The sequence below is a fragment of the Diabrotica virgifera genome, chromosome 3, assembly GCF_917563875.1.
Source record: "Diabrotica virgifera virgifera chromosome 3, PGI_DIABVI_V3a".
NCBI classification, from domain to species: Eukaryota; Metazoa; Arthropoda; class Insecta; order Coleoptera; family Chrysomelidae; genus Diabrotica; species Diabrotica virgifera.
Window position 1 is genome coordinate 64,960,036 of NC_065445.1, and position 105,868 is coordinate 65,065,903.

Here is a 105,868-nt window from a genome sequence, read left to right on the forward strand (position 1 = left end):
GTAAAAAATTTGCGCCTACACTCTTAATGATGACAATGTCAACTAATGTTTACATCTCCATACCAGTGAGAATTTTACTACACGTAATTTGCGTTCTAAAAAAAGAAAAAGTAGGGATAGCCGTTAAATATTTGCGTCTACGCTCTTAACGGCACCATTTGATCAACATACATAATGCGAGAAGGCGGTTTTCTTCTTAATTGCTTAGTGTTTCTACAGACTAGTAATTTTATTCATGTTTTTAGCTGTATTATATTGAAATACAGTATACGTATACTTATGTGTTGTGTATTTTTATCATGTAAACAACATTTTGGAGATCTTAAATTCATGGTAACTAACAGCTTACAGGTCGAGGTCTTCTGACCAGTATTTTTGAATTAAAATGGTAATATTCGATATTAATAATTCTAAAGTTCCTAATAAAATGCAAACAAATAATTTTGAATACAACTGCATATTTTATTATAAATAAGTTAATTTATTAAAAAAATTAGGTTTAGGTATTTAGTCATCGCAATTCACAAATCTCACTGTAATACATAATATTCCTTATTCTAAGTTTGAACCTTGTGCCCCCCCCCCCCAACACAATTTTCTGGATCCGCCCCTGTCTACAGTTGAACTTTGAAGGACAAAGGAAGTCAATAAAAACAACACCATAAACAATCTCAAAAAACATTTATTTGGTATAACAATTTACTAATAAAGAGTAAAATCGTAAAAAGTTTGAATCACAGTACGTTGGTAAGCAGATACTACGAGGTATTTTTTGTTATACTCCTCAAAATCCATCAAGAATATTCAATTTACCAAGAATTCGGCAAGATGCTAATTCATTTTATTAAATCTTGATCATCCAGAAAGAAAACATCGGTAGAATTCGATGCTATTGATAAAAGTCTTCACAGTCAAAAAGTTTCACTAGGAATGCAAAAAAAAATATTTTGATAACTAATACATTATTTTTTCACTACCACATTACGTGCCATGCTATTAATCTAAAAATTTGTATTAATGGAATGTTTTTGTATATACAGTGGTTTCAAAGTTGATCGAGTTTTTTGGAATTTGGATCAAAATTCTACTACGGTCCTTTTCATGGACATTTTTCAGTGCGACACAAATGATAGAGAAAAAGGTAAGTCCGTGATAATACACATTTATAACATTTACTCTAACATGATATTTTGGTTAAATCTGACAGTTGTCACATTTTATTTGCAATTTGGCATAAAAACAAATCAATTGTGTTTATTGCATTTATAAAATGGTATTTTCTTTGATTTGTAGAGTCGTATAAATTGTACAGATTATATTCGTAGATATATTATATAATTCGTAAATAATTTTTTCCACCTACCTCTACCGAAAGTATACTTTTCCGGACCTGATTGTAGGGAGCAAAGTTGTACTTTTCCCCCCTAGGGAGGAAAAGTAAAAGTGACGTCATGGTATTTCATTCATGAAATATAACTTATTGACGCCCTGTACAATATCTATTTTATATTACGTAAGTATCTATACATTTTAACGTTTATTTATAAAACACCCCGTAGTTTGCAGAATGGTAAAAAAAAGTAAATTGTTATTTTGATTTAACAATGTTTACATTAATAATTTGACTTATATTTGACAGTTGACAGTTATATTGTACCTGCTTGTTAGTTTTAGTTCTAATAGATTTTGTTGGTTATACATTATGGTTTACATAAATAAATTGAGTAAAAATGAAAAAATGACTTGTTATTTGAGGAAAGTGGAAAAACCATATGTATTGTATAGTATCCCTGTAAAGTGCCTTTTCCTCCCTTGAATGATTACTGCCCTCCGCTACGCGTCGGGCAGTAAACTTCATTCTCGGGAGGAAAAGTAGCACTTTCCTCCCTTGTTATACAAATAGCTATTTTTCGATTATAGCACCATCTATCGACAACTAGAATAAATGTTATAAATGTCTGTAATCACGGACGTGCCTTTTTTCTGTCACATACAATTTAATGCGTTAGAAAGAAATCGAAAAACTGTAACGCTCTGAAAGATGCCTATGAGAAAAAGAATACAAGTAAAAAATTATTAGGGCAAAATTTGCGGATAATTTTCATAATTCAGGTATCACGATAAAAGAATCACTTCATATAAATCTATACGTCGTTTTTAAACTAGGAGGAGTAATTCAAATTTACCGCGCAGTAATGCTTGTTAGTGAGTTCAACCGCAAAAAAGTTTAGACCTAAAATATGAAATTTTGACACTATTGACATTTATGAAATTTTTAAACTATCGGCATTTAAAATTTATAGGTTAATTAAGTTCATCAGCGATTTTTTGTGTTTTCTGCGTTATTCCTTTAATTTTTAGATTTTTAGTCTGCACTTATACAGAAAACAGTTGTTTTTAGAACTCTTTAGCGACGTATTAGTATAACATAATGGCCAACATGATCCATAAGGCCAACATGATCAGCCAAAAAAGAAGATGACTCTGGTGATTTTTATAGTGACATTTTTGCGTTTGAATCTGTCTTTTGAGTCTATTCCTCACTCCTCCTAGTTTAAAAACAGGGTATAATAATAAAAAAATTAAACTCGACGATGTAACTGGCTATGGTACTAAGGACATTTAGAATCCGTTCATATGTGCTTGTAAATTTTTAAGCGATGTTCATCTACTTACAAAATTGGATCCTTCCTTTAGATTCGTTATAATTCGTTTAGAAATTTTGTTTCCAACATAAAAATAAAAGATGGTTTTTTAATTAAAAAAAAAACGGTTAAAGGTAGATGCTAAAAGTTAAAACTAAGAATGGTTTGATGGTTTTCATTAATTGATAAAACAGGAAAGAATAAAACAAAGTGGAAAAGACAAAACGAAATAACAACTAGATAAGTAAAACAACTGCTTTGTAGTGATGTTGAAAAAGTATCTATTCGTTACAAAGTACTCGTTACTTACGAATACCGAAAGTAACGATTACTATACAGAGAGGCAAGTCGTTACTTTGATTACTCTGATTACTTCGTATCAATCGTATCAGACCGAGTACCTATTTGAATATTGTATCTACAATCAGTTGATATCGGAGTCGGACCGGTATTCCACGAGTGTTCGGTATCAAGTACAGTTAACTAAAATTTTATCTATGAAGGGCTATGAAGAGTTTTACAGGATTTTTGCAGGGCGCTGAGAAGTAGTTGAAACAGAGAGAGGTATATCATTTAAAAAGCATGAACCCAGAAACAGATGTCTATACGATTTGCCGAGGTATATAATTCACAGGATTTCACAGATGTTCGTTCCTTTGAAAATAAAATGCAACACATTAGATTTTAATAATAAATACACACTATTCTTATCAGGTCTAGAAAAAAAAGTAGATTAGATTGACCGGAAAAAATGTAGAAATGATAATATTTCTAGACTATGATCATCAACTTTAATTTTACATGTAGGTATGGCATTGTTTTTAATAGACCAGGACATTTAACACTAAAAACACAGAAATAAATCTATTTTAAATATTAGGTACATACATGGAGACTTCCAACTTTTTGCATTTTATTTAGGATTAGGATGACGTCTGGAAAAAAGTCTACAATAGGACAATGGGCGGAAATGCATTATTACATGTTAAAGTGTATAAAACGCATCGAAAAATGTATAAACATGTTAAAATCAGTATGGCAGATACATCAGCCAGATTTTCTTATTTCGGGATATTTGACTCTCGAAACTATAGATGACGTACCTTAGCAGTAACCCTGCGCAGCACGTGCTTCGGAGGTTGGTTCTGATTGTGTAGTTATGTTCAATGATTCCAAAAACCCCCGAATAACAAAATCTGACCCTTAATATACTGATTTTGACATGTTTATGTACTTTTTGATGCATTTTATACTGCAATTATGCATTTCCACCCATTTTTCTATGGAAAATTTTTTCCTGTTTCACCATTTACCTAAAAATCATTTATTTTTTCCTAAATGCCTTGGTCTATGTGTATTTTATTGTTATGATCCAAAAATCTAAAATAATATCTGCCCGGGGAAAAAAATTAGAATTTATAAAAAAAATTCATTTTTAATGATCAATTAGATCAATTAGCACCCCTTGTTTTTAATAATTTTTAATATAATAGATTACATATCATTTAATTTCTATCCATTAAATAGATCGGTGAAGGTTGTTGTTATATCGGATCTTATACTTAGATATACGAAATACTGAGAAATGCGATTCTCGATATGATTACCGGTACTCCAATGCAAAAGTAATCAAAGTAACGAAGACTGTAAGTGATTACTTTATACAAAAGTAACGATTTGTAATGGATACTAGAAAGTAACTATAATCAACATCACTATGCTTTGTGGTGATCACACATGACTCCAAACATCGAGACTGGTGTCGATACTGAGAAATTCAAAATATATGATACTCTAAATCAAATGGAAATGAATTCAAAATATATTATACTCTAAATCAAATGGCAATGAGACTAGTGGCGACATTCAGAAATTCATAACATATTTACAATACGCGCACTTTCACGCAGAAGCAATGAAATGCAGCAAACGTCAATTATGGCGAAGCTTCGTCAAGCAGATATTAAAAGGATCCACTTTAGAGATAAGAAAACAGTGGTGAGCGTTAGTCTATCGTCTGAGTAGCATATAACAGATGTATAGTTAAAATTACTTTGTGGTTATTGACTTTAATGGAGGTTGGTTATCATTATAGCTAGCCGTACTTTATTTGCAGCTGCTCCGAAGAGGTCTACTGAGCAGAAATTATACCATTCTCAAAGGTTTCTCAGCAAGAAGCTTTCCTTCGGCAAACGTTTCTTTTACTTTTGATCTTTCCTTGCATGATAAGTCTTGGTATTTCATCTTTCTAGCCTCTAGTAATATGACCCAGGTATTCCGGTTTTCTCAATTTAGTTGTTTTAATGACTTCACACTCCGTTTTTGATAATTTCAGCACTTCGGCATTAGTAACTCGGAATCCACGGTATTTTGAGCATTCATCTACATCACCACATCTCAAACGCTTCTACCTTCTTTATCTGTTCTACCTTTAATGTCCAGCTTTTCATCCCATACAACAAAGTAGATTAAACGTAATATTTTAATGGTCTTACCGGATACAACTTAGGATAAAGACGTAATAATATATATTCTAGTACACTAGAAGAACACAAATTAATTGGACCAAATAAGTAAACTAAAACGATTGCTGAGTGAAGTGAATAACAAATATCACAAAAAGGACATTAAATAATTAAATGTAACAAAGCACAATGTCTTACAGTTTCTGTTGGTCCTATATTATTATATGTATAATACATATTTCAATCATTCCATTAAACTACAGTCGAACCCGCTTATTGGAATAGCCTTCGTGCCCAGCAAAAGTATTCCTATAACCGAGATATTCTAATAACCGATCATTGGTGTCCAGTAAACACGTTCCGGGACCTCAAGTTTCTATTCCTTAAAGCGGGATATTCTTTAAACTTGTATTCTAATAAGCGGGTTCGACTGTATTACATGTTAGAATAAATATGCAAATTTTATTTAAAATGACAACAATAATTATAGAAATTACTAGAATAAAACAATCTACATAAAAACACAAAATGCAAGTTGGTATACAGTTAGATTTATACATCATGCCATTGCGTTGATAAAACAGTTCCTATTAAAAAAATGGATAAACGTAAGATCGAAATATTCTTTTTTTCCTACAAATTCTGCTACAAGTCATTAATACCATAATTATGTCGTCATTAACTAAAGCGTCATAACTTCATTAACTAAACCGAGTAACGATTCAAAAATCTTTTTTTTAATTCCATTTAATTCAGAAAGCAGTAACTTTTATGCGATCCTGTATAAGATTATCATTTGCCTTTAAAACATATCCTAAGAAAACATTTTAGTTCTCTTGGATTAGAATAAACATTCACTTGTTTGTTTACACAAAATAATATCCCTGTTCTTTAACTTTGTCTTAACACGTAGATTGGAATGAGCAAAATAAAATCAGTTGTTTGTATCGGAAATTCTCGCTAAACAAAGTATCTTTGGCAGTAGTGTTATTTGATGATAGTATGCAGTCAATAATGAAATAATATGAGGTAATCAAATATTTGCCTGCAAGTTATTCTTCGTCAGAGATCTACTTGCAGTATGTCGGTAAAAGTGTTTTTGCAATCTATGAAGTTCTTGGTGAAAGCAGGGCAAACTATAAGATATATTATTTTTTTAATTCGTTTTTCTTTTGATGAAACAATGGAAGCTGAAATTTTCTATTGAGGAATTCCCAGTTTTTTATCAATAATAAAAACTTATCAGTGTTTTATGTTAGTTTTGCGAAAAATCCGACAGTCCATCTCGGATATTTTTGATATTTTTGTATGATACTCTCGAAATAAAAAAAAATGTTGCCTTTTTATTGCTCTATTAAATTTGCATGAAGATTGTAAGTAACAAATTGATGATTCAGCTATTAATAAATATAACTAGAATGTAACAATATTGCATTTTTTATTTCTCCGACAATCTTCTTTTCTCTTGGAAAGACAAAGGTAACTGCCAACAGGTTTGCTGAACGAACATAGAGGTAAGTGTTATTGTTTCTTGTTATTTGGCTAGATATGTATTTTGGTTTTAAGAGTTTTCTTTGTCTCTTGAAGATAAAGTGGCGCCCTTTGTGACAAATTGTTTTTAACTTCTTTTCTTTGTTTTATTTATTAAGTATTTCTGGTTTAGCCGTAGTAGCTATGGTCTTATATTTTTTTCTAGTCCTCTAATTTTATTTCTGTTCATGTGCTAATAAGATTATCCAAAGAACTACCCCCATATGTCTTCCGATTCGGAGCAAAGCGGCCTCGTTCATGTAGGGTGCCTCAAACACAGACCATCGTCTTGTGTTCTACAACCGACCATTAGAAATCTAGACGTTTGTGATCTCGGTATGATTATACAGGGTGTCCCGGAAAATAGTGCGTTCCTTAAAGGTGTGGGTAGAATGTACCATTTAAAAGAAAACTTTCTTATACATTTTTTTTCTAAAGTCATCTGTTGCCTCAAAAAAATAAAATAATGTCTTATCAAATTTTACATTTGGCAACCCGGCAGTTTTATTTATTTTGACAGCGAATATGTTTAAAATTGTAAACACAAACAGTCGTAATATCATAATTACCTGTAACCCGAGAATACATCGTATTGTGGTATTGTCATGATTTCGATCGCAAGTATCATGTTAATTACGTAATACATACAGTGTATAATTAGTGCAAGATTTAGGTACACCAAGGCGATTTACCTCGAAGTTTAAGGATTTTTAGATGGTTTCAAAACAAAATGTGTAAAGTGTTGTGTGCAGATAAAACTTGTTTTACGAGAAATGGTGTGTGTGTGTTTTACTTTAATAATGCCAAAAGTATTAATATTAATGTATGGGCTGGTATTATTAGTAATCATCTGATTGAACCACTCGAACTTCCCAGAAGATTGAATGGAGAAATGTAATACTTAAATTTTTTGCAACATGTTATATCGATAGATACTTCTTGAAGACGTAGCTTGATTGAGTTGATTGTAATAAAAATTTTTCATGTAAGTTAAAACACTATACAAACCGTATTTATTAGATATTTAATAAACACAAATATTATGCTGTTTTTCTATCACTGTTATCAGTATTTTATCAATACATAATATTATGCCTAATGTCGATGATTCATGATAGTTGAGTTCCCGTAAAATTATTTTTACACAGAAGAAGGAACGCAGCGTTGCCGGCTGTATTTGCATTTCTGTGGACATTAATCAAATGCATTAAAATTAATAAATTATTTTTTTGAAAACGGTTGACTTTACAAAAACATTTTATCAGACTTTTTTGCTCTAAATGGTGCACTTAGCCCGTACCTTGAAGGAACGCACTATTTTCCGGGACACCCTATATTGTTGCGAAATCTACCATATATTTATCTCATTGCCAGGTTTTTGTTGAAATCGAGATTAGAAATATCTTCTTCCGTTACTGCAAATTCATTACTCAAAATTGGCGACCACCGTATTTCATTGGCAACTGCGTGAAAAAGCTCGGTAGTATTGGTTTGAAATTACCTCAGGATCTTTAGTTAGGATATTCTTCTTCCAGGACTCCCTTTACTTTGAAATTTTTCATTGGAATATTTTAACACTTCATACTTGTTCTCACTTTGTACTACGTAGCCTAGATACTCAAGCTTGCGTTCTTGAACTGCTTCTAAGACTCTCTTATCTTTATTTAGTTTTCTTAATTCTTCTTCTTTTAATATATGATAATTTCAAGGAATCTCGAGTATCATATAAATCCACATTTCAAATGCCTTAATTTTTTGTGGATGCATCTTTTGAGCATGATAGTATAATTCTGGATTATAAAATTATTTTTCAATCATGTTCATGTTGAAGAGTGGAAATAAGTTTAAGTTTTCTCGTTTGAAATTTCCCTGCATTCCCTGCAACTCAGAAAATTTGACGAAGCTGAACAGTCAAAATAAAACCAAACATCTATTCAATGACATGCAACCAAATTCGCAGAAAAAAAACGTATATACTCATTTAATTATTTAAAAATCTAAAAATACTGTTTTAACTGAACTGTTTTTAACACGCTCTTGAACAATTGATTATTCTTTACTGAACAAATACATTCTTTAATATTCGATGTCTTTATCTATAAGTTGCAAGCATGTACCTTTTGCAAAATCGTAACTACCGAAGAAAATACAACCCCCTAAAGTGATCCACGTAACCCTGGGAACAAAGCCGGAAAATAACCTGAAATAAAAAAAAATTCCTATTAAATTGTGATGAGTTACTGTTGTTTAATTGATTTGTCTATGTTCCGTGCGTGTTCGGGAACGATTAACTTAAATTAAAATAAGTGTAAAAACAACTTGTCAATAATATATTTATTTGTGTCGGTAAAATAGCGTGAATATTGCTCGAAAGAGGGTTTGTTATTCTTTGCGAGTGTGTGGTGTGTCCGCGCCGGGTGGTTGCTGTGACTATACTGAAAAAAAAAACACATGTCTGTGGTTTTACGTTGAAGGCTAATTTAGCGACATAAAGAGGCTGGTCCTTTATCTGATGTTTTAAAAGCTGAAAACATTTCTGTCAAGAAGCGTCCGCGAATGCATTCAAAAAGTGATTCATTGACATAAGGTCCGATAAGGTTTACTATTTAATGGGGAATTTTTAAACTGAGACTGAACAGGCCATTACCATCTGGTTTCGTATAGAAAGAATTATGAATTTCAGATGACCCATATTATTTTCGTTTAGAAACGAAAGTTAATATTTAAAATTAGCAATTAAAAAAAATAAATGAAGCATGTCGCTATAGTCTATATACCTATATCTTTTGTGTTTCTGTGACTTAAATATTAGTCCTACGAATTCAAAAATCCGAAATAAATCATTCTTATCCAAAACCTGGAAAACCAATCGTCGGAAAACCACGTCACTTCCGACAAAATTTGAAAGTTTGAAATTCGAATTCAGTGGGTCAAAATACAAAAGAATACGCTCTTAAACGAAGCTCTCTTCGGTTTGAATGTTCTAACACAAAGATGCCTAGACGTTAATCAAGAAGTATATGTATGATTTATCGATTTTGAAAAAGCGTTTGACAGAGTACGGTAACGATAAGACAGAGTACGATAAGCTAAGAGGCAATCTTGAAAGAAAGGACATAGACAATAAAGATGTGCGAATAATTCTCAATCTATATTGGAACCAGAAAGCTAACATCAAAATAGAAATTGAGATATCGCAAGCAATAGAAATACGTAGAGGAGTATGACAGGCATGCATTTTGTCACTACTGCTATTTAATGTATCTGGTGAAAGCATCTTCCAGGAAGCCCTTTAGCAAGCAAACGAAGGAATCATAATCAACGGAGAGGTTGTAAATAATATTCGATACGAGGAGGACACTGTACTAGTAGCAAGAACAGTAGAAGAATTACAACGATTAGTTACAAACACAAATATTGCTTGCAACAATTATGGCATAAACATCAATATCAAAAAACCCAAGTACATGGTCTTCAGTAAAAACATGATACAACCAGCACATATTAGTATAAACGGCATTCAAATTAAAAAAGTATCAAATCACCAAAACAATGAAATAAAAAGATTTATCGAAATTGCCAGGGCCACTTTCATAATGATGAGAAAATTCTTGTAGAGGCCTAGACTCTCAAACAGAACAACATAAAAATATTGAAAGTTTCGAGATTTGGTGCTACCGTCGAATGCTGAAGATAAGTTGGGTTGAAAGAGTCAAAACCTTGAAGTTATGAAATTTTGTGAACGATAAAACGAAGAAAACTCGAATATTTGGGTCACCTGATGAGAGGACATCAATACGCATTATTTCAAAATATAATGCAAGGAAAAATATAAGGAAAACGGAATCCAGATCGTAGAAGAATGTCATGGTTGCGGAATTTGAGAGAGTGGTTTGGCTGCACCACTAATGAACTCTTTATGTCAGCTGTAAACAAGGTCAGGATAGCCTTGATGATTTTCAATCTCCGACAGGAGTGACACAAAAAGAAGAAGACACTCTTATGTGTCAAACTTTGATCGGCCACAAAACAGCCCTGACCCATGGATTATATCGTCTATATTATACGTGTAACGTATTTAAAAAAATAATAAAATTACCCTTTAACGCCTTCGGTGCGATAAATTTGCTTTAGCGTATTTGCAACTGTCATTTCTCCTGCCCTGACCTGCTTTCTATCAGCCAACATAATTCTAGTTTTTGCTACATCTAATGGAGTTGTTACGGCAGCTGAAACACCACCTACAGAAAATTAAAAAAAACTAGATCAATAAGACGTTTTGGAGCTTGAAATAAAAAATTAATCAAATATGAACCGACCTTTCCCCTCCCCGCTTAGCATTAAGTGGCGATATGTCTTAAATTAGGCCCGTGGTGGGAGGTTATAGTCTAATGTGTAATTGCGCGCTACCGCCTGTTCTCTAATGACGTGCAGTCAGTTAGGCCCGGCGCAAATTGAACCTAAGCGAGACACAACCTGCACCGGCTAACTGCGTAGACAGTTCTGCGCATCCTACTATCAATGTATTCGTTCGTAGGTCTCGCTTGGGAACGTTTGTCATCGACGTACAGTTTTCTTGGGCCGTGGGACGCGTGACTCACCGCCAGATGTTTATTTTCACTTGTTTTTGTTTGCGAGATGGACTTATCTGGAATGAATACGGATGGTACTGAAGTACAATTTATGATAAATAAAAATATTAGCATAGTCAACACCCCGAGTGAAAACTGCGTTGTCTTTGTCATTTAATTCTGAAAACTTTTGGTAGACTAAATAAGCAGCGATACGAAATTAATAATCAAAGTTACGTCTTTACAAAAACACATTATTAGAAAAATAAGGTGAAAAATTATTCATGTTACTTAAAACCGTGATCGATAAAAATATCGTATTACCCTCAAATTCAACTTGTCGGTATATTACATTTTTGTTTATTACATCATTTTGGTTTATGCTTAAAAATTAAACCGAAATATGCAGATAGTGTTATTTTTTATGACCGATCAGTAGCGGAGGGATTATGAATTATTATGACCTGCAGTAATTGTAAATGATTGCGATCCTGCAGTAATTGTAAATGATTGTGATCCGAGCAGTAAATTGAGGAATATAAGTTATGACCGAGCAGTAGGGGAGAGATTATTTTAAATATGTAGGTATTATGTGCAGAAATAAAATACTTAGTGTAAGATATCTTTTTATGCACCCGCTTATGATCAAATTCGATGTTATCGAAAGTCATACCGCTACGACTACTAGGGACGTGTACGATATTTCTAAAACGTTATTAGTTACAAGTACGGAAATACCGATTTTACGTTGCCTACTCAATTCAGTACAAGGATCAGATACATTAGTATTTTGTAATTAGTATTTGTACTCAGTACCGCTGAGAACCGGTATCAAAAGTAACCGTTACATGTCCGCACTGATTTTGCCCGTCTCTATTCGCCACGTCGATAGCCAACAGTTGGGTCAGGTTGTGTTCAATATGCGGCACGCTAGAAAAATAAATGCATGGGTCACTCGTCCCGCCGGCGCAGGTTGTGTCTGGCTTAGGTTCAATTTGCGCCGGGCCTTACTGTTGCAATTTTTTTTTGTTTATTAGGCAATCTGTTATAACATATAACAATAGGCACATTTTATCTGAGAAATAATGACATGAAGAGATTGTGACCAGCGCCACACATCTCTATAGAGATAATATTAAATTACTGTATTACATATATTAACTTAGCTACTGTAACAATATTAATGTCTGTGCGGTAAATCTAATGGTGTCTGTCTCTTTAACCGTTTTGTTTCCTGACTGTTGTCTAACAAATTAATTGCAAGCACATTCGCGTGGCTTTCAAGACGTACGATGTATTTTGCACTTAACTCCACTATCACTTCACTGACGGTTTTCGTTTCCAGATCATTGTAAATATCCCTGTTAGTAACAAACCACGGAGCATCGATTATTGAACGTAACACCTTGGACTGGAATATCTTAATTATGGATACATTCGACTTGGATGCTGTTCCCCAGAGCTGCAGACCATATGCCCAGACTGATTTGAATATTGTATTGTAGACTAGCAGTTTATTTCTTGTCGTGAGCTTAGACTTACGCCCTAGAAGCCAATAATGCTTACTAAATTTTATGCCCAGTTGTTTCCGTTTGTTCCATATATGGGTTCTCCAGGTTAATCCCCTGTCCAAGTGCATGCCCAGATATTTTACAGAGGTAACTGAGGGAATTACCTTATTATTTATTGTTACTGTAGGTGATTCACCGTGACATTTTGTAAAAACTATATGGTTTGATTTTTGTTCATTCAATTTAATTCTCCAATTTTGTGCCCATGTACTTATTTGATTTAATACTCTCTGGAGTTTTGCAGCAGCTTCGACGGGATTTTTGTGTACTGCTAGGATTGCAGTATCGTCTGCAAAGGTGGTGGTCGTTGTATCACGATTTGTGGGTAAGTCTGCTGTGTAAATCAGATACAATTTTGGTCCCAGAACGCTTCCTTGCGGTACCCCTGATCTGATGGGATATAGTTTTGTAAAGGCTGACTCAAACTTCACTTGAAAGTATCTTTCTGATAAATACGACTTAAGGAGTGTATATAGTTCCTCTGGTAAGTTCTTTTTCAGTTTATACAACAGTCCTTGATGCCAAACTTTATCAAAAGCCTGGCTAACATCGAGGAATGCTGCTGAACAGTAACTTTTTTCTTCAAATGTTTTATTTATAACGTTGACCACTCTGTGAACTTGTTCGACGGTACCATGCTCTTTCCTAAAGCCAAATTGGTGGTCGGGTATCATATTTCTGTCTGTTAGTATTTGTAGAAGTCTTTTTTCTATTATTTTTTCCATGATCTTAGACATTACTGGCATTAAACTAATTGGTCGATATGAAGTGGGCTCATTTGGAGGTTTTCCTAATTTTTGTATAAGGATAATTTCCGCAATTTTCCATTGGATTGGCAAGTGTTTTAGCCTTAGTACCGCATTACACAATTGAGTTAGCATTTTAATTGCTTTGGTAGGTAGATTTTTAATTACCTAACCTGTGATTAAGTCATAGCCAGGTGCTTTCTTTTTTATTAGATTATTGTTGATTATGTTTTGAACTTCTTTGGGTGAAACGTGTATTGTGTTTTCTCCTGTCGGGGTTTGGTTCTGTAGGAAATTGTAAATTTCTTGATCGTTATTTGTTGCAGCAGCTGGTATAGGTTTGAAAACTTCTTCTAGGTATTCGCCGAAAGTGTCTACCTTTTCATTGTTTGTTCTGGCCCATGTTCCGTTGGATTTTCTAATTGGTGGGATATGACGATGTTGCTGTTTTAATTTTTTTGTAGCCTTCCATAGCGCATAATCACTAGCATCTGACGGCGTTAAATTTTCTAGGTATTCTTGAACGCTGTTATTTTTTAGTTGTTTTAGTAGTTCCTTCAATTGTCGTGCTGCTCTATTGAGCCTTCACTTGTCATCTGGATGTCTAGTTTGCTTCCAAGTTCTACTCAGATACCTTTTTTCAATTATTTTTCTCTGACATTTATTGGACAATTAATTTTTTGTTTTGCTTTTGTTGGTATAGGTGTTGATTTCCATGCAGCTTCCTGAATCGTTGTTGTGTAATTTTGGATTTCTTTTTCTAGTTCTTCTGGTGACTTTAGTGATACGTTTAGTTCAATATTTGCTTCAAGCCTTTCTCTGAAAGCTTGCCAGTTGGTTTTGTAATTGTGCAACTTGGGCAGAGGCTCTTTTTCTTTAATTCCTGAATGTACAGTTGCTACTACAGGAGTATGATCAGACTCTATATCAAGATTTGATTCGATACTTAGATATCCCCTTGAGAACCCTTTTGTAACAAAGAAATCTAAACAGTCGGGAACTTTCTGCGGGTCGGATGGCCAGTATGTGGGCTGATACGTAGACAAATGGTCCAAGTGTTGTTCTGATATGATTTGATGTAGTACCCTGCCTCTTCCAGGAGCGCACAGTCTTGAACCCCAACTAGTATGTTTGGCGTTATAGTCTCCACCTGCCAGGAAACGGTTACCAAGTTGGTTAAAGAGACTACTTAAAGAATTTTTGTTAGCTCTATAATTTGGTGGGCAGTATACAGCAGCTATCGAGATTGGTCCGATCCAATCTTCTATTTCAATGGAGACTGCTTGTAGATCTGGTTGTTCAATATTTTGTAAAATATGGTGTTATATACCCTTTCTAATGATTATAGCTGTTCCAGCACTGGCTCTTCTTGCTCCGTCTGGATGGGCAGCATTGTACGTTAAATAGTTGGATATTCTAAAACTATTTTCTGATGTTAAGTGAGATTCAGATATTAGAATTATATCTAGGTTGTGAAATTTTAAAAATGCCTCAATTTCATTCTTCCGATTTATGACCCCATTGGCGTTCCATAAAGCTATTTTAAATATTTGAGCCATTAATTATTGGATTTAGTGTTTTGCTGTACTAGATCTCTCAAATGTCTTATTTCCTTGGTTAGTTCAAGGATTGCTTGCTGTTGCTTTTCTATTTGTTGTTGAAGTTGAACGTTTTGTTGCAGGAGATAATTATTTTGCTGTTGAAGGAACGCGGTGAATTGATTGTTTGTTGACTGCGGTAATAACTCTACCCTGTTTGTATTTTGAACTTGATTTTGATTTGAAGCTGCTTGTGCATATGTTTTCACCTCTACTGGAGCGTGTGAGCTGCTTATAGTGTTTTGTGATTCTTTTTCTTGTACTTTTGGTCTTGTCACTTGATTTTGTACAGCCACACCATTACTGGAGGGATATCTTCTATTTAAAATTTCAAGGTATACCTGACAACCTTTATAATTTGCAGGATGTGCTCCTCCACATAATGCACATTTTGCTGGATTGCCATCCTCTTTTTTTCTTTTTGCAGGTACGGTAGTCGTGATACTCAGCACATTTCACGCAGCGAAATTGTTGAGTGCATTGGTTTCTTGTATGTCCATAACTTTGGCATCGTTTACATTGCACTATAGTTTGCTTTTTGTGGGGTGTTTCGAATCTAACAACTGCATTTAACAGTTTTGAGATTTTAAAGATATCACCGTTATTTCGATTTCTCTCAATGTCAATAAAGAACAAGTTTTTGGGTGATTTTGTTTGTTTGTCATGGACATTCATTATTTGTTTTACCTTATGACCTTCTTCTGCTAATGCTGCTGTTATGTCTTTTGTGTCTGTGCTGTGGTGTATGTTTCGTAAAACTACTCTGTACGATTTTTCTTCTGGTAGTTTATAGGTATGCCTGACGATTTTATTGTCGTACAGCAGCGTTTTGATTGTTTTGTAATTGTCGATAGTAGTTGTCTGGATTTTTATTTTGTTTTCTGATAACAATTTGTAAGAAAAATCTGACGTAGATGAGCGAATTAATGTTAGAAGACCTGGTAAATTTGAGACTCCATATAGTATAAAAGGAGGAACTTTATCTATTTCCTTTTTGTTATTATTTATTTGCTCTGTATCATCTTCATTTGATAGTGAAGAAAAACGATTTTGTGTGCTAATAGAATTTTCAACTTCACTTACCTTTAAGGATTTCTTTTTCATTTGTGGGCTGTTGCTATTTCTTCTCCGCTTCTTATATTCAATTTTTTGGAACTCATTTGGTTGAAATACTTCATTATCTGAATTTTTTGCTCCATTTTTTCGTTTTCTGACAGTGAGACATTTCTTTTGATTTGGTTTTGATTACTTGTAGTTGGATTTACCGCATCATAATAATAATTTATCTTCTGCTGAACTTTATTTTGGTGGCTTTGATCGGGAATGGCCTGTGTTGACATCGTGAATGGTGTACATTGCATTTGTTGTTGAGTGAGAAACATCCCCTGTGAGTAGTTGTTATGAGGCGCATAATTTTGTGGTACCATTGGGATGGATTGATTTGCATCAAATGCAGTTGGATACTGAACATTTTGCGTGCTGTAAATGTTTGGGATGGGTTGCATTTGTATATATGGTGTAATTTCCCCTATATTCGTAGTCTGATACATTTTTGGTTTAATAATTTATTCAGCTAATTTATTTAAGTTACGCCACTGATTAAAATAGTCATACCGATTATTGTGTTTAACTTTTTCACAGAATTAGGTATTAATTGTTGTTTGTTTTGTTTCTTAATGATGGGTAATTAATAAATAAATAAATACCTTTATACGATCACTGATAACAGCTGTCACAAAGCGATAAGACACCTGCACCGGTTTTCGCCGTCAGATGCAGGCAACTTCTTTTTATGTAGCGTAAGTTGTTGTCAAGTTTTATTTTTAAAACACAGCACAGTTTAAAACAGATTAAAAACAGTTTAAAAACGTTGTTTCGAATATTTGTATTTACATCGATTGGCAATTCGACCTTATCGGTCGACGTCTGAAACGGGACTGTTGCAATGAGAGAGAGAGAGAGAGAGTAGTGCCATGTTCGGTTGCACAACGCATTGTTATCAAAACTCGTTTGTCTGCAGGCAAAATTTTAGCGACAGTGTTTTGGGATTATCGTGGCGTTTTGTTGCTGGATTTTCTTCATGAGGGACGAACCATGAATGCCGCTTATTACTGTAGTCTTTTGGACCGTGTTCGAGCTGCCTATAGGTCCAAAAGACGGGGATGTCCTATACGAGATGTGTTGCTCTTGCATGACAACGCAAAAAAATAGTGGAGTGGAAATGCATTGGACTCTCGTTGAACATTCTGCATACAGTCCTGATCTTTCACCATGTGATTTCCACATGTTCAGTTCATTAAAAGATGCACCAGGCGGAGCGCTTTTTGATGATGATAATCAAGTGGAGCAATTGGCTAGATATCCGCCCTCATTCTTTTTATGAAAATGGAATACAGAAACTTCCTAGCCGCTGGGAAAAATGCATACAGAAGGAAGGAATGTATATAGAAAAATGAAGTATTGTTTAGTTGAAGTATTGTTTAACTATTGGAATTATAATTCAATAAAAAGTTATTAGCAAAGGTGATTCACCTCTCGTGGTAAGAAGCATCTAAACACTAACGAGATCAACATCTCCTAGATTTTGGCAGTCTTGGTCTACATATACTCACGATTTTGTGAATAGAGTAGTCCTGACTGAAAAGATCATTACTATTTGCCTCAGATAGGAAGGCTTAGTGATACTAGAAGAGAATATTCTCGGCAAAATTTTTCTATTTTCAAAAACCGAAACAAAAATAAAAACTAGATACGGGTCAAATTGTTATAATTTAAAAAATATGTAGGTATATTGTTTTTGCCAATCCCATGAACCACTAGCAAGGGTGTTGATAGTGTCAATATTTATTGTTTTGGTGCAATATTAACGTGCAAATACTTAGAATGGTGTTCATTTAAGCAGAGAAGAACAAGTTGAGGAAACTGAGTTTGTCGATAATTTAGCAACTTTAAAATATGGTGATGAGTCGGCTGAAATAATGGCAGATTTGGCACTTTATCGGTCAGGGAGGAATTTTTTTGGAAAACCATACGTTGTAAAATCAATTGAAAAACTAGACTTAATCATATGGTGAAAAGGTACATGTTTCGGAACAAAATTAACTAACATAGTAGTTGATATATTATTAAGCATGCTCTCATCCAGTGCAGTGACTGAAAGAAGTTTCAGTACTTATGGTTTTTTTATCCACTCCTCTAAAAGAAACCGGATCACTGCTGAACGGGCTCGTAAGCCCGGCCGCACATCAAAGAAACATGAAACGTAAATTACGTTTCATGGAAATAAACCACTGCTAAACAAATATATATCCGGCCATTTATGAGACTCTCCGAAAATAAAAATGTGTCATGAGCATGAATCACACTCGTTTCATTAGTAGGCGGACTTTAAGATTTTTTTAGCAGTGTTTTCTTTTCATGAAACATGTTTTTCGTTTCATGTTTTTCGTTTCATGTTTCTTTGGTGTGCGGCTTGGCTAGGGTAACTTTTATTGCTCACAATTTAAAATTGTTAGACGTAGACCAATCCATGACTGAGCTGGCCACTCGTGGAAAACAAAATCCCACAACTCATCAGTACATTGAAATGCAGATTGTAGATGACTAGGATGAGCTAATGATAGAAATAGATTCTGAATCTGAGGTCTCATCTTTTATCATACCACATCGATTATTTGCTGTTTCATTTCTGAGAAGAAAATTTCATTTTTTATCAAAAAAATTTTGTTTTCTGTTGTTTTTGTATTTTTTTATATAAAAGAACACTGTTGTTTCGTCTCATAATTTTGTATATAAGATCATGATTTTTAAAACCCTATTTTTCATCTTCAACAATATTCTTAAGTGCGTCATGGGGTTCATTCTCAGAAAATTCTCCATATCGAGAATTTTCCGATTTTTCATTCTCGAGAATTTTCCAACACTAGGAAGGCTGCAAGGACCCATAATTGGCTCCAAGGTAGTTCCAGAGTATAAGATGGCACGATACAGATGCTAAGATGACCAACAAAGTAAATTTAATCTTGAGTGCCAACAATAATGAACTGGCCAATGTATGTGCGAGACACGGCTCGTCCACTCTGCCTCTGGGGCTCGAGCTCGTTTTAGAGTGGCCTTCAGTACTACTTCGGCGTAATATTAGGGAGGTACTAAAGGGAGGTTCCTGCATTTCGGGCGATAAAGAAGATATGACACAAGCTAGGCTCCACTCAGCAAGGCCGTCCAACAATATCACATTCTCTTACTCTACTTGCTACCTTTTACTGTCTTACTTAAAAAGTAGATGTTCTCTGATGGTCGGTATGCTCATTGGCCTCATTTGACGGCACTTACATCTACTCGGATTAGTGGATAATTCAAAGTAACACCTGTGTGACGAGGAGGGCGAAACGCCCACATAAGTTCTCTGTATCCAGCACTGGCCTACCAGAGGTGGCAAGTCTTTCTTCTTCGACTACCGACTCCATTAATGAAGCTTGTCTATAACCATTGCAAATTCGTCTCTATCTTCTTCTTCTTCTTGCAGTACCGCTTCCAAGACTCACAAAGGGTTGTAGCGCCATTAGAAGAAGGTAATACACATAGTTTCAAAAGTTATACATCACCCCTCGTATTCACGATGTTAACGCTTTTGTAAATCCGTATCTTTATCACATATTTAATGGGCCCTTTTTATAAAAAATACACCATTTTTAGTTTTTATTTTATTTGATTACCCATTTAGTTGACCTGGTTTTGCCGAGGTGTAAACATTTGAAAAATTTATTCTGGTGAAATTTTTGAAAACGTGATTAAAAATGAATCGTACTTTAATTTCTGAGTTGGACCATATAAGAATTATCGATTTAGTTGAAGAAGGCCATTCACAGAGGTTCGTGGAGGAAAGAGTGGGTGTTTCTAAGACAGGCCGCACATCAAAGAAACATGAAACGTAAATTACGTTTTATGGAAATAAAAAACTTCTAAACAAATATACGTCCGGCCATTTATGAAAGTCTCCGAAAATAAAAATGTGTCATGAGCATGAATCACACTCGTTTCATTGGTAGGCGGACTTTGAGATTTGTTTAGCAGTGTTTTATTTTCATGAAACATGTTTTACGTTTCATGTATCATGTTTTTCGTTTCATGTTTCTTTGGTGTGCGGCTTGCGTTAGAGTAATGTCTCACGGATATGAAATAGGTTCCTGGAGACAAACTCTATACGGAATAGAGCTCGGTCTGGTAGACCCCGGGTTACCAATGATCGACAGAATAGATATATCAGAATTTCCATCCTTAGAAATTCTTCGATGTCTGTACCAGCCCTCCAAAGAGAATTCAGGCATGCTACAGGTGTCAGAGTATCGTTGTCTACAATAAGAAGAATTTTAGACTCAGGTTTGAGGAGTCGTCGACCAATAAGAGTTCATCAGCTACAACCTAGACATGTTTTGGACCGCCTCAATGGGCTCAAGAACACATAGAGCTCCCCCAACTGTTTTGGAATTTTGTGCTTTTTTCAGACGAGACCAGAATCTGTTTAAATAGTGATAACCGGCGAATTCGTGTGTGGCTAGTTGTGCAGCTTTTGTTGGCTCTCGCCACTCACAAATTCGCCGGTTATCACTATTTAAACAGATTCTGGTCTCGTCTTAAAAAAGCGCAAAATTCCAAAACTGTTGGGGGAGCTGTATGTGTTCTTGAGCCCACTGGAGGCGGTCCAAAACATGTCTAGGTTGTAGCTGAGGAACTCTTATTGGTCGACGACTCCTCATACCTGAGTCTAAAATTCTTCTTCTTATTGTAGCCAACGATACTCTGACTTCTGTAGCATGCCTGAATTCTCTTTGGAGGGCTGGTACAGACATCGAAGAATGTCTAAGGATGGAAATTCTGGTATATCTATTCTGTCGATCATTGGTGATCCGGGGTCTACCAGACCGAGCTCTATTCCGTATCGAGTTTGTCTCCAGGAACCTATTTCATATCCGTCAGACAGCACTCTTAGAAACACCCACTCTTTCCTCCACGAACCGCTGTGAATGGCCTTCTTCAACTAAATCGATAATTCTTATACGGTCCAACTCAGAAATTAAAGTACGATTCATTTTTAATCACGTTTTCGAAAATTTCACCAGAATAAATTTTTCAAATGTTTACTCCTTGGCAAAACCAGGTCAATTAAATCAGATCAAATAAAATAAAAAACCAAAAATGGTATATTTTTTATAAAAAAGGCACATTAAAGATGTGATAAAATTACGGATTTATAAAAGCGTAAACATCGTGAATACAAAGGGTGATGCATAACTTTTGAAACTATGTGTATAAATAAACCTCAAAAAAGCACTTCTGCATTGCCGCATCGTATTGAACGTGCATCATCTACTGTGGCAGACGAAACACAGACAATGCGATGAAAACCTACGAAAACTATTAGATTTTCAATAATTTATATTTACCTGCTATCGATCCACATACTGCAACTTCCCAAGAGTCGAGATGTATGTTATTTTTAAAATTTTTCCTATAACTTTTCTTCAAATACTCCAGTATTGGAAACTGTATAACTGAGAATGGTATTTCTCTCAATATTGTTGAGCAAAAACCTCTATATAAACCCTAAAATAATAAACAGAAAACACATCAATTATCACCTAAAATTAAACGAATAGTGGTAAAGAAAATATAGTAATGTTAGAAATTAAATATCAAAATAAATTGCGTACCGACATATGAAAAAAGAGGTCACAAATAGCTTCACCAATTTTGGTCATAAAATCTCTCCATGTTGAATTTGACTTTCGTCTTTTTCTTTTGCTTTTCTCGGTCTCCAGATAGTAATAACCTCTATGTATGCACCATCTTCCATACTCTCTTCTTATAAGTGCCATCCTAATCTCCATTGAAAGGTAGTTATTTTCTACTCTATTTTTACATATTGTCTTATTACGAATACAAACATGTGTTTTACTGTCTTAGCGTTATTCCGAATATATACCATTCCTTTTGCCTTTGGGTTACTTTCAAATTTTCTGTTGATTTTTTTAAGAAACCAATTTTTGAAAGAGTTTGTCATAGTGACCCACGATTCGAAATGATCATGCAAATTTTCAAAACAATAGGGAACTTGCATAAAATTTTAAATTCGAAAAAAATGTTATAAATCACAACAGAACATAATTTAAAACATGTATCAAAGATAAAAAAGTTTTGTTTGTTTTTCGATTGGCCCCTAAAGACGATTAAAAATTCAAATTATACCAACCAGCCCAAAACGCGTCGTGACGTCATCGGGCTATATGTTTACATTCTGAACCAACAAAGTAAACAAAATTGTATATAATTTTAAATTAGACATTATAAACGTCAGTAGAAAATGCAGTTATGTGACGGTACAAGTGTTTTTGATCGTTTTAACTATTCATAGAAAATTTGTACTTTTACAAAATGGTTTTATTTTCCATAGTAAACCTTCTTTCCTTTCCTTCAATAACTATATCAAACTCCAATCTCAACAAACTGGTATATATGATTACAATGACATACTATGTAATTAGAATGTAAATATTTTTCCTTTATTCCGCGACGACGAGCTGGCCAAATACCCAAGTAGGTGGAGGCCAATAAACTAAAGAAGAAGCAGAAGAATATACCTAAATATAACCATAAACAGAACCATATAGTTAAACTGAGTGACGTCACGGGCCGTTTGACCTATTTTAAGATACCGAAGACTTTAAATTTGTACTTCTACGTTATTATGAGTTTTAGAAGCGTGAAATTTTGGAAATCCAATTTTTTACAAAACTAAACATTATTATGTAATAAAAAAATGTGCAAGTTCCCTATTGGTACTTACAGTACTTTGTATTTTAGAAATTCCCCAAAAAAAGTATATGAATTTCGTACTTTTACACTAGGATAGCCCCTGAATATGTATTAAAAAGTTTACTTGCCCTCAAACCCTCGTGTTTATATGCTGACAAGGCAATTTTTAAAGAGGATTTATTTCCTGATTGAGTCTGTCTCCTCTGCTTCACGACTTCCATTGGTACTCTCACTAAACATGCTGCCTACAAAGAAAAATACGAATAAATAAATCAACGTTTTTGGATTATAAAAAATAAACTTATTATACCTATTAAAAAAATTGGTTTAAGTTTGTATTTTTTCATATCTATATTTTTACGTTTATAATGTTTTATTTTTCTATTTAACGTACTGAGCGTTCCTTATATCCTGTCTTTCCTATCCTATCGAACGTATTACAAGTCAAAAATGGAGATGGGCGGGACGTTGCAAGAATGAAATACGGACAAAAAAATTGCTTGAGTGGAGACCACGGGCAGACAAGCGAAGCCAAGGAAGACCCCCAACGCGATGGACCAACGACCTCTAAAGAGTTGGATAGCAGAATAGAAGAAGATGGAAATATCTGGAGGAGGCCTATGTTCAACAATGGACAAATCCGGACTGATTAATGATGCCATGCTATGATATGTTAGTAGTTTTTAGGTACAGTCTGTCTAATTTACTTATTGTTGCACGTCATTATCTACGTTAGAGATCTAAGTTGACATTATTGCCCAATTACAAAAAAAATTTGAATTCATTTTAAATCATACATCACACAATTTTTGCGGAAGTGGATTATACAGCAAAACAAATTAATATTCAATGTAAATAAATAAAAACTTTAGAAATAGAAAACAACAATTAAGTTATAATCTTACGTTGAAGTATATAATAAAAACAGTAAATATAATAAAACAAATACTTATAGTAAAGAATATAAACAAATATGAAGTGTCATCACCGCAACTGTCAAATAAATGTTACCAATTTATGCCAAAATATCACCTTCGTTCGATTATAGTTACAGTGTATTCCGAACAAATGTGCTTCATAAAAGCGCTTTATAATCCATTTATACAAATTAAATGAAACATATTGTGTATTTCTTTAAGTTAACATTAATAGAAATCTTTAAATGTTATTTCTACGCGTATATAATAAAATATGTCTAGTGGCTCTAATGCCAGTGTACTCGGCAAAGTGATTCTAAAAAAGAACACACCTACCGCCTAAATATTTCGTGTTGGTATCATGTGACGTCACTGGCTATGACGCGGATGACGTGCAACGGTAAGTAAATTAGATGGAGTATATATAGGTATAATCCAATACCAAAATAGGCAGGAGTAAAAGCGAGTAGGCCATAAGAACATAGGAGAAAGAGGTCGAAAACTGGGACATATTACGATTTTAGTCCAGTCGGGTTAGACGAATAACAGGCCTAACCTTGCATTAGGAGCTGCCCCAAATTTTATTTTTTTTAATCTTTAGGGGGGGTCAATAGTAGTGTAAATTTAAAATCTCGACTGAATTCCGCTATTACGTTAGCCGCCGTCTTGATTTTAATGAGAACCGTTTTTGCTCAATATCTCCGCCATTTTCAAGTCTTCGACAAAAAGTATAACAACCAAAATTGTTGAAAATGTAATTTTATATCATTTCTATTTTTACATTTAATTCGTGCCATCGATATTTTCCGAGTTATAGCGGAAAATAGTGACAGTTATAAATATAAATAGAGCATAATTATTGAATTATCTCGTTTATTGTTAGTTTTACGACAAAAATGTTCCTATACAAAAATAGAGAGAATTGAATTCTACACAATTTTAGTTTGTTTCATTTTTTTGCTAAAGTTAATATTTAAGGTACTAAGTATGCGATAATGGCGCGAGCGTAAGACCTGATTGATTTTGTAGCAATTGTTTTTGTTCAATATCTACGCCATTTTTAACTTAAACTGTTCCAAATATGATTTCCTACAATTTATTTTTAACAATTTGTTTCATGCGGTTGATATTTTCCGAGTTAAGTGGGAAAATAGTAAAAAGTGGTGGGGGGAGCATAATTACTGAATTGAATCTTTTTCCGAGCTGCCCCAAATTTTATAATTCTATCCTTTAGGGGAGATCAATAGTAGTGTAAATTTAAAATCTCCACTGAATTCCGCGGTTGCATTAGCCGCCATATTGATTTTAAAGGAGAACCGTTGTTGCTTAATATCTCCGCCATTTTCTACTTTTCGACAAAAACGATAGGAGCTAAAATTGTTGGAAACGCAATATCCTACAATTTCTTTTCCACAATTTTTTTATGCGATCAATATTCTCCGAGTTAAGGAGGAAAATAGTGGAAGCGGAGGGGAAGCATAATTATTGAATTGTCTCATTTATTATTAACTTTACGACATAATTGTACATAAACAAAAATAAAGAGAATTATATTTTATACAATTTTTGAAACTTCCAATGAAACACCAACCAAACTAAGTACATAAAAGACATAAATAATAACTTATATGCATTAAGTTCACTTAATTTTATTAACTAGCCGGTTTTATTGGTTAAATTTGTCTGTCGATAATTAAGTTTCATGTCAGCTAACATATTTTAATATTTCAACAATTTTCTTTTAATTTTGGACCCCGTTGGGGGGAATCTTCCCATCCCCCCTCTTAGACCCGCCACTGGTTCTCTCGAAAAATTGTAGTAAATCGTTATTGCAACAATTTCAGTCCTTACACTTTTTGTCGAAAAGTTGAAAATGGGGAAGATATTGAACAAAAACAATTGCTTTAAAATCAATCGGGTCTTACGCTCGCGTCTTTACCGCATACGTACTACCTTAAATATTGATTTTATCAAAAAAATGAAAGAGATCAAAATGGTACAAAATTTAATTCTCTTCATTTTTGTATAGGTTAAAATTTGTTGTAAAAGTAATAATAAACAAGATAATTCAATAAATCAATAATTATGCTTTAACTGTCACTGTTTTTCCCCATAACTCGGAAAACAAGGACCGCACGAAAAAATTATAATAAACAAAATTATAGAAAATCGCATTTTCAACAATTTCAGTTTGTATATTTTTTGTCGAAAAGTTGAAAATGGCGGAGATATTGAGCAAAAACGGTTCTCGTTTAAAATCAAGATGGCGGCTAACGCAACGGTCAAATTCAGTCGAGATTTTAAATTTATGCTACTATTGACCCCCCTAAAGATTAGAAAAATAAAATTTGGGGCAGCTCCTAATGCAAGGTCAAATGGTATCCCGACTGGGCTATTTACAAAAACCTAAACAAATGCTTATACGCCAGAAAAGTCTGCTTCCCATCAAATATTCCTTCTAAGACAAGCTTTGGAAAAAACACATGAGTATGGAATTAATACTCACTAATTTGTTTGCGGATTTTAGATGTGCCTATCACAGTGTAGACAGAAACGCACTATACAAATCCATATTAGAATTTAATATCCGAATACACTTAGTGATGTTTACAAAACGGATTATGGCGTAGAATCTATAATTTTGAGCTTTACCGCCTTTATAGTGAACATAGTATTGGTAGATTTATCAAAATAAACAGGCTACAGTAGCTAGGCCACTTAGAGAGAATGAACGACGTGGAACCTTTTAAACACATTTATAATCAAAGACCGGATGGAGTGGAGAGAAGAAGCAGGCCCAGATCACGATTTAAGGACCAGGTGGAAGACGACTTGCGAGTACGGAGAGTACGAAATTGGAAAACCAAGGTGAAGTATAGGAAGTAATGGAAGCTGATTCTGGAACACGCCAAGACCCACCATGGGTTGTAGAGCCAATGATGATGATGAAGTTCCTTTCTGAGCATGAAAAAGTTTAGTAAAAGAAAGAAGTTGATAGTTTACATTAAAACGTAAAACCTTTGTGACAAGATTTAGATGATTATTATTAATTATAGATTATAAATCTGTTAAGCAATAAACCCCACTTATTTGCCAGTTGTATAACTAATATACTGACAAAACCTACCTAAACGATAAGACTCATTTTCGTCAATAATTAATTTTTTAGAATCTATAGGCTTTCTACAAATCTTTTATGTTTATAACATTTTTGTGTTATGATTCCGAACACCGCGTGGAAAAAATGTGTAACATTCTGCTACTTAAAGTTAATTTGACATTAATTTAACTTAAATATTAACATCTCGTTAATTTTTAAGGTTTATTAATGAAAGACAAATAGAAAAATGTTAATCTTAAAATACAAGATAAAATCGTTACGTATTATATTTATAAACAATAAAGTGGCAAGGATAATTACTACAGTAACGTTTTGACATTAAATACAACAATTAGATAATATTATATTTATGCTTCTATAGAATTTATATTTTTTGAGAGCAGAGCGAAACCTTTTTGATATTCTGTCTTACTTCATCGATTCAAAAATGAAAAAAAATTATTCACTAACTCAATATAACTTTTGTACTGGTACAAGGATGATGGTATAGTTGAACCTGCCCAGAATATAAACTTTCAGTATATAAAAAATATGTTATTCCAAATAGCTTTAACTTCTAAAACTATTCCCTTAACAAAAAACATAGCACATGGGTACTCTTCGTCATGCATCTGCCCGCAAAACAATGTTAAAACTTTTGGATATGTTACATAATACTTCTCTAAGAATTATTATACTTGGAGCATACAGAACAACTCCGATAAAATGTATATTCATCTCCACCTTGTATTGCAAAAATTCCAACAGTCAATTGCATCAAATTCCTCTGGGTTCCATCACATGTTGGAATAGCAGGTAATGAAGCAGCAGACAGAAATGGCAAAGAAGCCATAAACGATAACAGTATACCCATGTTACCCCAATCTGTATGTATGGATCTAAGAAGCTACTTCATAAAGCACCTTCCTTCTAAAGTGTACGAGAATTACTCGAGGGTTACCGCTAAGAGTTTACAATGAAATATCATGTACTTTTCCCCACTTTATTTTGTCTCTTGCTAGTATTTTTGCTTCCGTCCACGTTTTTCCTCTCTTCTTAAGTGTGTCTCGAATCACGTCATCCCATGTTCTTCTTGTCCTGCCTCTTCCACGTTTGTGTTGACTTCTTGCTTCCCACACTTGTTTGACTGGTCGGTTGTCATTCATTCTCTAGCTTCAGGAGATAAAAATAAAATTGAACCATGGAACCACCCGCTAACAAAAAGAGAAGTAAATAAATTGCTGATGTGGGAACGTAAAATTCTTCGAATGATATATGGCCTTTGCAGAGACAGCGTGACAAACGAACAGAGGCGCAGATACAATAACGAGTTATAGGGTACAAACATGCCGAAGATACATGGATGAGCGCGGTGTAGGTCGCGATCGCGGTCGAGGTTTACGTCGATGACGGGCATAACATACCGAAGATACCTTCCTTTCAGTGTTCTTTGCGGTTTCCATATAACCATAACTTGTCGCAACCTGATTACAACAAGAAATGAATAAATACACCAGCCGTATCTCCGGGGAATGTCACGTAGTTTAAAAATCACCAATAAACTTTAATTTAATACGCGATCAGCAGCTCGATCGCGATGTAAAACAAACTATTTTGTTTTGGCGTTGACATCGCTGTAAACCGCGATGATAGGTCGAGGGTGAACGGGTGACACATCCTTGGTATGTGCGATCTCACAAGAAAATGAAGGTTTGTTTTGACATCGATGTAGCGACCGCGATGGCGACCTACACCGCGCACATCCATGTATCTTCGGCATGTTCGTACCCTTAGAGTCTCTATTGGGAAAGGAAAATCAGTCAGATATATAAAGGCCAATAGACTCAGACGGGCAGGGCATATGATAAGCAGTAATGACAATCGCCTAAAAAATAATGTGTTCTGGGAAAGGCCAGATGGATGAAGGTCTGTAGGACGGCCTAGAAAAAGGTGGAAAGATGCAGTTAAAGAAGATCTGGAGAAAATGGGAGTGAGATGATAGGAATTAGTGGCACAAAACCGACAAACATGAAATGTAATAGTAAACGCGGCAAAGACTCACGAAGAGTTGTAACGCCATTGATGATGCTGATCATGGCAACCACCCGAGGTATCTAGACGAAAGCAAATAATTATTTTCCGGTTACGACTTGGACATACACAGTTTTCATATGAACATTTGTTTAAAAAAGAAGAACGCCCAATTGGTGATGAGTTCACCCCTTGCAGTAAAACATGTGCTATCGGAACAGTGTGAGAAGATCAATGGTCACAAAATTAACCCCTTAATTTTTTAAAAAGACCGGTCAAAAAAAACATTTTTTAATGTATCGTCTGGTAACGGTAATTCGAAAACGGATCCTAGTGCGCAGATCAACCCAACGAGTACTTACATTTATCAAAGTACTGAAAAGATGGTCACGAAACTGTCACAGGCCGATCAAAAAAATTTTTGGAACAATCGGAAGGAGGATGCGATGAACAGTTATTTTTTTGTTGGAACGTATTTTGTTTACTGCGCAGAAAGTGATCGTTACATGACTGTTTTTCGTTGTGCTGGAACAAACCTATATTATTATAAATTATACTTTAGTAAAATATCTATTGAGAAATAAGTGAATCAGAAAATGAAGATTATTATTGTTCTTTTTTGATTTCTCATTGTTATTTCCAATTTTCGATTGCATTCGAGTGTGAAAAAGTATAGCAACATAAAGTACAAAGCCGCTCGAATTATCTCGAGTGTGCACAGTTTGGCCAGTTTAGAGCGCTCGTATTAACTCGAGCGTACACCTTAAGGGATTAAATACCATTAACCCAAAACTCTTAAAGCCATTCTAAATTCAAATAACACTATCGATAACTTAGTTTTGTTTTTAAAACACTTTAATTTATCAAGCAAAGTGTAAAATAGATGTTATTACAACGCCGCTAATATACTAATTAGGTTAAAGCGGGATTTTGTAAATAAAAAAAGTCGTATGTAAACAGCAAAAAATGTAAATCGTAATTACGAAACCTTGAAAAACTCTGTGGTGCAATTAAAATTAAAGTAATATTTAAACAAAAATTATAAGAGCCCTAAAAATGTGTTTTTTTTTTGTATATTATAGATAATATAGTAAAACATCAAGGTTTTTCAAAGATGTTTCATTCATGGTTCACGAGTTTGAAAAACAAACTGTAGGACTTATTTTTTGAATAACCGTATTTTTAGCATGATTTCTTAATTATGGACCTATTTCTGCCAATTACAATGTGTCTTCTTCTTCTTCTTTTTGTGTAGACATGACTCTATTCTGTTTTTTCAATATGCCTCCAGTAAATTGTCACTCCATCGTTTTCGTGGTCTTCCTACTGATCGTGTTCCTATTGGGCTTTTCATTCACAATCATTTGTTTCGAGCTTCTGTCATATGTCTTATAATCCGTGTATATTTATATTATGACAAATGACAATCGATGAAAAGCCCTATTGGGAAACTGTCTCTCGCCATTCTTACTAGTCTATTTGTTTTCATTCGGTTTAGGTAGTTATTCCAATCTACTGTGCTGTTTCTTACCCAGTTAGTAAGCTTTGTTTTTAAACCAAGAGGAGTAAACTAAAATGACAGATTCACACCCAAGAAAGTGACTAGAAATATCACCAAATACATCTTCTTTTTTGGTCGATAATATCGGCCTTTGTTGATAATCCATAAATATTATATTATACAGGGTGTTTCATTGGGAAACGGAAATACTTTAATTGTGAATAGAGGTCACCGAGGCGGTTCTAGGTATACTACATTTTTTGCCCTACCGACTTTTATAACCGAGTTACAGGGTGTTTTATCTATTTTGTCAATTTCTTTCCTAAGCCATAACTTTAAAACCACTTTGTATATTTTTTTGATATTTGGAACACATGTGTCACATCCAAAACCCAAACGACCGACATACTAATCACAAGAAAAATCCAGGTCCGGATTAACAAAAAATTATAAAGTAATTGTGACCTTAAAATAACACCCTGTATATTGAAATTCTGAAAATCTGTTTGCATATTTGAAAAGAGCACAAAAAACTAAGTCTAATCGTTCGCTTCAATTTTTCGGCCAGACAATTTTATGACTTTAATTTTAAAATTATATTGAATTTTTTAAGAACTCTGACATTAAAAAGAAGGTATTATTAACTTTTAATTATAAATTATTAAAGCTATTGAATAAATACTTATTTTAAAATTAATCAATACTTATTTACCACATTGGAACGACCCAATTATTAATCACAAGAAAAATCCAGGTCCGGATTTACAAAAAAAAATAAAGTAATTGTGATCTTGAAACAACACCCTGTATATTGAAATTTTCAAAATTTGTTTGCACATTTGAAAAGACCACAAAAATCTGAGTTTATCGGTTTGCTTTAATTTTTTGTGAAAGAAATTTAATGACTAATTTTGAAATTAAATATATTGATAATTTTAAGAACACTGAAATTAAAAAGCAGATTTTTAAAGCACATTTAACAATAAATTATTAAAGTTATGAAATAAATACCCATTTTAAAAATAATCAATACTTATTTACGACATTCGAATGATCCACTTACAAATCACAACAAAAATCCAGGTCCGGATTAACAAAATAATATAAAGTAATTTTAACCTTGAAACAACACCCTGTATATTGAACTTTTCAAAATCCGTTTGCACATAGGTATGAAAAGAGCACAAAAACTAAGTTTAATCGTTAGCTTAAATTTTTTGGCCAGACAATTTAATGAATTTAATTTTGAAATTATGTCGAAATTTTTAAGAACTCTGGGAATTCATAATAAAAATTTCGATATAATTTCAAAAGTAATGTCATTAAATTGTCTGCACAAAAAATTAAAGCGGGACATTAAACTTAGTTTTTCGTGCTTTCTTCAGGTGTGCAAACGTATTTTAAAAATTTCAATATACAGGGTGATGATTCCAGGTCACAATTACTTTGTATTTTGTTGTTAATACGGACCTGGATTTTTCTTGTGATTAGTAAGTAAGTCCTTCTAATGATGTAAATAATAACTGATTATTTTTAAAATTAGTATTTATTTATTTAATTTCAAAATTAAAGTTAATAAATTTTTGCACAAAAAATAAAAGTGAATCGATAAACTCGGATTTTTGTGGTCTTTTCAAATGTGCAAACAATTTTTGAAAATGTCAATATACAGGGTGTTATTTCAAGGTCACAATTACTTTATGTTTTTTTGTTAATCCGGACCTGGATTTTTCTTGTGACTAATAATTGGGTCTTTCCAATGTGGTAAATAAATATTGATTCATTTTAAAATGAGTATTTATTCAATACATTTAATAATTTATAGCTTTAATGCTGCTTTTTAATGTGGAGTTCTTAAAAAAATTCACTATAATTTCAAAATTAAAGTCAAAAAATTGTCTGGCCAAAAAATCTAAGCGAACTATTAGACTTAGTTTTTTGTGCTCTTTTCAAGTATGCAAACATATTTTTAAATTTTCAATATACAGGGTGTTGTTTTAAGGTCACAATTATTTTATAATTTTGTGTTAATCCGGACCTTGATTTTTCTTGTGATTAGTATGTCGGTCGTTTGAGTTTTGAATGAGAGATATGTGTACCAAATATTAAACAAATATACAGGGTGGTTCTAAAGTTATGGCTTAGGAAAGAAATAAGCAAAATAGATAAAACACCCTGTAACTCGGATATAAAAGTCGGTAGGGCAAAAAATTTAGTATACCTAGAACCGCCTTGGTGACCTCTATTCACCATTAAAGTATTTCCGTTTCCTAATGAAACACCCTGTATATATAACAGCGCTTATAATAATTATGCAAGGAAGAATCCAAGGAAGAAGAAGCATAGGAAAAAGACTCATCTCCTGGCTGAGGAACCTTAGAGAATGGTTTAACTGTAGTTCATTACAACTATTCAGAGCAGCAGCCAACAAAGTGACCATAACCATTATGATATCCAACCTCCGATAGGAGAGGGAACTTTAAGAAGAAGAATAACAGCGCTACAGGCCTTAGAGGCCCTTGGCTTCGATAGTCTTGACTAAATTCTTCCACTTTTTCCGGTCCTTCACTTGTTCTCTCCAGTCTCTTGTACCCATTTCTTCTGTCAGTCCGGACGGCATCCAACCACTTCCTTCGTGGTCTCCCTCTTCTTTTCTTCCCTTGTTCTCCTGCTAACAACTCTTAGGACGTTTCTTTCTTGTGGCATTCGTGAAACATGTCCCAACCATCTAACTCCTGCGCCCTGATTTTCTGTGTTATTTTGGGTCTCTTATATATTTGCATTAGTTCCTGGTTTGTTTTTCTGCGCCATTCCCCGTTAGCTTCCTTGATACCACCAAAAACTTTTCTCAAGATTTTCCTCTCCCAAATCTCTAGCTTTTTTTCTTGTTTCTGATTCATGGTTTAAGTTTCACATGCATACATCACCGTTGGTCTCACTATTGTCTCGTAAGTTCGAATCTTGGCTGCCCTGGACACGTTTTGGCCCTCAACAGTGCGTTTAATGATCCTACTGCTTTGCTAGCTTTCAATGACCGTTTATCAATTTCTCTCTCTTCGTCTCCTCTATTTGTAACGGTTACTCCAAGGTACTCAAATTCAGTTACCTTCTCAAATTTATACTCTCTGTCATTCGTCGTTAGAGTGATCCATTTATTTTCTTCTGCATTTTCCCCTCTTATTTCCATATACTTGGTTTTTTCTTGGTTTATAGTCAGGCCATATTTTCTAGCTTCTTCTTCAAATTGTTTGAACATTTTTCGAAGTTCTATTCTTGAACGTGTCAGAAACACCAAGTCATCTGCAAAACCTATGCATTGTTGTCTTTTGTTGAGAATCGTACCGCTTGTCTGGATATTGGCTCCTCTAATTATCTTTTCTAGTACTAGGTTGAATAAGTCTGTTGACAGGGGATCTCCTTGCTTTAATCCTCTATTGACATTAAACTGATTTGAAAGACTACCTTCGATCATGACTGTGTTGACTGAAATATTATATTATACTAAGTAATACGTCGCTAAAGAGTTCTAAAAACAACTTTTGTATATAAACGTAGACTAAAAATCTAAAGATTAAAGGAATAACTCAGAAAACACAAAAAATTGCTGATTAACCTATGAAATGCCAATAGTGTCAAAATTTTATAAATGTCATTAGTGTCAAAATTTGATAACAGTGGAACCTCTGGCATGAGGTTGGACCAATTACAAACAAGCTTTACGGTGCGGGAAATTTGAATTACTCCTCTTGGTTTAAAAACAGACTATAATGTTCTCAACCTTGCATATCAGTCGGATGTCTGTACTTCTAGCTCTGTACCATAGTGTCTTGCCATCGGTTTTTCGAAGGGTTTTCATCTCTGCTGTTTCTACCATTCTTTTTGTCCTCTCTGTGTCACGTGCGTCGTGTTTCTGCCGCGTATGTCATTATTGGTCTGATGACTGTTTTGTAAATTTTGCCATTCATTCCTTTTTCGGTATTTTTATTTCTCCATATTGTTTCATTCAGGCAGCCTGCGGCTCTGTTTGCTCTATTCACTTGATCTTTCACTTCTGTTTCGAGCCTTCCGTAGCTAGATAGTGTGATGACAAGGTATTTAAATGCATTTTGTCTTTTTTGCGAAATTAACATGTTACAATTTTCTGGAGGTTATACTAAATTGAATTATAATGTGTTATATCTATTGATTAACATCGTTAATCGACATCCACCTCACCTAACCGCTCTTGTAATATATAAACTTACCAGTAACCTTTGGTCATTGCTTCTGGCTGATCTCGCATGATAATATATTTCTTTAAGACAGTTTTCATTAAGAAGCAAGTCAATTAGAGAAATCTCTTGAGTTCAAAATAGTTTTCTGTAATTTACATTTATACAAATCCGTTTATAATACTTCTTAACAATAACAAAATGCTTTTTCTTTTTGTAGCGAGCGCAGAAAGAGAAGTTCATTGTATTCTATCTTTGGCTCTAGCCGTGTCAAAATCAAATATTTCAAAACAGTTTTTAGCAACTAGGACTGGTATCGAAAATCATCAAAGTGGAAGACACTTTCTAAACTATTACTCCAATAAAAGAAGATGAAGACACATGCGATACCACTTTGTTTTTGAGTTTGTTCGTTGACCTGAGTAAAATCATTAATAGGTAAGTATTATGCCTTGTCTATATTTTTGACATACAGTGCAGTCAATAAGGGTATATGGCTCCGAATTCCGTCTTAATTTTCAACTTACTTGATTTTTTCACAGTAGGCAGATAATAGCTCAAGAAAAAATTTCTACCTTATGCCATAATATGCTTTTATATTGGAGGAAGCTTCCACCCCTTCCCGGGGGTAGATTTTTTGACAAAATAATCACCGGGAGTCATTAGAGGACCTAATTCTAAGCAAAAAATGCTATCATTTTTTTTTGAGAACTCGATACTTTTGGATTGAAAATTTTTATATTTTCATTGAAAAATTACACCTTTTCGGACGGTTTTTTGCGAATAACTTAAAAACTATGCATCCAAGAAAGAGATTCGCATTTTCAAAAATCTTCTAGTTGTAATACACAGCGAAATATGGATGGTGAAGAGACCTTTTTTGTGAATGAATCGGTGCGTTGCAACGTTGAGAACACTTTTTGTTGTGCTTGAAAAGACTTTTAACTTAACATGAGCACTGTTAAATGTCGATTGCATTCAAACTAATCGAGATACAGTGCAAAAAAGGTTGACCATTCATATATTTTAAGAAAAATTTAACAGTATGGTCGAAGCGAAGATCGGTGGGATATGCGCATTTTATCAATGAAATTCGATATTTTTAAGACATTCCAGAAGCTGCTACAGATAAAATGTTTTAACAACCTATTATTCATTCAGAATTAGTCGAAGGATATTAGTACAGTTAAAATAATTAAGACGATAACTGGACGATAATGATTTAATGAGTGAAATTTTAAGTTTTTTTCTACTTTAATGACAAAAAAAACAAGCTCATTAGCAGAACCCAATTAAAAATTGTTTTGCACATCATATTTTGAAACATTATTTGGTTGAAAAATCTCATTTTTGTTGACAAAAAAATGTATTAATTTGTGTGGACTAAATTACAGTTCTGTTTATATTATTAAGTATTAAAAGGGATATGTTACTATCAACATTCACACAGTGTTGCCAAACGGAATTTTGTTATTTTGAGTGAAAATTTTCCCACCAGAGGGTACAATGCCTATGTTTAACCCTGCATCCACCAGAATTTAAATATATCGTTTTCCTTCTACAATACCTTTTATTTTAATGGTATTTCTATGTTCAAAAAGTTGGACTGATTTAAAATGCAAGTTTAAAAAAAGATCAAATTATACAGCGCATTTTTAAATTTTCTTAAAAATCTACCTTTTTCTCCGTCTAACCCGAAAATAAGAGATACGAAAAAAATTATTCAGTACAAAAATGTAGGGTTTTTTGACAAAAATTTTGATTTTTTCATTACTGTATCATAAAAACTGTCAAGAAAACTGATGGCGCGAGTATCACTTTTCTTGCGCCCTTAAACCTTTACCTTTAAAAACTAAAGATTTTGAATTGATCAATGTAGTTTTATAGTCATTTAAATTTACTTTAAAATGTAGTACGATTCATTTATTAAAGCCACAACGAAAAGCACTGCTGTAAAATTGGCATATTAATTCACTATACTCACCACTTCAGCAACACCCCCTCCAAACATGTGTACTGCGGGTGCCGCGTAGCTTGGTACCACCCCTTCTGAATAATGTTTAATAGTTTCATATGTGAGGAAGAAAAGGGCAGCTACAACAAATATTCGAGTAAAAAATAGATTGTGTCATTTTATATACAAGAAGTAGTGATACAGGAAAGTAAAAGAGTTTTTGCAATGTTAAAATATTTTTTATCAAATTTTCACTTGCAACAATGACGATGTGCACCCTTCACTTAGTAACTTAATAGAATAAAAGATGTATTTAGTTACTCTCATTAGGTCCGATGTGATTCTAACCCAACGTATAATATCTGGGCGCACATACACAAATCTTAAAAAAACTCACATAAACGAAACCAGTATTCACTGAATTCCCAACTAGTCAACTGGTTATTTGATCACTTTTTTTAGCCTGTATATGCTTCCCCTTGTCTATATCTATGTCACGCTTTCAGAAAACTGGAGCAACATTGTCTATTAAAGACCACTTAAGCCAAAATTTGAAAAAAGTGACTCAAACTACCGGCAATATAATAAACTCATTGTCGTACTAATATACTCACCGGCACAACTAACCGCCCACCTTCTATTTCTTTCAATTTTCAGAAATTGTCAATCTTGGACCACATTTTATGAAAGATACGGTGAAAACTACCATGGAGGAAAAGAAAACAATAAAATTATTGAAAAAAAAAAGTCGTTTATCAAGGGATGCTTAACAAAAATCCAATGTTTAAAAATCTTCAAAGAAATTTCAATCAAACATAATTTTGAAAATCATAGTCTAATTACATACATACATACATATGTACATAATCGATGATCCTCTTATACCGTAAGGTGTCGAGATGTCTTCTTTACTCGTTATTCTCTGCGAACTTACGTCACTTTTTTCGGTCCCTAGCTAATTCTTTGGCTTCCTGCCACGATTTTCCTCTATTCTGCAATATTTCCATCACACTTGTATTCCACGTTTTCCTTGGTCGGCCTCTCCTGTTTTTCCCTATCGGCCTCGCTTCCCATGTCATTTTAACCTGTCTGCCGTCGTTCATTCTAAATAAGTGCCCAGTCCATTTTAATTTCTTTTCATGACATTTTTCCTTTAATGATTTTACTTTTAATTCTCTTCTAATATCTTCACTACGTCTTTTATCGATTCTCCTAGCTCCCACGACTTTTCTTAAATACCTCATTTCCGCTGCTTGCAATCTCTTTTTTTGTTTGTCGTTCAATATCCAATTCTCTGCTCCATATGTAGTGATAGGTACGTAAATTGTTTTAAATATTATCATTTTGGTTTTCCTAGTTATTTCTTTTTTATTTAAAAAGTTCTTATACAGCGAATGATATGTTCTTGTGGCTGCTTTTATCCTATTTCCAATTTCGTCGTCTTGTGTCCCCTTCTTATTTAAAATTATTCCAAGGTATTTAAATGTATCTACCTGTTCTATTTTTTTGCCTTTGATTTCAATATTTAAGTTTACATCTTTCTTGGATATTGCCATTACTTTTGTTTTTTCCATTTTAATTATTAGATTCATCATCATCATCACTGGCTCGACAGCCCTTTCTGGGTCTTGGCCTGTTCCAGGATTCTTCTCCACTTTGATCTCTTTCGTGCTTTTTTTCTCCAGTTTTTTATTTTTAAAGTTATTTTATCATTTTCTATTAATTTGTTCTAAATATGTCAGCTTCGATCTTCCTCTTGTTCTTTTTCCTACTGGCATCTGTTTGAATATTTTGTTTGGTATTTCGCCTTCTTCCATTCTTCCTACATTAATTATTAGATTGTAATTTTTAATTCTGTCTCCCAGATTCCTATGTTCTCCTCCAGAGCTGTTTCAGTTCTTGCCACAATAACAATATCATCTACAAATACACAGGCTTCGATTTTTATTTGTTGTAGGTTTCTGTATCCTATTCTGTATCCTATATTTTTTTGTTTTTGGTCAGCATTTTTTAATTACTTCGTCTATTACACAGATAAACAGTAGGGGGCTCAATACCCATCCTTGTCTGACTCCGTCGTTATTCGTAAATTTGCTGGAAATAAGATTGCCTGTTCTTACCTGATTTATGGTATTGCAATACAAACTCTAGATTGTGGTTATCAGTTCCATATCCACTTCCTTATTTGTCAAGCTTTGCCATATTCCCTCCCTGCTCACCATGTGAAAAGCTTTTTTCATATCTAGGAATCCCAAATATACCGATTCATCTTTTAGTATGGCTTTTTCGATGATCTGCTGTAGAGTGAAGGTATGGTCCTGGACGCTATGTGCTGGCCTAAACCCACTTTGAATATCTGCTAATCTAGGCTCCTCGACTAAATTCCGGAGCTTCCGTTCTAGGATAATTTCGTAGACTTTTAATGTTGAACAAAGCAACGATATACCTCTGTAATTTCCACATTCTCTCGAATCTCCTTTTTTCTGTATAGGCAATATTATAGCCGTGTTCCAGTCACTCGCATAGGCGTAACCAGGATGATCCTAAGGGGGGGTTACAACTACCTGAAAAGGGGGGTTACAACTACCTGAAAAGGGTTACAACTACTGGAAGGTCTCTGAAGAGTATGGTGTTAAGTGTATAGACCTCAAAGTACATCCCAATGGGGGGGGGGGGGGGGGTTATAACCCCCAAAACCCCCCCTCCCTGGTTACGCCTATGGTCACTCGGTATTTTTTTAGTTTTCCATGTTAGGTTTAACAGTTCATAAAGTTCCTTTTTGCCCAATTCTCCCAGATATTTCAACAACTCGGCATCTAATCCATCTATACCTGCAGCTTTGTCTATTTTTAGTTGGGTTAAGACATCTTCCACTTCATTCATTTGTATTTTATTGTCCCCAATTACATCTTGTTCTTCTGTGGTTGTATTGTTTAACGTTACTCTTTTGCTGTCTGCTGTTGTCTTGTCTTTGCTTAAAAGTTCCATAAAATATTCTTTCCATCTTTCTATAATGTGGTCTTCTTCAGTTATTATATTCCCATTCCGATCTTTAACCTGCTGAAGTTTCATGTGTGGTTCCTTTCTCATATTTTTTATGACTCGGTAAAATAATTTATTATTATGGGTTCTATTTTCTTCCATACTTTTCCCAAAATCTTCCCATGCATTTTGATTTTCTTGTTTAACCATTGTTTTAACTTTGTTTCTTTGGTCTTTATATTTATCGTAGATCAACTGATTTCTGTTTTGTAGATACATTTTTCATAAACGTTTCTTCTCTTTCACTTCTTTTTTAATATCTGCATTCCACCAACTCGTCTGTTTTTTATTGTTGTTTCTTCTTGTAAATCCAGAAACGTTTTCTGCCGTTGTCAGGAGTATTTCTTTAAATTTAGTCCATTTAACTTCCACATTGTTTATATGTTCACTTTTATCAATCTGTTCAAACTCTTTTTCTGTTTCTTTTACATCCTTATTCCTGGTTTCGATATTCCTTAGTTTGTATGTCCCAATTCTTCCGCTAGAGTTTCTTGTAGGTTCCAGAGTCTTATCAACTTCGTTTCTGCTTATTTTAATTTTTCCTTCTAGTAAATAATGGTTTTTGGATCATTCCAAACAGAAAAGGTCTTTAGTGACTTTTCTCTAAAAATGATAGTTTTTGACATATAAGTGATTAAAAACTGAAAAATTGCGAAATCGGCCATTTTTAACCCTCAAAAACTATGTGATAAACTGAAAATTTGAATGTTGCCAAGGTAGGCAGATATTCTTTAAACATCGATTGATGAAATCCCGAAGAGTTTCTTGCAACACAATATTCAAAACTCCTTTGTTTTTTAATTGCTAATCAAGCGTGCACGACACTATTTTCCACCGACATTATGGTGCAAATGAAAGGAATAAATTCGTTATTTCGTAAACTGGTGACTTTAAGGAAAAATCACGAAACAGGTCGATTTTTATTTTTAAGTTATGATATTGTGGCATGTATGGTATACTAGTCATGTCATCCGTCTGGGCGTGATGACGTAATCGATGATTTTTTTAAATGAGAATAGGGGTCGTGTGGTAGCTCATTTGAAAGGTTCTTCAATGATCTATTCAGTGATGTAAACATTTACATAATTATTTATACAGGGTGTCCTTCTATTTCTTTTTTTGTCAAATAATTTAATTTAAAAAAAATTTTTTGGACACCCTGTATAAATAATTATGTAAATGTTTATATTACTGAATAGAGAATTAAAGAGCCTTTCGAATGAGCTAGCACACGACCCCTATTCTCATTTAAAAAAATCATCGATTACGTCATCACGTCCAGATGGATGACGTCACTAGTATACCATATATGCCACAATATCATAACTTAAAAATAAAAATCGACCTGTTTTGTGATTTTTCCTTAAAGTCATCGGTTTACGAAATAACGAATTTATTCCTTTCATTTGCACCATACTGTCGGTGGAAAATAGTGTCGTGTGTGCTTGATTAGCAATTAAAAAACAAAGGAGTTTTGAATATTGTATTGCAAAAAACTCTTCGGGATTTCATCAATCGATGTATAAAGAATATCTACTTACCTTGGCAACAGTCAAATTTTCAGTTTTTCACATAGTTTTTGAGGGTTAAAAATGGCTGATTTCGCAATTTTTCAATTTTTAATCGCTTATATGTCAAAACCTATCATTTTTAGAGAAAAGTCACTAAAGACCTTTTCTGTTTGGAATGATCCAAAAAACCTAAAATTACTTTTTTCCATGCAAAAAAAAAATAATTTTAGGAAAAAAACAAAAAAAAATCTTTAAACAATTTTTGACCACCTTTTGGTCCTGGCAACATGCAAATTTGTTAAAAGAAGTCCTTTTTGAGTAAGATTGTGCAAAAAATCCAAATCAGAATATTTTTCCTAACGGATGCGCAGTGGCTTTCTGGACTATATGTATTTCAGATCCTTGTATAATAGGTCTGGATCCCGCGTATGAAAAAAAAGTTGATTAATAGCAAGCTGAAAATTTGTTAATAGCTTAAGGGTGTCTATTCGAATAAACTTTGATATGTGTGAACACTGGAACAGGGGTAGTTTTAATTGTGGAACAGGTTAAAAATTTGGAACGGTCACAGCACGAAAACGGCACATTTATTTTGTCCGACAGAACAGACTTAAACTCTTCGAACAGAGATTAAACTCTCATGCAAAAATCAGGCTGCTATTTATTACCAAATGGGCGTTTTAATGAGTGGAACATGTAGAATATGTCAAATGACAGGAATTATGACAGGTAATAAATAGCAGTCTGATTTTTTCATGAGAGTTTAATCTCTGTTCGGAGAGTTTAAGTCTGTTCTGTCAGACAAAATAAATGTGCCGTTTTCGTGCTGTGACCGTTCCAAATTTTTAACCTGTTCCACAATTAAAACTACCCCTGTTTCAGTGTTCCCATATATCAAAGTTTATTCGACTAGACACCCTTAAGCTATTAACAAATTTTCAGCTTGCTATTAATCAACTTTTTTTTCATACGCGGGATCCAGACCTATAATATATCATTACAATTTTTTAATTTATTTTTTTGTGATATCAGTTAAAAAAAATAAAAAAAACTATTTGAGTTTATAAAGGTTATAAAAAGATATCAATTTAATCTAAATAAGTACCAAAATGTATATGTAAGCTGGTAAACAAATTTTTTCGTAATAAGGGATGATTATAACGGCCGGTTTCACAATCTGTGGTTAACCCTAGCGGTCAACTAACCTTTACTCACAGTCTAACTGACAGTTGCTGTTTCACAACCACATATTCAATCATGGTTAGTTGACCGTAAGTTTTGTTTTATTTTTCTTATGTTGGTAGGAAATTATGGACAATGATCACCAGAAATAACATTTTTATGGAAGAATTATCAAATCAGCTGATCAGTAAGATGAGTTTCCATTGATTTTTTTTAGGATAAATTCAATAAATTGTTATATTTCTTTATGACTATTAATTTGTTGTATATATTTCTTAAGGATTTTATATTTAGTTGTGGAGTTTATTTTGCAGATTAAGGAAAATAAATGTGTGTATATGTGTGGTTAGGATATTCAGTCAGACAGACTTGTGGTTGATTTGCATAATCATATTTTTGATGTTGATTCTTGCTACCTTGCTTGCTTTAAAAATTCATATATTTTAACATACCTCCTATGGGATTAATAAAATTTGATACATGATGGTTGCATCTTAGATTTTGGACCATAAAAATTACTATGCAAAACTTTTTTGAAGTATCTTTTTTTCGTAAAATTAATATTAAAAATGCTTCCCATACGTGGCCAACTAAAGTACACACACTGTATATTACATGCACATTATACATTTTAAGTTTTGTTTAAGAATAATATTTGTTTTAAGGTCTTTCGCCAATATTGTTAAAATTAAATTATTATAAAAACATGTAGGACTTCTGTATGAGCTTTCGTAACGTTCGGTTGTGTGACAGTTCAGTGTGGAAGTGATAATTCAAAAAAAAACGCAGGCGACAAAAACAAAATAGGAACTACATAATAGAGGTAACTAACAAATTTCCTATCTGTTGAATTCCTAAATTTCCTGTACTTTCTTTGAATAAAATAAATTATACATTATCTAGTTAGGTAAAAAAGAGACAGCTTTGCATTACACGGTTAATTATGGGGGATACTACCGGGGGGGCTAACCCCCCCGGTGATGAGGAGATGTTAGATAATATAGAAAACACTGAAAATAATAGTAGTTTAAAGAATACACCATTACTTGATAGCAATGCTAATTCAATCACTAATAATAACAATGAAATAAAAAAAGGAAAAAAACATTTCTATTATCAGTACACTGATACCGGTCCCTTTGAGGTATTTATGGAGTCAAAAGGCGATAACGTCGGTAATTATAGTTTTTTGAAATTAGCAAAATACATAAATGACAAAAAAATCGAGAATGTACTTAAACTTAGCAAAAAAGGAAAAAACCGAATTAGCGTTGCTTTCAAGAAATGGGAGGATGCTAATAAATTTGTTTTAAATGACGTGGTCAGAAATGATGGATATGAATTGTTTATTCCGGCAAATAACGTAACATGTAGGGGAGTCGTTAATAATGTAGATACTAGTATATCGGATGCAGATCTAATCAAATTTTCGGGATTGGCTTCGGCCAACATTAAAGTACTAGAAATAAGACGATTTAAACGGAAGTCTAAATATGACACGGAGAAATATATTGATACAGAAACGGTCGCATTTACCTTTTCGGGAAAAGTAATCCCGAAGGAAGTGAATATATATGGGATCCCTTTTAGGGTAAAACCATACATGATACCAGTGGTTCAATGTTATCGGTGTTTTCTTTTTGGACACACAAAAAATCTTTGTAGAGGGGGAGAAAAATGCAAAAACTGCGCGGAAAAAATACATGAAGGGGATTGTTCGATGAAATGTTTACATTGTAATAGCAGCTTTCATATAAGTACCTATGAGGAGTGTCCAGAGTATGTGAGACAGCGGAATATTAAGGCTGTCATGTCTCTGGACAATCTTTCATACTACGAGGCATGCGAGAGATTTCCTTATGTTTCTACTAGAAAATCGCAAGAGAATAATATATTCAGAATGAGCCAGGAGGAATTCCCAACATTACATAAAACTCAAATAAATAATTTAGAGACAATTCCCATCAATATGCGATGGATAGAAAATGTAAAGAGTAACCCTGAACACCTGTTTAGTAGAAAAATGGAGAATAACTCAAACAAAAATAAAAGAAAGGCTAATGAAACAAATAAGACATACAATAAAGAAGTACACAATCAATATTTATTATCTCCAAATGGGAGAAGCGAAGAGAGAGCTCGTGCAGTAAACAATGAGACTCCTGGATGTTCCCGTACAGAGCAACTAGAGAGGGACACAGAAAAAACACTGAATGCGATATTAAAAAAACTAGATTGGAAACATAAGGAACATATAATCAATTACTTGAACCAGCTATTTATACATGAAAGCTCATCGAACCAAAAGTTGCTAGATTTAGATGGATATCAAGAATCCACTTATTATCCAATGGAACATAAAAAGTTTAAGCAGTAACTATAACAGTCTGAAATATTTCATAAGCGAACATAGACCCAAATTAATTCTATTAAATGAAACTTGGCTAAAAAATAATCATCACTTCTATCTAAGAGGATATGAAATACATAGGTTGGATCGAGGGGATGGTTATGGTGGCCTAGCTACTGTGGTTCATAATAGTCTGGATCACAAAATAGTATATAGGTATAATAATAATGTTAGTAAAATTCAAATTTTAGCAATAAAAATAATAGATTGGGACATTACAGTTATTAACATTTATATCCATCCTAGGGCAAAAATAAATTTAAATAGTTGGGTTGGACGCATAAATAAAATCAGGGGAAATAAAATTTTAATGGGGGATATGAATGCACATAATGCACTTTGGGGAAGTCAAGTGTCTGTTAATGTTAATGGAAGAATAATTGCTGAATCCTTAGAGGATTTGGATCTAGTTTGCTGCAATGATGGGAGACCCACGCGGATTACCCTACCTGGACAGAATGCCTCAGCGGTAGACCTAACACTAATTTCCTCGGAAATTGCAAATATATGCCAATGGGATGTGTTAGAGGATTCTGGAGGCAGTGATCATTTTCCAACTTCTTGCAAAATCGCAATTGTAAATGAAAATATAGTAACACAAAAAAGTCATAAAAGAAATACAAAGAATGTCAATTGGGAGAATTATGCTTCAAAAATGGAAGACTTGATGAAGAATGGGTGTGAAGACTATAATTCATTTACACAAATTATGGAAATGGTGAGTGATGAGGAAATACCTCTCTTGAAAACAGAAAAATCTATAAGAAAAAAGAAAAGCCCTCCCTGGTGGGATAAGGAATGCTCTAATTTAATAAAAACAAGAAAAGAAAAAATTAAAAAATATAAGGAAGAAGCAAGCAATGAAAATTATATTGAAATCAAAAAAATATTTGCATACAGTAAAAAAATATTTAAAACAAAAAAAAGAAATAGCTTCAAAAGCTTTTGCAATGGATTGACAAGGGACACTCCTCTATCTGAAATATGGCGAACAGTTAAGCTATTCTCCACATATCAAAATGCTGTAATCCCTGCTAAACTTCCCAACAAAAACATAGCTCAGAACATATTAAATAATTTGGCAATTGACATAACAGATCCTGAGTTCATGGTTACCCTAACTAACGAGGATGTGGAGGACATTTCAAGGCAAGAAATAATAAGTGTCATAAATAAAAAGGATAAGGCTACTGGCTTAGATCTTGTAACATATAGCATGATAAACAGACTTCCCCTGGTGGCGCTAGATACATTGTCAAAAATATTTAATCAAATAGTTAAAAGAAACACAGGTTTTCCACAAGAATGGAAAAACACCCTTGTCATTCCCTTTTTAAAACCCAATAGAGACCCTTTATGTGAGGATAATTATAGAAACATAGCTCTAGAGTCATGTGTAGGCAAAATTTTGCAAAATATAATTAAATTAAGAATAGAACAAATAACGGAAAAAAAATCGATACTAAGCCCTAAGCAGTTAGGTTTCAGAAGAAACAAAGGGTGCAACGATAACTTAGCTTTAACAATTAATTATATTAGAACTGGATTTAGTAAAAATTTAAATACAATTGGAATTTTTTTGGATATCAGTAGGGCATATGATACAGTCAATATATATTTGCTATATAAATACTTATTAAAGTATGACATCCCAATAACTTATGCAAACTTGATCTTGCAATTTTTGCTCAACAGAAATATCTACGTTAAAGACAAATCAAATAATATATTAGGCCCAATGCAAGCATCCACTGGATTGCCTCAAGGGTCTCCACTCAGTCCAATATTATTTAATCTCTATACTAGATCCCTACATGATTTAATAAACCATGAGATGGAGTGTTTTCAATATGCAGATGATTTTGTAATTCTGGTGCAAGGATCTGATATATACAAGCTAATTAATTCCTTAAATACCCATATAATAAATTTACAGGAGTGGTTTGAGAAACACAACTTTAAAATTTCAGCACACAAATCAAAAGCAATAATATTTAGAAAAAGAAGTCAGGCTTATAACTTCCCACATTTGATATATCAAAATATGGAAATTCCATGGAAAAATGAAATAAAGTATCTGGGATTTCATTTACAGTGCAATTTGAATATGACAATTCAAATTAACGACATGATAACTAAAGCAAACAAAGGAATAAATGTCATGAGAGCAATTTGTGGTACAAAATGGGGAGCTGACCCGAACATTCTTTTGAGTTTATACAAAGGAATAGTTAGATCTCATTTAGATTACGCAGCCAATCTTTTAAACCCCTGCAGTAAAAGTTTGATGATGAGGTTGGAACAAGTACAGAATGTTGCCTTGAGAATCGTAACGGGTTGTCTACGTTCTACACCCATCTTAATATTGCAAGCAGAATGTTCAGTAACAACGTTACAAGTTAGAAGGGAGATACTAGCACATAAATATATACTCAAACAAATGCCGGAAAAAAACAATATCATAGTAAAGAGTCTAAATAAGCTAAACGAAGCAATAAATGCAAACAATAGATTCTGGAGGAACAAGGTCATACCTGATTACTCACTAGCATATACAAATATACTCAAAAAAACAAAAAACATAATTAGATATAAAATCAATCCTATATATGAGGTAGAAAGAAAAACTCTTCTATACCCCATTACAATTAAAAGTCTAGAATTTGAAAAATATGAAATTGAATCGAACGAAAGGTTCATAGCTAAATATGGTGGAATATATAATAATCATACCCACGTATATACAGATGGATCAATAGACCCACAAACAAATCAATCGGGATTTGGAATTTACATCCCAAGCATCAATTATAAATATTCGTCACGACTCCATAACTACACACAAATCTGCACAACTGAAATAATAGCGGTATACAAAGCCATGTCGGTATGTATTGAAAAGGAAATCATGAAAGCAGTGATCTTTGTAGATTCAAAAAGTGCCTTATCCAAAATATCTAGTCACAAATGGGACCAAATGGATTATGTAACTATAATGACCAAAAAACTACTGGTAGATGCAAATAATATGGGATTTTCAATAGGATTAGAATGGGTACCGGGACATCAGGGGATTAAAGGCAACGAGGTGGCAGATAGCTTGGCCAATATTGGGAGAGAATTAAGAGTACCATATGATGTAAAAAACATCAGCACAGATATCTTTTGTGTTACAAAAAAGAACATCTTGACTCAATTTTACAATAACTGGTATTCCCAAATTAAAGGTAAATATCCGGACTATTATGGACTGCAGGATAGTTTCCCTATAAAACCTTGGTATAACAAATGTGGATATTTGGGTAGGAACAATATTACTAACCTTAATCGTTTACGAAGTGGACATTGCAAAACTCCTTGTTATCTCCACAAAATAGGCAAAACGGAAACACCGATATGCGAATGCGGTACTATGGGAACATTGGTACACATCATCTTTGAGTGCCCCATAAATAAACATAAAGATATGGATTTGTATCTAGAACTAATAAAAGCTGGAACAGACAGTCCAATATCTTTACAGAGCATTTTATATAAACCCTCGAATAAAGTTATTAAGATAATCAATAAATTTATCAAATTTTTTCAAGTAGATCTATAGAATTTTGAAAAAATAATAATAATAACAATAACAATAAATAAATACTTCAGAAAATACAGGGAATCTCCTAAAATGTCAAAAATTATATTTGTATCCTTAAAATCCTTAATCCTAACCGAAGGTAGCCAGCCCTAAACCTATGTGAAAATGTTTGGAAGCTACCCCCAAACGAGAAAAGTCTTAAGTTAACCTTAAATGTTGTAACACTTTTCCCCCTCTAGCTACAGAAAAACAAGAAGAAGGACAAGGACCACATAGGACCAAAAAAAAAAAAATAGATCTGAAGTTGACAGGACACCTGGTTGTGCATTGCCTTGAGCAAGACGCGCATAACCAATAACATGTACTGGGTAAATGATTAAAAAAAAATCGAAACCCAAAAAAAAGGAAGAAGAAGAAGATAAAAACATGTAGCAAGCAAGAGACTATAGTATGTATTAATAATTACCCCACGAAGCAAATCATTTAAAAATCGAACAATTATTGGCCGCTGAAATGCTAAACGCATTTAAGTACATCATATAAATTCATATCTGTAATTAATAATTTACGTGTATACACTCTGTCCTGTCAATAAAACGAAATTAGGTTAGGATAACCTCTGGTTAAGAGCTTAACCATCACTCCAAGCTCTGGTTAAAAATTCTGTCGGTTAACCACAACTTCGCCGTTGACCTGATATTGTGAAACACATATTTCGGGGTAACTTCTGGTTATCTCTTAAACACAAGTTAACTTCGACTTGTGAAACCGGCCGTAAGGGTTACAAATTAGCATTAAGAAAACCAAAGTGATGTCAATCAAAAACCAGTATCTCAACCTTGCACAATAAATGTGCACATTTTAGAACAGGCCAATAAATTTAAATACGGGTGTTGGATCAATAGCAGCCTAAATCCTGATCTTAGAAATAAGATCAGGAATAGAATAGAAATTAGAATAGGCCAGAAAATCTTTCAAAAAAAATCAAAAGACATGTGATTTTCGAATAAAACTCAATAAGTTTTAAAAATGCTACATCTGGTTGACTCATGTCTATACAGTTGAAAGGTGGACACTTAAAACATGAACAGTAAATAAATTGGAGGCCTTTGAAATGTGGATTTACCTAAGAATCCTCAAAATTTCACAGACATTGCATAGCTCAAACGAAGGAATGCTGCATGGAATAGGCAAATAATGAGAACTTTTCCAGTGAAAGTTAGAAAAAAATCACACCTAGGCCACATACTGAGAAATAACAAGTACAGTAAAACCTTGATAGAACGGACCTCAATTTAACAGACTTTGGATATAACGGACAAAAAAATCCGATCAAATGTTTAAAAAATATTGAATGAAAAAAAAATATGAAAAATCGAATTCTGGAAGAAAAATCAGCAAGGACAGGACATAGAATCCATCGCCACTGCTAACACAATGGATTGTATGGATTGACTGATATATTTGTTGGCAAATCTCGTATACTTAGACTTATCAAAGATATTATTATAATGCATCATCTGCCCGTTTCATATTATACCTCTAATAAGGTATATGGTTTGCCACAGATATTTTCAAAAAAGGTTTTTTAGAGGATTTGTACCTTCATCTGCAGTGAGAAAATCTCAAGAGAAGAAACTGGCAATACCGCCAAACTGGAAATGTTGATTGATTCCTGCTCATTCCCCTGAAAATATTCTGTTTAGGAGATGGCAATTTTAATTGTATGTTTGCCAAAAGATACATCTCTTATTCAACTCATGAATCAGTGAATAATTTTTGCAACCAAACGAGTATATTGCAGAAAGTTTTTAGAAAAACATTTTGATTGATTTTGAACCCATTTTTATATAACAGACTTTCGGCTTAACGGACATCGTGTCCCCCCAATTAGTCCGTTACATCGAGGTTTTACTGTACCAATTTATGCTCAACTAATAGTGAAAGGAACAATCTAGGGAAAGACAGGAAGGAAATGACTATCATGGCTAAGAAACATCCGACAGTGAACAGGGCTAAATTTTGAACAGCTAATAAGGATAGCTCAATACTCAAGACAGATAAGAGTTTGCCATTTTAGTAACCAACCTCCATTAAGGGCACTTTAAAGACAAAAAAAAAATAATTAATTGTTTAACTGTACCTACCTTGAGGGGCACTTCCAATAGCTTGTGGTCCAATACCCTTATAAATTCCCTTGAAGCCTCCTGCTTTTGCAAAACCCTGCTGTGCTTGTAATCTTGTTTTTAAAGTATCTAGAGGAAATAACACCATATCCACAAACAACCCTGCCACCCCTCCGCCCTACAAAAGAAAAAAAAAATCAAAATTTGACCTAGACCTTTAGAAGGAGGTCAAATTCATTATTTATGGTCTTAAAAAAAGTAGGTTTTACTTACAACGAAGGAAGCCAGGTAAAGTTTTTTTTCATCTTTGGGTTTCAAATCCATCTTGTTAATACAGTTTTAATTATTTAATAACAAAATTTCATTCTTTAGTAAAACTTGTTTTTAATTTTGGTACATAAACAAGTAATACACGTGAATTATGGAAAAGATAATTCAGAAATTACGTAAATATTTGGGGTGATACAAATACTAAAAGCACACTACTTTGCGCACTTATCTACTACTAACCACGCGCGCTGCATTTTGAAAATAATTAAAAATTTTAAAATTAAAACTATTTCAAAAGTTTGCCTCTAACCAGCTGCTTTTAAAACATGCCGAAAGAATGAAGCAGTGTCGCCAACACTAGAACTAGAACGAACACAAAACGACAAAATACTGTCATTCAGTATTTTTTGTAAAAACAAACGTCGATGAGAGGGCGTGATGAGAGGGGATTTTATAAAAATATAAAAAAATTAATATAAAAGATTATAATTTTAAAATAGATTACGATATGATTTTTTTATATAACACAAATTTCTACAGATGCAGCAATTATTCCGAGGTTTACTACTTTCTACTTTATATAAAAAAGTATTTGCAATGGACAAGAATATAGTTCTTTTTGCTTAATTTTCTGTAGTTTACGCCAGTTTACGGTTACATTATCATGACGTAAAAAAAGAAAACATTAAAATGTGCAGGGACAATTAAAAAACAAGAAATACATAGGTTGAACATTTTTAAAAATAAGAAAAATAGGACAAATAGTAAAGCAACCCCTCTCTAAATTTATTAGACACGAGAAGTAATTTTCAATTTTAGATTGCTCTAAAATTTTAGAATTTTTTTTTAAATGTCAGTGGCATACATTTCAACATCAGTTGTACCAACATAATTTAATCTGTCAGTGTCAAAAATGAGGTAATGTAAAAATTAAGTAAACAAAACTCTTCTCTATTCTAGTCATTCAAAGTTATCAATTATTGAAGATTTTAAAATGGATCAAAGATCGGCAATAGGAAATATATTCAGTGCAATCAGAAGTCTACCTCAGGGTCACGATAAACCAGTAAAACAAGCATTCTACAATGCAATAGCTCTCTTATTACTCTGTGTATGCTGTGCAGCAGGATATGCAGTTTTCGTTATCTTAGAACCCTTCGTAAAGCCCCTAATGTGGGCCGTTCTGGTTGGATCAGCTCTACATCCTATGAAACGTTATCTGCGTTATAAATTTCAAACATGGTTTCAAACCTTAGAAGCTAACAATACTCCAATTGTATTTGGTATCATTCTCCTACCAATAAACATTGTAAATGATATTTCGGAGTTTATCGGAGAGAACATATGGAAACGTCTAAAATTAATTATATTGATAGGAGTGACAATTCCTATTCTTGTTCTTATTTACAATTATACTCCGAGATTAATTGTACGAATACTATGGCAGTTAGTGCTATATACTTTTAGTTCCCTTAATTTTTTTATCGATATATCTTCCTTCTGGTTAGTGAGCTTTGTGCTGATAGGATACATCTCCGTAGTATTTTTGCTGTGGAGACCTGATAACAATAAGAAGTTCCATTATGCTTCCATAGGTATATGGTTGCTGTGTTCAAGCTGTCTAGCCAAACAATTTAGCTACTATCAGTTACCTGTTTTTATTGTAGCTCAGATAATATTTTTTGGAGGTGAGTAAAACTGAAATTATGTGTCATTTATACTTTCTTTACAATGGGTGCGTTTGGACGACCATAGCGGCTGACTGTCAGCAGAAATCGGCTGAGTGGTTGTATCCAGCCGTGATAGGGAAAGCTTAGTAAATCTCTCAGCGGCTGACTTCCAGCGGTGACGTCTGACAGCTACTGCTGGCTCAGCTGTTCAGCCACTGTGGTCGTCCGAACGCACCCAATGTCAGCTGAAATAAATGTCAATAATTTTTGAACAAGGTTAGATATCTAGAATGGTCAAGATCTTATATACAGTCAAAATCGTTTACAACGACGCCAGCTATAACGTACAATTGGATATAACAAACAAAATAGTAGGTCCTGTAAACTGACATATAAAAAGGCATTTATATTGCTTATAACGAACAAATCGGTTAAAGCGAACAAGTCGGTAAGAGTAAACATATTTCTTGGAACACTAGCAGTTAAAATATTGGTTACAGCATACATATCTGTACCTCAGAGAGATACAACATCCATTTTTTTCAATTATGACCTTTTTACACACTGTATAATAAACAATAATTATAACAAATGCATGATTTAAATGGCAATAGATATAATGTTCTAATATAATATTGTTTCCACATCTCAATAAATAGCTGTAGAGCTATTCCAGATCAAATCAACACACTTTGAATTAATTTTTTTCCTGACCTATTTAGAGTTTGTTAAAATTTAGAGTACTCATAGTGGATAATTAGGTGAAGAAAAATACAAAATTTTAAATTTTTATCTCAACCTTTTTCCGAAATATGGTTATGTAAAGTTTTCCAAAAAAATCCAAACACTGTGACCATACTTTATTGGAATGGTTGTAGAAGCTGGCCTAATTGAGCTAGAATGCTGGGAGAGATGTCATTTTGCAGCATTTTTAAAGCTCTTTACAGTGATACATACAGCATGATGTTATGATAAACAAGTTTTTCTCAAACAAAAAAAATATATTGTGATTAAGTGTTTTTCCAAAAAGTACATAATTTAAAATTTTCATAATATTTCTACAAATACATAGTACAGTTGTTTATAACATATAAAAATTTTATCATGGGATGGTGATGGGTTCAACATAAAAAAAATAAATTTCACACATGCAGTGTGGTGCAAATGAAATGAATAAATTCGTAATGTCGCAAGCTGGAGACTTTAACGAAAAATGCCGAAACAAATTAATTTTTATTTTTAAATTGTAATTTTTTGGCATATATATCATACTAGTGACGTCATCCATCTGGGCGTGATGACATAATCGATGATTTTTTTAAACGAGACTAGGTGTCGTGTGCTAGCTCATTTAAAAGGTTATTCAATTCTCTATTCAGTAATATAAACAATAATTTAATTATTTATACAGGGTGGCAAAAAAAGTTTTTTTTAAATTAAATTACCTAATTGACAAAAAAAGAAGAATGTGTGTAATTTATTTAATCTAAAATAGATTTTACTGTTGCCAAAAACAGATAAATTACATACATTCTTCTTTTTGGTCAATTAATTTAATTTAAAAAAACTTTTTTAGCCACCCTGTATAAATAATTATTATTGTTTATATTACTGAACAGATAATTAAATAACCTTTCAAATGAGCTACCACACAACCTATAGTCTCATTTAAAAAAATCATCGATTACATCATCACGTCCAGATGGATGGCGTCACTAGTATGACATATATGCCAAAAAATTACAATTTAAAAATAAAAATCGACCTGTTTCGGGATTTTTCTTTAAATTAGCCAGCTTGCGACATTACGAATTTATTTCTTTCATTTGCACCATACTGTATGTGTGAAATTTATTTTTTTTATGTTGAACCCATCACCATCCCATGATAAAATTTTTATATGTTATTAATAACAGTACTATCTATTTGTAGGAATATTATGAAAATTTTAAATTATGTATTTTTTGGCAAAAAAACTTATCAAAATATATTTTTTTTGTTTGAGAAAAACTTGTTTATCATAACATCATGCTGTATATGTCACTGTAAAGACTTTAAAAATGCTGAAAAATGACACCTCTCTCAGCGTTCTAGCTCAATTAGGGCAGCTTCTACAACCATTCCAATAAAGTGTGGTCGTGGTGTTTTGGATTTTTTTTTGGAAAACTTTATATAACCATATTTCAGAAACGGCTTGAGATAAAAATTTAAAATTTTGTGCTTTTGTTTCCCTCATTAGCCACTATGAGTATTCCAAATTATAACCAAATCTGAAGAGGGGTGGAAAATAGGTGTGTTGAGTTGATATTGAATAACCCTGTAGCAATAACACTTTTTGTTGAAAACAGTTTAAAATTGCTTTCCTGTAAATAAGTTATGAAAATGGGCATTGTATTGTTGTATTTCTCTGAGGTATCGATACTACCACGAAATGAAAAGAAAGGTTTTATTAATTTATGGTTATGATGGTATATCCGGGCAGGGTCCACTTGTAAGTCCTTTAGACACTAGACCTAGGCGGGTCCATTATCACAAGATTTTGTTTACATTATTACACTATTTGGCCTCTTGGGTCAAATTTGCATTATGCTTGGGTAATTTACATTATTTGGTCTTTTTAAAAATAAATAGTGTATGTACATATGTCACATTTTTATAATACAACGATTTTGAGAACCCGTTATATTATGAGTACCTATTGTTTATTGACTACCTGTACTTATTCCAATAGGTACAGTTACGATCACTGAATAGTTTACACCTACTTTTTATATTGTAATACTGTAAAATTGCAGTGTCCTACGGATTTGACAAATGTCAAAGTCAAAAGTTTCAAAAAGTCAGTGCTTGTCAAAACTTTCGCGAGTGTTAAAAAATAAAATAAAAGTATATCAAACTCCTCCAAAATGGTTAGAATACATTTGAATGATGCGCAAAAAACAAGAGCAATTGCGAACCTCGAAGAAGGTTGGTCACTAAGGCAAGTTGCTGCTGATTTGAATGTGAGCCATATGTGCATATGGAAGATCAAACTAAGATGGGATAATTTTCACTCTATAGCACGGTTGGGCGGTTCAAGAGGGCAGAAGATCTCCACAGATCAACAGAATGAGATGTTAGTAGATTATTTGAGAGAATCTCCGTTTGCCACAGCTCAAAAAGCAAGAGAAGAGACAGCGTTTCCAGGCAGTATTTGCACTGCACGTAGAAGAATTAAAGCAAGTGGACTGCTAAATTGTGCAACTGCAAGGAAACCTTTTTTAACTGAGGATCACAAGAGGAGACGAGTTGAATTTTGTAATGAATTTATAAACCGCGATGAGAATTTTTGATCTAGGGTTGCATTTTCCGATGAAAAAGTATTTCAGTCATATAACAACGTTCGGGTAAGAGTTTATAGGCCGAGAAATCGTAGGTATGATGAACAATATACGTATCATTTAAGAAATAGTGGAGAATTCTCGGTCAACATATGGGGATGGATAAGTGCTGAAGGCCCAGGCGTTTGTTATCATGTAGAAGAGAAGTTAACAGGATTACATTACAAACATATTCTTGAGCACACAATGTTGCCATCAGTGATCCAGAGATTCCCCAACAACGACTTCATTTTCCAACATGACAATTGCCCGGTGCATACGAGTAGAATTGTTCGAGAATGGCTAGAAGAAACTGATGTTAATGTTCTTCCGTGGCCTTCCCGTAGTGCAGACTTTAACCCCGTCGAAAATGTGTGGGCAGAGTTAACAAAAAAACTAAATGAAAGAAACCTTAGACCACGGAATAGAATTGAATTATGGGAAGCAATTGAGCAGGCTTGGGAAGAGCTTGTTAACTATAACATGAGGAGATTGGTGCTATCTATAAACAAGACTGTAAAATTGTACTGACAAGAATGGGGCTTCCACCAAGTATTAATTATTTTTTTATTATTTATCATTGTTTATCATTATTTAATATAAAATAGATTTAAAATAAAATGCATATTTTAAAACCATACTTCTTTATTTTCGTTATCAAGACCTTAATCTTTAATCCTTTTTATTCAAAAAACTTCTTTCTGTACTTTCCATTTTGTTAAATTTTGTAAAATATTTAGATTTTTTAATTTTAATCAAACTATTCTAGCTAGGTACACCACTGGCAACGTCACTTTTGACGTAAAAGGTGCGTTTAAACGAGGTAAAAATTTTAAAAAAATCGGCTCCTAGATACGTAAGCCTGTAAACTATTCAATGACCGTAACTGTACATAATATGTATGTATGTACATATTGTCCTTTTCATGATCATTTTTCAGTGCGTAACAAATGATAGGAAAAAGGGTAAGTCCGTGATAATACACATTTATGACATTTATTCTAACATGACATTTTAGTTAAATCTGACAGTTGTCACATTTTATTTTCAATTTGGAATAAAAACCAATCAAATGTGTTTCTTGCATTTATAAAATGGTATTTTCTTTGATTTGTATAGTCTTATAAATTATACAGATTATATTTGTAATATTATTATCTAATTAAAAAAAAATTATTTTTTTATTATGGCGCCATCTATCGACAACTAGAATAACTAGAATAAATGTTATAAAAATGTCACCGACGAAATGTAATCACTGACGTGCCTTTTTTTCTGTCACATACAATTTAATGCGTTAGAAAGAAATCGAAAAACTGTGACGCACTGAAAGATGATCATGAGAAATGCTGTACATATTTAGATTTACATAAATACAATCAACACATAATATGTTAAATGTTGTGTGTAATAGTGTAATGTGACAATGTATTATAAGTATAGATTAAGTTACACATTTTTGCAACATAAACAATGAACTTCCTGTTGCTATCAGTGTAATATCGTTTATAGCATCCTGTTCATTACAACAGAGAGAACCGCTTACAGAGAATACTGGCTACAAAGTACAAAAACCACCAGTCCCCTGAAGTTCGTTATAAACGGTTTTGGCTGTAATTTACCTTTCAGATTCATTACAATTTTCCTATCACAAGCCTCTTTTTGCTCAGTCCTTTCTTTCTCAAGTCCCCTGCCACCTTATAGTCTTACCTAGCACCCATCGTATCATTTTCATTTCAATTACCTTCAACATAGCTCTTACCCCTTTCTTGTATATCTTTCCTTTCAGCCCTTCCTTGATTTTTCAATCACCTAGTACCTGGTCATTTACTTTTTGGTTTACCAACCAACTTGTAACCTGTGGGCAATTTCTCGATCTACCTATCCCATCTTCCGTTATGTAGAAGCCAAGGTATTTAAACTCTCCTATTTGTCCTAATTTTGGCTCTAAACAATTCTAGGTCTCCAACCATTCTCCTCTTTTCTCATATCAATGTCTCTCCCCTTCACATTTGCTCCACATTTCTCTCCCAAATTTTCATTGTGTATGACATTAACTTTATCCCACTATAGTTCTTACAGTTCTGGATGTCCCCTTTATTTTTATGTAATGATATTATCATCACACTCTCTCTCTTCATGCATTGGGCATCCTTTCTTCCTAAATAATCCTACTCATCATTTACCACACAGTATCAACCCCTTCCTCTCCTAGAGCCTTCCAAACCTACACAGGTATTCCATCAGGTCCTACTGCCTTACCAATCTTCATCGTATTTAATGCCTCAACAACCTCATCTCTTGCTAATCCCAGTATTACATTCTCATTTGGGATCCTGCATCCTCTGTCTCTCCTGTCTTTAGCAATGCTGTATAACCTTTTCATCCTCTCAGGTGTTCCCAACTCTTCATATAGATGTGTAGACGATCTTTCCTTAGTAGTAGCTACATCATCCTTTGCTTCCCTCTTCTAAGTGAAGTTGTATATCTCTTTTAGACCTGTCATATCTTTTTCTAGCATTTCTTCTCTCTAAACTTCTGTTGCACTTTATCGTTCCAGTACCAAGTTTCCTTGTCTCTAGGATGTCTTTCCTAGCACTTCCTCTTTCTCTAGTACCACAATTACAACTTTGTTATTGGTTTCCCACCAGTCATTGACCATATCTTTTCTTCAAGCTCTTTCAGCAGTCTACTCTTAACCACTCTTGCCAAATCCTTAGCCTCTAACTTCCACCACTTCACTTGCTGGTCTCCTACTTAGACTACTTGTGGTATCTAGAGATATGATCGTATGTCTGGGTGATGTTCCATTCATTAATTCAAACCAAAGGCGTTAATGCATTAGAAAAGAGGGATATGCATACATTATTTTATAATGAAATGTCTTTCTTACTTGTCAGTAACTAAACTCATTCCAGAATACAACCTTGTTTCTATCTTGTAGTGGCAATCAGATATTAACCCATTAGCGCCCAAGTTTTTTTTAATTGAAAATCTCTACTTTTACTTTTAATTAGATGAAAATGTTAATAATTTAATCCAAAAAAACAAGTTTTTCGGTTTCATGTCTTTTTTTTAAATTATATGGTGTTACCATGCGCTTAAGTAATTTTTAGGAACGTTGAAATCAAAATTTTTAATTTTTTTTTAAATATTTATTTGAGAATATTTTCATCGTCTGGTGTGGTATCCTATAAAACAATTAACACACAAACCAATGTTGCATTTTTGGCACATTGTTCGTCCAGATGTTGTACATCCGTCACCAGCACATCGCCTTCTACTGCTTGGTGTAACGAAATGGTCGAAGCGATCAAAACGAAGATCTGGCAAGTTCTGTCTATGTAGACTAGGTCTTCCTGTATATAAGGGAGGACTTCCATATCTTGCGAGAAGAACTTGGGCCAATTCTCTCCTAAACGATAGCAAGGATATATCTTTTTCATTTTTTTTATATAAATGCCATGAATTATGGACTGCAACATCCAACAACCATGTTACAATTAGCCAGTACTATTTTTACTGCGAATTGCTACTCGGTAGGTTGAAACACCTTGATCCATCAAGTCGGTACCGGTACCTAACATATTTTTATTGTATTCAACAATACAGTGAGGCCGACTTACTTGAATGTGACTTTTTCTTCATGAGAAAATCTTTTTACCGTTCCCAATGCTGAACCACCACAACTCGTAGATGCCATTGTAACAACAAAGTTATCTTTACATCGCACCAGTAACACTATCGCTTCTGCCAACGAAAATCCACGACTGAAAAAAAATAAGATTATGACTCCGTAAGCGCCCACCGCAACCATATGGTAACAGTGTACTTTGACTATTCCTACCAAATTTGCTACATTTAATTGTTGATAAAATACAACAATTTATAATAAGTTGGGGTATAATAAACTTAGTTTTTTTTTAAATATGCAAATATAGTTACTAGATGACTATCAAAAATTGCATACGCAAATCGGACGTCCATCTTTTTCTATAAATTTAAACCACACTGTCATACGATTATCTCTCGACGGTTGAGAAAAGACTAAAATACGAATCCGTTACGTTTTATGCGTGCCTGAAGTATTCCTAGAAACGATAGTTTTCAAAATATGTGGGGGACTAGTTCCATGGGCATACCGCAGAATTTTTAAAAATCATGTGTTTTACGTTACCATATAGTAACGCTGGGCGCTAATGGGTTAATGCATCTCTCAGTTTAGAGTGGACGCCCGGACTTTAAGAAAGAAATAAGGTTTCAACTTAAAGCATTAGGGATGTGGACCTACCGAAGAATATTAAAAATAAGTTGGGTAGACAGAATAACAAATGTTGAGGTCCTCTGAAAGATGAAAAAGGAAAAAGAAATCATGAATACGATTAGATGAGAAAGTTAACAAAATCTCGGCCACGTTATGAGAGGGGATAAATATGTGTTACTACAAACCATAACGCATGGAAAATACAGGGAAAACTAAGTATAATTGCAGTTCTATCGACTTGTTCTGAATGCAATCTCAAAAGTGAAAATAGCTGTGATGATTACCAACGTCCTTAGAGGAGACGGTATCAAGAAGAAGAATAGTGACCTCTAATACTTTGAAATATCCTGTATCCTGTATAATAATATGGTAATGTTACCACAATAATATGAAGTGCTTATATTTTTTATTTACTGTCCATAAACAAGTAGAATAAAACTCAAGGAGACAAACAATATATAAAAAATTAATATAGCAAATCCTAATTATAACCTAAAAACTACATTAAATTTAAAACTATAAGTACCTATTCATATAAGGTATTAACTTGTTAAATTATAGTATTTTATCAAATAAATCGTTTTCTAAAAAAATAATTTTTATTTTATTTGAATAAAAATTATGGGAATGCTAGAATACGAGGCTTGCATTAAAAGTTGTCAATACAAAAATTGAAACTAAAGCCGGACTCAAACGACTCGTGTACTTGGCGAATAATCGTTACTTGCGTTACTTACTATGTCTTTTGGGAGGGTTACTTCTTTGACAATTAATAGTAGTATTAACATTATTATTATTAGTATTTGATAAATAGTACAATAATAGGGATGTTCACAAAAAATTAAAAAGTTATTTCAAACATGTAAAACGATTAAGAAACACCCTAGGAATAATTGTCCAAAATTTCAACAACATTGAAAAAGCCTTTCTATAAAAAATCTTTATTAGAAATCTAGCATTATTTTAAATTTCAAGAACGCTTCTCTATTGGCCTGACGTCACTAGTTGCATACCCCAAGCGCGCGCCATTCTCATAGTGTTACTGTTTGCCTGTTTGACGTTTCAGGTCATTTTATTTTGTTCTTTTCTTGTTTTATCAGGTAGGGGAGTGCAATTAGAACGAGAAGATACAATGTTTCGGAAAAAATCAAACAAGGTTATATTTTTCTAAAACTTTTTTTGTTAGTTTATAAATATGTTAAAGTAAAAAGTTCTACTCACAAATTTCGCCGCTAATTGTTTATTAATTGTTTAAACAATAACAATTGTTTTGTATAAATAATGTTAAGAATATGGGTGAATTCAACATTTTATTTTGATAAAAAATGTTTCTATTTTAGTTTTGATTATGCTGAACCCGAATCTGACATTACAATTTGCAAATTCAAAATGGCGGATTTTTTCCTAAAATTCCTTAAAAAGCAGTTGTAAAATCCGAATTTTTTTTATAAAACGTGTTTGTTTACATATATGTGGATATTTGTGAGAGGATGCTGAACCTGAATCAAATTTTGATAATTTAAATTATAAAATGGCAGATCCAAAATGGCGGATAACTTAAAAAATAGTTGTAAAATCATAATTTCTTTACAAAATGTATTTATTTCTACATATATTTATTTTTGAGAGCTTTGATAAACCTAACTTAAATGTTAACATTATAAACTATAAAATGGCGGATCCAAAATGCGGATTTTCTAAAAAGAACATAAAAAAGAACATTTTTCTAAAACATTTATTGTCTTTATTTTTAACAGGTTGTTGAATCTGAATTAAAGATTAAAAATTAAAATTTCAAAATGGCGGATCCAAAATGGCGGATATTTAAATGAAAAACAAGTAGAATCCAATCAAACAAATATGGAATTTCATTCTTAAAAAAAGATAAACAAATAATTTTCACAATAATATTAAAAATTAAAATGTATTAGAAAGAAAGAACAAATTATTCAAAATCTATCTCTTCAATATTCAAAAAATTGTTGCAATGGGATCATAAATAAAAAGTTATTCTTAGTAAAATGCTCTGCATATTCTAAAACTTTAAATGCAATCATAAAATATCAATTTTTATTAATTTTGTACAAGATATGTCAATAAATAAAAATTTCAGTTAGGAGTAAAATACCTATATTTTTCATAATACTGAAAATTGTTATTATGGAAAGTTAGACAATTTTCGATATTGTGAAATATAAAGGTACTTTACTCTTGAGTGAAATTCATATTTTTTGACATACCTCGTACAAAATTAACAAAATTTGATATTTGATGGTTGCATCTTATGTTATATACGATGCAGAGTATTTTATAAAGAATAACTTTTTTTCGTAAAACTGATATTAAAAAAGTTATCAATAGGTTCCAAGTTACGCAGACATACTGTATAAGAGCTAAAAAAAATTTTTTTTGTTGACCATTTATTATTGTTGAAGCTTACTATTAAATTAATTTTAGGTAAGTTTTACAGAAAAAAGTTTTGATCACTCTGTATATACATTTTTTCAGCTGGTAATTTTCGGTTGTTGTATTACATTTTTGTTATCTTTCTTAGTTTTCTCAAAAAGAAATTGTTTATTTCATTTTTAAACTAAAATAATTCAGTGTTTTTTAAAGATTACATCCTAGGCTTTAAAAAAATATCAAAAAAATTGTATTAGATTTATTCAAACTTGAGTAATACCGTCTTAAAGTGGTGGGAATTCTGTAGAACTACGAAGTTTTCAAAAATTACATTTTTTGAGACAGCGTATTATTTAAATTAAATTTTTGAGATTTTTTTTGAATGAAACATCGTTTAGTAAGATGATTGAGAGGTAAGTTGTGCAAATTTGAGAGCTTTATAAGTAAAATTGTATTAGTTACACATTTTTAAATCATTTTTAAACAAAATTCATGTAAGTCTCATTTTCCGCCCACACCGTACATATGTCCATATATTTTATTTCTTTTTATTACAACCATAAGATAGCTTATTTCATCTTCTTTCATGTCCAATTTGTAAAATTCCTTTTGATCCATTAGTTAAAGAATTACATTAAAAAAACTCAAGCGTGCACTTCTTCCAACGCTAGTTTACAGTGAGCCAATGCGTGTGAGAAGGGCGACTTTAGCGTTATAAATAAAAAAATACAGAAGCTAGAGATTTAATTTTAGAAAAATCTTTATATAAGGTTTTTTTTGTAAAATTTTCTGAATTTTTCAATGGTCAAGTCAGTTTTTTTCTAAAGATTATATTTTCGGAGTTATTTAAAAAAACATCTAACTTCGCTGTTCATTTGTTTAATAAAAAATGAAGCACCCACTTCTCGAGTAGAACTTTTTGATATGTTGTTTATTAAACATTTCTTAATGAAATTACAAAAAGTTTTATCTTGTTTGATTTTTTCCGAAGTGAAAATCTAAATGCACTCCCCTAAGGGTTAAATTGGAGTTTTATAGTGAATTTGTTTAGTTTAAAGTGGATAGACTGTTTGTAAGGACACATTTTGGGTTTTACAAAAATAAACAAATAAAATGGAAGAAGGTTTTCAGAAAGCCGATTCGTATAAACTACCGACTGTAGTGTAGATGTAACAATGGTGTATGATTTATTGGCATCTTGTAAAAAAATAAATCTGCCACAGCTTTACTGAGTGTATATTCCATATAATTTTCCATGTCTTCTTTAAGCTAAAAAAATAAATGCTTAATACTCCACAAAAAAAAATAGAGAAAGTTGTATGCATGCATTGTACGCATGCATATTGTATACATACATTGGCTGGTTATTACTTTACCTTGGTTAGGTGTACTTATTAGAAATATTTTTATTCTTCTTCATGTGCCTTGTCCGTTGTGGACGTTGGCTATCATCATGGCAATTTTAATTTCGTTTGAGGCGTTTCTGAATAACTCGATCGATTTTTGTCCAAATCATTGGCGTAAGTTTTTAAGTCATGAGTGTCTTTTCTTCCGGGTCCGCGTTTGCTCTCTATTTTACCTTGCGTTATCAGTTGGAGTATACGATATTTATCATTCCTCATGATATGACCGAAATATTTAAGATCTCGTTTCTTAATTGTAAAAGAGATTTCTTTTTGTTTTCCCATTCGACACAATACCTGTACGTTGGTGTGGGTCGCCCAGGATATTTTGAGGATACGTGGGTACACCCACATCTCGAATACCTCTAGCTTTTTCATTATTGTTTCCATTATTGTCCAGGCCTCTGCGCCATATAGCAAGACCGGAAATAATAACATTTTAGCAGCCGCATTTTTAGTGGGAGAGATATTATGTCGCAATGGGTGAAAATATTTCTCATGCATGTTGTTAAATGTTGCTATGTCCTTTTCAGCTCTAGATCTTATTTCGGTTGTTTCGTATTTCGAGTTGACAACTGTTCCAAGGTAAAAAATATTTTTGAACTTGGGTATTATACATTTTCATTTCAACCAATCTTTTCACTAAATTATTAATGATTTTAATATAATATAAAGTCATACCTACATCCACATGTAGTTATTTCAAGGTTTACTTTTACTGTATGTATTATTAGAATCCCGTTTGTAGGAATGTCCCAGTTTAAGGAATACAAATTTGAGGTCCCGAAATTTTTTCATTTACTCTTTAAGGGGGTAGGTGCAAAATCTTGATCCAATGTTATTTAAATTCATTAATTTTTTTCGAATCCTGAGAAAACTAATAATAAGTATTTTTGAAAAATGTAAATGCAGAAAGAACAATTACATTATTATCAAGGACCGAAAGTCTCTGGAAAACTTCTATAATGTTTATTTTATTAAGTTAGTTCTTTAAGTTAGTTATTTTAAGTTCTAGCTGAAACAAACCATTTCTTTTTCTGTTTTAAATTGGCTGGAACGGTAATAAAATCTTGTCGGAACTGTTTTTTGATGTATTTACACACCCAGGAACAAAACACCACTTATTTGGCTTTATTTTCAATAATTAAATACGTAAAAAACTGCGCACATTCAAATACACTGAGTAAATAAGTATACAAAACTAGTCGTCGATCAAAGACGTTACGACTGCTGACGTCACAGACCGTAGCCTCGCTGCAGGGTACCGTTTTTCTAGCCTCCAAGAAAATCAACATTATGAACTCATTTATCTTAAAAAATATACATTTTTAAACAGTTTTATGATTGCTACGTTTTTATATACCTTGTAATCTATTGAATTTAACTATATTTAAAAATTAGTGAACATCCCTATTGTACTAGTAACCCACTCACACAGCATTGCCAGTATACGCAAGTGACGATTATTCGCCAAGTACACGAGTCGTTTGAGTCCGGCTTAATAATAAACCGAATAAATTCCCTACTTGAAAAACTTTTTAGTATTAATTCAAAGTGAGTCATAGGTAATTGAATGTATATTTTTTTACAGCGAGTACTCAAATCTTATTATTAATGCTTAAATAACGGGAAAACGATGCTTTTTATAACATATACGTACTAAAGACTTGTCAAAGTACTCAGAAATATCTATCAAATGATCTCCAGAAGAAGTTGATAGCACAAATCAAAATTCATGCTCCATAAATTTTTCAAAATTAGGTATTTATGCTCCAAAAATGTTTCCAAAAAAAATGTTATTGTTTTTTTAGAATAACTAATTTTTATAATATCAGGTTCATCCAAAAACCATTTGAAAGGCAATTTCAAGGACTTTTTTAAAATATAAATGATTAAAGGGTCCCGGTTACATGGTTCTCGCAGTAAAATTTAGGCTTTAAACGTTTCTATCTCGATATACTACAAAAATAATAAAAAAGTAACATCTTTGTTAAAAAAACTAAAATTTGGTTCTGCTAAATTTTTTAAGCTAAAATAAAGAAACAGTTAAGTATGGGGATTACTATAAATTCAAATTTTTAAGGAAAGGCGTATGCTTCATTTTTCACTTGTTCCTAAAACATTCGAAAGGGTTCTCTTATTTTCTCCAGGCTTAATATTGTTGCTATCAACTTCTTCTGGAGCTCATTTGATAGGTTGTATTCTTGAGTACTTTGACAAGTGTTTAGTAGGTACTTAAATTTTTTTTTTTTTTTGGTTTATTGGCTTTGGGAAGAACCCGTTTTGCCACGAAAATTTATAACATTTAAAAGTCTATACATATAACTGAACAAAATTTGGTACAAATACAATTTTTACAAATCTGTACATATAAATACAGTAACTGAATACAATTATTTGGTACAAATACAGTTTTTACAAATCTATACATATATATTTAATACCTAACTGAATACAATTTGGATTGGTTGATACAGACCTAAAAGTTGAGGAAATTATAAGCGTCTCCTCGTACGACCCAAAAAGTTACAAAAAATAGCTCTTACTTCGGGATTATGGATGCACTCCAGCATAATGGAAAGATAATTTTGAGGAAACGGGATTTTTAATTTAGTTAATTCCGCAATAAGGTAAGAGGTGGCATTAGAATTATGACTGCATTGAAAAATCCAGTGATTAAAGTCGTCAAAACTGTCACTGCAGTCACAGAGGGGGGATGTGGCCAATTTCATCTTATAAAGCTTGGAGTTGACTGCTCCGTGTCCAAAGAGGCACCTAATGTATTTGGTGTTAATTTTTCTATTGGGATGGCTTCTTTTAGCAAGCTTTGTAGAAGGAAGTGTTGGAAAAAGCGTGCAGTACTGAAATGCATTGTTAGATCTAATTGTTGTCCATTTGTCTGCCCATTTAGTTCTTAAGTTTTGCTTACATATAGATAATGCGTCTTGTAGCGTTAATTCGGGGGCTTGTTTGCCATCAGTGATAGCTCTTTTTGCCAGTTTGTCAGCTGTTTCGTTTCCCGTTATGGAGGAATGCCCTTTGGCCCATATGAAGAATGTATTTATCTGTTTATAATCTAAGGCTCTTAAGGTTGTCAAAATTTCCACGATTATTGAGTTATTGTATATGGAGGTAACCGGGTACACCAGAGCTGATAAAACAGATTTCGAATCCGATATTATAGCCAAGTTTGACAAGGGTAGCAGTGAATTGTTTGCCCAATCCAAAGCCTTAAATATAGCAAGTGCCTCTGCTGTAAAGATTGTAGAGTTTTTGTTTAGTTTAAACAACAAACTTTCGTTTGTGTTTTCCCTGTACACTGCACATCCTGTTCCAGTAGGGGATTTGGATCCGTCTGTAAAAAATTTATGTACATTACCTAATTTCTCTAATTCTATTTGCATAGATATGTTATTAATTGCTGGGTTATCATTATATTCTGGAAAAATAATATTTGGTTGTGTAAGACATATATCGAATTTAGCCGTGAAGAACGGCAAACCAGAATCATCACGTAGTTCGATGTTTGAGACTGTTGCAAATGCATCAGCTAGAGGGGGACAGTTTCTGTTGTGCCAGTATTTATTAGTGTAGCTATATGCAGTTAAGATGCCTAAATTTTTAATAAGGTCGTTGTGTGTAAATCGTTTTTGTTTAACGACGAATTTTTCAGCTAGTAACTGTCGTCGAAGTTGCATGGGGGGTTCGCCACACTCTGCAAGGAGAGCAGCTGTGGGAGTGGATTTAAATGCACCAAGAACAATGCGTAGAGCCTTGAACTGTACCCTATCTATTTGTGAAAGTCTGGAATTAGTGGCTGATCCATACAAGAAACAACCATAATCTAGGATAGATCGAGTGTACGCTCGGTAGAAAATCAAGTTAATGTTAGGGTCAGCGCCCCAATGATATCTGTTAATTGCTCTTAGGATATTAAGACTTTTTTCACTTTTCTTAATGCATCTTGATATGTGATCGGACCAGGTCAGTTTGCAATCAAATGTGATACCCAAATATGTGTATGTTTTGCAAACAGGTATAGTGTGATTTTGAATTGTAAGGCTATTAAGTTCTGGCAATTGGTGTCTGGTAAAAAATACAATAGCAGATTTATGAGGTGATATTTCAAATCCCTGTTCAGGAAAGTATTTAAAGCAGCAATGTACTATATACTTAAGATTACTAACACATTGAGAGTAGTTTTTATGAGTAGTGTATATAGAAAAATCGTCAGCATATTGTAAAATTCTTGCGTTCATACCAAGGTTGTGAACATCGAGGGTATAGATATTAAATAGAAGCGGGCTCAACACCGACCCCTGTGGCAGACCCGAGTTAACCTCTCTAGGACCTAGAGTATTTGTATTGCATTTTATAAAGATCTGTCGTCTGAGGAACATATTAATAAGAACAAATGCAAATTGTGGTGGTATATGGATGTATGTTAACTTTTATCTATCTATCTATCTATCTATCTATCTATCTATCTATCTATCTATCTATCTATCTATCTATCTATTTCTAATCTGAGTTTGATAATTCTTTCCAAAGTTTTTAATACACAAGACATTAGAGAAATGGGTCGCAGAGCTTTGTTGTCACTGGCCTTAGGAATAGGAATAATTAGACACTGTTTTAGTGAGGGGTAATCCGTATCTCCTGAAAGTATATTGTTATATATTTTGCAAAGAAAGTGTTTCGCCGAGTCAGGGAGCTTTTTAATCATCATATAATTGATGCCATCTAAGCCTGGAGCAGTAAGTTTTGACGATTTGATATTAAGTTCTAACTCTCTTAGTGTAACTGGGGCTAGAAGAGAATGATCATGATTACTGGTGGGTGTGTAGTGAATGTAAGGACTAACAAAACTTGGAGCCAATTTATGAAAAAGTATTTCCGCCTCATTTTCTTCACATGGTTGGATATCATTTTTCTTCTTTTGAAATCTATTAATCCGGCGCCAAATTTCCGAGGGATTTGAATTCCTATTGAGTTGAGTACAATAGTCTGCCCAAGCCTGTTTGGCTTTAAATTTGAAGGTTCTTTTGCAGAGCGCATCTATTTTTTTTACATTGATATAATTTGAAGTTATCATATTGCGCTTGTACGTTTTGTAAGCTTCCTTCCTTTGGGTAACTAACTGTTGACATTCCTCATCCCACCAAGGGGGATGAGGAGCCTTTTTAGGAGAGAAGGGGTAAGTTTTTTTAAGAGCTGAATCCGCCGAGGATGTCATTGAATTGGTGATAAAGTTAATCATTTCGTTAGTATTGTTGAAAAGCGGAATCTCGGAGAAATCTTTATCAATTTTTGTTTGGAACAATGCCCAATCAGCTTCTCGCATAGACCATTTATGAATGGGGGTAATATTAATATTATCAATTCTGAGTTGTTGTAACACAAATGTGATAGCATAATGGTCAGAGCCATACGTATCTGCTTTAACAGACCAAGAGAATTGTGAGCTAAAGTTGGACGAAATGAGGGTAAGATCAACACATGATGGAGGAGAGCCAGGGGCAGATACTCTGGTAGGAGATCCGTCATTTGCAATGATAAAGTTGTCGAAGTATTCTAAAGCTTCCATGAGTATGTTACCGCTATGATCATTGTTTATAGAGCCCCAGGCTCCATGATGGGCGTTAAAGTCGCCACCAATAATAAAATTATGCGGAATTTGTTGAAAAAGAGAAACATAGTCGTTCACTGTGACTGCAATGCTACCTGGACGATAAATACTAACCACAGATATTTTGGTGCCATTGACATCAATATCAATGCCACAAACTTCAATATTTTTATTAAATGTTTGGTTGAATACTATATTATTGTATTTAATATTATTAGAGATAATTATGCTAACACCTCCACCTCGTTTATTACGTCTATCTTTTCTAACAATATTAAATCCCTGTAAGGACATTTCATACTTAGGTTTGTACCAAGTTTCCGAAATAAGAGCTATATCAAAGTGTTCTTCTGTAAAAAGTTGCGTAATAGAGTTTTTATTAGAGTACGCTGATCTAGCGTTCCACTGGACAATTTTTAAACCGGCCATATCAGGTAAAGAAATGTTTAATCACGCTGTTAATTATATTTTCTACATCTTGTATAGAGGGAACTGAACTATTAATCGCAGGGTTTCGAGCAGGAATGTCTGAAAAGAAATTATTGATTGAATCCTTCAAAGTAGTAGCGAATTCATTTTTAAGATGTTCATCGTTATTTTTAGATACATTTTTATTATAGTTTCCGAACTGGAATACGGGGCTAGCACAAAAGCTAAATTCGCTTGGAGCGGTAATAAGCGTAGGAGACGATGGGTGTATTTTTCGTTTTTTTCTAGTAGAAGCTGCAGTATTTGAAATATTTGCAATGGAAGGCAAATGTTTTGATGAGCTTTGAGCAATATTGGAATAGGTATTTGGCCTGGAAACTAATGAAGGGAATTCAGTAGTGGATGACAGTAACGGAGCAAATCTGTTTTTTTGAACAATACTAGTGTAGGCAGGATTGTCAATAACTTTTTCGGCCTCTTTGAAAGAAATATTAAGGTGTGCCATTGCTTCCTTAGTTCGTTTTTGTTTTTTATACTCTGAACAATCTCGATTTGTCGAGTTGTGTGAATTAGAGTTACAAAAAATGCAGAAGTTATCACATTGAGTGCATTCGTTATCATTTTCTTTGCCGCAGTTTCGGCATTTCTTTTTTCCTTTACATTGAGATGCAGAGTGACCGTAACGAAGACAATTGTAACACTGCATAACAGGATGAACGTACGTGTCTACAGGACATCTCACTTTATTTATATAAATAAATTGGGGAATTTTGTTCCCTGCAAATGTGACAATTATCATTTGACGGGGGATTTTTTCAATCACTCCGTCTTTTATTACTTTTCGAAACATTCTTTGCACCTTACGAACAGAACACTCTGATTTTATAACTTTAACAAGATCATTTTCAGTCAGATATGTATCGACCGATCTCACAATACCTTTTTTTTTCAGTTAAATGTGAGGGGATATAAGCTATCAGTTTATTGTCTTTGAATACCGAATTTTTCACTAATTTGTTCGCAACTAACCCTGAATTAACTTCAATTTTAAGTCTATTACGACCCACGCTACTAATTTCTAAGATCGATTTTTCGTATTCCGAAAGTGCTAACAGTTTTTCACCAAGTCTCATTGGATGCAATCTTCCCACATTCAAAACTTCGTGTTCCACAAAAATTAAGTACGGACCTGTATCTCTTGACGTAAATCGATTATTAATGGAAATATCGCGTTTGAAAGACTGGTTTGGCTGGTCTAAATTACTTGCTGTTGTTGTTAATGAGCTTTTATTGTTATCATTATCTGCTGGAAAAACTTGATTTTTGTCCCCTGTTGCAATATTATTCTTATCGGCTTCTGTAAATCCGCGAAAACCATCTTGATTAATATTTACATTTGAATCGTCGAGTTCCATGCCATCCAGAACCCTGATATCCTCGATTCTTATATTTGAAGATCGCGGCGGCTTCCCGCCGCCAGGTGAAGTTCCCGACATCCGTCCCAGACAGATGTCGGATTTTTAAGTATAATTTCCCAGGATAAATTAAGTAATGAATCGACTTACTTGTAGAAATCCAAAAAACTTAACCAAATAAATGAGTAAAAGGTAAACAAACTGTGTATTTTTTGCGGCAATTAGTGAATCGACTTTTAAATCAAACACGTCTAATCACTAAGAGACTTGACAGACCAGGTACTTAAATATATGTTATAAAATGCATCGTTTTCCACCATTATTTAAGCTTGAATATTTAGATTTGAGTACTCGGAACAATAAGAAATAAAAATTAAAAAATAATAATAAAAACATACATTTAATTACCTATAGGTACCTAAACTCACTTTGAATTAATATTTAAAGGTTGTTCAAGGAACAAATTTGTTTGATTTTTATTAGCTTCAATTTTGGTATCTAATAATAACTTTTTTGTACAAACTTATAGTTTTTGAGTTATTTATTAAAAACCGATTTAAAACATGCATTTTTTCACAAAAGATAAAATGTTTGATCTTTAATAACTCAAAAAGTATTGATTTATTTTAATAACTTGGTATAACAAATTTTGCTTATAATAATTTTACCTCTATCGATTTATGGGGTTATTATTAATAAAATAATTTTCACCTCCGAGAAGGGGTGGCAACGAGCCCAGGGTAAAAGCGCAAGTTAGCACCATGTCACCTTAATTTCTTGAGATATCTTCTAACTACTCACCCATTTTCATGGAGGCTCAACTCGATGGAATCGGAGGTGAAAATCTTCAGTGACTGTATATGCCAGTATATGATGACTATACAGGGTGAGGCAGATAAAGGGCCTATTAGAAATATCTCGAGAACTAAAGCTAAGAGAATGTTGAAAATTGGAATACAGGGGTTTTGAGGTATGAACTATTTAATGAAAATATTTTCTTCTCTTTGCTACTTCCGGTTATACCGGAAGTTGATTGTAACTTCGTTTTTTTAAATGGGACACCCTGTATATTTTTATAATTTTGGATTCTCCTCGATTTCTTCTTTCTTAAAATATAAGGTTTTGTAATATTATACAGGATAGGTTAAAAGATAATTACGTTTCCTTATTAATTTCGTAGCAACATTAACACCCTGTAGGATTGTAGTAGATTGGCATAATAAACTCTATTAATGTTCAAATGATTTTTAATATAGTCTACTATTGTTAAGAGTTATTGGTATAGTTAAATTTTTAATTTTAGTATACAGGGTTGGTCGAAACTCGGAATGAGTATTTTCTGAGTTTTTTTAAATGGAACACCCTGTATTTGAGTATTGTAATGAAATGTTATTTTATGGTACTTTTTAATTTCTTAAGCATTCCCTATACCTAACTCCTTTAATTTGTGAGTTATTGGTGATTAAACCAAACATTAATTGCAACTCAAAATAGGTGAAATTGTATTAGGTTGGCCGTGAAAATATTCAGTCACAAATAATTTTTTGGAAATAAATACATATTAATCTATACTGATACTTAAAATTGCCAATAGTGGTTGAGGTATCAAAATACCATCGAAGTTAAGATTGTTGGTGCGATTAACAATTAAGCACAAACTAAAGCAGTTAGGTATAGGTAATGCTTAAGAAGTAAAAAGTACCATGAAATATCATTTCATTGCAATACTAAAATATAGGGTGTTCCATTTAAGAAAACTCAGAAAATACTCATTCCGAGTTTCGACCCACCCTGTATACTAAAATTAAAAATTTAGCTACACTAATAATTGGTAACAATAGTAGACTATATTAAAAATCATTTGAACATAAATAGAGTTTATTATGTCAAACTACTACAATCCTACAGGGTGTGAATATTGCTACGAAATTAATAAGAAAACGTAATTATCTTTTAACCGACCCTGTATAATCTGACAAAACCTTATATTCTAAGAAAGAAAAAATCGAGGAGAATCCAAAAATGTAAAAATATACAGGGTGTCCCATTTAAAAAAACGAAGTTATAAGCAACTTCCGGTATAACCGGAAGTACCAAATAGATGAAAATATTTTCATTAAATAGATCAGTCTTCAAAACCCCCTTATTCTAATTTTCATAATTCAGTTGTCTTTAGTTCTCGAGATATTTCTAATAGGCCCTTTATCTGCCTCACCCTATATATTATAAAAAAAGCTAATCAAATCTTACACATTGTGCTTTTAATATACAAAATTATCTGATTAAAAAAAAATTACAATATGTATTTACTTAATTACGTTTACATTTTTCTTTAAGCTTTTGTACCATATGATAGTTTTCGCATTTAAATTATGATTTTTTTGTTTAAGGTTTTATCTCAGAAGTTTACGAATACTACAGTTGTATGAACAAAGAAGGTCAGTCCGTCACATTAATAGAATCAGTATCTTCAGTATTGAATGAACGACAAGTAGCTGATGAAGAAATGGAGCCGGTAGACCAAGACAACATCGAAGAAATCGCTGATACTGTTGCACTACCAGAACCACCAAAATTCGTTCAACCTGATGGTCAAAAGGAAAAACAAGGAACTACATCTGATAATCCTAGGGATCCTTTATCTTTAGATCTGTTTGACAATGGTATTTCAGTAAGCAGTACTTCTCAGAAAGCAGAAGATAGTATATTTAAGACGAAACCTCCTCTAAAAAGATCGTTATCCCAACCTTATTTTTCTTCTAAGGGTACTAGTGATTCTTCTTTTAAATTCGGTAGGAAAATAGGATACTCCCATTCAAGTCTTATCGATACACAGACTTACGAAAGTAATTTTTACTTAATGTCAGTTATGTGGGCATGCGTTGTAATGTTGTTTTGGAAGAACATTATGTTATTGTTCCTTCTACCAATTCCCATCTTATTTTACATTATTAAATACATGGGTTATTATATTGGCTTATGGAATTACATGTATGAAAAATGCTGTGATATATTTGAGATAGTAGCATCTTGGTGCCACCAAAGGCACGATGCCTTAGTACCTGTGCCAATTAGAGGCTTATACCACATTATACACAAAGTAAACCAGTTGTTAAAAAACGCAGTCAAAGATAGTATAGATACTGTTGCTAGCTGCGTTGTTATCTTCGGTTTAATTATCTTCCTAGCGTGTGCTCTGCTTTTTATTACTGTACAAGTTTATGCAGAAGCCATAATGTTGGTTCAAATGACTGGTTCTCTTATTAACCAAACTGTTGTTCACAATCCAGAACTGAAACAAGTTCTGCCACCTGCTTGGGATGATACTGTTGACTCAATTTTAGACAACGCTTACATGTATGGCAGAGAAGGTATATCCAAAACAGTCAAAGGGTTGGTGTCCGATGTCGATCCTCTTAAATCAGAGAAGTTAGAGAAACAAGTTCTGGAACTGTGGGATAGAGTGTATCAAAACTGGATGTCTACGAATGATTCAAACGGTCCTAAAGTTACTGGCGATGCTGTACAGACTACATGGAACAATTTTGTTGAAGACATTCAAAAATCACCTGAGATGTTTAACTTGAATGGTATAATGGATTTTGGCAAACAAAATATTGGTACTTTAATGTCTCTAATGGAATCTGTTTGGGGTATTTTGAAAGGAAATATAAGTCTGATTCTAGGTTCTTTCAGTACTTTTGTTTCGGTTTTGCTAGGTGGCGGTACTGCTGTACTGAATTTTATTTTAAATGTAGTAGTTTTTTTAACAACTCTATTCTATCTCTTGAATTGTAGTGGAGATCTGTATAAACCTGTTGCACTGTTAACAAATTTCTCTCCGAGTGGGAAACGTTTTGGGCATGCTTTGGAAGGAGCGATTATAGGAGTTTTCTCGGCCTCTCTTAAGATGGCAGCATTTTATGGCATGTGGACGTGGTTCATCCATAACTTGTTCGGCGTTAAAATCGTGTATTTGCCTACAGTTTTTGCAAGTATTTTAGGCGCGGTACCTTTTCTTGGTACTTACTTGGCGTGTATACCGGCAGTGCTGGATCTTTGGCTAGCTCAAGATAGAGGAATAGAGGCAATAATCTTTGCTGGAGTACAATTTTTACCCACCTCTGTTGTTGACACTACCATTTATAAAGAAATAAAAGGAGGTGGTCATCCCTACTTAACCGGTTTGGCCATAGCAGGGGGCATATTCTGTTTAGGAATGGAAGGGGCTATTATAGGTCCGATGCTGTTGTGTGGACTGTATGTAGCTATAGATTTATCTTCCACGTTGTTTAAAGAAACGCCTTCTGATGAGGCAATGAATTTGAGGTTGAGGCATTTGCAAAGCACTTGAGTTTTTATATCTCGTTTTGATTTTTGGTAAAATAAGGCTTTTACACTGCTTACAGCTTTAAAGAAAGACATTTTTATATTAAATTATGATATATAATGATTATAATTATCATTTTTTACGCGCAACTTACAAGATATACCTCACAAGATATAACATGATGTTCAGTTGAATCATATTACTTTGCTCAGTGCGTTCCTGCTTTATAGTCATCCAGTCTTTGCAAGCTCAGTGGTGGATATTCATTTCCTGCATTGATATCCATATTTGTAAATTCGAATATTTTCAATTAACGTTGCTTTCTTCTTTTTATCTATTTCATTGTGTTATTGTCTTATGAGATGAATATATCAAATTTCCGGAGTAGTAGTGGAAAACAAATTTTTAACGTTTCCATTTTCTTAAGATCTGGAAATGATGGAAATCAGATGGAGCAAAATCTGGCTAATAAATAGGATCACTAAATAATATCACTTAACATGGTATTATTGATCGCTTAAAGATATCGCTAAATTCAAAATGCAATAGAAATAAACAAACCAAGACACGTTAAATGCTACTAGGAGCATTCCCGAATCATAATTTACGATGTATAAACTTTGGAAATCATGATTTGGGATTTACAATTTATATACATTGTAAATTATGATTCGGGAGTGCCCCTAGTAGCATTTAACGTGTCTTGGTTTGTTTATTTCTACTGCATCTTGATTGTAAATTTAGTATACTATTCAATATTTCCTGTAATGAATAATTTACTTTGAAACTATTCTAAGTACAGTTAAAAATACATCACTTTTAAATATTTCCTTATGTTTCATGACACGTACCAACGAAGTTTATTAATTCGGCACATCATGAACATTTTCTTATTTGAAATTGTCGTTGTTTACTATTTTTACTGGGAAACCACAATTTTAATTAAAAATATGTTTATTTTTACGCTTTTTCTACTTCAGAAACCGTTCTCAAAATACCTTTGTATTTCAACGAAGTGGAAATCGAAACGTGAAACTAAACATATTTTAAACCAAAATTGTGGTTAATTCCCAGTAAAAATAGTAAATTGTATTAAGAGACACCAGTGGCGGATCTAGAAATTTGCCTTGGGAGGGGAAATTTGATTAAGGGGGGAACTTCCAATGAAAAACCAACCGAAAGACATAAAAAAGCAAAACTCAGATTACTTAAAAAACATAAATAATAACTTATAGGCATTAAGTTCCCTTACTTTTCCTAACTAGCGTGTTTATTGGGTTGAATTTGTCTCTCTGTGGTTTCGGTTTCATGTTAGCTAATATATTTTTATGTTTGAACAATTTTTTTTCTTTAATTTTGGACCTAATTAGGGAGGGGGTGGAAATTTCCTCATTTTCCCTCCCCGAAGATCTGTCACTGAGAGACATAAGAAAGAAGTGGTATATAGATCGGATCGAAATACTGAAAAACATGTGTTTAATATTTTTCAAAAATGTGTGAATGACTTCAAACATGACCTCTCGCCCCCCACCCCTTGGCGAGGAGCAACTTTGAAATCTTACGTTTTTTTTTCAGTTCTTACATCGTTGGTTTGGAAGAACACTGTTACAAGTCGAAAAGTTCTAATTTTCAGGAGCGACGTTTTAAAATTTTAATGTGCTAGTTTTCATTATAATTTTGGTAAGGTAAAAAATAAGAGGTAAAATCTTTTACAATATTAAAGAGCCCATTATTATCATTTAAATATAAATAGAACGACCTTTCTTGTTCTCACCTTTCTAAATGTAATTAGCATTTGTAACAGTTTTTCCCAAAATTTGTTGAAATGTTACTGTATTGCTCATAATTCTATATAAACGCACATATCCTGTAAGGAATACTTACATAAGAAGAAATGTAAATGTCTTGCATTCAATATTAAACACAAAATCCCAAAAAAATACGTTCCTTTTTTAACTTGTAACACTGTTCTCCAAAAAACACGTGATAACTTCCACAACAACTGAAACACAACTATATTGCGACGCTCTTCCATAAAATGTAATGCATGGGTTTGACAAAGTCAAACTGTTATAAGTCGCCATCTAGCGGTAATTACATGAGTGCAGCTTCTGACAATTTTTCCCCTATAAAGTTTAACATTTGGAGTTGGTTAGAGGGTAAACCTCAAAAATGGCAATTTTTGAGTTGTGACGTTCTTCTTCCAAACCAACGACATCCTATGTACATTTCGCGAAATATTCTACAGTCCTCTACGTCTTTCGGTACACCCGGTATATTTGTTATTGATTTTTAAGCATTAATCGTTTATTCGTTAAGTATAAGAAATTGTATCTAACTAATGGTTTGTCATTGATGATACAAGAGTTGCCGAAATATAAGTAATATATGTCTCATTCTACAATCTACATGATCTTTTGATGTTGTCTATTTTTTCTGTCTCTTTGTCATTGTCAATGCTTTTCTCGAATAAAAATATTCTCGAATGTCTTTGGTCACTTCCGAGATCCAAAACAAAGATATGGTGGGTTGAAATTGTAGATTGTACTATGCTTTGTTTTTAAACCAGGAGGAGTAAACTAAAAAAAGCAGATTCACACCCAAGAAAGTTACTATAAAATCATTAGGTTTGTTCCAACACAACGAAAACCGTCATGAACGATCACGAAACTGCGCGCAGATAGCAAAATAATACGTTTTATGGGTTATTTTGTTTACTGCGCAGTTTCGTGATCGTTTCATGACGGTTTTTCGTTATGTTGGAACAAACCTATTAAATAAATCTTCTTTTTTGGTTGATCATATCGGCCTTTGACGGTGATCCATAGATATTATATTATACTAATACGTCGCTAACAAGTTCCAAACAACACTTTTTTTATATGAAAGCAGACTAAAAATCTAAAAATTAAAGGAATAACGCAGAAAACACAAAAAATCGCTGATATAACTTGATTAATCTATGAAATGCCGACAGTGTCAAAATTTCATAAACTTAATTAGTGTCAAAATTTCATAATAGTGCAGTAAACTTGCCTGAGTAAACACAAAAAAATCGCTGATATAACTTAATTAATCTATGAAATGCCGACAGTGTCAAAATTTCATAAACTTCATTAGTGTCAAAATTTCATAATAGTGCAGTAAACTTGCCTGAGGTTGGAACAATTACAAACAAGCATTAAATTTTACCGGCGCGGTAAATTTGAATACTCCTTCTGGTTTAAAAACAGAGCATAAAAAGTGATTTAATATAACTAGCATAACAATATTTACAAAGAATCTCTTTTATACTACGATTATTTAGAATTATATTCACAGAGATTCTAAGGAACAGCCCCTAGATGATCAATAACGTCAATATATTGCACAATCATTGATACTTTTGTGGTCAATTATTGCACAATAATTGTGCTCATCAACTGACTTAATGGTATTACATAGTGTACAATATGTTTACTTTATGACCTAATTTTCTGCAATCAATATGTGGAATAAGGAATCATATTGTATGGCTATGGTTATTGCGTTAGTATTATACATTTTATAAGGGAACGAAGGCTAATTTATGAACTAATCCCTTTCTGGGTTTGTGGCTGTGCCCTTTTTGGGAGAATCATGTGTGGTTTCATCTCGTTTTCTTACACAACTAGGTGTAGTCCAGGAAGCCACTGCGCATTCGCTAGGAAAAATATCCTGATTCGGTTTTTTGCACAATCTTATTCAAGAAGGACCCCTTTTAACAAATTTGCATGTTGCCCTGTCCAAAATTGCGCCAAAAATTGTTTAAACAAATTGCAAAAGTCGTTTTTTTCGCACCGGACCAAGTTTTTTGGGGGTTTTGGTTCATTTTAAACAAAAAAGGTATGTGCTAACTTTTCTCTAAGATGAGCCGTTTTCGAGTTATACACGATTTAATTTATGAAAAATCGCAAAAATTGCCATTTTCAACTCCTTAAAATAATATGAAAAAAAAAAGGAAAATTTTGATGTTTCTAAAGATCACAAATATTCATCGAATATCCATTAACAAAATCCTGAAGCAGTTTACTTCATAATATTAATTTAAACCTTAGTTTTTTAATTTTTAATCAGGCGCGTGTTCATGATTACCCGCTGCCGCGCGCGGTGTTCCTATATACATAATATACCGCATCTCTCTCACACTCATGCTGAGTATACATGCCTTGCTAGCGCTTATATTTAAAAGGTAAGTACATTTTATTCTTGCTTTAGGCAGTGCCGGCGCTAAGGTATAAGGCGCCCGCCTGCAAAACTAGCTGAGGCGCTCTTCGGTTTAATTAGGTACCTACCTATATTTAGATATTTTATCTTCTGGCAATGGTACAAAATGTAATTAAGATGTAAATATCTTAAAAAATATTATTTTCCTTATTTAAATTTCTACAAAATTATCCATAGGATTTTGAAAATGAGTGTTCGCCACTCACTACGCTTACTGGAGCCGTGAATAAAATAATTCTAGTGCATTGCAAAATTTAAAAAAGATAATGGATTTGAGATTATAAATTTTTAATGGATTTACTGGTATTGTCTTGCACTTGTACTAAAAATATCTGTATATCAATGTTTCCTCCAAAAATTCTATGAAGTTAACACCTTTATTGTCACCGTGTGTCAAACGTACTTGTAAATTGTCAGTGTTTTCTTAAATCTTTGTTATTTATCTCAAACAGATTGTATAAAAACCTAAAGCTACGTATTAAAGTGATTTTCTAACAAGTCAAAAAGTTCGTTTAATGACCATAAAGGAGTATCTATAAGGTTATAAAAAACAAAAAATTAGGGTATAAAAACCCTCTCTTCGGCCATTTTACGTTGTTCATCTGGTTGTTCATAAACGCTTCTTTTTTAACTGTCGAACTTCTAATATAGCTTTGAATTCTGTTTCTCCATATACCTACATTTTCATTTAATTGTTTTGTAGTCTCCAAAATTTTGTTATAATTTTTATCGTGTCGATATTCAGAAACATAATTTAAATTCTCGATAGATTTCATAAGTAACGAAATATTTATATTTTCCTCTTGAATAGCTTTACTATTGGATTAATTCTATTGAGTAAATGTTACCAAATTATTAAACTGCAAATAAATTTAAAATCTTTAACTTTAAGACATATACTACTTTCCCAGCGCATATCTGACGATTATATACTTTAGAATTAAATTTGATATAACTTGTAATAAAATATTCCAACGTTTTGGGGACGATAAAAAAAGTTATGTATATATAATGGAACATGTATATGGGGCAGTACATGGAACAAACAAAGTCAGAGGATTTTGTGTTAAAATTAAATTTTGTAGCCCATTTTTCCTCCTCATATTTGCTCCAATCTTATATCTTTGAGCACGCATATCGTCAATGGAAATATTCCATTCCTCCAATATTTCTGATATTTTTTCGTATCAACCGCGGCCATTGAATCATCAATTTCAATAAATCCTAAGAAATTTTCGTTGATCTTCACAATGCCATCAGTGTAAGAAATAAAGCGTATTATATCATTATTGTCATTATTATTCTGTTTTACTGGCATCTCATAGCTGCAACAAACTTAAGTTTGGGAATATGATTTGTTATGATAATGTTATCATGGAAACGGCCAGTTTGGTAATTACTCACTTTAATTGATTTATGCGTATTAAAAATTATTTTAAATTTTCTTCCGCCATTGGTAGAAACAACCCGTTTACCTGCGCGAAACACTACGTCACACTCCCAAACTTATGTTTGTTATGTAAAAATACCAAACACAGATTAGCGAATTATGACTGGAATTTAAACCATATTTAAAAAATTAATTTTTCTATGATTTTGTGTAACACCAGCAGAAAAAGACGCTCATATTGACGCCCCCCAAACAGGGGCGCCCGCCTGCATTGCATCCCTTGCAGGCCCGTTATCGCCGGCCCTGGCTTTAGGTATCTAAATCTAAAAAGTATTCATTTCTATTTTGCAAATATAAATATTCTTCCAAATATTGCAAGATTAATAAAAAATATTTATATACAAAAATTTAATTTATATTAATATATACTTCTTTAAAAGAATTATGTTAATGATTTTAGTTCTTATATACTTTCGTGATATATAAAAATTGTACGTTTGACTGCAATAAAAATAATAGTTTTAATTTTTACACGACAAAATAAAAGATTAAAGAAATTAATATCTACTTTTTAGATCCAGATACCTGAAGCAAGAATAAAATGTAGTTACCTTTTAAATATAAGCGCCAGCAAGGTATAGTCGGTTCCCTAAACTCAGACACAACTGGCTAGTGATTTTAGTAAGTCATTTTACCAATTTTGGTAAAATTGGCAAAAAATAATTACTAAATAGTTAATAATTACTAGTTTGCAATTTTGGCAAAAAACAAAAAAATCACCTACTAAAATCACTAGCCAGTTGTGTCCGAGTTTAGCGAACCGACTATACATATACTCAGCATGAGTGTGAGAGAGATGCGGTATATAAAGAACACCGCGCGCGGCAGCGAGTAATCATTGAACACGCGCTTGATTATAAATTAAAAAACTGAGGTTTAAATTAATATTATGAACTAAAAGTCTTCAGGATTTTGTTAATGGATATTCTAAGAATACATATTTTGTTACCTTTGGCAACATCAACATTTTCCTTTTCTCATAATGTTTTTTGGAGGTAAAAATAAACATTTTTGCGTTTTTTCATAAATTAAATCGTTTATAACTTGGAATTAGAGGAAAGTTAGTAGAGACCTTTTTTTGTTTAGAATGATCCACAACCCAAAAAAACTGTGGGGCGAAAAGACCGATTTTTGCAATTTGTTTAAAAAATTGTTTAAATAATTTTTGACGCACTTTTGGACCTGGTAACATGCAAATTTGTTAAAAGGGGTCCTTTTTGAGTAAGATTCTGCAAAAAAACCGAATCTGAATATTTTTCCTGGCGTATGCGCAGTTGCTTCCTGGCCTAGTAGCATAGTTTCTTCACGAAAAGAATCGATTATTGATCACATTATTCTAATTCAAATACTCAACCCAGTTGTGTAAACCAACATCAGGGAAGGAGACTCGTGCACAAAAATCATAATTCAGTCAAGTGGAAGCCTCTGTTTTCATTTAGTGTAGAATAATAAATTGAAACAAGTACTGTAATGTGACATGCTTTTAAAGATTGCATTTGACAATCGACAATGTTGGTAAATTTTGTGAATTAGTCATCACCTGGTAAAGCCAACACTGTGCAACGTAGGTTGCACAATATCAAAACTATTTGTTTATAGACACGATGGATATGATCACCAGACGGTTCATAATATTGAACAATGCCAAATATTGTGTAATATATGGATGTTAATAGTGGCTCCTCTAGGAGAAGCTTTACATATTTTATAAAATTGTTTTTACTAATATTTTTATTGCATCACTAAATTTTTATTACATTGTTAAAATATATTTTACTTGTTGCATTTACAAATATCAAATATTTGGGAATAAAAGTATAGTTTATAAATAAACTATTGTATCGGTATACATTAATACATGCAGGTCCGCTGAAGGATGAGCGGTCTCCGGCAAAAAGCGAAGAGCGACAAAAATTGTTTAATTTTCATAGAAATAAAATTAACAATAAATAAGAAGAAATATTTCAAATATAAATTTTTTTAAATTTTGTATATACGAAAGATTATAGCGAAAAGGTGAAATGGTAAAAGATTTGAAAAAATTTTTAAATTAGTGGTTTGTAAGTTGATAAAATCTATATTTTAAAATTATTTTGAAATATACAGGGTGTCCCAATAAATGACTGCGTATCAAAGTTATACTTTATCTTATGGAACACCCCGTATTTTATTGCATTTTTTAATTGTCCGCAAAAAAGAAGGTATAGTGTCATAAGACTTCCCTATACCTATGTACAGAGTGTTCTGAGTTATGGTGACTTTTCTTAAAATGTAAAGTTTTAAAAGAAGGCTTATTTTCAAGTTATTTAAGAAATTATGAAAAAAATACTTTTACATCTAAATAGTTGGATATTGGTTGAATGTATTCCATGATTAATTATTACACAATTATTTACAGGGTGTTCAACATTTACAGTTTCATTATTGGATTATTCAATGTGTCATATGATGCTTATTTTAAATAGAACACCATGTATATTAATAAATAATTATACTAAACAATTTTACCTCTTTCGAATTGTATATGGATGTCCTATACCTAGGTCTCATAGTTTTTGCGTAATTTACAATTATTTAAATTCTTAATCTGTAAATCGATTTTAAAATAAAAGATGTAGTTAATTAATGGCATTGTATGACATTGTCACGTTATGACAGTACGGTCTGGTAAATATTTTATAATTAATGTATTCCATGATTGATTATTCCACATTTATTTACAGGCTGTTCAAAATTTACAGTTTCATTATTGGATTATTTAATGTGTCATATGATACTTATTTTAAATAGAACATCATGTATTCTTTTTCTCATGATCATCTTTCAGTGAGTCACAGTTTTTCGATTTCTCTCTAACGCATTAAATTGTATGTGACAGAAAAAAAGGCACGTCTGTGAATACTTTGGTAATTATTCTAGTTTGGTGATTATTCTAGTTGTCGATAGATGGCGCCATAATCAAAAAAGAATTATTTATTAAATAAAATAATACTATTATCAATATAATCTGTACAATTTATAAGACTATACAAATGAAAGAAAATACCATTTTATAAATGCAATAGACACAATTGATTTGGTTTTATTCCAAATTGAAAATAAAATTTGACAGCTGTCAGATTTAACTAAAATGTCACGTTAGAATAAATGTCATAAATGTGTATTATCACGGACTTACCTTTTTTTCTATAATTTGTGACGCACTGAAAAATGTTCATGAAAAGGAGAATATATTAATAAATTATTATACTAAACACAGGTTCCTCTTTCGAATGGTATAGAGATGTTCTATAACTAGGAGTCATAGTTTTTGCGTAATTTACAATTTTCTTAAACGGTAAATTGATTTTAAAAATAATATTTATAGTCACTCTCGATTTTTAAACAGTACGAAATAAATGTTTGTTTACTGTATCATAATGAAATGTAAATTATGTCTATTTACTAGACCATTATTATGAAAAGTAGGTATATTGGTATGTATACAATATATTAAAAAAATCAGGATCTTCTATAAAGTCTAAAGTCCATAAACGATAAGTTAAATATTTATCATAATACTGGTGTAGTTGAGTTTTATACGGATAATAGTGGTTTCTCTTAAGGATTCTAACAGTCGTTTGACTGATTTACAATTTACCCGAAATTTTTTCTTTACTAGTATTTGGGTTTTCCGTAACAGAAAGCAGGACATCAGGCTCCGCTGACGTCATCACAAATAACTGGTTTATTTTTATTTAACTTTCCGTATGCAACATTACCAGTAGCACGGAATCTATTGAAATCTCTCAAAAATCTTTTGGATGTCTTCTATCAGGATACTTCTGAGCGTAAACTTAAGAAGGTAAGATACAATTTTGCAAACACTCCCCAATGCAACGTACTACCATGTCTACTCTTTCGTAGATAACGTGATTATTCATTTTTAGGAACAATTAAATTTGAATATCATACACGGATGTTTATATTTTTGATAATTACCAGACCGTACTGTCATAAAATGACGATGTCATACAATGAGATACATCTTTTGTTTTAAACTCGATTTACAGATTAAGAATTTAAATAATTGTAAATTACACAAAAACTATTAGACCTAGGTATAGGACATCCATATACCATTCGAAAGAGGTGACTCCGTTTAGTATAATGGTGTATTAATATACATGGTGTTCCATTTAAAATAAGCATCATATGACACATTGAATAATCCAATAATGAAACTATAAATTTGGACACCGTGTAAATAATTGTGTAATAATTAATCATGGAATACATTCAACCAATATCCAACTATTTAGATGTAAAAGTATTTTTTTCATAATTTCTTAAATACCTTGAGAATAAGACTTCTTTTAAAACTTTACATTTTAAGAAAAGTCACCATAACTCAGAACACTCTGTACATAGGTATAGGGAAGTCTTATGAAACTGTACCTTCTTTTTTGCGGAAAATTAAAAAATGCAATAAAATACAGGGTGTTCCATAAGAAAAAATATAACTTTGATATGTCGCCATTTATTGGGACACCCTGTATATTTCAAAATAGTTTTAAAATCTAGATTTTATCAACTTACAAACTACTAATTTAAATTTTTTTTCAAATCTTTTACCATTTCGCTGTAATCTTCCCGTTAGAGGTGACTCACCCTGTATATTTAGTATACATAATATTTTATAGCTTTGCAAACATTATTCACGACGACGTTCCCGATAAAACAGATGTTTAAAGATGCCCTCTTCGGAATGTCAGACGGTGGATCGGTCTGCCTCCTTCAATATTCCCGATATGTACGCTTCAGGTGGCGTTAGGTCTGGTGAGTGGCGATCTCCCAAAATGAATGTGCAGTATTAGAAGGGACTTCCTGGCCGTGTGACAGGTTGCCCTCTCCTGCTGAAACCATTGTTGTTTAAGCTTGGACCGTTTTCTCAAACGTTTCCGTATCACCGAAAATAATACTCCACGATAAAATTGTTTTCTGCAAAACTGAAAACCATCCTGGAGCACCTAACATTAACAAGATATTCATTATATACGTTATACCGACGTTCGGAAACCACTCGGATGTTTCGGCGCACGGCACATAACACATACAAATTTGAAACATTCGTATTTCAGTACTGTTTATTTTACCACATACCGTATATACAGGGTGTCCCGAAACTAATGGTCATAAATTATACCACACATTCTGGGGTCAAAAATAGTTCGACTGAACCTAACTTACCTTAGTACAAATGTGCTCACAAAAAAAGTTACAGCCCTTTGAAGTTACAAAATGAAAATCGATTTTTTTCAATATATCGAAAACTATTGGAGATTTTTTATTGAAAATGCACATGTATAATTCTTATGTCAGGAACATCTTAAAACAAAATTATAGTGAAATTTGTCCACCCCATAAAAAATTTATGGGGATTTGGTTCCCTTAAACCCCCCCAAACTTTTGTGTACGTTCCAATTAATTCATTATTGTGGTACCATTAGTTAAACACAACGTTTTTAAAACTTTTTTGCCTCTTAGTATTTTTTCGATAAGCCAGTTTTTAATGAGATGCGGCTTCTTTTTCAATATATTTACGTAAAAATTTTATGGGGGTTTTGTTCCTTTAAACCCCCCTAATGTTTGTGTACGTTCCAATTAAACTATTATTGTGGTACCATTAGTTAAACACAGTGTTTTTAAAACTTTTGTCTCTGAATCTTTTGTTCATAAGTCACCTTTTATCGAGATGTAGCTTCTTTTTCAAAATATACCTAAAAATGTAAATTATAAATAAATTTTCAGATTATTAACAGGTCTCTATAACCGTATTTAACCATATACAAATATGTGGTGGATTCGACAAATATTCAAAATATCTCGATAAACACTGGCTTATCGAAAAAGTACTAAGAGGCAAAATAGTTTTAAAAATAATTTGTTTAACTAATAGTGCCACAATAATAATTTAATTGGAACGTACACAAAAGTTTGGGGGGGTTTAAGGGAACAAAACCCCCATAAAATTTGTATGGGGTGCACAAATTTTACTTAATTTTTTTTTTAAGATACTGCTGTCGTAAAAATGCCACATGTCAATTTTCAATAAAAAATCTCTGAGAGTTTTCGATATATGAAAAAAAATCGATTTTCATTTTGTAACTTCAAAGGGCTGTAACTTTTTTTGTGTGCACTATTGTATATAGGTAAGTGAGGTTCAATCAACCTATTTTTGACCCCAGAATATGTGGTATAATTTATGACCAATCTTTTCGGGACACCCTGTATAATAGTGAAAATATTTATAATACAGGTGCTTTTCGAGTTTCTGATTGGCAAAGATGAAAATAAAATAAAAGAAATCTCTTAGAGAAAGTTGATATTCACGTATACCTACTTACTTAATCCAGAACTCGTCTACCTTTCGGTGTGAATATTATCCTTGTATATCGCTCTCAAATAAAAAATTTCATCTATCAATTCTTCACTGATGTCTCCCTTATAAAATTCGCACAATATAAACTGCGCGTCATAGAAAACGGGCACCCTAAAAAATGGGTAATTTTTGAGGTTGCGTATCTCCTAAACCTGTTGTCCGATTTAAGTGATTTTTTGAATATCTTATAGCTTTATTCTTTGTCAATATCCCCTAATAATATTTTTGCTAAACATGTAAATTTTCATTGTAGAGCGGGTGTACGAATCAAACTGTGTTTTTTTCTCAAAGTTTAGAACACCCTGTGGAATATCCTAGCATTTATAAAATACTGAAATTAAAACCCAACTATAGCCTCAGGTATTCTCAATATTCTGTTTTTTGATTCATTTGCTTATGTTGGATAATACAAAAGTTAGGTACTTAACAATTAGCCATGTTCTTTTTCAGTACAGGGTGTTTCTAAACAAGTGCGACAAACTTTAAGGGGTAATTCTGCATTAAATAATAATGAGAGTTTGCTTTATAATCGTATGTCCGCAAATGCTTCGTTTGTGACATACGGGATGTTGAATTTTTTCTTACAAACTGACGATTTATTTATTGCTTTAAAACCGGTTGAGATATGCAAATGAAATTTGGTGGGTTTTAAGACGTAGGTATTGCACATTTTTTGACCTACAATTAAGAATTTTATATTCACCATTGGCGTTCATACGGGTAATATGATCGGTCATATCACCCGTATGCACGCCAATAGTGAATATAAAATTCTTGATTGCAAGTCAAAAAATTCGCAATAACTATCTCTTAGAACCTACCAAATTCCATTTGCATGTCTCGACCGGTTTTAGGGCAATAAAATAAATCGTCAGTTTGTAAAAAAAAATTCAACATCCCGTATCTCGTAAACGAAGCATTTGCGGACATAAGTTTATAAAGCAAACGGTCATTATTTTTTCATGCAGAATTGCCCCTTAAAGTTTGTCGCACTTATTTACAAACAACCTATACTGATGAAGAACATGACTAGTTGTTAAAGTACATAACTTTTGTATTATCCAACATAAGAGAATGAATCAAAAAACAGAATGTTCAGAAAACCTGAGGCTATAGTCGGGATTTAATTTCAGTATTTTATAAAGGCTAGAATATTCCACAGGGTGTTGCGAACTTTGAGAAAAAAACACAATTTGATTCGTACAGCCTGTATACAATGAAAATTTACCTGTTTAGCAAAAATATTATTACAGGAATATTGACAAAGAATAAGGCTATAACACATTCAAAAAATCACTTAAATCGGAAAACAGGTTAAGAAGATACGTGACATCAAAAATGACCCATTTTTTAGGGTGCCCGTTTTCTATGACGCGCAGTGTATATTCGCACAATTTTTTTCTTAATATTGTCGTCATCTTCATTTCGGAATGTCCATAAAATGTTAAATAACGAATGGATTTCATTTGCCGCATTAAATCTTTTGGTTAAATTGGGTATTATACAATCTATGATACAGTAATCCCTCTTCAACCGCGGGGGTTACGTTCCGAAGAGAAAGGTGTGGTTGGTGAAACCGTGGTTGGCGAGGGATCCACGATCCAAATAAGAATGTGACATAATCCCAATTTGGATACGTATGTACATATATTTGTATGTACATAGAAAGAAATATGATGAAATTGCATATCTGTGAAATAGTATTATCATATCAATAAAAATAAAGACGCTGAGATCAGCGTCTAATTCGCCGGTATTTTATATGCGCGCACCACACTCTCGGCGAAGTTACTTCGCCAAAGTTGTCCGAAGTACCTCACTACACACTCGTTCTACTTCGCGAGGAACACATTCAAGTGGTGCGATACCGACAAAGATCCCTTTGACTCGGACACTCGAGACAGACAGAGAACGGAAGTAGAACGAAGCGAGGCAAATTGCACAAGGTGGCCATCTACACTCTCGTACTTCTTGAACCTCGATTGACTTCGGCGAGAGTGTAGACGGCGTTTTAAACCTTCCGAATTATAAACTAATTGCCATAGTCTTACTACTAATAACAAGCGCCAGAGGCGTATCATGAGTAATTTAACGCGACTGGTCAAATTTTAAAAAATATATAAAAATAATAAAATATTCTCATTAAAGATTCAACAGATATTACAACCGCGGATAAGTGAATCCGCGGTTGATGAGTCCGCGGATAACGAGGGATTACTGTAATATTAAATATTTTTCACAGCGAAATATTGCCTAGGGCTCAGAATTATCAGTCGCAAATGGATTTTATTTGCCGCATTAAATCTTTTGGTTAAATCGCGTAAAAAATTTTGCAGGTTTCTTGCGTCGTTTTTCTTTATTTGACGTAAATTATGCACATAAAGTGAAGAACAAAAAACGGAAAAAATTACGTCTTTGGTCTGGTCGACGCCGGGCCCCGATAAATTGTTGTACCGCCCTCTCGGCGGGCCTGAATACATGCTAATTAGAAAGAACCAGACATCCCCATTTTTTAACTAACTTTCAAAAATATTTATCCATTGACCACTTTTCGGTAACATTCGGAGATATTACATGGGGCCGTTGGTTCTTAGCTGGCGAATATTGTAACAAAAAATCAAGTTTTTTGTTTGTTGCAAATATATTTTATTGGTGTTAAAACACCGAGCTAAGAACTGCTTTATCCTGTTTATTGATAAGGATGTGATTATTATACATTTATTCTCAAAATTATTTGATATGCACGTTGCTTTTTTTATACTTTATAAAATAAAATGTTATAAAACCGTTTCCATATAATTTAATAAGTTCACAACCCCTTTTTATTTATTTTAATATCCTTATATAGCGCTGGAGTGTGTTTTCCAGTTTAAAATGTGTGCAACCTTTGCTGGTATAAAAAAAGGAAAACGAGATCAGAAAAAAATACGTGAGAAAATTGTTCAAGAACTTACCAAAAATAAACATTACATTTAAAAGATGTAGATTTAATAAACCAGCAAACCTTTAAATGTAGCTTGATCATGTTAACCAATAAGTTGTTGAATTATTTAAACTGTGTATGCCATTTAGTTCTTGACAAATTTCTAGTCCTGGATTTAAAAGAATATTGAAGAAGCTTTAGTCACATTTGTGTTAAATTGTAGACTATTGTAATAATAAAAAGAGTTCTTTAACCATCATAACGTAAAACTTGAAATAAATTTATTTTTTCGTGAACGACCTCTACTCTCATTTAAAAAATCATTGATTGTCAGCACGCTCAGATGGATGACATCACTAGTAAGATGTATATACCAAAAAGTCATAATTAAAAAATAAAAATCGACCTGTTTCGCGATTTCCAAGCGCCCATTCACGAAAATTTGGAGATTTATTCCAACCTTTACATGCTCACTGTATATTAATAGACTGCCAACATTATGAACAACAGTCTCATTATCGCCTTCCCAACAATTTATCTGAGATGATAGATGATAATGTGTCTGATAGAGAATCTAAAAGACTATATCTTAAAATGTAGTCGCTAATGACCTCTGGGTTGATGCGACATTCTTCTCTTAATAAAAAAAAAGAATGTGTGTGTACTTTGTACGCACGTAAGAAGTTATACTTCTATTAAATGATTCCAACGAAATTAATATATGTACTTTAAACAGTTTATTTATATTTTATTTAAATATTAAACTAATTTTAATACCACTTTCCAAACATTTTTATTAAAGCAATACCTACCAAAAATTAAAAAAAAAAGAATAAAACACACACAAACATTGAAAAATGCACCAAAGAAATGAGAAATGATTTCTGAACAATAATTGTTGACAAAAATTTTAACTAAATACGCATTTTCTGAAAAAAATTATATAACAAATATATTAACAATCATAAAATGTATAAAAACAATAAAAAAAATAAAAACTTCCATTGGGATTCGAACCTGCCTGCATAGACTTGAAATCCACTTATACACACCCATCACCAGATTTGATCACTTACACGTACTTGTCATGTGGAAAGGTAGGCTAACTGAACGTTTTACTGTTTGACAGTTCTGAATTTAATCAAATTAGTTTGATTTTTGTGTGTGTGTGTTCACAAAAAGAATTAAAATATTAAAATACAACAAAACATAGAGTAAGAAAACAATAGGTAGGTATATTATATAAAGAGTGGTAGAAATTTTGTTGATAATCAAATTATGTAAATCAAAACAATACCACTAGTAGGTACATACAATTTTCCAAATAGGTAGGTACCTATGTAATTTTTTATTACAGTACTGAAACATTTACAATTAAGTACGTACCTGTTGCTTTTAAAAACTATTTAAAAAGTTACTACAATTATAAACTTGCTTTTGTCTGTGTCCTCGCAACAATATAAACTAATATACAATATTTGTTTATCATAACCTCCATATTGAACAATTATTATTGTCATGTCATTTGAACACCCAATCAGAGCAAAGGTATAATGCGTCTGCACCGGGAACAAGGTTTTTGATGAATTCGCGCATATTAAATTTCACTCCCATCGCGCCCAAAGAAGTATAACTTCAAAAACTTGTCCACAAAATGTAAATATGAAATAAAGGTAAAATTTTATAAATAAAACATCTTATGAAAAAAAATACTTTATATTGTAAAAACTAAAATATATACCAATTCTTTAGAATAAAAAAATATCAACAAAATAATTATACAGCCATAGGCATATTCAGTTTGGGATGTGGGTTATAACCTTTTATCTCAAAATCATCAGCAGTAAAATCTTCAATGTTTTCTACTTTCCTTTTAATGGTCAGTTTAGGAAAAGGCCTAGGTTCTCTTTTGAGCTGTTCTTTGAGGACCTCTACATGGTTTAAGTATACATGGCTATCTCCTAATGTGTGGACAAAATCACCAGGCTAAAAAATGGTAAACAGTTAGTAGTGAATTGCTGGGTAACTGAACTACAGTAAAACCTCCGTTAACCGAAACCTTTTTAACCGAAACATCGTTTAACCGAAATGGCTGTCAGTTTCAATAATTTTGTCAATAAAAAGTAAATTAAAAAAAAGCAATAATATTAAGGAAAATGGACATGTTTAAGAGTGTTTTTTTAAAGAAATCTATTTTCTTTTGTGTTTTCCTTTGACAACAATGTTTTGCAGCTATATCTCTACAATACTATGTCATTTGGTACAAGAAGAATACAAAAAACAATGTTATTTTTAACCGAAATTCTTGTTATCCGAAACAGCCTCCCCCCAATTGTTTCAGTTAACAGAGGTTTTACTGTACTTTATGAACTGAATAAAGCATTAAAAAGTTTTCTTAAAATCTGTAAGATTTTATTCCTTTTCACAACTATGGTTTGTTTTTAAACCAAGAGGAGTAAGCTTAAAAGACAGATTCACACCCAATAAAGTCACTAGAAAAATTACCAAATACATCTTCTTTTTTGGTTAATCATGTCGACCTTCGACAGTAAATCATACATATTATAGTATTGTTTAGGCAATACGTAAAGTATCCTTAACAATAGTAACCTATACTTATTGTACGGTTATAGAGTATATTCCCATAGGTAAGCTGGTTAAGAGTAGATAACGATTTTTCATATGTAATTTAAAGTATTATCTGCATAAATGGCACAAAGAATATTTGCTACGAGAGGTATATGGTTCAAAATGCATACAGTATCACGACTAATAAGTTATGTTCACATACATGTAGAGTACTTACAGTTTTATTCCTTGATGACGTGTCACATCAGAGCTCTGATTGAATTCCATAATCCATTTGGTTCATTTGTAAGGCACTCACTAATACGCTAAATAAATCATCGTCGATAATACTGAGCAGATTGAATTATCTGAGCGGTATAAAACGATAGCAAAAAAAAGCCGGTAAAATGCGGCCTTTTTACGAATAGCGGGAGCGTCGATAGATTAGAGATGATTCTCGTTAGGAAGCTTTTGACGATCTGCCCCGGCGAGGGGTTCAAATGCGAGTCTCAACAATAACCTGGAGTTTCCAGAAAGGTTACATAAATACTACTTGAATTTTAAGTAATCAGTAGTACAGGGGCGTAACTAATTATTTTAGTGAGCCGTGTATAATATATTTATTGTACATATTGCCGGGGGCGACAGGCGAGAGAGATGGCCTATATCACCTCGAAGAGAGGGGATTGGCAAAGATGTGCACAACGATAAGAAATGTTTGAAGAAATTAGAGTTTATATACACAAGGGGTAACAACGATAAAATGGAGGAAAACGATAAGTTTTCCCCCTAGGGATAGATTTTAATCTTCCAGGGGAATCACAGCGATTTTCGTAATACCACGAAGAAAATCACCGTGAGTAGTGTGAATCTTGACAGTACGAACTAGACCATCCTTACCAGGCAATACATCTATTACCCTGGCAGTTGGCCATAAGAGTGGAGGAGTACCATCCTCCTTCAACAGAACCAAATCCCCGATCTTGACAGGGTCAGTAGGGTCGGTCCATTTATTTCTTTGCTGCAGGAGGCAAAGATAGTCTTTTTTCCACAATTTCCAAAATTGCTGTTGAATTTTACTAATACGCTGAAAAAGATTCAACCTATTTTCAGGTATCTCTGAAACACTTGGTTCAGGGGGCGCGGTTAAACTTCTTTGAACTAAGAAGTGAGCTGGAGATAGGAAAGCGAAGTCATTGGCGTCAGACGACATCCTAGTGATGGGTCTCGAATTTAGAATAGCCTCGATTTGGCATAATACTGTGTTAAACACTTCAAAGGTGAAGTGGGAATTTCCTATAATTCGATAGAGGTGATACTTCACACTCTTTATTCCTACCTCATGGAGGCCGAATTGATGGGGGTTGCGGGGAACACCCATCTTGAAAGTTATGGAGTTTTGAGTACAGAATTCCTTAATCTGTTCCGAATTATTTTGATTTAAGAAAAAATCATAGAATTCGCGCATTTCATTTTTTGCCCCATGGAAATTTGTGGCATTGTCGCTCCAAATAATACTGGGCGTGGATCTTCTGGCAATAAACCTTTTCAGAGTAAGAATATAGGCTTCTGCGCTTAATCCTGTGACGAGTTCGATATGAACACATTTAGTGCTCATGCAAATGAAATAGGCTACGTATGCTTTGTAAAGCGGTGCCTTCCTCAAATGTGAGGACTTAATTAAGAAGAACCCCCCATAGTCCACTGAGACGACTTGGAAGGGTCTAGTGGGGAGTACACGATCGGGATGCATATCTGCCATCTGTTGAACAGAATTGGGTGTCATGAATCGGAAACAGTTTACACACTTACGAATTAAGCGTTTAATCTGTCTTAATCCGTCAATTGGCCAGTACTTCATTTTGACATACGAAAGTACTGTTTGCGCGCCTGAATGTAATAACTTATGATGAGCTTGAGTCAAGATTAGTTCTACAACTCGACATTTAGAAGGAAGTAGAATGGGGTGTTTTTGATTATACGATATGGGGGCGTGTCGGAGACGTCCTCCCACACGAATCAGCCCATCATTATGTTGTAGGAAGGGGTTGAGTTTACGAATGGCTTTATTGGTCACGAGTTTAGCATTTTTCAATTCAAGAATCTCTTTTTTAAAGTAGATACTTTGGATATACCTGATGATCGCGTGATCAGCGATCTCCATTTCGGGTGGCGTCAATATATCCGTATCTCGTGGAGAGTTATTTATTTTCTTTTTAATATTACTGATGAATCTAAAAAGATAAGCGACAATTCTTTGAATTTTACGAAAAGAAGAAGATTTAGCGAATAGATTTTCAAAGGTGTCGTTGAGTTCGTGATTTGTTGCTATGTTTGAGACAACTAACTTCCTTAATTCAGGAAGATCATCCTGAAAATGAGGAATTTGATGAAGAGAAAAATCGATGGGATTGTCTCTAATAAAGCTAGGTCCGCATAACCAGTCTTCGGTGGTCTGGGGATTATCAAAGACATTTATCCCTCTGGAAGCGGGGTCAGCGATGTTTTCGTGACTTCTGACGAAATGGAAATCACAAGGAAAAGTTTCCAACAAGGAATTGACCTTTTGAATTCTGTTTTGTACAAAAATGTTCCAAATGTGTTTTTTAGAAAGTATCCAAGACAAGGCAATTGTAGAGTCAGCAAAGAGATGAGATGAAGATATACTCAAATTTTTCTTGAAGATGTGAAAAAGTCTATGAGCCAGAGTGACTCCCAACACTATTCCACAAAGTTCCAATTTGGGGATGGTGAGTTTATTTTTTAGCGGAGAAATTTTGTTTTTAGAAGCGATAAGCCGCGACGATACAGAAAAGTCTGAGTATGTCGCTTTGAGATACACACAAGTGCTGTATATTTTTTCCGATGCGTCGGTGAAAATAATTAATTGAACATCAACAACTTTCTTTTGTAAAAGTAAGCATCGAGGTACCTTGACCTCTTCTATAGTTTTGAATGTCGATAAGAGGTTTTGCCAATTTTTCATAATGATGGGTGAGTCAATGGGTTGATCCCAGTCCAATTTCTGGGACCATATTTCCTGTATCAAGAGCTTAGCGTTCACAAGGACAGGGGATAACCATCCTAGCGGGTCATACAAAGTAGCAATGTAGGAGAGAATAGTACGTTTAGTAACAACATTAGCCAATTTGAAGATAGGAGTTTTAAACGAAAAGTGGTCGCGTTCTGAATCCCAGAATATGCCTAAGACTTTATCAGATCCCGTGAAGTTAAGACTGACTTCAGAGATGGGATTTAAATTGTGTTGAGACAGAAATTCTGAAGAACTGCAGTTCCACTTGTGGAGGAGGAAACCATGGGTTTCTAGCAAAGAAGTTAATTGTTCGAAAAGACAACTTAATTCATGAAGACTGTCAGCACCGCTGATCAGGTCATCCATATAGATAGATTCTTGCAGAACACTAGTAGCAAGTTCGTGGGTATGTTTGTTGTTGTCAGCGATGTGCTTGATAACTCTTTGAGCGATAAATGGGCTACTTGGGAGCCCGAAGGGTAATCTTTGAAATTGATAGCACCGTAAAGGCTGCTGAATATTGTCCCTAAAGAGAAAATTTAACAGAAATGTTTCAGTGGGACAAATGGCGATTTGTAGGAACATAGCCTTGATGTCGCCTACTAGTGCGAATTTAAACTGACGAAACTTAGCGAGAATGTCAAAAAGTTCATGTTGGACGACATAACCTTTGTCTATGACGTCACTGAGGGAGATTCCCGTAGACGATTTATTGTTTGGATCGAAAACTATACGAGTGGAAGTAGTAGAGTTGGATTTGAAAACGGGAAAGTGAGGGAGAAAGTAATTAGGTTTACCTGAGTCATTTAGCATTTTTAACGGCACTTGAATTATTTGTCCGTTATTGAGATATTCCGATATAATGTCCTGATATTTTTCCAATAAATCAGGGTTGAGTTGAAAACGTTTCTCGAGACTGAGAAAACGTCTTTTTGCCGAGAGAAACGAATTTCCCATGTCTATATCTTCGATAGGGAGTTTGAGATTGAGTGTGGACTCATATCGTCCATTGGGGAGAACATTAACATGTTTTACAAAATTAATTTCAGCGGGGTGATCATTAATGAGATCGGTGTTCTGAGGAGCGGCTTCTTCCAGCTCCCAGAATTTTTGTAAATGATCGGATAGTTCCTCGTTGGACACTACCGGCTCATTTACGGCGGAAGGAGTGTTATGAGAACAACAAGTAACGAGAGAGTTTGAATAAAATTCCAAAGCCTTTTTAGTATTTTTCGACTTAAGAGCAAGGTCTGGAACTGACCCTGATATCGTGTACCCGAGTAGAGTGCGTTGAAGAACGGGAAGACCTTTTCCCAAACGAATTATTTCAGGTTGAATGATATCGTTATACAGGTCTGCACCGAGCAGGATACCAATTGGGGATGTTACATGGAACATCGGATCACCTAATGGTATCTCTGAGGGTATGTTTAGTTTGCTCGCCGAAATAGAAATTTGAGGAAGCGGATTTGTTATCTTTGGGAGTACAGAGCACGAGATGTCAAAAGGAACGTCGTTAGCGACAGCGAAAATTGTTGTATCTACAATAGATTGAGACGAGGATGAGGTGGAGTTAATTCCATTGATCCGTAATTTTCCATCTCTAGTGGTGAGTGACAGTTCCTTTACGAGGTCAGCACTAATAAATGAAACCTGTGAGGCCGAGTCTAAAAGTGCCTTTGCGAAGACCCTCTTGCCGCTAGGAGCGACAAGATAGACCTGGAGTGTGCTTAATAACACCAAATGATTATCAAGCGAGGCTGCAGATAGAGCCATTGAATGTGGAGTCGAATTTTGAAGATTAACTTCCGTTTCAGGAGCTCTAACATGTGAGGGCCCCTGTTGTGAATTACCCTGTGTATGGGAGTTATTTGAGATAGCGGTTTTATTATGATTATTTGAGTTGTGTTGGCCAACAGCCGCGGAAGGGTTACTATGACCCGTTTTGTCGAAATGGAGCAACGTGTGATGACGAGATTTACAAACTATGCAAGAGAATTTGGATTTACACTGATCGAGCATGTGAGACCCAAGACAATTAATACAAAATTTATTTTGTTTGACAAAACTAAAACGTTCTTTAGAATTCAACTGCTTGAACTGAGGACAAGAGTAGATCGAGTGAGAGTCGTTGCAATAGGAACATTTCTTAGGACCTAAGCGAGGCGAAAGGTTACTGGTAGAAGTGTCTGAGGCTAGGTGTAAAGAGTGTCTGGAAGTAGTAGTCGATTTTGGTTTTGATTGAGATTGAATATTCTCAAGATGAACAACGCGTGTCTCGATTTCCCCTAGAAAATGGACAAAATCAGGGGTAGCTTGGCTACCACCGGATTGGAACTCAAGAGCCCTAATGGTAGGTGCGTCGAGTTTCTGAGTAGCGATATGTATGAGAAGTAAATGCAAGAGATCTGAAGGGGGCCTATTCAAGTTCAATAGGGCCTTGAAATTATTTGACATGACCGTATGAAAATTTCTTAATTGTGAGTGATTTGCGTTTCCAGAAATAGGAGGCGCATCAAGAATTTGAGAGATGAGAGTTTTGATAAGCGATTTAGAGTTGGCGTACCTTTGTGTCAGGTTATCCCGGGCTATTTTGTAATTGTCACCTGTGAGTGGGATATGCTCGAGAAGCGTCAAAGGCTCGGAAGTTAGAAAACTTTTGAGGTAAATGAGTTTTTCCAGATCACTTAATGTAGTATCAGATCCTATTATTGTATCAAAGGTCTCAATGAATGAATTGTATTCAGTAACTAAGCCACTAAATGGTTTTAACTGAATACGAGGGAGGTTTACTGTTCGTTGCCTAGCCATAGACTGTGAGGTTAGAGAAGAATTAGGGTCAAATTGGAGGGAGGGGGTAGCAGTCACATTAGAACTTTCAATGACCTCTAACCTTTCTTCCAATAGAGAAATTGTATCCAAATATTTATCAAAAACCACAGAGGAATCAGTAGAGGGGGTAGGTTCCTCGGGGATCGTCTCCAGCACATTTTGAGCATCGCGGAAAAGTCCGTAAGAATGTTTGAGTTGTGAAATTATTTCACGAATTTTATATTTGTTTAGAGAATTAAGAGTTGTGGGAACCGAATCAGCCAACTTGGTTATATCAAGTTTTGCGGTGAGCCTCTGTCGGTTATATTTTGATCGGTCAGCCATGTTGCGAGAATGTGAGATTAGATAGATTATTTGCAAATGTCTAAACCTATAAATCGATGCGAAAATGAGAGAATATGTACAATATATTATATATTACACGTTTAATAGTGTGAGATTGGCTTAATAGTATCACCCTGTATGAGCGCAGATTAGTATATGAAATGCAAAACTATAAAATTTCAAAATATATGCAATTTTCCAAAATGGGTATTTTTCAGCAAGTGTGAGACACCCTTAACAAGTATTTAAATTAATTAAATTGAAGGAAAAAACAATTATTTATTTTCTATAGTTTTCTAGAAGTGTAAAATGAGCTTAAGCGAAGCTAAATGTAGCAAAAACTTACAATTTATGCAAGAAAACAAAATTATTTTTAATAATTTTTGTAACCTGTGAACCAGGCTTAATCGGATTCAAAATTATAAATTTAATTTAAATCAAAAGGTTGAACAAACAATGTTAAAATTATAACACCCGTACTATCAGCCAAGAAATGAGTACACTTTTTGTATACTATAAACAGAAAAATATATTTACGAAAATAAAATAATGTAATATATGCAAATATTTTTTCATACAAACAAAACGACTCCTTTATTTGAACAAAGCAAGTAGTTTCTGAAATTGCACGTGTAGACCGGGCTTAACAACCTACCAGCTATTGTAGAGACGTGCTGGGTTAAATACTGAGAATTTGAGTGCAGAAAGAGAGGAATATTTTATTTTTGTGCCGGGGCGGCGTGGCTTGGAAATTTCCAAATGCAACAGAAAGACACTATAAATGAAAAACCGTTATTCTCAGAATAGAGATTATCAAAATATGCAAATACGAAGGACCTTGAGGATTTAATTAATAAATAATTAATATGATACGGCTCGATGGAACAGAAATGTTTAGGCAATACGTAAAGTATCCTTAACAATAGTAACCTATACTTATTGTACGGTTATAGAGTATATTCCCATAGGTAAGCTGGTTAAGAGTAGATAACGATTTTTCATATGTAATTTAAAGTATTATCTGCATAAATGGCACAAAGAATATTTGCTACGAGAGGTATATGGTTCAAAATGCATACAGTATCACGACTAATAAGTTATGTTCACATACATGTAGAGTACTTACAGTTTTATTCCTTGATGACGTGTCACATCAGAGCTCTGATTGAATTCCATAATCCATTTGGTTCATTTGTAAGGCACTCACTAATACGCTAAATAAATCATCGTCGATAATACTGAGCAGATTGAATTATCTGAGCGGTATAAAACGATAGCAAAAAAAAGCCGGTAAAATGCGGCCTTTTTACGAATAGCGGGAGCGTCGATAGATTAGAGATGATTCTCGTTAGGAAGCTTTTGACGATCTGCCCCGGCGAGGGGTTCAAATGCGAGTCTCAACAATAACCTGGAGTTTCCAGAAAGGTTACATAAATACTACTTGAATTTTAAGTAATCAGTAGTACAGGGGCGTAACTAATTATTTTAGTGAGCCGTGTATAATATATTTATTGTACAAGTATACTAATATGTCGCTGAAGAGTTCTAAAAACAACTGTTTTTTTATACACAATATAAAAGTAGACTAAAAATCTAAAAATTAAAGGAATAATGCAGAAAACACAAAAAATCGCTGATATAACTTAATTAACCTATGAAATGTCATTAGTGTCAAAATTTCATAACAGTGGAGTAAACTTGCCTGAGGTTGGAACAATTAAAAACGAGCATTAAAACATGGTAAATTTGAATTACTCCTCCTGGTTTAAAAACAGGCCATAGTAGTCCAGGCGGGATCTGTTTTAAATTGAACATTGTCCATAAGTATATTTTTTTCTGGAACCATTTCAGGATTTACCGTTGCCTAAGAGTGTAAGCGCAAAATTTCGGTCCAGTCCTTTTTAAATGCATTAATTTTTTTTTATTCTTGAGAAAACTAATAAGTATTTTTGAAAAATCTAAATGCAGAATGAAATATTACATTATTACCGAGGGCCAAAAGTCCCTGAAAACTTCTATAATATTTATTTTAATGAGGTGCAGGTGTGAAGAAGAAAAGAGAAAAAAATTAGTGTGGTTTTTAATTTCAATATCTCATTCAAAAGAAACTTTTTGTTTATTCTAAGGGACTTTCGGCCCTTGGTAATAATGTAATCTTTCATTCTGTGTTTAAATTAAAAAAAATATTAGTTTTCTCAGGACTCAAAAACAATGAATGCATTTAAAACACATTGGTCCGTAATTTTGCGCCAACGCCCTTAATTTTCTATTAATAGGAGGTTCTGCCTTTATTACAGAATTAATGCCAATACTCTGACCATAAAATACACAGAAAAAACTTCAAAACGGAAACAACATTAAGAGATTCTGACTTCAACACGCTTTAAGAAAATATTTGAACAAAAAGAGAATAGTAAAAATAAGTAAAATTTCGAAACAATCTGCTCCAATAAAGAAATTGAAAAGAGTTGTGAAATGTAACACAAAAAAGATGCCAGCTATACAAAGAACATGTAAGGAAGCCTCTTCCAAATGAAAGTGTAGATGAAAATGAACTCTTCAATGATGACGAATTTGACGAAGCAGCTTTCAATGAATGCAATGACCTTTTTAAAGATAGTGAGCTGTGGTTATTAGGTGCAGAATTTGCACTAGATGGGTTCATCAAGAGTGTAGCGGCTGTGAAAAAACAAAAATGTATATTTGTGACTTTTGTAAAGCATAACAATATGTATATGTCATAAAATTGTAACTGAGCGGTATTACCCCAGACTTCTGGCAAATGTTGCTCAGTATGTTTTTCTTAATACATTTCATTCGTTAAAAAATAAGGTTTATGTTTTTTTTTTATGTTACTTGTAGTGAAAGTATTTGGAATAAAGTATGTATGTTTGTCCAAATAAATTAAAAATTTTCTTGTTAAGCGAATGCCATTCCTCCATGTTCCCCTAATTCCATACATGTAAATATAATGAGACTGCAATAGTAATACTCCAGAAAGCCACTGCGCATCCGCTAGGAAAAATATTCCGATTCGGATTTTTTGCACAATCTTACTCAAAAAGGACCCCTTTTACAAAAACTTTTTTTTTGTTTTTTTCCGAAAATTATTTTTTCTGCATGGAACAAAGTTTTTTTAGGTTTTTTTTGGATCATTCCAAACAGAAAGGTCTTGAGTGACATTTCTCTAAATTTGCTAGTTTTTGACATATAAGCGATTAAAAATTGAAAAATTGCGAAATCTGCCATTTTTAACCCTCAAAAACTATGTGAAAACTGAAAATTTTAATGTTGCCAAGGTAGGTAGATATTTTTTAAACATCGATTGATGAAATCCCGAAGAGTTTTTTGCAATACAATACTCAAAACTCCTTTGTTTTTTAATTGCTAATCAAGCGTGCGCGACACTATTTTCCACCGACAGTATGGTGCAAATACATAAAAGAAATAAATTCGTTTTTTCGTAAACCGGCGACTTTAAGGAAAAATCCCGAAACAGGTCGATTTTTATTTTTAAGTTATGATATTGTGACATACATGGTATACTAGTGACGTCATCCATCTAGGCATGATCGAACTGACGTAATCGATGTTTTTTTTTAATGAGAATAGGAGTCGTGTGCTAGCTCATTTAAAAGGGTCTTCAATTTTCTATACAGTAATATAAACATTTATATAATTATTTATGCAGGGTGTCTTTCTACTTCTTTTTTTGTCAAATAATTTAATATAATAAAAATATTTTGGACATCCAGTATAAATAGTTATGTAAATGTTTACATTACTGAATAGAGAATTGAAGATCCATTCAAATGAGCTACCACATGACCCCTATTCTCATTAAAAAAATCATTGATTATGTCATCACGCCCAGACGGATGACGTCACTAGTATACCATATGTGCCACAATATCATAACTTAAAAATAGAAATCGACCTGTTTCGGGTTTTTTCCTTAAAGTCGCCGGTTTACGAAATAACGAATTTATTCCTTTCATTTGCACCATATTGTATACACATACAATGGTGGAAAATAGTGTCACGCACGCGTGATTAGAAATTAAAAACAAAGGAGTTTTGAATAATGTATTGCAAAAAACTCTTCGGGATTTCATCAATCGATGTTTAAAGAATATCTACCTACCTTGGTAACATTCAAATTTTAAGATTTTCACATAGTTTTTGACAGTTAAAAATGGCCGATTTGGCAATTTTTAATCACTTATATGTCAAAAACTATCAACTTTGGAGAAAAGTCACAAAAGACCTTTTATGTTTGGAATGATCCAAAAAACCTAAAAAAACTTTGTTCCATGCAAAAAAAATAATTTTAGGAAATAAACAAAAAAAAACGTTTAAAAATTTTTGACCAACTTTTGATCCTGGCAACATGCAAATTTGTTAAAAGGGGCCCTTTTTGAGTAAGATTGTGCAAAAAAAATACGAATCGGAATATTTTTCCTAGCAGATGCGCAGCGGCTTTCTGGACTATAACTACAGTCGGAAAAATGAAAAAATGCCTATGAACGATCACATCAATAACTTATTTTGTATTTGCTGTCTTTTTCTATAAATAACAAACGTTTGTTATAGAAAAACATAGCAAATACAAAATAAGTGATTGATATAATCGTTTATGGGTATTCTTTTATTTTTCCGACTGTATGTATGACATACAATGGCGGATTCAAAAATGTTTTTGGGGGGTGTCATGGATATTGAGGATGATTGAATTACTTTTATCTGATGCAAGGTCACTTAGTCTTACCACCCATAGGATAAGTGGGTTTTCAATTATTTTTTTAATGAGCCTAAATTTTTTTGTCTGTTCTCGGTTTTTCTTTTTTTTAGGATTATTGAATTGATATTTATTTTGGTTTGGGGAGGGGTTATGACCCTGTGGCATGACTTCACGCCCTTCTGGATCCGCCTTTGATGACATGAGGAATAAGGGTATCTTCTTATATTACAATTTATTAAAAAATTAATATATCAGACTGATATAAGAAGAATCACATGTTTTAAAGAAAATCAACATTGTTTAACTACTTACTTTAAGGTCAGTAATATGGGCAATCATGTATGTTAGAAGTGCGTAACTAGCAATATTAAATGGCACTCCAAGCCCCATATCTGCAGATCTTTGATACAGCTGGCAAGACAGTTCATCATTAGCCACAAAGAATTGAACCAAACAGTGACATGGCGGTAGTGCCATTTCTGGAATATCAATTGGATTCCAAGCACACATGATAATTCTTCTGTCATTAGGTCTTTCTTTAATTGTATTTATTACATGTGCCAATTGATCAATCCCTTGATTTTTATAACTTTCATGCATTCCTTTATAGTCTGCTCCAAAGTGCCTCCACTGGAATCCATATATTGGGCCTAAATCACCAGCTTCCCTATCTTTAAGACCTATACTATCTAAAAATTCTCTTGTGCTATTTGCATCCCAAATATGGACATTTTTGTCACTCAATTCAAAGGCGTTTGTACTTCCTTTTATAAACCACAGTAACTCCTCAACGACTCCCCGCCAAAATACTCTTTTTGTGGTCAAAAGAGGGAACGAATCCCGTAGATTGTATCTCATCTGAGCCCCGAAAATTGAATAGGTGCCTACACCAGTACGATCTACCCTTTTATTTCCGTTCGTTATTATATGGTGAATATGGTCTAAATATTGATATTCTTCGTGCTTTTTATTCTGCTCTGATACTTTAGACTGTACACCATTGCATTTAGTATCCCCATTTGCTTTATCCAAAGTAATTTCGATGGTAACTTTCTCAGCTTGTGTAGCCATCAAACTAAAAATTGTTGAGCTGTACTAAATATACAAATTATTTACAATTACTTACCTCGACATTTTGGAACAAATATTCACTTCGATATTACAGGGAAGGATTATATTTTCTATTAAAAATCAATCAACTACTAATGCTCTAATTTTAATTTCCACGACAACGCTTCTACATTTCCCGCGTATTTTATTATGATGACATGGAACAAGTTAGTTCAGGAACTGGTCAACTGTCATCAACACGCCTAACTTCACGCTCATACAAGAATAGGGCTTTTCATTCACAGTCATTTGTTTCGAGCTTCTGTCAAATGTCGTATATCATCATTCTCTCTTTGCCTTATCATCCCTATGCGGGGTCGGCTTCCCTAATTGCATTTCTCCACACAATTCTATCTTGGGTCATATCAATGTTAATCCCCTTTACCAACATGTCCTGCCTTATCATCTCCCACCAGGTCTTCTTTGGTCTTCCTCTCCTACTCCTTCCAGGAATCTGCACTTCAGCTATTCTTCGTATTGGGTGATAAACATCTCGACGTTGAACATGACCAAACCATCTTAACCTATGCTCTCTCATTTTG

The 105,868-nt window shown here is 33.2% G+C and overlaps 3 protein-coding genes and 1 long non-coding RNA gene across 5 annotated transcripts; 2 read left to right on the forward strand and 2 right to left on the reverse strand.

The window, feature by feature from the left end:
* Positions 1 to 664: 664 nt before the first annotated feature.
* On the reverse strand, positions 665 to 51,132 carry LOC114334463 (S-adenosylmethionine mitochondrial carrier protein). 2 transcript variants are annotated; one of them, XM_028284504.2, is made up of 8 exons: positions 50,780 to 51,132; positions 50,528 to 50,684; positions 36,683 to 36,792; positions 23,067 to 23,183; positions 21,570 to 21,729; positions 10,740 to 10,881; positions 8,758 to 8,840; positions 665 to 924 (listed from the first exon to the last, which is right to left on the reverse strand). In XM_028284504.2, the coding sequence occupies exons 1-8, from the start codon at positions 50,828 to 50,830 to the stop codon at positions 890 to 892; spliced, it is 855 nt and encodes a 284-aa protein (XP_028140305.1). In that variant the 5' UTR covers positions 50,831 to 51,132; the 3' UTR covers positions 665 to 889. The 2 variants fall into 2 exon arrangements, with proteins under 2 accessions (XP_028140305.1, XP_028140303.1); XM_028284502.2 differs by having other exon boundaries at positions 665 to 8,840.
* LOC126881102 (uncharacterized) lies at positions 43,079 to 48,738 on the forward strand. Its single transcript, XR_007696724.1, has 2 exons — positions 43,079 to 43,210; positions 48,620 to 48,738. It is a non-coding gene; the product is annotated as an uncharacterized LOC126881102 (long non-coding RNA).
* A 531-nt stretch (positions 51,133 to 51,663) lies between the features above and the next one.
* LOC114334461 (transmembrane protein 245) lies at positions 51,664 to 77,018 on the forward strand. The gene is made up of 2 exons (XM_050645145.1): positions 51,664 to 52,464; positions 73,739 to 77,018. Exons 1-2 carry the CDS (start codon positions 51,771 to 51,773, stop codon positions 75,700 to 75,702), a joined length of 2,658 nt encoding a protein of 885 aa, XP_050501102.1. The 5' UTR covers positions 51,664 to 51,770; the 3' UTR covers positions 75,703 to 77,018.
* A 15,402-nt stretch (positions 77,019 to 92,420) lies between these two features.
* LOC114334462 (thymidylate synthase) lies at positions 92,421 to 105,508 on the reverse strand. The gene is made up of 3 exons (XM_028284501.2): positions 105,343 to 105,508; positions 104,529 to 105,291; positions 92,421 to 92,703 (listed from the first exon to the last, which is right to left on the reverse strand). The coding sequence occupies exons 1-3, from the start codon at positions 105,348 to 105,350 to the stop codon at positions 92,494 to 92,496; spliced, it is 981 nt and encodes a 326-aa protein (XP_028140302.1). The 5' UTR covers positions 105,351 to 105,508; the 3' UTR covers positions 92,421 to 92,493.
* Between the last annotated feature and the right edge of the window lie 360 nt (positions 105,509 to 105,868).

Excerpts from the sequence above, each read along its gene's own strand:
- LOC114334463 (XM_028284502.2), bottom strand. The coding sequence starts at position 50,830 with ATGGATTTGAAACCCAAAGATGAAAAAAAACTTTACCTGGCTTCCTTC. Across the intron at positions 21,730-23,066 it reads ATAAACACGAGGGTTTGAGG|GGTTTATATAGAGGTTTTTG; the intron begins GCAAGTAAACTT and ends TTATTATTTTAG. Across the intron at positions 10,882-21,569 it reads AGTATGTGGATCGATAGCAG|GTGGTGTTTCAGCTGCCGTA; the intron begins GTAAATATAAAT and ends AATTTTCTGTAG.
- LOC114334461 (XM_050645145.1), top strand. The coding sequence starts at position 51,771 with ATGGATCAAAGATCGGCAATAGGAAATATATTCAGTGCAATCAGAAGT. Across the intron at positions 52,465-73,738 it reads TCAGATAATATTTTTTGGAG|GTTTTATCTCAGAAGTTTAC; the intron begins GTGAGTAAAACT and ends TTTTTGTTTAAG.
- LOC114334462 (XM_028284501.2), bottom strand. Across the intron at positions 92,704-104,528 it reads CCCATATTACTGACCTTAAA|CCTGGTGATTTTGTCCACAC; the intron begins GTAAGTAGTTAA and ends ACCATTTTTTAG.